At 43.9% G+C, this 144,179-nt stretch overlaps 1 protein-coding gene across 2 annotated transcripts; it reads left to right on the top strand.

Annotated features, from left to right (window-relative positions):
• Positions 1-38,713: 38,713 nt before the first annotated feature.
• On the top strand, positions 38,714-126,730 carry LOC137377753 (2-Hydroxyacid oxidase 2-like). 2 transcript variants are annotated; one of them, XM_068047764.1, is made up of 8 exons: positions 38,714-38,947; positions 50,156-50,298; positions 88,127-88,278; positions 95,278-95,555; positions 104,940-105,161; positions 106,800-106,958; positions 123,200-123,269; positions 123,378-126,730. In XM_068047764.1, the coding sequence occupies exons 2-8, from the start codon at positions 50,168-50,170 to the stop codon at positions 123,431-123,433; spliced, it is 1,068 nt and encodes a 355-aa protein (XP_067903865.1). In that variant the 5' UTR covers positions 38,714-38,947; positions 50,156-50,167; the 3' UTR covers positions 123,434-126,730. The 2 variants fall into 2 exon arrangements, with proteins under 2 accessions (XP_067903865.1, XP_067903864.1); XM_068047763.1 differs by lacking the exon at positions 38,714-38,947 and having other exon boundaries at positions 50,126-50,298.
• The last annotated feature ends 17,449 nt before the right edge of the window (positions 126,731-144,179 follow it).

Here is a 144,179-nt window from a genome sequence, read left to right as displayed (position 1 = left end):
GACTTTTAGTTAAGTGGCAATTAATGTGCAACATGTAAAATTTACTTTCCCGCATTGCATTCATTTGTCCCATTTTCTTTGGGCCTCCTTATCTCGAGAGACAATGGATACGTGCCTGGAGGTGGTCAGTGGTTTGTGAAGCAGCGCCTGGAGTGGCTATAAAGGCCAATTCTGGAGTGACAGGCTCTTCCACAGGTGCTGCAGAGAAATTTGTTTGTCGGGGCTGTTGCACAGTTGGCTCTTCCCTTGCGCCTCTGTCTTTTTTCCTGCCAACTACTAAGTCTCTTCGACTCGCCACAATTTATCAGGTCATGAAACGTTGTCCCATTTAAAGCTGGTGATTAAATGGGGAGCTGGAAGTGTTCCACTGATGAGTAGAACAGGAGATATTAGCTAAAGGAGGAAGATTCTGCTAACCTCACATGAAATCTGTTAAAGTTAGATAACCAGGAGAGAAGCAGTAATAACAAGAGACCGCTACCCCCAAGGTTCAAAGCCACACAAGGCTGTTCTCACAAGTCTCCATACAACGTAATACAATGTACGTACAACAACAACTTGCATTTATATAGAGTCTTTAACACAGTAAAATATCCCAAGTTCAAGCCACATAATATATTGGAACAGGTGACCAGAAGCTTGGTCAAATTGGTAGCTCTTAAGGTGCTTCTTAAAAGAGGAGAGAGAGGTAGACAGATGGAGAGGTACAAGGAGGGAATTGCAGAGCAGCTTTGGCAGCTGAAGGCATGTCCACCAATGGTGGTGTGGTGAAAATTGAACTATACAAGAGGATAGAATTGAAGGAGTTCAGAGATCTTAGAAGGTTGTAGCATTGGAGGAAGTTACAGAGGTAGGGAAGGGTGACGCCATGAAGTGACTTGGAAACTAGGACGTGGTTTTCATTCAGTTTGGGAGAGAGTTAAAATGAGGGTTGAATGAGGAGGTTAAACCTAGAAAAAAATACTAACTGTATATTATAATAAAACAGACAGACAAGTATCGGTCAGTAGGAAATAACTTTGTGTTTTTGAGTTCTTTGGTAATAAACAGATTATATTATTAAAGCAGATTATGATGATGGTAAATGGACTCCTGCTGTGCAATAATCTGTTCCAGTTGTGATGGTGGTTAGGATGAAGCTGGGAGGCAATAATAGTCTTCCAGCTGCACTGGTGTCTGATCATACCAGATGTACGGGAAAAGCATAGGAATGTAACAGTGTTCAAAAAAGAAGAATTGCTTTAGAATCAAAAGGTTTTTAAACACATGGGCATGCCTATGGATGATATTTCTGTATGATTCCTGTGTGTCTTTTCTACAACAGTACAATGCCCCTTCAAAATTACTGTTTGTACTTTTATCAGGTCATGAAACGTTGGGCTGGATTTTACCATAGGTGGACGGGACTTCGCCACCCACATAAGAGTCGGTGGCGAACCCGCTTTTGCCTAGCCCGGGAATCCGACCCACATTTTATGGGTCCCTGGGCTTTAATTGTCCCGAGGCGGGACTTCCACCCGCTTGAGGGAGGAGGTCCCGCCTCAGTGAGCTGCCGGCCAATCAGCGGGCCGGCAGCTCTTAGTCCGAGCAGCACCACCAGGAGCAGTGGCCACTGCTGGGACTGCAGCCCAGCCGATGCCATGGAGCTAGGACCTCAGGTAAGTTGGGCTTGCCTCGCCGGGGTGGGGGGTGGTGGTGGTGGTTGGTCATGGTGGCGAGGCAAGGATAGTCGTTTGGGGGGAGGGGGGGGATCTTGGGTCCCAGGGGTGGCTTGGGAGGCGGGGGTGGCCCTCAATTGAGCACCCTGTGCCCGACAACCATGGCACCCCCACAGCATGCAGAAATGCTGGCAGCTATCGCTGGGTGGCCTTTCACGTCCCCAGCACGCCCACTTGCCATGGGTAAAATACCCGTGGAGGCGGGTGAATGCCCTTATGTGGCCATTAAGTGTCCACTTAAGGGCCTCAATTGGCCTGGGGTGGGTGGGCCTTCCCCACCCCCCCACACTGCACCCAACCACCGTAAAGTTGGCTGGAGGTGAGAGCGGGGTGGGAGCCTCCTGTTCAATTTTACGCCGCCCCTATCCGCCCCCCCACGCCATCATCCAACCTGCTGGGGTGGTGTAAAATTCAGCCTGTTAACTCTGTTTCTCTCTCTCCACAGATGCTGCCAGAACTGCTGAGTATTTCCAGAATTTTCTGTTTTTATTTCTGGGGCACCAAAGAGATTTGGGGAGTTCAGGTACATAGATCATTAAAATGTCACGAATAGGTACAGAAAATACTCAAAAATACTAATGGAATGCTGGCCTTTATATTTAGATGACTAGAATACAAGGGGGTAGAAGTCATGCATCAGCTCTACAGAACCCTGGTTAGACCACACCTGGAAGACTGTGGGCAGTTCTGGGCATCACACCTCAGGAAGGAGTGCAGCGTAGATTTATCAGAATGACACCGGGACTCCAAGGGTTAAATTATGAGGAGAGATTATACACACTCGGGTTGTATTCCCTGGAATTTAGAAGATTCAAGGGTGATTTGATCGAGGTTTTCAAGATATTCAGGAGTAGTTGGAGAGAAACTATTTCCGTTAGCTGGGAATTTTAGGACTGGAGGGGGTGCAGTCAAAAAATTAGAGCCAGACCTTCCAGGAGTGAAATTAGGAAACACTTCTTCATGCAAGAGTTGTTAGAAGTCCAGAACTCTCTTCAGAAAATGGCGATGAATGCTAGAATGATGGTTCATTTTAAAACTGACATTGATAGATTTTTGTTAGCCAGAGGTATTAAGGGATATGGGGCAAAGGAGGGTAAATGGGGTTAGGTCACAGATTAGTCATGATCTGTTCCCATGTGCCTACAACAGAAAGCTTTAGCAGAGAGCACGAAGAGAAAGGAGCAATAGAACATGAGAAAATGCCAAGGAAGAACTACGAAAGATGTCCAAATGGGGAACGACTGAACACCTCTACAATGTCCTTACTCTGTCTGTCCCAGAAATGGGATGGGACTTCATGATGTATCATCCCAGTTCTTCAAAACAGCTTTATAACAGCAATCACAGTTTCAAAACATATATCTGTTATGTTTCATTGTAACAGTGTACAGAGGTGAAGACTCTTGTTTTGGTATTGGATGAGTGGGACACACCAGTGCACTGCAGTAAACGTAGGCTGAAATAATTTCCAGCTAGAGGCATTTGAGGCAACTTCAACCATAACTCATTTGGCATTATTTTCAAAGGGGAAACACTTCAGTTGTTTCAATTCAATTCCAAACCAATTGTTTTACAAACAAATACCAACAACAGCAGAATCATTAGCAGCACCTGCTGTCCAAAAAAATGGGAGCATTGAAATCAGTGCTGAGTCCAAACGATTGTAAAATACCGAATGGAAAAATGAGGTTCTGTTCCTCAAGTATCAATTGAGCTTCATTGGCGCAGTGTGGCAGGCTGAGGCCAGAGGTCAGAGTGGGATAAAAACAAGAAATGCTGGAAATACTCAGCAGTCAGGGGCACAGATAGGCGCTTCTGTGGACGTGAAAGAGACTCCAGGATGGGATGTTGCCTCCCTGGTGCCAGGGTCAAGGATGTCTCTGAACGGACAGAGGGCATTCTGAAGGGGGAGGGTGAACAGCCAGAGGTTGTGGTACACATCGGTTCCAATGACATAGGGAGGAACAGTGATGAGGTCCTGCAGGGGGAGTTTAGGGAGTTAGGTAGTAAGTTAAAAAACAGGACCTCTAGGGTTGTAATCTCGGGATTACTCCCTGTGCCACATGCCAGTGAGGCTAGAAATAGGAAGATAGTGCAGCTAAACACGTGGCTGAGCAGCTGGTGTAGAAGGGAGGGTTTCAGATATCTGGACCATTGGGATCTCTTCAGGGACAGATGGGACCTGTACAAGAAGGACGGGTTGCATCTAAACTGGAAGGGCACTAATATCCTGGCTGCAAGGTTTGCTAGCGTCACTCGGGAGGGTTTAAACTAGTGTGGCGGGGGGTGGGAACCAGAGCAGTAGGACAGCTAGTGAAATAAATGAGGAGGACAGAGTAAATAAGGCCAGTAGGACTAAGAGGAAGAGCAGGCAGGGAGATGTTGCTGAGCACAGCAGGACTGGTGGTCTGAAGTGCATTTGTTTCAATGCGAGAAGTATAACAGATAAGGCAGATGAACTTAGAGCTTGGATTAGTACTTGGAAATATGACGTTGTTGCTATTACAGAGACTTGGTTGAGGGAAGGGCAGGATTGGCAGCTAAATGTTCCAGGCTTTAGAAGCTTCAGGCGGGATAGAGGGGGGTGTAAAAGGGGTGGGGGAGTTGCATTACTGGTTAAGGAGAATATCACAGCTGTACTGCGGGAGGACACCTCAGAGGGGTCATGCAGCGAGGCAATATGGGTGGAGCTCAGGAATAGGAAGGCTGCAGTCACGATGTTGGGGGTTTACTACAGGCCTCCCAACAGCCAGCAGGAGGTAGAGGAGCAGATATGTAGACAGATTTTGGAAAGATGTAAAGGTAACAGGGTTGTAGTGGTGGGTGATTTTAACTTCCCCAATATTGACTGGGACTCACTTAGTGCTAGGGGCTTGGATGGGGCAGTATTTGTGAGGAGTATCCAGGAGGGCTTCTTGAAACAATATGTAGATAGTCCAACTGGAGATGGGGCCATTCTGGACCTGGTATTGGGGAATGAGCCCAGCCAGGTGGTCGAAGTTTCAGTGGGGGAGCATTTCGGGAGCAGTGACCATAATTCCATAAGTTTTAAGGTACTTGTGGATAAGGATAAGAGTAGTCCTCGGGTGAAGGTGCTAAATTGGGGGAAGGCTAATTATAACAATATTAGGCAGGAACTGAAGAATTTAGATTGGGGGCGGCTGTTTGAGGGTAAATCAACATCTGACATGTGGGAGTCTTTCAAACGTCAGCTGATTAGAATCCAGGACCAGCATGTTCCTGTGAGGAAGAAAGACAAGTTTGGCAAGTTTCGGGAAGCTTGGATAACACGGGATATTGTGAGCCTAGTGAAAAAGAAAAAGGAAGCATTTGTAAGGGCTGGAAGGCTAGGAACAGAGGAAGCACTTGAGGAATATAAAGACAGTAGGAAGGAACTTAAGCAAGGAGTTAGGAGGGCTAAAAGGGGTCATGAAAAGTCATTGGCAAACAGGATTAAGGAAAATCCCAAGGCTTTTTATACATATATAAAGTGCAAGAGGGTAACCAGGGAAAGGGTTGGCCCACTCAAGGACAGAGATGGGAATCTATGCGTGGAGCCAGAGGAAATGGGCGAGGTGCTAAATGAGTACTTTGCATCAGTATTCACCAAGGAGAAGGATTTGGTGGATGATGAGCCTAGGGAAGGGAGTGCAGATAGTCTCAGTCATCTCATTATCAAAAAGGAGGAAATGTTGGGTGTCTTGCAAAGCATTAAGGTAGATAGGTCCCCAGGGCCTGATGGGATCTCCTCTAGAATACTGAGGGAGGCAAGGGAAGAAATTGCTGGGGCCTTGACAGAAATCTTTGCATCCTCATTGGCTACAGGTGAGGTCCCAGAGGACTGGAAAATAGCCAATGTTGTTCCTTTGTTTAATAAGGGTGGTAAGGATAATCCAGGAAATTATAGGCCGGTGAGCCTTACGTCAGTGGTAGGGAAACTATTAGAGAGGATTCTTCGGGACAGGATTTACTCCCATTTGGAAACAAATGAACTTATTAGCGAGAGGCAGCATGGTTTTGTGAAGGGGAGGTCATGTCTTACTAATTTGATTGAGTTTTTTGAGGACGTGACAAAGATGATTGATGAGGGAAGGGCAGTGGATGTTATCTATATGGACTTTAGTAAAGCCTTTGACAAGGTCCCGCATGGCAGACTGGTACAAAAGGTGAAGTCACATGGGATCAGAGGTGAGCTGGCAAGATGGATACAGAACTGGCTCGGTCATAGAAGACAGAGGGTAACAGTGGATGGGTGTTTTTCTGAATGGAGGGATGTGACTAGTGGTGTTCCGCAGGGATCAGTGCTGGGATCTTTGCTCTTTGTAGTATATATAAATGATTTGGAGGAAAATGTAGCTGGTCTGATTAGTAAGTTTGCGGACGACACAAAGGTTGGTGGAGTTGCGGATAGTGATGAGGATTGTCAGAGGATACAGCAGGATATAGATCGGTTGGAGACTTGGGCGGAGAAATGGCAGATGGAGTTTAATCCGGACAAATGTGAGGTAATGCATTTTGGAAGGTCTAATGCAGGTGGGAGGTATACAGTAAATGGCAGAACCCTTCGGAGTATTGACAGGCAGAGAGATCTGGGCGTACAGGTCTACAGGTCACTGAAAGTGGCAACGCAGGTGGATAAGGTAGTCAAGAAGGCATTCGGCATGCTTGCCTTCATCGGTCGGGGCATAGAGTATAAAAATTGGCAAGTCATGTTGTAGCTGTACAGAACCTTATTTAGGCCACACTGAGAATACTGCGTGCAATTCTGGTCGCCACACTACCAGAAGGACGTGGAGGCTGTGGAGAGGGTACAGAGGAGGTTTACCAGGATGTTGGCTGGTCTGGAGGGCATTAGCTATGAGGAGAGGTTGGAAAAACTCGGATTGTTTTCACTGGAACGACGGAGGTGGAGGGGCGACATGATAGAGGTTTACAAAGTTATGAGCGGCATGGACAGAGTGGATAGTCAGAAGCTTTTTCCCAGGGTGGAAGAGTCAGTTACTAGGGGACATAGGTTTAAGGTGCGAGGGGCAAAGTTTAGAGGGGATGTGCGAGGCAAGCTTTTTACACAGAGGGTGGTGAGTGCCTGGAACTTGCTGCCAGGGGAGGTGGTGGAAGCAGGTACGATAGCGACGTTTGACAAATATATGAATAGGAAGGGAATAGAGGGATATGGGCCCCGGAAGTGCAGAAGGTGTTAGTTTAGGCAGGCATCAAGATCGGTGCAGGCTTGGAGGGCCGGATGGCCTGTTCCTGTGCTGTACTGTTCTTTGTTTGTTTGTTCTGGCAGTATCTGTGGAGAGAGAAGCAGAGTTGACGTTTCAGTGACCCTTCATCAGAACTGGCAGATATTAGAAATGTAAAAGGTTTTTAGCAAGTAAAGCTGGAGTGGGGCAAGCAATAACAAAAGAGAAGGTGTTTATAAGACAAGGTCACAGAGAATAACTGACCAGAAGGTCATGGAGCAAAGACAAACGGTATGTTATTGGTGTGGTGAAAGACAAAGTGTTAGTACGGAGAGGGTGTTAATTAACAGACAAATGAACAGCCCTGGGCCCCAAGCACAAACATGATAAAAACAGTGGATAGGCACAGTAGAAACGAACTAAACAACCTAAAATAAAATAAACAAATAAAAATTAAAAAATAACTAAAAATAAAAATAAAAGTGGAGGGGCCCGTCATGCTCTGAAATGATTGAACTCAATGTTCAGTCCGGCAGGCTGTCGTGTGCCTAATCAGTAAATGAGATGCTGTTCCTCGAGCTTGCATTGATGTTCGCTGGAACACTGTAGCAATCCCAGGACAGAGATGTGGGCATGAGAGCAGGGGGGAGTGTTGAAATGGCCAGCAACCGGAAGCTCGGGATCATGCTTTTGGACTGAGTGGAGGTGTTCCGCAAAACGGTCACCCAATCTGTGTTTGATCTCCCCAGTGTGGAGGAGATCACATTGTGAGCAGTGAATACAGTATACGAAATTGAAAGAAGTACAAGTAAATCGCTGCTTCACCTGAAAGGAGTGTTTGGGGCCTTGGAGAGTGAGGAGAGATTTCTGTTAATTAACACCCTCTCTGTACTAATGCTTTGTCTTTCAGCACACCATTAACATACCATTTGTCTTTGCTTCATGACCTTCTGGTCAGTTATTCTCTGTGACCTTGTCCTATCAACACCTCTTTTGTTATCTCTTGCCCCACCTCTGCTTTACTTGCTTAAAACCTTTTACATTTCTAATATTTGCCAGTTCTGATGAAAGGTCACTGACCTGAAACGTTAACTCTGCTTCTCTCTCCACATATGCTGCCAGACCTGCTGAGTATTTCCAGCATTTCCTGTTTTTATTTCAGATTTCCAACATCTGCAGTAATTTGCTTTTAAGTCAGAGTGGGAGTTGGACAGAGAATTAAAATGGTAAGCAACTGGAAACTCCTGGTCACTCTTGCACCAGAATGGAGGTGTTCAGTGAAATAATTGCCCAATCTGTTTTGTTCTTCCCAGTATAGAGACCAAAGCAGCGAATATAGAATACTAATTTGAATGAAGAACAAGTACAAGCTGTTTCACCTAGAAGAAGTGTTTGAAGCCTTGGACGATGGGAAGGGGGGAAACTAAAGGGCAGGTGCTGCATCTTTTGTGCATGTGAATGTGCCATGGAAAGGGGAGCAGATTTTAGGGGTCTTTATGCTATTGCAATCCATGGGACGTAAAAGCAGAAAACGTTGGAAACACTCAGCAGGTCAGGCAGTATCTGCAGAAAAAGAAACAGAGTTTCAGGTTGATGACTCATCAGAACTAGAAGATATTAGATGCCTATTAAGCAAGTACAGTACCAGGGGAAAATCGGGGGCAGGGGATAGAGATGGCAGGGGTCAGGAAGAGAACAAAAAGGAAGGTCTGTGATGGGATAGAGGACAGGTGTGATTGATGATGGTGTAAGGAAAAATGATGTGATAATGAGACAAGCATAGAAACAATAGATGGATCCAGTGTAAGTGTAAATGGTGTTAAGACCACGTGGTGTGACATGGGTGGTTCCCACTGTTCAACTGCCTTCCCTGACAGCAGAAAGTGTATTTGTGTTAGAGTTTAGCCTGTTGGTGTTTTATTTTTCAAATAAAAAGATTTTCTTGTAGGTTTTTAAAAACAGAAAATCAATTGTTTATTGATCAATATGCCTTATCCCGAAATTGTCCCAACTGCATCCACTCACTCACCCATTCACTCGCTCGCAAACACATATACACACACACAAGAGGAATTAGATGAAGAAGGAAAAAAGGAAGGTCACTTTCAGTGGGGGGAGAGGTTATGATAAACCTGTTGAATTCTCTTGAGAATCAAGTTCGAGTTGGATGCAGGCTTGAGATGATTGTAGATTCCTCTCTTGATTGAAGGTCCTGTTGAAGATGATGGGTTACTTGGAGCTCTCACTGTTGTATAATATGGATGTTGCATTTTTCAGCTGGGCATGTGCTTTCTGGCTTGGCTGGAACATAAGCTGTTAGATGTTGCTTCTCCCCTGGGTGAGTCTCGCTCTCTGTGGCTTTCTTTTTTTTAGGGAAAAGCTGTTTCCTCTCACCTCCTGTTCGGAGACACTCTGGTTTCTTCCCCATAGTGATTGCACAATAGCCCAGGATGTGACTACTTCACACCTCCTTTGTTTCAGAAGAAGACATTCAATTCTGGAATGCTTTAGCATAGGTGTAGGATGGTTTCCAGTTATACCTTTTAACTTTGAAGATTTGTCCTTTGTCTTTGTCAGACAGTTTGAATACACAAATGGTGGCCATTTTGGATCATTGTTCACTTTTTAAAATAAAGATTAATTTTTAAAGACAAAGTCCTTCTCTCATAACTCTTCAGAATTAGTCCATGATTGCTGTATCATCACACTTCTGTTGTGCATGACAATGGTTACAGCAGAATAGCAGAGAAGGAGGGGAGCATGAAAAATCTGCCATAGAGAAGGCATTCGGGAGCTTGGCAGAGGAAAGTCAGGTCAATGTGAAGTGTTGTCTGCAGTTGATGATCGTGGTGTCAGTGGACCTCAATTTCTTGAAATGTTGAATAACTCCCTAAAGACGTTTAACATCTTGTGATAGATGGAAAGAATGCACCTACTCCTAAAAGTTCTGCCTCTGGAAGGTACAACCAAATTTACAGATGAGGAATTATATGCTTCATTGTGTGTTCATAGAAAATAGGAGCAGGAGTAGGCCATTCGGCCCTTCGAGCCTGCTGTGCCATTCATTATGATCATGGCTGATTATCCAACTAAGTAACCTGTTCCCGCTTTCGCCCCATACCCTTTGATCCCTTTAGACCCAAGAGTTATATCTAACTCCTTGAAAACCTACAATGTTTTGGCCTCAACTGCTTTCTGTGGTAACGAATTCCACAGGCTCACCACTCTCTGGGTGAAGAAATTTCTCCTCATCTCAGTCCTGAAAGGTTTATCCTTAGACTATGACCCCTGGTTCTGGAATCCCCCACCATCGGGAACATCCTTCCTGCATCTTCCCTGTCACGTCCTGTTAGAATTTTAGAGGTTTCTATGAGAACCCCCTCACTCTTCTGAACTCCAGCGAATATAATCCTAACCGACTCAATCTCTCCTCATACATCAGTCCCGCCATCCCAGAAATCAGTGTGGTAAACCTTCGCTGCACTCCCTCTATAGCAAGAACATCCTTCCTCAGATAAGGAGATCAAAACTGCACACAATATTCCAGGTGTAGCCTCACCAAGACCCTGTATAATTGCAGCAAGACATCCCTGCTCCTGTACTCGAATCCTCTCGCTATGAAGGCCAACATATCACTTGCCTTTTTTACTGCCTGTTGGACCTGCATGCTTACCTTCAGCGACTGGTGTACGAGAACACCCAGGTCTCGCTGCATATTCCCCTCTCTCAGTTTATAGCCATTCAGATAATAATCTGCCTTCCTGTTTTTGCTACCAAAGTGGATAACCTCACATTTATCCACATTATACTGCATCTGCCATGCATTTGCCCACTCACTCATCTTGTCCAAATCATCCTGAAGCCTCTCTGCATCCTCCTCACAACTCACCCTCCCACCAAGTTTTGTGTCATCTGCAAATTTGGAGATATTACATTTAGTTCCCTCATCTAAATCATTGGGCCACTGTATCTTACTGGGTCTTAATGGAGAGAGATGGGAGAAAGAAAGAGAACATCCACAGAATTAGAAAACAAGTTCAACAATTGTCAAGAAGTGCAAGCGATCACTCTGCAACTTCTATGCTATTGATCCTTTATGTGTCACAAATGGTGAACAGATGCTCGTTAATAGTGAATCAGTGGGTTGTCAATCTCAGTCACGTCGTCAGAAGGAGTTGCTTGGCTAACTGTTTCCCCACAGGGAGTAAGGGAAAAATCAGAGAGTGCATTTATGTTTGATCACTTCTTAGAGAGCTGCTGAAGAGCAGCTTAGGCAAAAACCCTTCCCAGCAGGGGGACAGATCCAAGAGCCACAGTAAAGAGGAGGGAAAGTATATTCATCATTTCTGAACTTGTATTTTGGAGTGCCAACTGACACTGAAGCTCTTCCCATAGCATTGCTCATAGGTATGGAACATAATTTTAAAGATTTAGCTACTAAAATGGAGCTGTGATACCTGGACTGTCCCTTTCTGGTCACTGTTTGAGCACTCCTTGTAGGAAGTGGCATAAATAGGAAAATTCAGACAATTGTGTCTACTTATAAACCCTTGAAGTCACTTCGAGTACAGCTGTCATGACTTGCAAATTTCTGGATCCGAGTCAGAAGCACACTGAGTGAAATGACTGTCATTCTTGCTTTTTTTATTTAAGGTTATTTTTGCATCAGTAATAAAGTGCCTGGAATGTGGGAGCTGCATGAAAAATGCAAGACTTTTACTTATGTAAGTGGACAGGTGTGGTAGTCAGGCTGTAGCGTGCATTAGTCATTACAAGTTTCTTGTGAGACAGGATCAATAATAAACATTTTTAAAAATATTGCCGAATATATTTTCGTTTTACTCATAGGAAAGTTTGAGATCTATGAACCTACCAATAAATTTAATACTCAAGTGCTGGCTAACATCCTTAGATTATATCTTGATGCATTTATTGTTTCAATCTCTCTTTACAGGGGATTTGAATCTGGAACCAACTTCCAACCGTGCCCAATGGTGTCTAACGGGGCTGTAGGTAAATCACAATATCCTGTGGAAGAGTAATAAATGAGGAGTATAGATGGACTGAGTATGGGGCCAAGAGAAAGAGGAAAAATGAAGGCCATGTGACTAAGGAGCAGCATTAAATCAAAACATTCTTACTGTGAGACAGAGGAAATAAAAGTCTAGGAAAGAAAATGAGGAAACTCATAGATAGAATGAAAGAAAATTAAAACAAGACAAGTAACGTATATCAGAAATGTTAAAACTATTTTATCCTTTCAACGCACTGTTTTTTTTACCCTGCTGAGTTTCCTATTTACAGATGCTGGGGTTGGGTTTCCACCTTGGGCACAGTTGGCCATTCCAGTGCAAATTGCACTCAAAATTGTGCCCGTTTTGAAAAATGTGTTTTTCTTGAGTTTCTGCTGAGAGTCATTTGCATGTTGCCTGACACAAAATCTGCATTGAACCAGGGCAATTGGGCAGGCTTTTAAAACAAATTATATTTTTCAAAACAATTTTGTTTTAAAAAAAATTCCTTGATATATTTAAGAGTGTTAACTTGGTGCCATTTGATTAATGCAGCTGAAAATGGGTTTATGACAAAAAATAAGCATTTAAAATTAGTGTCAGTTCACCACTAAAAAACTGAAAAACTCTTTTCTAGTTAGATTGTGTTACAGTAGCCAGTCCCTTATTAAATTAAAAACAAACTCATTTAAAATCTTCCAAATTGTACCTATTAGTGTCCGTGCACCCAAAAGATTCAGCTTAATTTTTGGAACCTCCTCAAAAGCACACAAATGAGCACAATGAGCAGAGACCCCCAATGGTGATGAATTCTTCTTGTGGGCATGGCTAGTTTTGCGGAATTGGGGCCTGCTTCTTGTGTGATTTGTTTTTAACACCATTGCAACACAGCACAGAATCTCCATTTGTGATGAATTGCACATAAAATTCTGCACTCTTTTGCATTATATTAGCCGATGTTGGGTGAATTACAAGTGATAAAAAAGCTCAATCGGGTGGAAACTCCAAGTCCTTGGATCAAGATATTTTAACAAATTAATTATTTCTGCAGTTTCGGTGATGGGTTTTTCCTTATGCTTTCTGTTTAGCTCATAATAAGACTCAACACACTCAAAAAATTGTGCGCAAAGCGCTTCAGGGTATTTCTGATAGTGATAAAGCACCAGATAAATGCAAATCCATTCTTTTGCTTTTCCTTTTTTTCTTCCATGTAAACAGGAAAATAATCAAAGACATTCAGGAAAAATGCAGGAGAAGAATGTGATCATAATCTGGGAATGGTGAAGTTCAGAGCTAATGAAATTATCTCACATGTTATAGAATACTTGGAGATTTTATAGCAAAGCAGCACAATGCAAACCTGTTCAAACAGAAAGTAGAACTCACTGACAGAAGCTACTGTTTGTTGAGTAACTGACCTTAAAACTACAGATAATATTACAGCAATTGTGTTTTTTCATCTGGAGATGATTGAGCACTTCCTTATGATATTCCAACAAGTTAATTTTTGATGTAGTATTGCTATGACATTAGAAAATAATTTTAAAATACCTGGACGATAAGCTCCTCCAGTCAAAGTTTAGTGAAGCCCAGAAGGCCTGTGTTTTCATGGTGAAAATGCTTTAATCAAGATTAATTTTTTCCCCTTTCTGAGGAACTGGAGCTCTTCCTGAGTTTCTCTTAGTTCTTTCATAGGATGAATCATCAAATTACATGGCCATTTAGGAGGGAAAAGAGTCAAATCATTGTGGATCATTACAATGAAATAAGTTATCTTTGATCCTTTCACTACAATGCACAGATGTTAGGAATTTCCATTGGTTTCTTGGCAATTTCAGAGACATTATAACCACTTCCAGTGGTGTAACTTGCTGACTGAGGAAAAGAAAAGCAAATCTTGTTCTAACATTGGAAATGAAAACCAGTCTAAATAGCACTTTAATACTAGTCATAGTTACAACCATAATTGCCCTGTCCCTAATCCACTGAATCACCGTTAAAACACCAGCCTGAATTTCCTCGCACTTCCTGCCCCTGCCTAACTTTGCCAAAAATGCAATGGAGATCCCATTTCACATGGCAATGGGGTTTTTATCAATATTACAGCGATGCTGGGGCAGAAGATCCAAGGAAATTCACGGTCATTTTTGCCTATTAACTGTGATCAAGGTCATGGGAGGTTCACCAATAGACATCAAACTTCACTATAGTCTGAGCAGATCTGTGTTACTAAAATTAAACTGAATTGTTTGCCTGCTTTAACAAACATGTTGCATTCAAAGTGAAGATCACATGGGTGATTTTCCAAGTACATGCTGATGGCTGGTGTACCTGGAAAATACCTTCTTCTCTCACATCTTACAATTTAAATGTCATAGAGTCATTGCGGTACAGAAGGAGGCCATTCGGCCCATCAAGTCAATGCTGGCTCTCTGTAGAGCAATCCAGTCAGTCCCGTTCCCCCGCTCTATCCGCATAGCCCTGTCAGTTTATTTCCCTCAAGTGCACATCCAATTTCCTTTTGAAATTATTGATCATCTCCACTTCCACTAACCTTGTAGGCAGTGAGTTCCAGGTCATTGCAACTCGCTGTGTAAAAAAAAGTTCTTCCTCACATCCCCCCTGCATCTCTTACTCAAAACCTTCAATCTATGCCCCCTTGTCCTTGTACCATCAGCTAATGGGGACAGACTTTCTTTGTCTGTCTTATCTGAACCTGTCATAATCTTGTCCACCTCTATCAAATCTCTCCTCAATCCCCTTTGCTCCAAGGAGAACAACCCCACCTTTTTCCAACCTTGGATTATAACTAAGATCCCCCATCTCTGGAACCATTCTGGCAAATCTCCTCTGCACCACTGCCAATCATCCTCCATTCTAAAAAGCAACTATTTACCACGACTCACTGTTATCTATCCTGAACCCAATTTTTTATCCAAGCTGACAATGACCCTCAATTTTGTTCACCAGCCTTTTATATGGTACTTTGTCAAATGCTAATAGATGAGATGTAGTCATGTTAAGTTAGACCATACCTAGAGTTATGTATTCAGATATGGTCACCATACTGCAGAAAGGATATTTATGTAGTGAGAAAGTCCAGAGAACACGTGCATCATCCAGAGAAAGAAGGCCGAGAAGGTTCAGAAAAGAGCTCCACAGTCTAGAGAGAAGGCAGAGTATATGAGTGAAAGCAGTAGTTTTGAAGGGGATAGTGATTAGGACAGACTGATAATGGATAAGGAGGTGAGCTGAAATAGGAGGAGGCTGAAGGAGCTGGTGGTGGCGTTCATGGATAAGACGAGTGAGCTGAGCGGGAGATAATTAGAAAGGCTGGACGAATGGTCAAGTAGAGAAATCTTCACCCATTGTAGCTCATCACCTTCTCCGTACGCTTGCTACTATCATCAATTTGTCTCTCATCTGCCACTGCACCCATCTCTTTCAAAAATATTGTTGTCACTCTCCTTCTTAATAAACTATACCTAAACCTATTCATTCTTTCCAATTACCAGCCAAAATCAAATTTTACCTTCTTGTCCAATGTGTTATAAAAACAGAAAATGCTGGAAATTATCACCAGGTCTGGCAGCATCTGTGAAGAGAGAAACAGAGTTAACATTTCAGGTCTGTGAGCTTTCATCAGAACTAGCAAAGGTTAGAAATGTGAACAAGTGAAAGCTGTGGGAGGTGGGGTGGGGTGGGAAGAAGAACAAAAGGGATAGTCTGTGATCGGACAGAGGGTAAGAGAGATTAAATGACAAAGATGTCATGGAGCAAAAGGCAAAGGGAGTGGTAATAGCTGTAGTAAAAGACAAGACATTTGTCCAGAGAGAGTGTTAATGGCAGAATAAATAACAGCTCTGTCCAAAAACAAAAACATGAAAAACAAGTTTAAGACTGGCGCATGGTAAAAACAATCAAAATGGCAGTCAAGGTCTGAAATTGTTGAACTCAATGTTGAGTCCAGACGGCTGTAGAGTGCCTAATCAGAAGATGAGGTGTTGCTCCTTGAGCTTGCATTGAGCTTCACTGAAACACTACTGCAGGCCGAAGACAGAAATGTGGGTGTGAGAGCAGAGTGATGAATTAAAATGGCAAGCAACGGAAGCTCGGGGTCAAGCTTGCAGACTGGGCAGAGGAGTTCTGCAAAGTGGATACCCAATCAACTGGAATGTGCTGTTGCCTTGCAGTTACAGGTGCACTTCTATTTTTATCCATTCTTATTCAAGATCCTCTAATCTGGCCTCCACCCTGCCCGCTGTGTTGAGACCATACTCGCCAAAGTTACAAAAGACACTGAATAACTTTGGTTAGTGTAGGCTCACTACTTCCCATCATCTGTCCCTCATTTAGGGCGGCACAGTGGCGCAGTGGTTAGCACTGCAGCCTCACAGCTGCAAGTACCCGGGTTCGATTCCGGGTACTGCCTGTGTGGAGTTTGCAAGTTCTCCCTGTGTCTGCGTGGGTTTTCCTCCGGGTGCTCCGGTTTCCTCCCACAAGCCAAAAGACTTGCAGGTTGATAGGTAAATTGGCCATTATAAATTGTCACCACTATAGCTAGGGAAATATAGGGACAGGTGGGGATGTTTGTTGGGAATATGGGATTAGTGTAGGATTAGTATAAATGGGTGGTTGATGTTCGGCACAGACTCGGTGGGCCGAAGGGCCTGTTTCAGTGCTGTATCTCTAATCTAAAAAAAAAAAATTTCTCTACTGCTTTCAACTTAGTTAACTGTTCCTTATCCTTCAATATCCCTGTTCTACAGTGGTTCTACCCTTACCTGACACAACACAGACACTGCAATGCTGCTAATGGCATGTCCTCTTCAATTTACATACACTTTGGTGTATCTTACTGACTCATCCTTGACCCCTTGTCTTCACTATCAATGTGCTAGTCCTTGGTGACATTATCCAGAAGTAATGGATCCACTTTTCACCTTACTTACTGACAGTATTGAGTTTTACCTTGCTGCCTGCTCCACTGACACAAATGGTGTTGTGACACTCTCAAATTGCCTGTCTGATATCAAGATCTGGATGAGCCAAGACTTCGTCCAGCTGAATATGATTGTCTTCAGCTCTGATCAACATCTCCGAGTCCTTGGCCTGTAGTCCACCTCCATATGGGTGGCACAGTGGCGCAGTGGTTAGCGCTGCAGCCTCACAGCTCCAGCGACTTGGGTTCAGTTCTGGGTACTGCCTATGCGGAGTTTGCAAGCTCTCCCTGTGACTGTGTGGGTTTCCACCGGGTGCTCTGGTTTTCTCCCACAGCCAAAGACTTGCAGGTTGATAGGTAAATTGGCCATTGTAAATTGCCCCTAGTGTAGTTAGGTGGTAGGAGAATGGTGGGGATGTGGTAGGGAATATGGGATTAATGTAGGATTAGTATAAATGGGTGGTTGTTGGTCGGCACAGACTCGGTGGGCTGAAGGGCCTGTTTCAGTGCTGTATCTCTAAATAAAAAATAAATTAGCTGTTTCAGACAGAACAGCTTTGTCTCTCACATTTGCTCCATTATCAAAACCATCTACTTTTACCTCATCAACATTACTCACCTCCATCCCCATTTACCACCAAAATCTGGTCCCACTTTCAGGATCTCCAGTGCCCATCTAGCTGCTCCTTGTGTGTCAACCCATGACAAACTTCAGCTCATACCCTGTTGTTGTGTTACTTGTTTCTTCACACAAATGTACCAATCACACGCTGATGTAATTTTAGGTTCTTTTATTATTGAGGATTCACAACACGAAATAAAGATAGAGGATAGCTCTGTATACACATTTTCCTAGAGATCAATATAAATCCAACTCCTGTATCACATGCTGTATGACATCCCTTCCTGCAGTGATGATGCACATTCACTATTTACATATTCCCTTAAAGTGATATCATAACATCCCCCTTTTTACTTAAGTAGAAAATTACACAATAAAAATAAATCACATAAGATAACAGGACTGCTGGGAACACTATTTACATAAAAGATGGACCTCCACCTATTATTTAAGTGTCCCTAAAATGAATAAGCAGTTTACTAATGTGCCTGGACCTCATAATAATACTCTTTGGACATCTAGAATCATCATTACGGTGTTCGTGACTTGTCAACATAGATGTCTGGATTTCCTGCACATTAGAGTTGTGCTAGTTTTCTTCACAGTGGTCTTCCACAATTTCACTCTCAGACCTCACTCACGAACGTGTTCTTGAGGCTGTTGGAATATTGGATAAGAAGCAGTTGAACAATTCTCTTAGTTGACATCTGTTCCTCCTCAACGTCACTCCATTAGGTGTTGTGACTTTATATGATCGTGGCTCGCTGCAAATCTTAGATATTTTCAGTTACGAGGGGTCACAAGTTTAAGGTGAGGGGCGGAAGGTTTAAGGGGGATTTGAGGAAGAATTGTTTTACCCAGAGGGTGGTGACGGTCTGGAATGCCCTGCCTGGGAGGGTGGTAGAGGCAGGTTGCCTCACATCCTTTAAAAAGTACCTGGATGAGCACTTGGCACGTCATAACATTCAAGGCTATGGGCCAAGTGCTGGCAAATGGGATTGGGTAGACAGGTCAGGTGTCTTTAATGCATCAGTGCAAACTCGATGGGCCGAAGGGCCTCTTCTGCACTGTATTATTCTGTGTTTCTGTGATATCTCTGAGGGGAACCATGTTCCTTCTGTCGGGTGAATAAACTAGGCAATTCCACACCTGTAAGTCGATCGTGTGTAGACTTCATCTTCTCCTGCTTCTCTAGTCATCTTTCCTGCACTGATGCAAACCTGGACAAATGATGACTCGGAAGTGTCATTCTGATCTGCCACCTGAGCATGATTTCGGCTGGTGACAGTAATCCCCTGTCTTATAGCAACTTGTATATCTTGCTTTGTTTCTCTGCATTGCACAATAAGTAATTTAACCATTCAATCCATTCACTCAGCAGGACCATTGGATCTTGGATAATGTGGAGAGCTGTTACATAGTTTATGTGCCACTTGGCGCACATATCCTGAAATGGTTTGCCTGTACATTGCGGACCATTATCTGATATAATCTCTTCCGGTGTATCAAAAGGACTAAACATAGCAGTTATCGTATTCGCTACAAATGTGCTCGATGTATCCCTCGACTGTCTGATGATTGGAAATTTTGTAAAGTATTCTGTGGTTAAGAAGAAATCATCACTACGAATAGTGAACAGATCTGTTGCAATCCTCAACCAAGGATGTGATGGGACCTCCTGAGGGTGTAGTGGTTCCCTGTGCTGGTTTGGCTGATGCGCTTGGATGTTTCGTTCATCCTCGAGGCTCTCTCGAGATCCTCGAGGCTTAAAAGAAGTGGTTAGTGAGATAGTTGATGCATTAGTTTTAATTTTCCAAAATTCCCTCGATTCTGAGAAGGTCCAATAGATTGGAAAATAGCCAATGTAACTCTTTTATTCAAAAACGGAGGGAGACAGAAAGCAGGAAACTACAGGCCAGTTAGCTTAACATCTGTCATTGGGAAAATCTTAGAAGCAATTATTAAAAACGTTATACAGCGCACTTAGAAAAAATCAAGGTAATCAGACAGAGTCAACATGGATTTGTGAAAGGGAAATCAAGTTTGACCAATATACTGGAATTCTTTGAAGAAGTAACATGTGTTATGGATAAAGGGGAACCAGTGGATGTATTGTACTTAGATTTCCAGAAGGCATTTGATAAGGTGCCACATCAAAGGTTATTGCAGAAAATAAAAGCTCAAGGTGTAGAGGGTAACATGTTGGCATGGATAGAAGATTGGCGAGCTAACAGAGAGTAGGAATAAAGGAAATTTTCTGGTTGGCAAGATGTAACGAATGGTGTGCTGCAGGGATCAGTGCTGGGGCCTCAACTTCTTACAATTTATATAAATGACTTGGATGAAGGGACCGAAGGTATGGTTGTTAAATTTGCTGATGACACAAAGATAGGTAGGAAAGTAAATTGTGAAGAGGACATAAGGAGGCTACAAAGGGATATAGATAGATTAAATGAGTGGGCAAAGATCTGGCAAATGAAGTATAATGTGGGAAAATGTGAAATTGTCCATTTTGTCAGGAAGAGTAAAAAAGAAGCACATTATGTAAATGGTGAGAGATTGCAGAGCTCTGAGATGCAGAGGGATCTGGGTGTCCTAGTGCATGAATCGCAAAAGGTTAGTATGCAGGTACAGTAAGTAATTAGGAAAGCTAATAGAATGTTATTGTTTATTGCGAGGGGAATTGAATACAAAAGTAGGGAGGTTATGCTTCAGTTATACAGGGCATTGGTGAGATCACATCTGGATAACTGTGTACAGTACTGGTCTCCTTATTTAAGGAAGGATGTAAATGCTTTGGAAGCAATTCGGAGAAGGTTTACTGGACTAATACCTGGAATGGGCAGTTTGTCTTATGAGGAAAGGTTGGACAGGCTGGGCTTATATCCGCTGGAGTTTAGAAGAATAAGAGATGACTTGATTGAAGCATATAAGATCCTAAGGGGTCCTGACAGGATGGATGTGGAAAGGATATTTCATCTTGTGGGAGAATCTAAAACTAGGGGTCGCTATTTAAAAATAAGGTGTCGCCCATTTAAGAAAGAGATGAGGAGAAATTTTTTGTCTCAAAGGGTGGTGAGTCTTTGGAACTCTCTTCCTCAAAAGACGGTGGAAGCAGAGTCTGAATATTTTTAAGGCAGAGGTAGATAGATTCTTGATAAGCAAGGGGGTGAAAGTTTACACAGTTTACCACGCCAGCCATCTCATTCACTCAATGCCTATGGGGCCCTTGGGCAATTGCGACAATATATTCTGACAAAGAGATTGAGGAATCAGCACTTGTCTTCCTTTAAGTATTAGTCCTCTTGAGATACCTAGCTCATCCCTATGCAGTCTAAAGGATCTCAGGTTTTCTTGAACCTCCTGTATTGTGTCAGGCCAACCATCAACAATAAATCGCCACAATGCCTGCAGCATTGGATCTTTGGCTGTTTCTCTTGTAAGTTTGTTGCACTTGTGTTGTCCAAAGCTCATCAAGTCCACATTAAGTACGTCTTTGACCTCTATATTCATACTGTCAACTTCTAGGTCTAATGAAATATCCGCTGCCTTCTTCGGATTTGACTATCGGCTCAATGTGTTCAATGTGATCATCCTGTTCCCTGGTTTATAACAAACTTCACAGTCACACCCTTGGATTTTGATTAGTAACGTTTGTAATCTAGGTGGCACACAAAGAACAAAGAACAGTACAGCACAGGAACAGGCCATTCAGCCCTCCAAGCCTGCACCGATCTTGATGCCTGCCTAAACTAAAACCTTCTGCACTTCCGGGGACCATATCCCTCTATTCCCATCCTATTCATGTATTTGTCAAGATGCCTCTTAAACGTCATTATTGTACCTGCTTCCACCACCTTCCCCGGCAGCAAGTTCCAGGCACTCACCACCCTCTGTGTAAAGAACTTGCCTCACACATCCCCTCTAAACTTTGCCCTTCTCACCTTAAACCTATGTCCCCTAGTAACTGACTCTTCCACCCTGGGAAAAAGCTTCTGACTATCCATTCTGTCCATGCTGCTCATAACTTTGTAAATCTCTATCATGTCACCCCTCCACCTCCGTCGTTCCAGTGAAAACAATCCGCGTTTATCCAACCTCTCCTCATAGCTAATGCCCTCCAGACCAGGCAACATCCTGGTAAACCTCTTCTGTACCCTCTCCAAAGCATCCACGTCCTTCTGGTAGTGTGGCGACCAGAATTGCACGCAATATTCCAATTGTGGCCTAACTAAAGTTCTGTACAGCTGCAGCATGACTTGCCAATTTTTACCTGTCAGAGGTTTACGCCACATTGTCTCGAATGGCTTGTGGTCTGTTTCCACAATGAACCCCTTTAAAAAACGGTGTGTGTGAAACCTTATAGTGCCAAACACGAGAGCAAGTGTCTCACGCTCTATGTTCAAGAAATTGGCTTGAATTGGTGAGAGATTCTTTGGGGTGCGTTTTATGCTGGCGTCAGGGGTGTCGACATCACGGGAAACTGATGCCAAGATCTCTGCTATGCCTCTTGTCCAGCAGGCCCACTGAATTTAGTGTCAATTAGGCACTTAACTGGACAGCGGCGGGCATTCAATAGGATTTAGGACCTGTCACTGAAAATTCCGGCCTTGCAGAGCTGCCAGCCAATCAGAGGCCAGCAGCTGCAGCATCACTGTGGAGGCAGTGGTTGCTGCTGTAGCTGTAGTGACCAGACACCAAAGAGTGGCCCTTGAACCAGGCTCAAGGTAGGTCAGGGCGGGAGGGGTCACGGGGTGGGAGTTGCAGGGGAAGGGTAGATGGGTCAGCAGCAAGGGCAGGAATGGCTGGCCCTCAGCAGGTCCCCCCTCCTTCCTGATGCCAGGTCCCTCATTCAGGCACTAAGTGCCTTGGAACAAGGGCCCCCCCCACCCCCACCAGTGCCGGGAAGCAGCCCACACGATATTTCGTGCCATGCTTCCCATGCGGCAACAGGGGCGCCCACCAAATGGATCATTACCCTGCAGTGTTAAGAGGCCCTTAATTGTGGGTTAAATACCCAGTTAAGGGCCTCAATTGGCAGCGGGGCAGGAAGGCCATTCACAGGCCTTCCCGCCCCGGACTAAATTTCAGCCTGCACTGGATGGTGGTGGGGATTCCGCGTACACCCCCCCACCTCCCACCACCATCCCACTCGATTTTCTGCTCTTCCTGCCTCCAAACCCACTATGGGGGAGAGCATAAAATTCCACCCTTTGAATCAAACACTATCGTTTTCCCTTCCTTATTTTTATTCATTCATGGGATGTGGGCATCACTGGCAAGACCAGCATTTATTTCCCATCCCTAATTGCCCTTGAACTGAATGGCTTGCTAGGCTATTTCAGAGGGCAGTTAAGAGTCAACCACATTGCTGTGGGTCTGGAATCATATGTAGGCCAGACCTGGTAAGGACAGCAGATGTCCCTCCCTCAGGGACATTAGTGAACCAGATAGAAATATAGAAGCATAGAAAAATAGGAGCAGGAGGAGGCCATTCAGCCCTTCGAGCCTGCTCCGCCATTCAGGACGATCATGGCTGATCATCCAAACTTAGTAACCTGTTCCCGCTTTCTCCCTGTATCTCTTGATTCCATTAGCCCTAAGAACTATATCTAACTCTTTCTTGAATATATTTAATGTTTTGGCCTCAACTACTTTCCATCGTAGAGAATTTCACAGGTTCACCACTCTCTGGGTGAAGAAATCTCTCCTTATCTCAGTCTTAAATGGCTTACCCCTTATCCTTAAACTGTGACCCCTGGTCCTGGGCTCCCCCACCATCAGGAGCATCCTTCCTGCATCTAGTCTGTCCAGTCCTGTTAGAATTTTGTAGGTTTCTATGAGATCCCCTCTCATTTTTCAAATCTCTAGTGAATATAAGCCTAATCGACCCAATCTCTCTTCATATGTCAGTCCTGCCATCCCAGGAATCAGTCTGGTGAACCTTCGCTGCACTCCCTCCATAACAAAAACATCCTTCCTCAGATAAGGAGAACAAAACTGCACACAATACCCCCGATGTGGTCTCACCAAGGCCTTGTATAATTGCAGCAAGACATCCTTGCTCTTGTACTCAAATCCTCTCGCTATGAAGGCCAACATACCATTTGCATACTTAGTTGCCTGCTGAAACCTGCATGCTTACTTTCAATGGCTGGTGCACAAGGACACCCAGGTGTCGCTGCACCTCCCCCTTTCCCAATCTATCGTCATTCAGAGAATAATCTGCCTTTCTCTTTTTGCCACCAAAGTGGATAACCTCACATTTATTCAAATTATACTGCATCTGCCATGTATTTGCCCACTCACTCAACCTGTCCAAATCACACTGGAGCTTCTCTGCATCCTCCTCACAGCTCCCACTCCCACCTAGCTTTGTGTCATCTGCAAACTTGGATATATTACACTTAATTCTCTCATCTATATCATTAATATATATTGTGAATAGCTGGAGTCCTGGCACTGATCACTGCGGTACCCCACTAGTCACTACCTGCCACTCGAAAAAAGACCCGTTTATTCCTACTCTTTGTTTCCTGTCTGCCAACCAGTTCACTATCCATGTCAGTACCTTACCCCCAATTCCACGTGCTTTAATTTTGCAGGCTAATTTCTTATGTGGGACCTTATCAAAAGCCATCTGGAAGTCTTGTCATTGTTTTCCAAGTGCTCTGATATTACATCTTTTATAATGGACTCTAGAATTTTTCCCACTTCGATGTCAGGCGAACCAGTCTATAATTCCCTGTTTTCTATCTATCTCCTTTTTTAAATAGTGGGGTTACATTAGCTGCCCTGCAATCCGTTGGAACTGTTCCAGATTCTATAGAATTTTGAAAAATGACCAGCAATGCATCTACTATTTCTAGGGCCACTTCCTTAAGTACTCTGGGATGTATATTATCAGGCCATGGGGATTTATTGACCTTCACTCCCATCAATTTCCCTAACACCATTTCCCTACTAATACTGATTTCTGCTGTTCATCCTTCTCACTAGACCCTATGTTCCCCAACATTTCTGGGAGGTAATTTGTGTCCTCCTTTGTGAAGACAGAACCAAAGTATGTATTTAATTGGTCTGCCATTTCTTTGTTCCCCATTATAAATTCCTCCGTTTCTGACTGTAAGGGACCCACATTTGTCTTCACTAATCTTTTTGTCTTCACATATCTATAGAAGCTTTTGCAGTCAGTTTCTATGTTCTCTGAAAGCTTACTCTCATACTCTATTTTCCCCTTCTTAACCAATCCCTTTGTCCTCCTTTGCTGAATTCTAAACTGCTCCCAATCCTCAGGTTTGCTGCTTGTTCTGGCCATTTCATATTTCTCCTCCTTGGATCTAATACTATCCCTAATTTCTTTTGTAAACCACTGTTGAGCCACCCTCCCTGTTTTATTTTTGCACCAGACAGGAATGAACAATTGTTGTAATTTATCCATACGCTCTTTAAATGCTAGCCATTGCCTATCCACTGTCAGCCCTTTAAGTAACGTTCCCCAATCTATCATAGCCAACTCGCGCCTCATACTTTCATAGTTTCCTTTATTTAGATTCAGGACCCTAGTCTCAGAATCAACTCTCTCACTCTCCATCTTAATGAAGAATTCTATCATGTTATGGTCGCTCTTCTCCAAGGGACCCCGCACAAAAAGATTGTTAACTAATCCTTTCTGATTACACAATACCCAGTCTAGGATAGCCTGTTCTCTAGTTGGTTCCTCAACGTATTGGTCGAAAAAACCATCACATACGCACTCCAGGAATTCCTCCTCTACAGTATTATTGCTAATTTGGTTTGCCCAATCTATATGTAGATTAACGTCACCCATAATTACAGTTGCACCCTTATTGCATGCATCTCTAATTTCCTGTTTAATACCATCCTCTACATCACCCCTGAAGTTTAGGGGTCAATATACAACCCCCACCAACTTTTTCTGCCCCTTGGTGTTTCTTAGCTCCACCCATACAGATTCCACATTAGGATTCTCTGAGCTAATGTCCTTCCTCACCATTGTATTGATTTCCTCTTTTACTAACAATGCTACTCCACCTCCTTTCCCTTTTTGCCTGTACTTCCTAAATATTGAATACCCTTGGATGTTCAGTTCCCATCCTCGCTCACCCTGCGGCCATGTCTCCGTAATTGCAACTACATCATATCCATTTACATCTATTTGCACAGTTAATCACCTACCTTATTGCGAATACTCCGTGCATTCAGACACAATGCCTTTAGGCTTGTCTTTTTAACATTTTTAGTCATCTTAGCATTATTTCACACCATGGCTCTATTTGTTTCTTGATTTCTTCCACTCTTGCCTTTTTGTTTCCTGTCTTCCATTTCTATCCTTGTTTTCTCCTCCTCAGTCACCCTGCTCAGGTTCCCATCCCCCTGCCATTCTAGTTTAAATCCTCCCATATGTCATCAGTCATTGGCATGATGCTGGAAACTATTCTTAAAGAAGTCTTAACTTTGCACTTGGAAAAGCACAGCATGATTAGAACAAGTCAGCATGGTTTTATTGAAGGGATATCCTGTTTGACAAATTTATTAAAGTTTTTTGAGGATATAACTAGTGGGGTAGATAAAGGGGAGCCAGTAGATGCAATAAACCTGGTGTTTCCAAAGGCATTCGATAAGGTTAATAAAAGGTTAAAAATAAAAATAAAAGAATGAGAGGCGATCTAACAAAAGATTAATAGGAAAGATAAGGGCGCATGGTGTTGGGGGTAATATATTAGCATGGATAGAGGATTGGTTAACAGACAGGAAGCAGAGAGTGAGCATAAATGCGGCATTTTCAAGTTGGCAGGCAGTGAATAGTGGGGTGCCACAAGGATCAGTGCTGGGGGCTCAGCAATTTAAACTCTATATTAATGACGTGGTTGAAGCGACAGAGAACAATATATCTACGTTTGCCGATGATACAAAGCTTGGTGGAAAGGTAAGCTGTGGGGAGGATGTAGAGAGGCTGCAAAGAGATATAGACTGGCTAAGTGAGTGGGCAACAAGATGACAAATGGAGTATAGTGTAGGGAAGTGTGAAGTTGTTCACATTGGTCATAAAAATAGAAAAGCAAAATATTTTTAAAAGGTGTGAAATTGGTAAGTGTTGATGTTCAGAGAGACTTGGGGGTACTCGTACATGGAACACATAAAGTTAACATGCAGGTGCAGCAGGCTAGTAAGAAGGCAAATGGCATGTTGGCCTTTATTGCAAGGGGATTGGATTACAGGAATAAAGAAGTCTTACTAAAACTGTAGGGTTTTAGTAAGACCACACCTGGAATACTGTGTGCAGTTTTGGTCTCCACATTTAAGAAAGGATTTACTTGCACTGGAGGCGGTGCAGCGAAGATTTACTAAATTGGTCCCTGGGATGAGGGGGTTGTCCCATGATGACAGGCTGAGTAAATTGGGGAGTAAATTCTCCGGAGTTTAGAAGAATGAGAGGCAATCTAATTGAGACATACAAGATACTGAAAGGACTTGATAGGGTAGAAGCTGAGAGATTGTTCCCACTGGTCAGGGAATCTAGAACACGGGGACACAGTCTCAGGATAAGGGGTCAATCATTCAGGACTGAGATAAGGAGAAATTTCTACACTCAAAGGGTTGTGAATCTTCGGAATTCTCTACCCCAGAGGGTTGTGGATGCTCCATCATTGAATACTTTTAGGGGTGGGATAGATAGATTCTTGGTCTCGCAGGGAATGAAGGGATATGGGGAGTGGGTGGGAAAGTAGAATTGAAGCCCAAGATCAGCCAGGATTGTATTGAATGGTGGAACAGGCTCGATGGGTAATATGGTCTACTTCTGCTCCTATTTCTTGTGTTCTTGTATTATTTTGGGTGACATTTTGAATTAAAACGGAAAACCAAAGGCACAGTCAAAGTGGCGGGTTTTGAATTATATAAATATCCCCTGTGAGGACGTCTGTTCAAGTCCTGCCTGGGTGTAACCCGTCCCACTTGTACAGGTCCCACCTTCCTCAGAACCGTTCCTGATGTCCCAGGAATCTAAATCCCTCCCTTCTACACCATTTTTTCAGCCATGCATTCATCTAGTCTACTCTCCTGTTCTTATACTCATTAACACGTGGCACAGGAAGTAATCATGAGATTACTACCTTTGAGGTCCTGCTTTTTAATTTATCTCCTAACTCCTTAAATTCATCTTGCAGGACCTCATCCCTTTTTCTGCCTATGTCGTTGGTACCAACATGTACCACAGCCACTGGCTGTTCACCCTCCTCCTTCAGAATGTCCTGCAGCTGCTCTGAGACATTCTTGACCCTAGCACCAGGGAGGCAACATACCATCCTGGAGTCTCATTTGTGGCCACAGAAACACCTGTCTGTTCCCCTTACAATTGAATCTCCTATCACTATGGCTCTCCCAGTCTCCCCCCCCACCCCCACCGTGTGTGCAGCAGAGCCATCTGTGGTGCCACTGTTAGCGGGAATGAATCGAGAAGAATTACTCGACACTCAGGTCTGCTCCAATGTCAAACAGTTTATTACGCCAGTGGGGAGCAGGTCACTGGGCTGTCCAGATGCCTCTCCACTGAACAAAGGAAAATCATCCATACTTATACATTTTTCAAACAGTTACTCAGCCCATTCTGGCTGGACATGATCCAATCATAACGGTTATTGATTACATACATTACACATATTACCAATTAGATTACTCATTAGGCATCATGTGGCTACGTGATCAGCTCATAGCAAGCCCCCTGATCATCTTGTGATGTTTCCCAGACCCCCTTATCAACTATCCTTGAGTCTTCACAATGAATCCTTCTACCTTTATCAAGCTTGCATTCCCGATTGCTTCGTGCAGTCTGCAGTTACACAAAGCAGCTGTCTTATACACTGATATGAGGGCCCTCCTTGGTCAGGCTAATTGCCTGTGCTAAGCAGTACCATGCTCAAGGCTGCAAGCTAACTAACTTGCCCCACAATGCCTTGGGTAAATACTCCATTTTGTAACAATATGTGGCTATACTTTCATCTTATATATATATGTGTATTTATTTAGCTGCATCGGCCACAATTTTTTTGCTGCTTTCCCCTGGGAGGCCATCTCCCCAACAGTATTCAAAGGGATAGCCAGAGGGGACTCCTGCACTACCTGCCTGCGCCTACTATTCTGCCTGGTGGTCACCCATCCCTTGTGGCCTGTGCAGCCATTACCTGTGGTGTGACCACCTCACTAAACGTGCTATCCACGACGTCCTCAGCATCACGGATGCTCCACAATGAATCCACCCGCAGTTCCAGCTCCGTAATGTGGGTCGCCAGTAGCTGCAGATGGATACACGTCCTGCACACATGGTCATCGGGACACTGGTCCCTGATTTTCCACATCTCACAGGAAGAGCATATCATAGGTGCGAGCTCTCCTGCCATGACTTATCTTTAGATTACTTAGTTACTCCCTTTAATTAAAAGATACCAATTATGCTCAGGGCCTTGTTCTACTCCAAACACTACCCACTGCAATCTAAAGTCCTTAATAAATTACACTAATTTAGAAAACACACTTTAGTAGTACTAACCTTATCATTTATATGGTGGGTTTAAAAAAAGAACGTTCCCCTGATTTTTTAAAAGCTATTTCCAGGCACTAACAGCTGTTATTCACCAACCAATCACCTTGCAGCTTTCCTGTGATGTCACTGTTGACTTTTTTTTCAAACTCCGGCGCGCCTGGACTGCTCTCACACAGGTCCGCTCCTCTCCACTCTGCTCCCGTAAGGTAAGAGACTGACCCTCTATCCTCGGCCTCAATTTATCCTCTTCTCTCGCTCAGCATTCTCCCCACAGGTCCGCTCCTCTCCACACCGCTCCCGGAAGGTAAGTGACTGGGCCTCGATCCTCAGGCTCAATTATCCTCTTCTCTCACTTGGCGCTCTCCCCACAGGTCGGCTACTCTCCTGGAAGGTAAGTGACTGGGCCTCGATCCACTTCTCTCGCTCGGCATTCTCCCCACAGATCTGGTCCTCTCCCGGAAGGTAAGTGACTGGGTTTTTATGACAATCGATGATAGTTTCATGGCACCATTACGGAGACTAGCTTTCAGTTCCAGATTTTTATTAATTAATTGAACTTATTAATTAATTGAATTTAAATTCCACCAGCTGCCCTGGTGGGATTTGAACCCATGTCCCCAGGGGATTAGCCTAGGTCTTTAGATTACTAGCTCAGTGACATTACCACTACGCCACCATCTCCCCCAATGCCTTTTCAAGGCGCATGCCTCGCATTGGTCTTGAAATGCTGGACAATTCCATGGCAAATGTAGGAGACCCCACTGCCCACAGGATTTATTCTGTTTTGGCGCCTTGGCTACATCGTCAATAGTCGTTGACATACCCAAAGCCTGCAAGTGTTGTCTTGTTGCCACGATGACTTCATATTTCCCACCATCTTTCATCAAGGTGTCGATATCATGCCCTTTTTTCTTTTCCAACAGGTCTCTCTGGAAGGCTTCAATCGGCGTTGAAGCAATGATGATCTCCAAGATCCTCTCTGACAATCAGCTTCAGAGAAATCACAGTTTCTGCGCTTATCACAGCATCAGCTTACAAACTGGTTAACTGGTCAATTGACTCTTGTCTGAATGCCATTAACTCTAAACGATGGATCCTGAAATTCACCTTCACACGGAGTTGATCATTTAATGTGTTCCAAAGCTTTTCCAGATCTTTTTGATCCTCATCTGATAGACTTGATGTATTACTTCAATGGAGTCCCTCATTTCCAATGCTTATTTTAATCTTCACTGCCTGTCTGCCAGGTTCAGTGATGGGTAGATCTGAGAAACATAGCTCCATTCTCTGGCGACAAAGTTCAAATTTGGATAGGACATCTGTGGCCTTCCAATTCATGACAGGAAATTTAGTAGTCATTGTTCTGATATTCTTTGCCTGTGAAGGATCCCTCAGGTTTACTATGGGTTGGACTTTCTCCGATAGAAATGCTAACAGTACTGCAGAAAAGCTGTATCTGCAGCTTGTGTCTTCAATTACATCCAGCTGAGTGCTCTGTATCACTGTAGCTCTGTTGTGCTGCCACCGGTATCCTGCACTTTCTCTTTCAGCTCCGCCCACAAAACTGTTTTAAGCGGGAATCGCAACACGTGCCCCAATGGCTTCACAACCTTTAAGCTTGATTTCAGACCGGCTTTCGCAGCCCGATCCTGAACTGACTGAATAGCTTTACTGACCACTGATCCGGTTACCCCCTAGTCAGTTACTCGGTGTTTTTTTGAGCACTGTTCCTTGAGGTTACTTCTAACTCCTGGTATCTTACTGTATTCCTTCTGCTTTTGTAGCAGACTGCTTATGCTGCCCCAATCTATTCTCTCTGGCTTGTCCTGACCTTCCACTCTGTGATCTTTGCACTGAAGCGATTCCGATCCTTAGTGCTGTACCTTGACTTCATTTTTGCAATGTGGTCTTCAACAACACACAGCTGCTAATATATTGTGTTCTTCAAAAATGGAGCGCTACCATCAGATTTTGTCTTAGTTGTTTCTTCACACACATGTACCAATTACACATTGATGAATGGTAGTAAACATTTTGGGATCTTTTATTATTGAAGATTCACAACACTATATACAAATACAGGAGTGCTCTATATGCACATCTTACTATGGATCTATATAGCTCCAACTCCTGTATCCTATGCAGTATGACATCACTTCCTGCAATGATGATGCACATTCACTATTTACATATTTCCTTAAAGTGATATCACAACACCTATAACCCTGCCTTCTGTGAGCTTCACTGACTACCCAGTCCCAGGATGCTCATTTAAAATTTGTGTCCTTGATTTGAAATCTATTCATGGCCTTGCCCCCTATAATTTAGTGATCTACCCAGCCTTACAATCCTGCATTGACGTTCTGCTTCTCTAAAACTGGACTTCAGCCAACCCCTCACTTTCTCCACCCTAACATCAGCAACCGCTTATTCAGCTTCTTCATTCCTGCCCTATTGAATTCGCTATTTAATTTTTTCTGCCTTGTCACCTCCTTCCCTGCTTTCAAAACCCTGCATTTTGCCCATGGTTTTAGTTCTCTATCCTAGACTCCCTATTTATGGTTACATATGTCATCAGTCATTGGCATGATGCTGGAAACTATTCTTAAAGAAGTCTTAACATTGCACTTGGAAAAGCACAGTATGATTAGAACAAGTCAGCATGGTTTTATTAAAGGGATATCCTGTTTGTCAAATTTATTAAGATTTTTTGAGGATATAACTAGTAGGGTAGATAAAGGGGAACCAGTAGATGTAGTAAACCTGGTGTTTCAAAAGGCATTCAATAAGGTTAATAAAAGATTAAAAATAAAAATAAAAATAAAAGAATGAGAGGTGATCTAACAAAAGATTAATAGGAAAGATAAGGGCGCATGGTGTTGGGGGTAATATATTAGCATGGATAGAGGATTGGTTAACAGACAGGAAGCAGAGAGTGAGCATAAATGGGGCATTTTCAAGTTGGCAGGCAGTGAATAGTGGGGTGCCACAAGGATCAGTGCTGGGGGCTCAGCAATTTAAACTCTATATTAATGACGTGGATGAAGCGACAGAGAACAATATATCGAAGTTTGCCGATGATACAAAGCTTGGTGGAAAGGTAAGCTGCGGGGAGGGTGTAGAGAGGCTGCAAAGAGATATAGACTGGCTAAGTGAGTGGGCAACAAGATGACAAATGAAGTATAGTGTAGGGAAGTGTGAAGTTGTTCACATTGGTCATAAAAATAGAAAAGCAAAATATTTTTTAAAAGGTGTGAAACTGGTAAGTGTTGATGTTCAGAGAGACTTGGGGGTACTCGTACATGGAACACATAAAGTTAACATGCAGGTGCAGCAGGCTAGTAAGAAGGCAAATGGCATGTTGGCCTTTATTGCAAGGGGATTGGATTGCAGGAATAAAGAAGTCTTACTAAAACTGTATAGGGTTTTAGTAAGACCACACCTGGAATACTGTGTGCAGTTTTGGTCTCCACATTTAAGAAAAGATATACTTGCACTGGAGGCAGTGCAGCGAAGGTTTACTAAATTGGTCCCTGGGATGAGGGGGTTGTCCTATGATGACAGGCTGAGTAAATTGGGCCTATATTCTCTGGAGTTTTGAAGAATGAGAGGCAATCTAATTGAGACATACAAGATACTGAAAGGGCTCGATAGGGTAGAAGCTGAGAGATTGTTCCCACTGGTCAGGGAATCTAGAACACGGGGACGCAGTCTCAGGATAAGGAGTCAATCATTCAGGACTGAGATGAGGAGAAATTTCTACACTCAAAGGGTTTTGAATCTTCGGAATTCTCTACCCCAGAGGGTTGTGGATGTTTCATCATTGAATACTTTTAGGGGTGGGATAGATAGATTCTTGGTCTCGCAGGGAATGAAGGGATATGGGGAGCGGGCGGGAAAGTGGAATTGAAGCCCAAGATCAGCCAGGATTGTATTGAATGGTGGAGCAGGCTCGATGGGCAATATGGTCTACTTCTGCTCCTATTTCTTGTGTCCTTGTATTATTTTGGGTGACATTTTGAATTAAAACAGAAAACCAAAGGCACAGTCAAAGTGGAGGGTTTTGAATTATATAAATGAAAGTAGATTCCTCTCCTTTACTTACGGTTCATGTCACCGAATCCCTTTCCTCCTTATTGTGAAATACCCCAGACATCTTCCTGCATAGAAAGTGGGTAGTTTTGATTTTGAGTGATAGTGAAAAATAGACAATATCAGATCAGTTGCCTGTTAAACACCTCTCCTAATTTTAATTTCAATGGAAACTACAAGATGTACAAGAGGAGGCAGTTCCAATATTGCATGTTTTATACTATTGCTCAAAGTCAAATATACTCGCAAACATGCAAGTTGTTGGTTAGAATTTATGAACTGCCAATTAAATTGTAAGAATATATTATATTGAAGCACTTATTTCCGGAGAATGCGATTTTACTGGTGGTACCGATAAAAGAGTCGTCACAACTGACTTGTAATAATGATCCTTTAAAGTTTTTCAAGCAACAAAATGAGCAGCTCAACCAGTTTAGATGTCAGGAAGTTGATTGATCCGACTGTGGACGGCACAATTATTTTAATGGGAAATAGCTCGAGGAAAATTGAGCAGATTCAGCTGTTTGTAGAATGGTGAGATCATTGAAAACAGCACTAAACATGAACAAATAGCCTATTAGCACCATCCAGCAGCATGACAACACTTTTTATTCACAATTATGTTTTCATTAAGTTTAGTGGTTATGGGAAAATCAGTCCATATGAGATTAACTTTAAGTTAATGCAGAGGAATGGATACCTGGGGGTGATTACAAGGAATAATCTAATGGGGGGGGGGGGTCAGATGACATCATAAATCATGAAAGATAAGAGGCCTGGAATCTGTTATTACTTATAATGCGTACGGTTACAATTTTGTTGGGGGCGGATACAGCAGTGGTGCAGGCAGGGTGTTCTTGGCCAGTTCCTTTCCTAGCTGCAGCTTTCCCAAAATGATTAACATTATTACTGGGATGATATTACTGCAGGGTTCATCATGCTATCACTGGCACTGATTACCAGAAAATCCCAACCAAATGGCTACTGCATTGTCTACAGGACAACATTCAGTGTTCTTCAAAATTAATTCATTCTATATGAAGCATTTCAAGACATTTCTGAGAGATATTATAAGGCACTACATACATGTAAGTCATTCTTATTATGTAAACAATAACAGATGCTTGGGAGTGTGCTATGAGGCTTCCACAGACTTCAGAAATTCAGATGCAGACCAAACAAAACTTATTTTCTTCCAAAGAGGCCCGTTCAGTTTCAATCAAATATATAATCCATTTCAATTCACTCTTGAAGTATATAGAAGTTTTGATCATTCAAACATCACATTCTAAAATATCAAAAGTATAGAAGCAGAGAATTCAGGCAATCCCACTCATGCTGGTTCCTCTGACCTGAAGCAGGGAATGTACAAATGCCAATCTGCAAACTTCTCTCAACAAGAAGAATTAAACCTCTCACCTCAGGATGCCCTGGTCACTGTAATTAGGAACATAGGAAAGGAGTAGGCCATTTGTTCCCTCAACCTGTTCCATTCAATTAGATGATGGATGATCTGTACCTCAAATCCATATGCCTTGCATTTGTGTACATGGACACCTAAATCTCTTTGCTCTTCCACAGTTCTTAATCTCTCACCAATAAGAAAATCTCACGATTTGTCTGTCCCGAACCTGCAGTGGATGATCTCATGCTTCCCCTCCTTGAATTCCCTCTGCTACTGTTTTTCCCATTCATTGGACTGTTTAGATATTGTGGCCTTAAAGGGACAGACTAGGTTAAACACAACTACACGTAATACATTACAGGACATAACACCCCCATTGTTTTAAAATGATTTGCCGGGTGCAACGCTCAGAGAAGTATAACATTGTTAGCAAATGAGTCAGTGTAAGTTTAAAGCAGGGAAACCCATTTGTAATGTTAGGAAACAGAAGAAAACATGCCCGATGAGCCAATGTGCCACTCAGTCCTAACATTTCCTGATGTTGATAGCTCTATTCAAATGAAGTCTGTAGACTAACTGGTTTTTGATGATTATCCAGAACTCAACAGTATTCTACAGCCTTGCTTCCATTATCAGGGAGATGTATTAATCATCAAAGTGAATTGTTTTTCAGCTGCTCAGTATACCTGTTGAGTTTTGCATCTTTGTTTACCATTACCAACTGCCTTGGTTATGGTCAGCAAGTTTTGCATCACATGACCGGTGGATCGAAAAGGAGTTTTTGCCTATGTTATAACAGCATCATCTGACAGGAAAAGTTATTTTTTAATTCAAAATGAAGATGTTTTCTTGTCAATGTCACACTACCCAGAAAGATACATTCACAATCAAAACGCCACATTCGGAAATATAATACCTGTTCATAGCCTGAACAATGAATTCACTCAATTTTCCATCTATCAGACAATGCTTATCTTTGACAAATATGTTAATTCTCCAATCATAGTCTGTATTATTATAATTGGTGATTCACAGGGCGATGCACAGTAAGAAAGGGAAAGTTTAGTCACAATACCTTCCAGAAAAACAACAGATGCTCATTGAAAATCAACAAAGGATATCCAACATTGCTTCGTGCAACAGCAAGGATACTTAATTAAATAGTAGAAATTTAAATATACAGCAGGTAACTGAGAAATTAAATCAAGCATCAAAAACCACAGCAAATTCCTGAAGAGAAGATTTTTAGCTTAACAACTTCTGACTGATTACTCCAGCCTGAAAGCACATTTATAACACATATTTTTTGATTGTCTGCAGCTATTTCTTCTGTAACATTGGGCAATTGTGCTTCCTTTTCGTCTCATTCAGTGTTGCATGTAATTCCCGTTTCCAATAGGGTTGTATGTTGTGTGCAGTAATGCTACCATCTTACAGCACATAGTAGGACAGAACAGAGCACCAGAGTGAGCAAGGGGCCACAGTTACATTCAGCACTGTCAGCATCTGGTAAAGTTTGATGCTTGCAAACATGACATGAAGGCCCTAAATGTTGACGATCACACTTGCGAGTCACTAGCTAGAAAAGAGGGAAATGGCGACACATCCTTTGGACTGGTATGCACTACCACGATGACCAGTTGCTACAGCAGCTTGGCAACAGGCGCCAAAAACAACAACTCACAGCGTCACTTGGCAGCTTCACATGCAGCACTTGTGACAGAACCTGCCTCTCAAGGATTGGCCTTCACAGCCATCAGCAAAGAGAAGACACCCCACCTAAATGGATTGTTTGCTGCGTGTCCATTATCTTTCATAGATGGAAGGATGACAAACTAGCATCTGGCAAATCCCAGGTCTGAGTTTATCATTTATAAGCCAACACTACACCTGAGACATTGGGAGTAATTTTAACATAATTTGCCAGTCAGGAATGCTATGGGATCAAGTGAAAAGCCAATTTTACAACCTGCCATAAAATTACTCTCAATTGACTGCAAGGCCTATGAACAGTGCTCTTTATATATAGACTCATGCAGGGACTTCTGCATTCCCCTACTCCATAACTTTCAAAAGGGAATTGGATCTATACTTTAAAGGAAATAATTGCAGGGCTATTAGAAAAGGACAATGGAGTGGGGCTAATAGGATAGTTCTTTCAGGGCGGAATCTTCTGCTCATCCGGGTCATGACCCCGCATTGGTCTGCAGTGTGCCCTCCAGCACAATCTTCCGGAGGCGGCCTCCGAATTGGCCGTCTCCACATCTGCTGTCCAATTAAGGATGGCGGGTGGCTTCCTGAGGCTGCAGGTCCGATCAGAGGGTCTGCAGCTGTGGATGGCCAGCAGCTGAGATAATTAGGGGATCGCGAGGGAGCCTCAAAATGGAGGTTATTTCGGAAGCGTGAATGAAATGCCAAAAATAAAGAGGCCCGAGCCAACAGGGTCCTCAGAGCGGAGGGGAAACCCTTACGAAGGATTGGTGGTAGCCACTGGTACAGCCTTTCATTCCCACAGCCCCCTCATTTGGACATGGAGCCTCTGGCTCTGATGGACCCCCACCACCCCCGAGCCTGCAGCTGGGAGGCGGCCTCTGCAGAGCTGCAGAGCTCCATGTTCTGTGGAAGTCCACTCCGACGCCAGAAAGATCCCAACAGAGTCCCCACTGTTCCTCCCATTGGGCACATAACTGGACTAAAATACTGCCCACCACTGCCGGGAGGGTAGCCAGTGCTGCATTGACCTCGCCTCTTGTTGGCAAAAATGTGTCAGGGTGCAACCTGACGCCTTCAACTCCGATTTTGCTCCTGCTCCTGCCTTCAAACCCCCTTCAAACAGCCAACACAGGCACGATTGGCTGAATGGCCTGCTGCTATGCTGTAAGGTTCTATGATTCCATGATAACAATGTAAGCAAGCACTGTCACTTGCATCATTATGAAATAGTCAATGCACATCCTCACGACAGTATAAAGATGGTAGATTCTTATTCTTTTCCTTGCTCACCTTTTCATTATTTTCTCTCTTCTCCGCTTTCTCCTGAATTGCCCTATATGCTTCTGATTTTTTTTAATCTCATGCCCAGTTCCTGCTGGATGGAGTCTCACATGTATGAGCATAACAAATTCTTTGCAACATGCAGAGAGGAGCATATAGCAGGGAACATTCATGTCTTATGGAAAAACGGCCCTTCATTAACAGATCAATTATTTTCACTGAATGCAAGAAAGTTTATGAGCCTCGCTTCAACACTTCTCTTGTACCTCTGCAGAGAAGGGGATTGTGGCTCTGCTCCATTCGTATATGTTCAGACACACTTGTTGCTGCTAAGACTTTTACCACTTGAGGTAAGTTGATGTAAAGTAACTTATTTCTATCAGTGATGAAGGAACTTTGTCCTCTTCATTTCTAACTGAAACACATGTTACACAAAAATCAATGAATGATTGATTTTAATGAGAATCAAATGTTAGCAAAAAGCCTGGTGCTAACATTGAGTACATGCACATATAACCAAGTTGATATAAAAATGCTAGCTCTTGTGTGGTCATTAAGATTGTAAGCTTGAAAATGACTGTGAGTAGTGTTATTGCATGAACACTTCAAGTGTTTGTGTCAACTTCCCTTTAATGGCATCATTATCCTCTTGAAATGAATTGGTTAATACCTCTTTTAAAACAGCACAGCGAGCTGTTGAGTATAAGCACATTAATTGTAGTAATGCATACTTGCAGTCACTTCTGGTTTTATATTATGTAATTGTATATACATCCAATAGAAGTAGCCTAGTCTCAGAGTTCTGTTGATGTTATTCATCTGGTGAACTGAAGAATAGTTATGGCAAAGTTAATCATAAACCAAACTGGTGTTTGGTACCATTCTGTCATGATGTGCATGGACTAATAAAATAACAAAGATTTAACTCTAGATTGCAAGTGGCCCCTTTTGAATAAATGTGTGACCTTTTGTTGATTTACACTACGCTTTGTGAGTGCAGTTACTCAAAGCATGGCTGTAGTTTATTTGTTGTAGAGGAATGAAGGATACTTTGAATTTCTTGTTCACTCTGTGTCTGCCCTTTGATCTCTCAACCATTGTGTACATCATTTGCTTATTGCTCCTGGAGGTTAAAAATTAACGAGCTGGAAACCCAGTCATTTCAGTGGATTGTACTTGTTCATTGGTTTAAGGATGAGAAATGCAGTTCTTTGTTGCAAATATTTACCTTGAACAGTGTTCATGTAACAGAGCTAGTGGCTATGTATAATTCTGCTCGCATTTAATGATTAAATTTCTTGTTAAAGTATCAAACCGGTGCTATTCTCCTTTACAGCGAGACTGCAACTTGTGAAAGCGCAAAACGGATTTTTCAAGTAATTTTTATCACTTTTTAACGGTGGATCTTCTGCGGTGAGTCAGAGTATACATTACCTTATCCTATATAATGTAAAATATAAAATAAGGGGCACCAATTTATGATGATTCAATAAGGCATATCTAATCTCGATGATAGTGAAAAAGTGTCATTTTCAGGCCTCCAGTTCCATGATTCTATGTATATTTCCCAGGAAAAAATGTAAACCAGTGATCTTCCTTACTATTAAATATCTTTTAAATTTTAAAACTGTTCTTAAAGTCTCAGGATTGAGAGGAAGGTGGTAAGGAAGGTATTTTTGATTACAGGTAGGAGGTAAAGAAAGGAAACATTTGCACTTGTATAGCACTTTTTCTTCCTTGCTATGAGCCAAAGTGCTTCAAAGTTAATGAAACATTTTTGAAGTGTAATCACTGTTGTAATGCAGGCAAGCACAGCAGTCATTTTACACACCACAAGATCCCACAAACAGCAGTGAGAAAAATGATAAGATAATCTGGTTTTGGTGGTGTTGGTTGAGGAATAAATATTGGCCAGGACACCAGGAGAACTCCCTTACTCTTCTTTGAATAAATAGCCCATAGGATATTTTACTGAGAGAGCAGATGAGGATGAGGTTTAATGTCTCATCTGAAAGATGGCAGTGGAGAAATAAGTTCACATAGCTCCACTTTTAGTGGCTCTACACAGGCTTACATCAATTCCCCAGGGACAGGCAGTGCTGCGGACCACTACCTGTGTGGCGTATACAGCATTCTCCATTGATATGCCCCTGGGGGATAGATGGAAATCTGCTTAGCACCACTAGAAGCAGTGCTACGCATCTCCAGTGGTGCTGCACTCCCTCAGCACTGCACTGGAGTATCCACCTAGATAGTGGCTTGAATCCACAATCTCAGAGGGAAGACTGCTAGCACTGAGCCAAAGCTAACAATTGGTAGGAATGGTTTGTATTGGAAAAAGGGAGTTTTGATCAAGCCTAGATATTTTCACATGTTCAGAGTCACTGGTCTCTCCTATAAGCAGATCTTGCACCGCTTACTGTCTTTGCCTGTACTAGTTAATACCTTTTATATCATGGTGTCACTGGGGGAATGGGGTGGGGGCAGTGGGATCATAAAAATGGAACCACCTTATTATAGGAACTGGTTACTGTAAAATCACTCCAATACGTTCCAATCTTCTAAGGGACAGATGGGTTAAACCTATTGAGACAAGGCTATATTTGAATAATTAAGATGTTTCATTGCAGTCAGGAAGTTCACTTGCAGACTAACATGCAGCAAATCTCACTTGTTTTAGCTTAATTTCAGCCCTTTCTTGTGATAAAGAACAATAAACCATGCCACACTATACCTGTTAGTGACTGAAGTAGCACATTCTTCTGGCTAGTCCTATCACTGGACCAATATATGCTCTGGGCCTGGTTGCTTCTCTCAGCAGAACTTGAGTGTTGCCTTGTTCTGTTGCTTCACCTCTGGGAAAGAAATTAAGGACTTCACCTCTAACCCTTACCCTATCCACAGGTTGGCCTGTAGGGCTGATAACCAAACAAGCTACAGCACTCCCCTGCCCCTCTGGGTGGAAGCTCCAGGTAAATAATTACTGCTGTTTCCAAATTGAATGAAAATGTCCTAATACAATGAGCCTGCTTAGTTCACTTAATGGGTCAAACTTAACAATTCCCTTGTTTGATCAGACAACCCACTGCATTCTACAGGCTGGAATTTATTGGCTGAATTTTATGGGCCCCTTAGGGATGCGAATGGAGGCAGGGGGACCCATTAGATTGCGTGGGGAGGCGGGGGGTGGCATTCCCGTCGCCTTTCTGCCTTCCAAGTTAGTCCTAGGCGGGGAAGATGTAGGACGGCCTTCCCACCCCAGACTAACTGAGGTCCTTAAGTGGCCAATAAATGGCCACTGAAGGACCTCAGCCCGCCTCCACCTCAATTTAAAGGAAGGTGGAGAGTACTGCTGCCAAGGGGAGACGGCGCCAGATAAAACCTGGAAGCCTCCTAGTGGGGTCGGGGAGGGTCCCTCCTTTGGGGGTAATCCAGAGCACCCCCAGGAAAACCCCCAACCCTCACTAACATCCGCCACCCCATCCTGTTGCCAGGGCCTGCCTGAATAGACTTGATGACCCTGACTCCAGCTTTCTCCCCTGCAGGGCCTCCTGCAGTACTAGCAGTGTCCACCGCTCATGGTGGTGCTGCCAGCATTGCAGAGCTGCTGGCCTTCCGAGTGACTGGCAGCTTTGGAGGTGGGAGCTCACCCTTCAAAGAGACAGCATCCCCGACAGTGGGCAGTTAATTGCCTGCCCACTGTGAATTTGCACTAGGGGTCCAACGGAGGGCCTTCCACCAGAACCCCCATTATCAGAATAAAATCTGGCCCCATGACTTTAAGCATATCACCTACTGCCTCCCCCCTGACCCCAGCTCCCAAAACCTCAGCTACATTTTTATTCATTCACAGGATGTGGCCATCACTGGCAAGGCCAGCATTTGTTGCCCTTTATTGCCCTTAAAAAGTTGGTGGCGAGCCGCCTTCTTGATTTCAACTGCCTGGCGTACTACGCCATTTGAGAGGGCAGTTAAAAGTTAACCATATTGCTGTGGCTCTGAAGTCACACATAGGCCAGACTAGGTATGGATGACAAATTTCCTTCCCCAAAGGACATTAGTGAACCAGATGGGTTTTTTTATGACAATCTGATAGTTTCATGCTCATCATTACTGAGACTAAGGTTTTATTCCAGCTCTATTTAATTAACTGAATTTAAATTCCCCAGCTGTCCTTGTGGGATTTAGATTTAGATTTAGATTTAGAGACACAGCACTGAAACAGGCCCTTCGGCCCACCGAGTCTGTGCCGACCATTAACCAGCCATTTATACTAATCCTACACTAATCCCATATTCCTACCACATCCTCACCTGTCCCTATACTCCCCTACGACCTACACTAATGGCAATTTATAATGGCCAATTCACCTATCAACCTGCAAGTCTTTTGGCTGTGGGAGAAAACCGGAGCACCCGGAGGAAACCCACGCAGACACAGGGAGAACTTGCAAACTCCACACAGGCAGTACCCAGAACTCGGGTTGCCAGATCATTAGTCCAGGCTCTGGATGACTAGTCCAATAACACAAACACTACATTGTTGTACCCCATTATCCAGCTGTATGTGGCAGAGGAGATTTTTGAATCCTGCTGAGCTCAATTTAAGAATAATCTTTCAATATAAATCTACTAAGGAAAATGGTTGAACATTCCTAAAATATGAGAAGGGTGCTGTGTGGTTTGTTACTATTGGGCAGTTATTCCTGGAATTGGGGAGTTGCGTTACAAGGACAGAGGTGACATTCACTGGGGAGAAGGGAGAAGAAATCTCTTCAAAAGGTTGCCTCCCCACGGTCATAGTGGGAAATTTGTTGGGAATCACTTTTCAGAAGTCCCCACCCTCCAACTGGCTTCAAGGTCAGGTAAGGTCCCAGCCAGGGGAAGAAAAAGGAGGGAGGGCAATACCCACAGATGGCAGCTAAGAGTTGGTTGTGATTCCAAAAAAGGCTTCCCCAGCAGTAGGGAAATCTGTATTATTTAAAATAAATGTTACTGCCTCACATCCTGAGGTCCTCCCACTTTTGGATCCTTTGACAGCACCTTTCAAACCCATGACATCTACCCCACCAAGAAGAACAAGGGCAGCAGATGCATGAGAACATCACGACCTCCAAGTCCCCCACCAAGACACACACTATTCTGAATTGGAACTATATTGCTATTCCTTCACTGTCGCTGGGTCAAAATCCTGAACTCCCTTCTGAACAGTACTGTGAGTGTACCAACATCACAAGGGCTGTAGCTGTTCAAGAAGGCAGCTCACCACTGTCTTCTCAATGGCAATTAGGGATGGGCAATAAATTCTGGCCTTGCCAGAAATGCTCACATCGCATGAATGAATATTTAAAAAGTGACAAAAGTTGGATACAAGTTCTTTAGCACTTGGTGGACCTCTATGGGTGTCTGTGTGTCTGTCTGTCTGAGTCTTGTAAGATTCATAACTACTTTTAACTCAGTCTTACAATACTTAGAGGTCAGACATGTGGTGGAACAGACAACTCGGGACAGAGATTTCAGGATACTGTTCTTTAACATAAAATCAATAATAGTTACAAGCAAGCATGAGCATACATACATACGTACTAAAACTAGCAAATGATCAGTTCGGTGGTGACGATTAGATTGATCTTTCTGTGTGACTAATTAAGTCACCAGACTCACTGTGGCAGCCCAAATGTCTTCAGACTGCTATCTTTATACCCAAAACGTGGCAGGCCCTCCCAATGCTTACGTGTCTCAGACCACTGTTACAAAAGATTTTTTTTGTACTTGGGGTTGGGAGCAGTTTGGAATTCAGCAAAGGAGGACCAAGGGATTGATTAAGAAGGGGAATATAGAGTACGAGAGTAAGCTTGCAGGGAACATAAAAACTGACTGTAAAAGTTTCTATAGGTATGTGAAGAAAAAAAGATTGGTGAAGACAAATGTAGGTCCCTACAGTCAGAAACAGGGGAATTTATTATGGGGAACAAAGAAATGGCTGACCAACTAAATGCTTACTTTGGTTCTGTCTTCACAAAGGAGGACACAAATATCATACCAGAAATAAAAGCAAAATACTGCGGATGCTGGAAATCTGAAATAAAAACAAGAAATGCTGGAACCACTCAGCAGGTCTGGCAGCATCTGTGAAAAGAGAAGCAGAGTTAACGTTTCGGGTCAGTGACCCTTCATCGGAACTGACAAATATTAGAAAAGTCACAGGTTATAAGCAAGTGAGGTGGGGGTGGGGCAAGAGATAACAAAGGAGGTCTAGATTGGACCAGGCCACATAGCTGACCAAAAGGTCATGGAGCAAAGGCAAACAATATGTTAATGGTGTGTTGAAAGACAAAGCATTAGTACAGATTAGGTGTTAATACACTGAATATTGAACAGCAGCAAGTGCAAACCTGAAAAAAATGTTGGGGAACACAGGGCTTAGTGAGTGAGAGGAACTGAAAGAAATCGGTATTAGCAGAGAAATGGTGTTGGGGAAATTGATGGGATTGAAGGCTGATAAATCCCCAGGGCCTGATGGTATGCATCCCAGAGTACTTAAGGAAGTGGCCCTAGAAATAGTGGATGCATTAGTGGTCATCTTCCAAGATTCTATAGACTCTGGAACAGTTCCTACAGATTGGAGGGTAGCTAATGTAACCCCACTATTTTAAAAGGAGGTAGAGAGAAAGCAGGGAATTATAGACCAGTCAGCCTGACGTCAGTAGTAGGGAAAATTCGAGAGTCAATTATCAAAGATTTTATAGCAGAGCACTTAGAGAACAGTGGCAGAATTGGGCAGAGTCAGCATGGATTTACGAAAGGGAAATCATGCTTGACAAATCTATTAGAATTCTTCGAGGATGTAACTAGTATAGTTGATGAGGGGGAGTCAGTGGATGTGGTTTATTTGGATTTTCAAAAGGCTTTCAACAAAGTCCCACATAAGAGATTAGCATGTAAAATTAAAGCGCATGGGATTGGGGGTAGTGTATTGCGATGGATAGAAAATTGATTGGTGACAGGAAACAAAGAGTTGTGATAAATGGGTCTTTTTCCAAATGGCAGGCAGTGACTATAGGGTACCACAGGGATTGGTGCTAGGACCCCAGCTATTCACAATATACATTAATGATTTAGATGAGAAAACTAAATATAATATCTCCAAATTTGCGGATGACACAAAACTGGGTGGGAAGGTGAGTTGTGAGGAGGATGCAGAGAAGCTTCAGGGTGATTTGGATAAGTTGAGTGAGTGGGCTAATGCATGGCAGATGCAGTATAATGTGGATAAATGGGAGGTTATCAACTTTGGTAGCAAAAATAGGAAGGCAGATTATTATCAGAACGGCTCTAAACTGAGAGAGGGGAATATGCAGGGAGAGCTGGGTGTTCTTGTACACCAGTCGCTGAAGGTAAGCATGCAGGTGCAACAAGCAGTAAGAAAGGCAAATGATATGGTATGTTGGCCTTCATAGCGAGAGGATTCGAGTATAGAAGCAGGGATGTCTTGCTGCAATTATACAGGACCTTGGTGAGGCCACACCTGGAATATTGTGTGCAGTTTTGGTCTCCTTATCTGAGGAAGGATGTTCTTGCTATAGAGGGAGCGCAGCGAAGGTTTACCAGACTGATTCCTGGGATGGCGGGACTGACGTATGAGGAGAGATTGAGTCGGTTAGGATTATATTCGCTGGAGTTCAGAAGAGTGAGGGGGGATCTCAGAGAAACCTATAAAATTCTAACAGCACTTGACAGGGTAGATGCAGGAAGGATGTTCCCGATGGTGGGGTAGTCCAGAACCAAGGGTCATAGTCTCAGGATACGGGTTAAACCTTTCAGGACTGAGATGAGGAGAAATATCTTCACCCAGAGAGTGGTGAGCCTGTGGAATTCGCTACCACAGAAAGCAGTTGAGGCCAAAACATTGTATGTTTTCAAAATGGAGTTAGATATAGCTCTTGGGTCTAAAGGGATCAAAGGGTATTGGGCGAAAGCGGGAACAGGCTACTGAGTTGGATGATCATCCATGATCATAATGAATGGCAGAGCAGGCTCGAAGGGCCAAATGGCCTACTCCTGCTCCTATTTTCTATGTTTCTATGTTTACTCAGAATTTAGAATTCTGTGTGTTTTAAAAAACTAAGAGAAGAATTTTTGCTCAGTGGAAGATACCTGCAAATAGTTGGAATTCCTGCAATATTTTGAAAGGAAGTTCATAATAAAAGTTGAACTTTCTGCGTGCTTTGAAAGGAAGTTGAACTTGTACAAGAACAGGAAAGCCAGAAATTTCAAGGAAACCACAGGGGTTTGATCTTTCTTCAGAGCAGCTTTTGAGTGACAGGGGGAGACATTGTGTTAGGACATATGACCATGTTCAGGAAGATCCTTTTTTCACCTTGGAGTCTATAAAAAGCCTCTGAATTGGACAAAGGGCAGGCATTTGAAATCTTGCTTTGACCTGCCTAGGGCAAGGGAGGAAGATCCAGAAAAGTGCTATCTCTCTCTGTAAAGGAAACTTGCATCTCTTGAAAAGGAATCCTGCATTTGAAAGGTGGCAGATTCCTATTGCCTCCAGTCTTTGAAGAATTCCTGCATCCAGAGTGGTTCCTGTTTTCTCCTGTGTTTTGGGAGATCCTGAAATCTCAAGAAAGCTTCTACTGCCAGACTGCTATTTTTAAAAACCCAAGCAGACTGGTTGTTGCACCCCTGCTGAAAGACCTGTGTGATGCTTGCTGCAGCCAAATTGCCTTGAAAGCCTACCCATCACAGACTGTTCATCAACCTCCAGCCTGGAGAGACTTCTAGTGGCATCCGACTATTTGACTCTGGGACACCTCAGCATACTGAAAACATCCTACCAGAACGTGACAAACTCAATTTTTTTTTATTATACCATCTATTCCTAAGAAACAGCTGTAAACCAAAAAATTCATTTTCCCCAGTCAACCATTGCTTTTTTTGAATGTATGTGTATGTGCACGAGGGTTAAAGAAATAAGTTGTTTTTCAGATATAGATTTATCGCATAAGTACTTAAGGCCTATTATGTCTTTTCTAATAAATAGTTAACGTTGTTGTTTAAAGAAACCCGGTTTGGTGTGCTTTATTCTGGGGGAAAAATAAAGTGTTCAATTTGGCTATTCTTCAGGAGGTGGGAAACTTTATTTGATATGCAATGACCTGTAGAGTAGTGAATTAACAGTGCATTACTCCCGCCTTGGTCATAACACCACATTGACTATTGTCAATTGTTGGTACCTCTTCTTCATATTCTGTGACCAGTGGGCCTCGAGGCCGCATATGCTATCTCTGCAGAGGTTGCAGATGTTGAAGGTTTGTTTACAGAACTCTCAAAGTCCATTTCCTTATCAGAGATGCAGATGTCCCAACCATGGCCTTGTGGTTTTCCTAGTCTGACACAGTTGTCGAGTTTTTATCAACTTGACTTCACAGCTTGCCATAAACAATGATGGGTTGCTTACTCAAGCATTTAGATTAGTAAGAAAAGCTTGAAACCACAGCAATTCCATTTTACAGAAGTTCCCCAGCAACCCGGCCTTCAACCTTTCAAGGCATGCTGGTACATTAAATTCAGACAAGTTACATCAGAGATTTGGTCAAATCCGAATGAGCCGTACTTTTTTACAGTCTCTTATCTGAACGTCTGTCTGTTTGTCTTGGACTGGAGAGCTTGTGCTCTAGACATCAGTGTGAATTGCCATGGCTAATGTATCAAGAAACTATTATGAATAGATAATTATTAGCCTCAAGAAATCAAGGAACTCTATATCACAATAGAGTTGCATTGTGCCATTATCACTACTGCGTGTAAGTTGGAAGAAAAAGAAGCATTTTAGTTATAAATTTGTTTTGAAGTAAACTGTAATGATATTCCAGTTTGAGAATCAGAATTTATAGCCATTCACTTAATACTAGTCAGTATAGTATCAGTGGTTCAGTTTGGCAACTGGTTAGATCCAGGCCAGATGCAGTCAGTCTGCAAAATCCTTATGGTAGCAACAAGCTGCTGTATGTAAAGATGATTTAAACCATAATAAATCTCAATGATTTCCTGTGCCATCCAATCCTGAGTTATTGGACCCTCTAACAAGATCACAACATAGAAACAAGAATAGCACTAGGGGCACCAACAGTTGTGATGTACAGGTTTGATTGCTCAGGTCATAGAGTTATAGAGAGATACAGCACTGAAACAGGCCCTTCGGCCCACCAAGTCTGTGCCGACCAACAACCATCCATGTATACTAATCCTACATTAATCCCATATTCCCTACCACATCCCCACCATTCTCCTACCACCTACCGACACTAGGGGCAATTTACAATGGACAATTTACCTATCAACCTGCAAGTCTTTGGCTGTGGGAGGAAACCGGAGCACCCGGCGGAAACCCACGCGGTCACAGGGAGGTCTTTAAAGGTTTTGACTGCAGCCATGTCACAGTGAGGGAACACCAAATGGATAGTATGTACTTCCCTACAGGAAGACAAGTTAACAGTAAAGTCAACAATGGATTGTTCTTGTCTGCCTTGTAGAAGGTGCTTCAGAGGCTGGGGGAAGCCATCCATCTGGCCTCAGCTGCAGCAATTGTCTGGTGCAGGGACACCTGAGGGAAGACCAAACATGATCAAAAATGCAGAAATTATTTTATGTGCTGTCTGTAAAGGAATCTTAATAATGAACATTATGGTCATACAGTCGGTTGTAATTGAGGACAACTTTCTGATTCAAAGATCTGACTAGCAGTCTAGTGCTTTAATCAAACTGTCTGTCTTCAATTACATTCCATTGTATTCTCATATGTCCACTGCTGCCAGCTTAATTTGAAAATGGACAACATAAATTACACCAACAGTTTTAAATTCCATTGAAATTCAAAAGGGTAATGAAATGCAATACCATGGATGTGTTCCTTTCTGAATGATGGGGTTTACATGTGTAATTGTACACGGAAAGCATTGTCAATAATTGATCAAAAGTTCCATGCTGGTCATTAGCGACAGTCTGGTTCTACCCAGACACATCTGTAATGATCAGGTTTTCTTCGGATGAGACATTAAACTAAGGCCCCAGCTTACCTCTCAGGTGGATGTAAAAATTCACATAGCACTATTCAAATAAGAGAAGGAGAGTTCGACAATGTCATGGCGAATATTTATCCCTCCATCAACTTCACTGAAAAAAAGGATTACTTGTCATTTATCTCATTACTCTTTGTGGGACTTAGCTATGTGCAAACCGCCTGCCACGTTTGCCTATGTTACAACAGTAACAGTGTTTGGAAAAGGAGTATTTAATTGGCCTTGAGGCATTTTGGGATGTCCTGAGGATGTGAAAGGCAAGATATATAAATGCAAGTTATTTATTCTTTCTTAGCAGCCAAATTAGGCTACCTAGTCATCAAACTTGGTTGCTTTTCACTTAAGAGATGGGATCTTTAAAACCTTGGCTGAAATTTTACGCCCCCCACCAAAGAGCGGGAAGGTGGAGTGGGGTGGGGTGGGGAATAAAATGGAGCGGGAGGCTCAAGGGGCCCTTCCCGACCCGCTGCCACTTTACGCAGGGAACTGCAATGGTTCTGGAGAAAAATGCAGGGACCATCTGGGGGCTTAGTTTCTGAGGATAGTGTATAGAATTATGTTTACAGCTCACACACCTCTGGTGCTCCAGAGTTCAGTTTCAGATTGTATACACGAGAAAGTAAGCGTAATCATGACTGATATCAATCACTCTTAGCATGGTTCTTAGGGTTGTTGCTAAACATATCTAAAGTCACATTCCACCTTGCAAATTCTTAATCGAAGGAAAATTCAGGCTGTTCCACTCTGACTACGCTGCAGAGCTCCAAAGTATCTGGAGTGCTGTCACCAGACCTCGATGGGTTTTGTTGTAGAGAATTAAATTTATCAGTCATCGGCAGTAGCCCAGAAAAATCCTTTTAACCATGACTAATGATAGTCTGGAGGCCCACAGAGTAATCACAAAAGACCTGACTGAATTTCTCATTCATTAGTGAAGAAGAACAGGGCATGGATTTGTGAGATTGTACAGTGCTGTAAGGCTCTATGGAAACCCACTCCTCTCATGAATGTTTCCATGGACTTTCAGCTTTGTGTTCCTCATGAAGCAGCTAAAAGTGAATGGGAGTACATGGTCAAATATTGAATTCTATTCCAGATGTGAACTGCAACTCCTGGATTTGTGTAAGTGTCAACAAATAACTCACTGGCCTCAGTTTTAGTACGGGACAGAATCGATCTGTACATGGAGCCTGGGCAAATAACAAACTTGTGTGGCACGACCCAGACAGATTTTAACTCCTGGACCTCACTTCCATGTTCAGGCCCTGACTCCTGCCTGAACCCCGCAGGAATCACTGCCTGGCCAGTGGGCAGGAGCAGGCATTCAGGTCACCAGTTAAAATACCAGATTAGTCCCCGATTGGAGACCAAACTGCATATTTAAAGAAGACTGTTCTAACTTGGGGTGGGTGTCCTTACAGAATTAAACAATGCAATTCAGAATTTGGAATGAAACTGTGTAACGACTGTAAATATCTGAAGAACGCTTATTGCTGATTGAACAAATGACAGATTTTATATTCTCATTCTCCAAGATTCCCTTGGCAATGGCTATGATTTGCTTGGATGACTTTGAAGCCTACGCAGAACGTTCCTTACCTTTAGCAGTATGGGATTTCTATGCTGGAGGTGCAGATGACTGTGAATCAAGAGACAGGAACCTGCTGGCTTTTAAAAGGTTTGTGTGTTATATGTAGCTTTGCATACATGCTATATTTTACTATAACTATAGACTATAAACAAAACTAAAATGGCAGTGAACCATCCTGTAATGAGAAGGTTTTTATGCTGTCTGATGCAACGTAAATGAGATGTGTGGAGTTCAGTTGATTGATGATCTCAAACAGGTTTATTAAACAGCGAACGAGTATACACAGTGCAGAGCTATCTATTTACAGAACTTGCCTCATGGTGTTACAGTAGAAGAGTGAGACTGGCATGTAGTCACATGACTGCATCCTGGTACTCAGCTCATTCGCATACTAAGATCTTAAAGGGACATCACTCTTAAAGGCAATCACACATCATTCCCCTTCTTTCCAAACATAAGTCTCGTATGTTAAAAGTAAGAAACCGACAAAATTAGATAACATCAAAATTATTTACACATGGATAGAGATTGTGAAATTTACAAGTATAAGTCTCAAAAATTCATAGGTCGTCTCGGTGGTTTAACAACTCTTGTTTGGAGAGTTTACAACTCATCTGTTCTTTCTGAAGTTTCTCCCTGTCTGCATTCAGTTACTGTTGGTCAGCCTTCGGCCTGCTAACATAAGCTGTTGCATTTCCCAAGATGACAACTTTTGAGGCCTCGTCATTCTTGGAAAGTTCTGGCACCTCATCTCGAAGAGCCAACAGACAATGCTTCAACTCATTCCTCCTCTGCCTCTTCAGGACATTGCACGTCCTTCGCCTCTCCTCATCCTCCGTGTCTCAAGGCTTGGGGCTCAAGGTTGAGGACTTGTTGGGGGAAGAGTAATTGGTCTCTTGGAGATACCTGTCCATTCTGGCTCGTCCTGGTGCTGGTGATTCACTAGAGAGCAGAGGTGAAGGTGCAGCATTGTTGTGCTGTTGCTGGGTTTCCAGACTGCACCGTTTGATGCTGGCCAGAATCTGAGAGTAGTTCTGGTCCTTGGAGATTTCCCCTTGGCAGTGCTGTCTTGGATTGTTATGATGTTGAGGTCCTTACACACTGGTAGTCCTGCCACTGCTGGTCCACTCAAGTCTACTAGGTAGAACGTTTGTGGTTTCCATGCCAACTTGCCATATTTGCATTGCATTGCTAATGTCCCACTGCAAGGGATGGGTGACCTGTTGTATGCAGATAATTTGTCAGTTGTATCATAGACTTCCAACAACTCTGGTACATATCTTTGAGGATTCGGACTGATAGACTATTTGCACTAGCGCTGCTGTCAATCTTGACCTTGAGTGTATGTTTGCCTGTTTTCTTTGGGCACATTATGTTAATAGTGGTGAAAGCTTCCAATTGTTGGATTTCATCAATGGGATATGTCAGGTTCAAAATGTGGAATGCCTGTTCATCTTCTGTCTAAGAACTACTTCTCTCTGAGTCTTGTCTCAGGCCTGCTTCACTGTGGACCTCGTGTATCGGCTTGCGTTTATGCAGGTTTCTAATGCTTTCCTTGCTGCAGTAGCCCCTGTTGTCTGTTTGTTTGTGTCTGACCATTATTTCTGGCTGCGTCTTTAGAGCCAGAATTCCTGCATAGGCAGGCCCAGTGTTCTTTTACATTGCACACTTTGCACAGGTCTCAAAATGCAGAGCAATTTTGCCGTGGGTGGGACAGACCACACTTACCACACTGCTCGCTTGCTCTTTTCGACCTGGTTATGGTGCTGATACTGTTGGCTGCACCTATTGCTTGTAGGTGTTTTGTCCAGCTACAATGGTTTCATATTTCCTGCCATCTTTCAGCAGTGCGTCAATGCTGTGACATTTCTTTTCCCCAAGAGGTCTTCCTGAAACACTTCAATGAGTGTTGATATAATGACCAGCTCCATTATTGGGCCTGACAGCTCAGCTTATTAGACGTGTTTCGACCACGTGAGCAATGTGTCAGGGTTTTGGGCTGTCTTTACCTGGTCTTATTGTAACAGGGTTTAATTTTAAACACTAAGATAAAAGCAAAATACTGCGGATGCTGGAAATCTGAAATAAAAACAAGAAATGCTGGAACCACTCAGCAGGTCTGTCAGCATCTGTGAAAAGGGAAGCAGAGTTAACGTGGAAGTTAACGTTCCGAAGAAGGGTCACTGACCCGAAACGTTAACTCTGCTTCTCTTTTCACAGATGCTGCCAGACCTGCTGAGTGGTTCCAGCATTTCTTGTTTTAATTTTAAACACACTGTGTTTTGAGCTCCCCTTTTTGTGAATCCTTGTACACAGTTTCCAATTATAAGGCGAAGAACTGAGCACACACGGGCTTGCTTTGGTTTAAAGCAGAAAGAGGAAATTTATTAAAACCTTAAACTTAAACTCTCATATGGTTCACATTTAGGAAATATATGGCTCACTCACTCTAGCATGCACACGCGATATGAACATGCAGATAGGAATAGAAAAGAGCTGAAGAAAAGATAAGTAGAAATGTTTGAGGCAATATCTTGTTACTGTTTCTCGAGCTTGCTGTAGTCCTTGATTGAAGGTCTAGCAGTTCATTGGGGCCCAGTATTAGTCTTAAACCTTGTACACATAGGAAATCTTTCTTTTTTTCAGTTTCACGTGTTTCCACAAGATTCAGTTCCGTGGGAAGAGATGAAGCAGGCAGATAGTAGACAGGCAGACAGACAGGAGAGGAAATGTTCTCAGCTCCAGGAGAGGTCTTTACTTCATGAGCACACAGCTTCCTCTGCCTTTGTTGGGAGTTTCAAATTCAGGATGCTCAGCAGGTTAGTCATGTGACTAGCTCCTTATATGAAACAGTCTCTTCGACATCCTTTGTTGGAAGTTCAAATCTAAAAGCTCCAGCCAGCTAGACATGTGACTAGAACTGCTTTGACCAATTCTGTGAATTGGAGAAACTGCTCAGTCCCCATTGTTTCAACGTTGTCTGGTACTGTGTAAATGTCCTTCCAGTCCAGGTTTGCAATTTTTAAGTATTACTGTTCATGTGGCGAAATAACGTGTAATTCAGTCTTGGAAGGTGAGGTTTGACTGACAGAAGTCGCATTCATTGCCCTTACTATGGCATCTGCTGATGAACTGGTCTATTGATTCCTGTGGCTGTTGCCTATAGGACATCAATTCTAGGCAGTGAATTCTAAAATTCACTCTTAATCTGAGTTGATCTTCCAGCATTTTCCATATCTTTGTGGGATCTTTCTAGTCCTGTTCAGATAATCCAGATGTATTGGTTCTGTGCAATCCCCCATTTCCAATCACTATCATTATTTTTATAGCCTGTTTTTCTGGTTCTACAATTACTTGGTCTGTAAAGCATAATTGTATTCTCTGTTGGAACAGTTTGAAGTCAGATATGATATCTAAGGCTTTCTAGTTCATACTGGGAAAATTGGTATCCATCTTTCTGTTGTTGTTTTGCTTTAAACATTTGTTGTCAGACCTGGTTCTGTGACTCTGTACTGTTTACCTTTTTAAAAATTCTCTTCTTTAGACTGGCTGGTTTGATTGACAGAAGCAGCTATTTAGTAGTGCTCATCTGTCTTTCTGGCTTCCAGCAATCTAGCCTGTTTGTTTACATAGCTGAGCAATAGGTATTTCAAATGCTATTTTGAACTAGAGTTTGTTTATACAGCTGTTCAAGAGGCAATTCTTCAAGGTTGTTTTAATATTTTTTTTAAAACTCTGGATGAGTGACTGAAAGCTGTTCAGTGTTTGAGTGATTTAATGGTTTCTACTTATAGCTCTAGCTGTGAGCTGTGTGAATGGAGGATTCCCACGCTTTTTGCAGTCGGGTGCCTCTTGTAAAGGCATGGACCTGATCAGCCTGGGAGAGCCTTTGAAAACAATCGATCAGCCTGAGATAGGGATTAGGTTTTCCTTATTTTTTTCTTTTGCATTTAAAAACAATCAACTTTGCAAGCACCTCAAAGCTTTTCTTTTAACTGGAGTCCCTGTACTGATGGCACACTGACTCACCCGCTCACAGTGATTGATTTGCAGCCTGTCATTCAGCTCTCTGTCTTCTACAGCTGGAGGTGAGTTTTTTTTTTTCTTTACACTGTTTGGGCCAGTGTTTCTTTTAACTTCCTCCCTTTTATCTGTAGGTAGTTTTTAAACCTGTTTTCCTGTGGTCCTCAATCTTGGAGTCTGTCTTCTCACCACAGCTGCCCACCATGTAATGAGAAGCTTTTTATGTTGTCTGATGCAACGTAAATGAAATGTGTAGAATTCAGGTGATTGAAGATTTCAAACAGGTTTATTAAACAGCGAACAAGTATATTCAGTACAGAGCTATCTATTACAGAACTTACCTCTTGGTGTTACAGTAGCAGAGTAAGACTGGCATGTAGTCACATAACTGCATCCTTGTATTCAGCTCATTAGCATACTAAGATCTTAAAGGGACATCACCCTTAAAGGCAATCACACAAAACATCCCAGTTCCTTGAACAAGACTAGGCTTTTGAACCATGTTTCTTGCATATTTCCCTGAGTTGTATTCAAAGAAATCACTTTCAAAACAAAATAATTCCCAATCAGTATCACTTACTAAATCAAACTCATTTTTCTATGTTTTTAAAAAGATTTTAAGTACTGATGGATGGATTTTCAGTGGAATTGTGCATGGATACAATCATTAACCTGGGCTGTTTCAGAGATGTTTTCCACTTCTAGATGCCAATATCTTAAAATCAGTAAATAATTTTGAGATTAACAGCAAAGATTAGTAATGCTGGTTATCTCAGTTTTCTGCTGGATGAGCTTGTTCTATAAAATTGTGTTAGCTTTACTAGTGGAGATCTAGGCACTGATATTGAGAGGTGCAGGTTACAGAGGCAGGAGGAAGGTGAAATTTCAGATGAGAAACCCAGAAGTCCAGATCTCCCTACATTCTGTGGAGATTTAACTCACAGCATGAGACTTTTCTCTTTACCAGGAACTGGCTTCCAATGGGGGCTGGGGGGAGGGGGGGGGAAGCACTCCGGAGCAGGTTGCTGAACCAGCTAGGGAGCCTACAGCAGCAACTGGTAGTGGGGAGGGTGGTCCGAGCCCGAACCCTGACAGGTGACGAGCCCAAGCTCTGAGGGGAGCCTGATCCCAGACCCTAGGGGTGTTTGTATGAGGGGTAGTCTGACACTGGGCCAGGGGAAGCACTCCTGAACCTCCTGACACACAACCAGTGCTGTAAAGGCACTTACCTTCTCCCCGAAGCTGTCCTCACCTTCCTTCAGCTGCCGGTTTCCCTGGGGCCTGGGAAATTCCACCATTCAGGATTAAAACTGTAAAACAGCCTTATTAACATTTTTAAATTTCCTAACCGCCTCCTGGGAGCAATTGGTTACCTGTCCCCTGTCCCACCTCCGTTCAACCCAGAAGTGGGTGAGTTGGAGGCGGTTGGGTCGGCTTTGAGATTTAAAAAATTTTAACATCTCGCCAGACCCCAACCCACTGGTTTTTTTTAGGGTTAAAATTTCCCCCTATGAATCAGGACTCCGCTGCTATAACACTCAGTTTGCACTTGTCAACAACAACTTGCATTTATACAGCACCTTTAATGTAGTAAAACATCCCAAGCTGTTCCATAGGAACATTATCAAATAACATTTTTGACTGATCCACAAAAGAAGTTATTAGGACAGGTGACCAAAAGCTTGGTTAAGGAGTGTCTTAAAGGAGTGCCGAGAGGTAGAAAGGTGGTGGGGGGTGCTGTGGAGGGGTTAATACCAGAGCTAGTATCTAGGTAACTGAAAGCATAGCTATCAATGGGAGAGCAAATGTTGTTAACAGCCAGTTAACCAGTTAGATAATGGCCTGGGATGTTCATCCAGCTCTGGAAGCAGAAATTAAGCAGAACAGCAAATTTGTAAGGCCAGTTCACTGACACAGCCCTTTTTCGATTTTGAAAGATTGATTTATAGACCCATAGAGAGGGAGTTTTAACCTCATCCCACTCCACAGAAACCGGACAGGATCCATTAAAATAAGGCAGTGACTTACCCCTCCAGATCCTGCTGGCTTCCTGCTGGATTGGGTTATAACCAGCTCTTTTTAGCTGGCACCCATCAGAAGACAGTGGGGTTCTGCTTTAAATATGCAGATTCTGTCCAAATTTTGTCATTGTTCCCTGGTGATGTCATCATTTCCTCCGTAAGTGAAGGAGTCTGTTATATATGCCACATTAGGAGTAATAATTTTCCAACAAAATTTTGCAACAAAGCCAAACATTGTGAGCAGGACTTTACCATGGACTTTGGGACCCGACTGGGGGTTGGGGGGCATCATGGTGGGGGTGGTGCGGGGTGGTGGCGGTGGGGGCGATATATATGCTGCTGGCCCAATCTCTTGGCATCAACCAAGAGAGGTGGGCGCTGCAAAGGCAGGTTGGAGATCGAGACAGCGACTCAACATGGGTGCATCCTCAGAAGAACGAGCTTTAAATTAAAGAACAGAGGGGCTAGGCAAACAAGCCCTTCTAGATGCTCCATTGGGGCCTTCCCTGCCCGCAGCCCCCTCTTTGGGCCATGGAGCCTAAAGCTCTGAGGGTCCCCGGGCTGCTGCAGGGAGGCTGCTTCCATGAAGCTGATGGTCTCCCCCTGTGATGGAGGGCTGCTCCACTGCCAGCAAAATGCCAGTGGCCCCCCTGAATTGACCCTAAGTGGGTCATTAATTATTTAAATTGGCTGCCCGCCTCTGTTCACTAGCCAGACGCTTCGCATATAGTCCTGCCACTGGGAAACTTCCCCAGCGGCGGGACTGTGTTAGGGGACCGTATTGATGTGGCTCGCCGCTGTTTTCCCAGCACCCCCACTTGCCAGCCCGCCACCCCGGGGCTGGGAAAATCCTGCGCTATGTAACTGCATTTACCTGATTCATAAACCACAGTCACTTAACATATTTTAGCATCAAAAATTATCAACATTGTTATTTGTGACATGATTCTGTCTTGCTCTGATCACAACTGTCATGCTTGATCACGTATCCTTTGCCCAGCCCCAGGAACCTGTGCTGTATGTTCATTGGCATCCTTTGTGAAAAAACTATGAGGAATGTAGCTTTGTGTAGTGCTGGTGTAATCTTGCCCCATTTGCATTAATATATTCTTTGCTAAAATAATGCCAACTTAATCTATTTCCCCCAAGCTGGAAACCTGACACAGCCAAGACTGTTATGAGGAATTGAGGGCTCAGTAGATCATCTTTGTTGTGACCCAACTCCAATATGCCGAGCTTTGTTGTCAATGAGTTCAATTTCAAATTCTGCTATAGATTGTAATTGAACGGATTTAGGAAATAAGTTTTTGTAATTTTAATCAATTAATAGATTATTTTAAGGTTATTTAGCAGAAAACTCCAGTGATTGCCCAGATAGCGAATGAAAGTATAAACTCCTGCATGTTGTATTCCTGTTGTGGATTCAAGTTTAATTCACCCTTTCCAAATGGGCTAGGTATATTCTGCCAAATTTCACCACTTAAGAAGTTATAAACCACAATGTTGAAGCTACGTAGAGCATGTTTACGAAGGAATAAAAGTCTCTGAACACAAAACATTGCAGCATTTTTTAAATTAATGCTTCGACAAAAACTGTGATTGTGAACTTTCCTGGTGAGAAGTAAGCTGCATGCTGTGAATATTTTTTTCAGTTTTTGTATTTATTTTACACAAGCCAAACCAAATTCAAATGTTTTGTGGTAAAACTACAAATTTTATTGCTGTTTCAGTTGAAAAAACATAATTAATTCTCAGATTTTTAAGGAAATCACTGGCATACCACAAAAAAGTAAAAAAATAAGAAAGAACGGTTTTCTTGATATTGTTCAGAGAGGTTTCTTTACATAGCTGAACAGATTACAACTGTTGCTAATAAAGACAGAAAGTGTTGGAAATACTCATCAGGTCAAGCAGCATCTGTGGAGAGAGAAGCAGAGTTAATGGGCTGGCTTTTAAAATCTTGCCGCTGAGATCGGCAGCGAGATGAGAAAACGGCAGACTGCATGCCATAGAGCTGCTGCAATCTTCAGTGTGGTGGCTAATTTGCATCCCTGGAGTGGGCTGCACCACCCCCTCACCATTCCTGATCACGTGGAGAGGGCAGGCTGTCCGTTGCCAATAAGGGCGCCAGCTGCCTGTGCGCAGGAGCTGATGCCATTTTTAAAGGGCTGTCAGCCTACCGGTTAATTTAAATATTCAAAGGTAAATTGAATTAAAATAAAAAATACATCTATTTAGGCCCTCTCCCAACCCCCCATAACAATTAAATTATTTGCCTAACCCCCCTAAAACACTTACATTTACCATCTGACCTTCCCCCCCGACCCAAAATTGCACAAACTTTCAACTACAGCCCTTCCCACTATCCCCTACACCCATGATGCTACTTTGACCCCACTTCCCCTCCCCCCACCCCGCACTGATAAACTTACCTCCTCTCTCCTCCCTACCAGTGTTGTGCCTTCTTTCCCCGGACAGGGATCTGAAGGCACAGGAGTGCCGGCCACCGGGCCCAAGATCACAGCGAGACTTCAGGAGGTGATGTGAGCTTAATTAAATCAATCAAATTTATTTAAATATTGAGATTGGGGTTCCGTTGCCAAGCCTCACCACCACCGGTAATATTGAGCCCAGCCCTCCCAGCATCAGTGTGCCTGGCGGCCCTCTCCCGGAGGCATTTTCCAGCTACCCCCACCCCCACTCCACAAAACCCACGTTGTGGGGCAGGGGTTGGGTGGGTGGGGGTCGGTAAAATCCACCACAATGTTTCAGGTCAGTGACCTTTCATCTGAACTGGCAAAGGAATTAGGTTTTAAGCAAGTGAAGGGGTGGGGGGGTGGGGGGGGGGAATAGTGTGGGTTTGATGGGGAAGAGAACAAAAGGAAAGGTTTGTGATAGGGCAGAGTGCAGGAGAGATGAAATAACAAAGCTGTCATGGGACAAATGCAAAGAGTGTGTTAATGCTTATGGTGACAGACAAAGCATTAGTCCAGACTGAGTGTTAATGGCAGAGTAATGAGCAGCTCTGTCCACACGAAAAACAGGCACATGGTTAAAAATAAAATAATAAAAAAAAGAAAAATATATAGAAGGGCAGTCATGCTCGGAAGTTGTTGAACTCAAGGTTAAGTCCGCAAGGCTGTAAAGTGCCTAATCAAAAGATCAGGTGCTACTCCTCGAGCTTGGGTTCATGTTTCTTAGAACACTGCAGCAGGCTAAGGACAGAAATGTGGGCATGAGAGCAGGAGGTGTGTTGAAATGGCAAGCAACCAGAAGCTCGGGATCATGCTTTCGGAAGCAACTGGAAGCTCAGGGTCATGCTTTCAACTGTTGCTGTTTTTATAATTTTTATTTTGCTGATTTCATTGTTTTGACTGGAGCAGTAACCTTCAGGCCATAAAGCACACCATCATGGCATAATTGACATTGCAAATTACTATCAAATACAAAATACATCGGACAGTGCCCATTTACTGCACAATGTCAGCTGTGACTCAGTGGTAGCACTCTTTCCTCTGAGTCAGAAGATTGTGGATTCAAGTTCCAGTGCTGAGACCTGAGTACACAATCTGGGTTGACACTTCAGCGCATGCCTGAGGGAATTCTGCACCTTCAGACTGTCTTTTGGAAGAGATGCTAAATTGAAGGCTAGGCTGACCTCTCGGGTGGACGTAAAAGATGTCATGGTATTTAACGTACATCAATTTCACTAAAAGTTCTAACCCCCTTCAACGAACAGACTCTGGTCCTTCAGTACCAAGATGCGACATTTCACGTTGAGCGAGACACCATCGTGGTCTGATCATTGAGCTGATGCGGTTAAGAGAGCAATGGAAGAAAATTATTAATGAATGTGAGCTTATTGCAACAATGCTTGGCATTCATCCTCTAAAGTAATAGTGACGTCACTCCATTCACACTCACCATTTAGAAAATAAGGGGATGTAGCCACAGATCATCAAAGACAAATCTGCGAAAGACTAACTTTGGGACCATGTTTGCTTTCCTATTATGGGGCTGAATTTTAAGGTCCAGCGGGGGGCAGGAATACAGGCGGGGAGGGGATGAAAACACAAGCGTCGGCCAGCGTGCCAGTTTCCTGATGCTGTTCCCAGTGGCAGTGAGTTTCACCAGGGTGAGGAGGAGGGTGGCCCTGATAACCCACCCAATCAATTGACCATGGGAATTAAGCTTATTAAAGAGCTCATCGAGAGCATGTTGAGAGCCATGTTCAGATTGTGAACGGGGGCCCAAGGCCTGCACGCTGTGTATGGGGCAGACCATGTGCATGGAGGTGGATGCACAGCGGGGAAGCAGTCCTGGTCAGCCCAAGGAATTAGGTGGGCCCTATGAAATGGAGAACAGCACAGAGGGGTCTCGGCCATTGGCACACAGGGTCAGTGCAGGTTTCGAGTAGAGTGGTCAGTAAGGGCTTGGGCAGTGCAGGAGGTCGTCACCCTCCTGGCATTATGTGGCCATAATAGGAGGGGACAAGGTTTCCAAGCACAAATGGGAGGCCACTTGAACAGAAGGAAGGCAGCAGCTAGCAATGGGGGCACAACTGGCGATAAGGAGCAATACCCTCCGTGCTAAAGGCAGAGACCCAGGCTTCAGGAGGGCAGAGGAGACAGATGAGATATCGGAAGAACACATAGGCCATGCCCTCAGCATAGGATCTACAAAAAAGTATCTACCTTGAGATGACCGAGAACCAGTCACCGAAGGTCTTACGTCTCATCGGGCTGCTTTTCCTGCCCTGCCAGTAGCCAGCAAAGTCACACTGGCCTTGAACTTCTTCACTGCTGGGTCCTTCCAAGGATCAGCTGTGAATCTTGATGGCATTTCGCAGGTCACGGTTGACCTATTTGCAAGAACCGGACAGTACAGTTAATTCCAGAAAGATACAGACTTGTAGGCATAGAGGGCATTAGGTTTTGCCTCCATTGCTGAATTCCCCCAAGTGCAGTGCTAAATTCCAGAAAGCTTGTTGTTGAAGGATGATGCTGGAGCCAATCTTTACTCAGTGTTACATGAATTGTACACAGTAAAAAGGATTAGAAACACATAGCTCCTCACTCAAAACCTCCACCAGTCTCAGTAAGTGTCTCCTTATAAGTGCTCAAATAAAACCCTAATTAATACCCTCCACCTGCATATAATTAAACAACTGATGTACAATTAACATACAGGGCATCGTCGATTGCACCCATGTGACCATCAAGGCACCCAAGGACCAGCCAGGAGGTTCATCAACAGGAAGGGCTTCCACTCCCACAACATTTATCTGCTCTGCGACCACAACAAGAGCTTCGTCCTTGTATGGACTCACTTTCCTGGCAGCTGCCATGACTCCTTCATCCTCCGCCAGTCCAAGCTGCTGCAGCACTTCACTCCAACCCCCCAAACTCCATGGATGGATTCTAGGGGACAACGGATATCCCTTGAAGAGATTGCTACTCACTCCTCTACAAGAGCCTGATACAGAGGCACAGAGGCGCTATAACTAAAGCCATCTGCTCACCAACACAACCATTGAATAGGCCATCAGGCTTCTGAAGATGTGGTTCCGGTGTCTGGAGGAGTCGGGTGGCACCCTACAATACACTCTGCAAGGGTCTCAGCCATTGTGGTGGTCTGCTGCGCTCTCCATAACCTGGCCCTCCGGAGAAATGTGATCCTTGAAGAGGGTAAGGCCCTGGAAGGACACAGCTCATCAGAGGAAGAGAAGGAGTAGGACGTAGAAGAGGAGGAGGAAGAGGAGGTGCAGGGGGAAGATGCAGAACACCAAGGTGCTGTGGCTACACAGGGACATGGCCTGGCCTAGTGCATGGCTTGAGGGTCTGATCAGGTTGTCACTAACATCAGGGATCATCTGATTCAGGCTCATTTTGACTGAGCCCCTCTGACCCAGGAGAAACAGCATGGCCTGGAACTCTGAAGTGACTGCTAACATTTCCATTGGCGATGCAGCTTGGAGCATTTAAACTCATACTACCAATGAAGGATCCACATCTGCTCAGAGGTTTCAGCATTCCTGTTCACCACTTCATACCTCTTTTCTTGTCCCACCATTAGTAAAAGGATGCTTACACATGTGTCAATATTTACATTGTGCTCATAAAGACAAACAGTTCACAGTTACAGGTAGAAGACACCCCAGTGACCCACTCAGTGCTCTGCCCTCTGGGCCACTTGTATGCAGTGCTCCCTTTGTGGTCTTGGAGGAGGTGGAGGCAACCTGCTCACTTGGCTCTGCTGTGGCTGCGATGCATAATGGTCAAGAAGTTGTTGGGGGCATCTCTAGTGGCTGCAGCAGCTGCATCATTACTTGGGCAGCCTCCATCACTGGGCCTTGCTGCACAGATGGTTCCTCGATCAGAGGGGCCAAGGAGGCTGATGATGATGATGGCACCCCATGAGGGTTGGCACCCTCATCCTTCTCAGAGACTGCCCCAACCCTTGGCTTGCGCTCTGTATGACTGGAGGGGAGCACCCATTGGGGCACATATGGCATCCCCTCCAGACATCTCTGCGCCATTAGTGCAACTGCCCAGTCAAGGCTGCAAATGTGTTCCATGCATTCCATGCACATCAGTGCGCAGTTCCTGCATGCAATCCATGTGATGCTGCATTTGGCTCTCCATGAGGTTGGCCACTCTTTCAATGGAGAAGCTCATGCGCTCAAAGCCTTGAGCCATTGTGGTGCACATAAGCTGGATGGACTCCTCCAGTCTCAGCCCGTGACCCCGCACTGCCTCAGGGAACTCTGACATGCTGGAAAATTTGAATTTTTAAAGAAGTATCCCCCCAATATTTACAGAATAAAATTGTAACGCCTCTTTCCCGCCTCCAATAACAATTATATTAAGTATTTTCCCTTCCCCCCCCAAAACACTTACCTTTGAAATCTGACCTTCCCCCACCCCCAGAGTGTACAAAGTTTAAAGTTCACCCCTTTCCACCATACCCTACACTCATTATCTTTATTTGATCCTGTTTGCTCTCCCCTCATGAAAAATCTTAACTCCCCCCCACCCCACCCCACCGGCCTCACACCGGCTTTCCTCAGTCGGGGAAGTGAAGGCATGGGAGTGCCAGCTGCCGCACTGCAGATTGCAGCGGGCCCGGAAAGATGGAGGTGAGTGTATTTAAATTTATTAATTTTATTGATTTACATATTGAAATTCAGCTCCTGTCACCCAGCAGTGGGATTGTGGGGGGCGCCATGGAGCCTTGCCGCCACCAGGAGGATCTGGCCGGGCCCTCACGATGTCGAGCTCCATGGTGGGCCTCTGCCGACACCATCTTCTGTCCTCCCCACCACCACAGAACCCAATGTGTGGGGCCTGGAAAAATCCAGCCGGTAGTCTTTTCTCACTCACACCTTTTGTAGAATGTACATTGTCCCACGAAGAATGATTAGCCACATAACATTCAATGGGTATCCTATCTTCAGTATGTCCCTTGTTCAGAATTCCACCCATAAGATTTGACAAATAGAACCCTATATCCACTGCCTTCACAAGCCCCAAGGTTTCCGCAGCTAAAGTGCTTTTAATGATATGTTTTATTTTCTAAGCCTCCCAAGCGAAAGGACAACATTTCCCATTTTCACCCATCAGGAATATTATGAAACCAGCTGCACTTGAATACCCATCAGCAAGATTGGCATGTGAAGCATCACTAAAAATTATTAGCTTCATTTTCTTTGGGTCACATAAGGATGGGAACATCAGTATAGATTTCTGCAAATATAGTTTTTTTTAATGTTTTATTTGCCCTTAAAATATTCTCAACTTTTGAATGTTTCATCATCGTGCTTAGCTCCAGCACATCAAAACTGACAACAGGCCTAGTCTGAGTCCACAAGCAGTTTAATTAAGCAATCAAGCTTTGCAATTGCTCTGTTTCTGCTTTAGATAGATCATCATCTTTCTGTGATGACCTAACACGATTAACCAGGATGGGAGTAACACTCTGTAAATAGGATTGTTAATTTAAAGTTATTCCAGACTTAGTCTGCTTAATATCTAAACCAATATATTTAAAGGCCCCACAAGCCTGGCTCCCAAACTTAAATTCTGCCCTAATCTTATTAATAACATATTTCTCAAAATCCGCTGTACCACCCCATAAGAAATCATCAACATGCATCTTGAAGATGCCTGAAAGTTTCCCTTTATGATACCAATAAATTATTGCAGGATCTGCTTTTAGTTGAACACAACTAATTCTCAACAAAATAGATCTCACCAAGAAATACCACACCCTGGATGCATCATTAAGGTGTGACGGAAACCACACCTGCCAAATGGAAACATATTAATTTTGTCATATGGAACATTATTTGAACATTTACTGAACATTGAGATAACTTGTTCAAAAAGACAACAGAGCAATGGCTGCAAACATGGCTGCACATTTGCATTCTGAGAGACTGTTGCCCAGAGAGACAATGGAAGTAATCCCTGATCCAATTAGCCAGATGGGTTTTGTCAATAGTGGCGATCAGCATCCTTTGACTGTAATAGCCAGAACTCCATCCCCCACCGAGTGCGTCTGGAAAGCTTTGAAATGCATCAACCCTCAAGAAACTGCTGTTACAAACAAAGAGATGGTCACATTACTGACCTTTGGGTAAGGCTGGGGCTTTTTGAATTGTGCCTGACACAGAAAGGGACAGACTGCAATTTGAAGACCAAAAAGAAGCAAGGCCCCTCTCTCTCTCTCTCTCTGTCTGTCTGAGGCAAAGTTCCAGGGACCCACAGAATTAACTTAAGCCTCAAGACAGAAGACCTCTGCAACCTTCTGGTACCAGCAAGCCAAGTTTGAAAGTGTGCATTGGGCCTCAACAAGAACTGCAAGACTTAACTTCAATCAAAGACTTTACATCCAACCCAAAACCAGTAACTGAATTCCATCTACCACTTCAAATCTTCCCCCGTTAATTCTTTCTCCTCCTCTGTATCTATTTATTTATTTCAATTTTTATTTAGAAATACAGCACTGAAACAGACCCTTCGGCCCACCGAGTCAGTGCCGACCAACAACCACCCATTTATACTAACCCTGCAGTAATCCCATTTTCCCTACCACCTACCTACAATTTACAATGGCCAATTTACCTATCAACCTGCAAGTCTTTGGTTGTGGGAGGAAACCGGAGCACCCGGCGAAAACCCACACAGTCATAGGGAGAACTTGCAAACTCCACACAGGCAGTACCCAGAATTGAACCCGGGTCCCTGGAGCTGTGTGGCTGCAGCGCTAACCACTGCGCCACTGTGCCACCCAACACTGTGTGTGTTTAGCGTGTATGCATGCTAGTGTGATTGCGTCGCGTATTCTTAGTAGTTTCAACTGAATTAGAGTTTTAAGGTTAATAAACTTATACCTTTCTTGTTTAAACCTAAGAAAACCTGTCTGGTTGATTCCTTTACAATTACAATTAGAGAGCAGTGAGCAAGGACTCAATGAGAGGAAGCTAAAAACACTGTGTTTTAAAAGTTAAATTGTGTTACGGCCAAACCAGGAAAAGACCAAGAGAGGAGCCCTAGACCCCTTCCTCATCTAGTCGTAACAAAGGCCATAGATTCAGTTGTTCAGATTCCATCATTGTCCTTCTTCTTCTGCTGCATCTTTCAATAGTTTCAGAAACACATCTCTCTGTAAAGTATCACCCAGCAGAAATGTGGCTTTTATGTCAATGGATCTACACTCCCATGAATATGAGACCAAAAGAGTTGTAAAGATTTCCAAGATTACTTTTCCAGCTGTGGGCGAGTCCACTCTAATATCAGTATCACCCATTCGCTCTTCAAAACCCTTTGCAACTAGCCTCACTTTAGCCTTACAAGTTCAATTGGAAGGACGTTTTCAGTACAAATCCATCTATGTGACAAGGCTGGCTGTCCCCTATCTGGTACGTCAGAATAAACTCCAAACCCTCTCCAACTCTCTAATCCCTGAAATTTTGCTTCACCTATTAATTTATGATCAAGTTTATTCGCAGCCTCTAAAACTTTATGGTCATGAGGACTTCTGCTTCTAGTTTTATTTCGAGACTGCCCTCTAGCCTTCGTTTCATTGTGGAATCTGTTCAAACTACAGCCTCTATTAGCACTTTAATGTCTTTCAGGACTACTGCTAGAAGATCTCCTTTGCACATTGTCGGAGGTTCTTTCTCCAGTACGTAATCGCTTCCTTATGCAAGAGTCACTCCCAGACCCACTATCAAAACTTGCACTGCACTATCTTACCCTCCACTCTTTCACCCTATTCTGCCAGTCCATGGACCTTGCTTCTTGGCCATCATCTTGAACATTTAACCAATATTTAAACTTCCCTGTAGATTTTCATTCACATCCCATAATTGTTTCATCCGTCCATTTATTAGACCGCTCTGGAATATATGTCAACCGAGTACCTACTTGGAGCAATTGGCCTTTGAATGCAATAGCTCTTTCCTGAGCTTCATGTTCATTCACATTACTATCCAACCCTTGATCTACCTTATTCTGTTCCTCAGGACTTTCATCATCAAAACACATGATCATTTAAGGTACAAGGTGCATCGTTTCCATCTATCAACTGCTCAGATACTGAGATTTTGTAATCAACCCCTATCAATCGCGAGGAATGAACCTTAACAGTTTGATTTCCATGCGTGATAACTACTGTCTTACCATCATGACCGATTACCTTACCAGAGCCCTTCCATTCCTATGACCCTCTCTTTTATAATACACCAAATCTCCTGAACTGAATTCCACGTCAGATGGCCTTATATGTGCCTCAGAGCTCTCCAAATTTTCTCAGAGACTTCAGCCTTGATGAAAGCCTGCCTCCTTGTATGTAAAGCATTCAAATCTTCAGAAAAAATGAACTAATTGTAGTACCTTTTCGAGCAGAAGGACTGTTGCACAGTACAGAAGGCAATTTGGGCTTCCACTCATAGACCAATTGATGGGGACTGTATCCTCCAACCATCTGAAGCAAATTCTTTGCATGAACCGTCCATGCCAAGGCAGTTGTCAACTTGCAATTTGGCTGGTCAGCTAAGATGTTATGCTGCATTTCATCAACCACTGTGTGATTCCTTTCACAAAGCCCATTGCTGGAAAGACTTTCAGCTGCAGTATTCATAACCATAATGTTCATGTTTTCACATGTCTCTGAACTCGTTATTGGCATATTCCCTTCCATTATCAATCAGAAATTAGCTGGTGTCCCAAGTCCAGTGCCTATCCATTTCTCCATAATTTTGTCGATAATTACCTTTTTGTCCCTGCTATTTATTATTGTAGAAGGACTAAATCTAGTTGCTAGGTCTATAAAATGTAGAATGAAAATATTCTTGACTTTGTCCCATACTTTTAAATCCATGACAGCTACCTCATTAAAGTCACATTCCAATCGAAGGCTTACAGTAGTTCGTGATGATGTCCTCCAATACTTTTTACAGATTTCACACTTTTCACTAATCTCTTCTATTATCCTTGTATACTCTTCATAAATCACACCTGCATCCTTTAGCAGGGTTTTTAATCTCTGATTAGAAGGGTGAACAAATTGTCTGTGTAACTTTAGGACAATTTGCTTTTTATTTCTCTGATTCTTAACACCTGCTAGAATCAATTCTAAAGGATGTGATAAATGGACACTTGGATAATAATGATCTGACTGGGCATAGTCAACATGGATTTATGAATGGGAAATCAAAACCTGTTGGAGTTTTTTGAGGATGTTACAAACAGAATTAATAAAAGGGAGTCAGTGGGTGCAGGATACATGGCTTTTCAGAAGGCTTTTGATAAAGTCCCCCACAGGAGGTTAGTTAGCAAAATTAAAGCAAATGGGATAGGAGATAATATACTGGCATGGAGTAAGGATTTGTTAACAGGAAGAAACAGAGGATAGGAATAAATGGACCATTCTCACGTTGGCAGACTGTGACTAGTGGGGTACCGTAAGGATCAGTACTTGGGCCCCAGCTGATGTTGACGTGCAGGTAGGGAACCTCAGCACTTCCCTCCTCTGCCACTTCCAGCCAGGCTGTCCCGGTCAAGGTGGTGGTAAGAAGAGGCCCTCCCGCCCCTCCTCCTGTCTGGGCTCCCTCGCAGGCATTATGTGCCCGTTTCTCCTGCAAGGACAACAAAGAGAGAGATAAGGCACTGCTGGCCTTTCTGATCAATGCCACTGGCTCATATACATAAGAAGCTGCATGTCTCAATGCTGGCAGTTCTTCAGCAGCACTATGGCTGTGGGCCGTGAGCCTTGCTGAGAGGTCAGTAAGTACCCTGGGCACACATTCCTTCCATGTTCAGAAGCAGCATGTGCCCTCAGGCTCCTCAGCTGATGTATCTGCTACAGTTTAAACATCCAGAGGGCTGTCCTGAGGGTTGTGTGTTGCATTTAGCTTGCCAGAGTGAATGGCACTGGAGCCAGTTCCTCTAGACCACATTCCATCTGCTGACTGTATCAGCTACCTCGTTCCAGGCCTGCTTGGTCTGGGAGGATGGCCTCCTCCTGCCACACTCCGGGAAGAGGACCTCCCTCTTCTCCCTCACTGCCTTGAGGAGGGCCTTCAGGTCTGTGTCTGCAAACCGAGGGGCAACTCTGCCCTGGGCTCTAGGCCTCTGTCTCTCCTTCTGCATCAATATTTCAGCAAGCAATTCAATGGGTAAAACAGCAGCCGCTGTGGGTTTAAATTGGGCCCACAGTCTTTCAGTCACACCTCTGTTCCCATACCCGTGGCTGCTAGTTGGCCGTCAAACCCATGCCCGGGTCAATTAAAGGGCATCCCATGAAAATCACGGCCAGTGACTTTCCCTCCAGTGGCATGTTCTGGACCCACAAATGGGCCTGATGTCCTTTTCCCACCCCCAGAACAAAAATTCTACCCATGGGTTCTGTTAGAAGTGGTTTTAAAAAAGCTCTTTGGGGAACTTGCATGTATCTTCAAAGCATTTGAATTCTTATCGATCTTTCTTGAAAATGAAAACGTTGACCTCAATGTCTTTCTCGATGTTCTTAATCCTCTCAAAACTCCGGTGATAAAATAGAATGAGTTCCTTTCACACAATTTCAAAGGAAACATTGACCAAAATATCTTCACTTGCTAAACAAGGTGCATGAAATCTCTCTTCAGAACTTCTTTCCCAACCTGAAAGTGATGTTTCATCAGAACTAGCAAAAGTTAGAAATGGAACAGGTTTTGAGCACATGAAGTCTGTTTCTCTCTCCTCAGATGCTGCCTGACCTGCTGAGTGATTCCAACATTTTCTGTTTTTTGTTTCAGATTTCCAGCATCCACAGCATTTTGCTTTTGTATTGTGTGAGCTGAAAGTGACGTAACAAGATCCATAGATTTCAATAATATTATGGATTAAATTGCAGAAAAAAGATGAGAAAAGCACCGTTGTAAATTGAATGTCTTAAATTAGAAAGCGATTTGAATATTTTATTTTCATTTTTCTATTTTCTTTCCTGTGTCTTTTATTATCATTGATCTGTTTAGTTTATAATTTCCACCCGCCCCACCCCCCAAGCTCAGCGTGCCAGTACAGTTTCACCCACATCCGCCTCATCAGAGCTAGGCACAGCATGGAGGATGGCACAAGAACACAGATAGCAAATAGTGTTCTTTCTTCTGTGTCAAAGAAGAGCAACTTGGAATTTCATCTGAGTTTCCTCCCCAACATTTTAGTGGTAGTGTTAATCCATTCATTTAAAATGGGTTGTGATTCCTTTAAAATAGAGGAGAGGAATTTTGATGAATGCTTCAAGCAGTTGTACAATCATAACCCTTGGCATTATTTCAAGTCCTGCTGTTTTAGATATATGGAATGTCTCTAATGTATTAAAGGTCTATGGAGTAAACATTAGCATCAGTAAACTATCTAGCCACAAGCGATCAATACACAAATGCAGAACAAAGAAAGAAAAAAAATTACATACTTGACCAGCTTCACAAATTCCTATTTTACCTAACCTAACAAATAAAATGTGGACATTAAATAGGTTGTGATTGTAAACAAAGAAGAAAACTGAAAATGAAGGGCATTAAACAAAGAATAGATATATTGAAGAGACCATATGAAGTGTTGCATTGAGAAAAATTTTCAAAAATATTCTGTAACAATGAAGGACACAAGGGAAGATCGGCATTGGAAGAAAGAGGTATGACTAGTATTCAGTCAGAGATTGGAGTTAGCATTTTAACTGCTAGGCCAGAAGATTTATAATGTGACTAAGTAATAACGCCATTCAGCTTAAATATCAAATTTCATCCAATGAGGCAACCTGGAAAAATTCTGGCATAAAGTGGCTGGATTTATGTACATTATTTATAATAACATACATCTGGGATGTAGGTCTGACTATAATTCAGGATATCTGATGTCAGACTCCACATGAATGGAGCTTGGGCAGTTTAAAAATGTCATGAGATCCTTGAATTGTAGTCTTCACCATCTTTCTTGAGACTCTTCGTTCAATGGATGACCAGCTCCATTTAATAGCTAAGAAAGGAATTTGATGCAAGTGTGTTAACTATTTATACAATAACACTGCACAGGAATATTCGCATTTATATTTGTACTGGTGTCTTGCTTTAGAACAAAAGTCTGTTTTCCTTATTATTGCTGCTACCTGCTTTATGCTGGCAATGAGGATTTCTCTGAATGTGCAGTGAGGATTTTGTTTCATTTGTGTGATGTGGGTTATGCAGTCAAGACCACATTTATTGTTCATCCCTAGTTGCCCGGAGATGGTGGCAGTGAGCCTTCTCCTTGAACCACCACAGTCCTTGTTCTCATGGTAGACCCACAATGGAGCAAATTTCAGGATGTTGACCCAGCAAAGATGCAGGAATGGTGATACATGTCCAAGTCAGGATGGTATTGACTAGGGGTAATTTGAAGTACTGATGTTCCTGTAGGTTGTAACTCTTGTCACTCTTGATGGTAAAGGTTACGGAGATGGGAGTTGCTGTTGAAGTAAGTATAGAGAACTTCTGCAGTATATCCTGTAGATAGTTACACTGGAATAAGGGTTGGGAATTGAGCTCAGTGGCAAAGGTCGCTGATCGAGTGAACAGCTTTGTCCTAGATAGTGCTGAGCTTCTTGAGTGTTGTGGCTGCACCCATTCAGACAAGCTGTGAGTATTCCATCACACAGCTGGCTTGAATCTTATCGATAGTGGAGAGGTTTTGAAGAGTCAGGAGTTGAGCCATTTGTCGCAGTGTACCTGGCCTGTGCTCTGCTCTGGTAGCTATAGTGTTGATACGGCTGGTCTAGTTTTGCTCCCAGCCAGTGATTACCCACAGGATGTTGATGGTAATGACTCAATGATGGTAGTGCCATTGAAAGTCATGGGTAAGTGGTTGGGCCTTTTCTTATTGGAGATAGTTATTTCCTGGCACTTCTGTGGTGTGAATGTTAACTGCCACCTGTCAACCCAAGCCTGGATGTTGTCCAAATTCTGCTGTATGTTGGAATGGACTTCTCCTTTATTGGAGGTGTGTGAGTGGAGCCAAACAGTCCCAGTCCCTGATTAAAGAAGGAGGGTTATTAATGTAGCAGCTAAAATTGATTGGGCTGAGGATGCTATCCAGAGGAACTCATGCAGCGATGTCCTGGGGCAGTGATGATTGGCCTCTGACAATCATGACTGTCTTCCTGTTTGTTCTGTGTGATTCCAGCCATTAGAGGGTTTTCCCACTGGATCACCACTGCCAGCATTAACCTCCATTTTGCTGGGGCTCCTTGACGCCACACTCAGTTGGGCTATTTCAGGTTGAGATAGTAAAATAGTTCACTCCATTAATCGATAAAAAGCACAAAGCAGGATGCTCTGTTTGTCCGAATACTGCGTTTGGAGAAGCAGTAAACAGCTGGAGTTGCCGTGTTGAATTCACATGCCAGAAACACCAGGTGGCGTTATATTGCATTGCATTTCTGCAAACTGGTTTCTGACACTGGCCCTAGTCTCAGGTCAGTAATGACAATATAAATGCACAAAGGGCAGTGGAAATCTGGAACTCGCTCCCCCTTAATGCTGTTGAGGTTGGGTCAATTGAAAAGGTCAAAACTCAGATTGATAGGTTTTTGTTAGGCAAGGGTATGAAGGTTTATGGAACCAAGGCAGGTGGATGGAGTTACGATACAGAATATCCATGATCTAATCAAATGGTGGAATAGGCTCAAGGAGCTGAATGACCGACTACTGTTTCTGGGCACTGTTTTCCATGCTTACACAAACTAATAACATCTGGCTGCTGGTTAATTAGTTACATCCACACTTGTTCCAAATTCCAGGACTGAATTTTTGGGTTGGGGGCAGGGAGCATGAGCTGGGATAATTTCTGGGTCACAAATTCTCCCCAGGGGGAAATGGAAATGATGCACGATATTCACGGGGGCAACCCATTAATTGATGTGGAGATGGGTTCATCATCCATCTAGTTGCCACATTTCCACCCTCCAGCAGACACACCAGCTGAGGAGTCTCAGGGTGCATGCTGCTCCTGAACATGGGAGGGGTGTGTGCCCAGGGCACTTAAAGATCCCTCAGAATGGCTCAGAGACATAGTGCTGCTGATGACCTGCCAGCAATGAGACATACAACTCCTAAATAGATAGGGGCAGCTGCCATTGGCCATATAGCACAGCAGTGTCTTATCTCAACTCCTTGCAGGAAAAACAGGCACACAATACGAGGGAGAGGGCCGAAAAGGAAGAGATGTTCCCTACTTTCATGTCATTACCCCCATGGAGGACTGAGCAATGGAGATTGCCAGGATCGCTGACTAGGAGGAAGTTGTCCCTGGCAAAATGGGCAGTCATGGGGCAGATGGTGATTTCAAAGGGCATTGTGCATATTAAAGGGGTGCTTGGACTCCACCATGTCTGAGGGCATACCAAACACTGATTTCCATTGAGAAGCCTCAACACTGCAGAGGCTTCTGTTCTCTGAGGCTAGTTCTCATTATCTTTTCTTGGATCTCCCACAATTACAGCCATACATCCACAGAGACCCTCTCCCTCCCAAGCAGTGGCCCAGGAGGAGGTGCTTGATACAGAAGAGGCATCATTGCACCTTACAAGCACACCATCCACCAGCGCCAATACTCTTATCTTGGTGGGTCCTCGCATGCGGTTAGAGAATGTGTCACTGGCTGAGGAGCATGGTACTAGTGGACAGGAGGAGGTGCCAGAGGCAGTGGGAGCTGTGGTCAGTTCCCCTCGGAGGAGGGAGGACAGATACAGCCACGCTCAGCGGGGCTCAGATGTAGGGCCTCGGGAGTCACAGGAAAGGAGAATCTACCTAGACCAGCAGCAACAGATGTGCTCCCACATGTCGGAGTTCCCTGACACATTTCAGGGTCATGGGCAGAGGATGGAGAAGATGATCCAGCTCATGAATGCCACCATAGGGGTTCAGGGCTTTGAGTGCATGAGCTCCTCCACTGAGACAGCAGCCAACCTCAAGAAGAACCATATGTGGCAGCACTCTGAGTGGATGCAAAAGCAGCGCACTGACAAGCATAGGATGGATGCCACACTGTGTAGAATGGAGTGGTCAGTAGCGCTGGTGGCGCAGAGATGTTTGGAGGGTATGCCAGTTACGCCCCAGTTGGTGTCCCCCTCCAGCCATCCGGTGCACCCTGTAAGGGCTGCAGATGCCATGGAAGAGGATGAGGATGCCACCCCTCTTGGGGCTCCGGCATCAACCTCGGCCTCCTCAGCTCCTCTGACAGTGGGAGCCTCCATGCTGCAGGGCCAAGTGACAGAGGCTGCCCCTGTAATGATGCAAGTGCAGCAACTCTGGAGATGCCCCCATGGGCTTCACCACATGCATCTCTGCCGCCAGGAGAGACAAGTGAGCAGGTTGTCTCCACCTCCTCCGAGGCCACAAGGGGAGCATCCATCATTGGCGGTAAGTGATTTGATGTTTCAGGCTGCGTCTTACATGGATGTGTTAGCACAGGTACCTCAGACTAACATCCACAGCATGCCCTTCATCCTGGGTCAGAGAGACTCAGCTGAAACGTTCCTGGATCAAATGGTCCCTGACGTTCATGGCATCCTGCCAAGACCTTTGCAATAAGTGACATGCTCAGCCACCTCCCTGTGCAGCCAGAGCACCTTGGTGTTCTTCCCCTTCAGCCTCTACTTTCTCTCCTCTCTCACCTCCTGCTCCTCCTCTTCCTCTGATGAGCTATTTGGTTTCAAAGCCTCACCATCCTCAAGGTCCACACTTCTCTGGAGTACCATGATATGCAGAGCACAGCAGACCATCATAATGACCAAGACCCTTGCAGGAGGGTATTGGAGGGTGCCTCCCAGCCATTCCAGGCACTGGATTCTCATCCTGAGAAGTTCAATGGCCTGCTCAATGGTGGTCCTAGTGAGTAGATGGCATTGGTTGAATTCATCTGGGCCCTTGTAGAGGGGTGAGTAGCCATGTCTTCAAGGGATACCCCTTGTCCCCTCGGATCCATCCACAGACTTTGTGGGGGTGGAGTGAAGAGCAGTGGCTGCCAGGATTGGCAGCGGATGAAGGAATAATGGCAGCTGCCATGAAAGCGAGCACACACGTGGAGGAAGCTCTTGTGGTCGCAGACCAGTTGGACGTTGAAGGAGTGGAAGCCCTTCCTCTTGATGGATCTCACTGGCCAGACACTGGGTGCCTTGATGGCCACATGAGTGCGAGCGATGATGCCCTGCACCAAGGAGAATCCAGCAATGGTGATGAATCCCAATGCCCTCTGTTCCTGCCAGGCCTCATTTGTCATGAAATGAATGTTTGTCCAGCCCTGGCAAAGAAGCCATCAGTGACCCACACCTGCAGAGTGTGCAAGATACCACTAAGGTCCACACCTGATCCTTGGATGGAGCCAGAAGTGAAGAAGTTCAAATCAACAGTGACTTTGATGACTACTGGCAGGGCATGGTGACCAGTGCTGTGAGGTGCCAGATCTTCGACGAGGAGGGCGCAGGTGTCTGTGACTATCTGCCTGGAGAGTCAGTCTCCTGTGGCACTGGGTGCTGGTCATCTCCAGGTAGCTACTTCTTCACTGATAGTTCCTATGCAGAGAGTATGGCCTCCATGTCCTTCCAGCCCCTCATTCCTCTCTCCTGCCCTCCTGTTGCCCAGGGTTCTGCCCTACGTGCAGAGGGTGTTGCCCCTCATCACCACAGGGCCCAAAATCCAAGAGTTGTGCCTCCATTGCCAGCTGCTGCCTTTGTTGTGCTCAGCTGGTTGCCCAATTGTCCTTGGCAGCCTTTCCCCATGCTCCTCTGCCCCTTTGATGCCAGGAGGGTGACGATCTCCTACACTGCCCGAACACTTACTGCCCACTCTGCCAGACACCCGCACAGCACCAAGTCACTTGTCTGCCAATGTCCGACTCCCACTGTACGCCATTTCAACTTTTATAGTTCCGGAGTAATTCCCTGGGGACGGCCATGACTGGCTCCTCAGTCTGTACCCATCTCCTTTTATCCTGTCTGCCTCAGTTAGCACGTTTAACCCATGCATCCCCGTGAAAATCTCAACACCCCCACTGTTAAGAAGCTCTTAATTAGCTCAGCAAGCATTTTAATTTGCCTTAATGGGGGGATGTGATGGGATCACGATCTGTCCCTCCCCCCACTCTGGTTAACATAGCCGGCACCGGGAACGGCGTCAGCAAACCAGCATACCGACCATTGCAGGCATTTTCAGGCCCCATCCACCTCTGTTTCTTACACCGGTAGGGCCTGAAAATTCAACCCCTAACGTCAGAAAACTGTAAACGCTCCTGCTGCAGAAAAACTGTGACAGGGCCAAGTCCCCATAGAGATCACTACAGCCTTGATTTAGTTTTTGGTTTTTGTAACAAAGCAATAAACTTGTCTAGAAAGTCTCTAATCTGCCAATTTTTCCCCTTACATTTTTTGAAGTAAACTGAATACGGAATGCGCAAGCTCTTCTTTTATTAAATGGCCCTTGATCTGAAATTATTTGTATTAGAACTGAAACAATGATCTTGTCACTTTACATGTATTTACATGCAGGGTGGAATATTATATAAGGAATGATGGATATGTCAGAGGTTTTTGATTGTGTTGCAGATTGCTGCGGGGAACACTTAACCTCAGACTGGTTCACAGTTTTTAATCTCCAACTTCTTAATTTTCAGATCCACATTATATGAAATAAAATATATTGCTTACTGCTATGTAGTAAGCGCATTAAGGGTTTTGATACATTACTGAGAACGTTAGAGCTAAATTAGCATAGAACCCGAGGGATATATGGCATGTATTATGGGATCATTTGGCACTTTTCTGCAGAGGTTATTTATATGCATCTACAAATAAGGCAGTTAACATTTGGAAAGTTATTGAGAGGTGGATTACGCCACAAGGTGATATAATAAGCAGTTTCCTGCTTTGTATTTGTTGTATAGTTAAATGAGTCTTCTCGTCCTCGGCAGGCTAACTTCTTTATAATTGTCAGGTGCAGCCACAAGTGGTTCAGGCCAGCTAGAGTGAGCCCATCTTGCTTGCCACTTCCTAGGTGGTCTGCTATGAGCAGACTGGGAACAAAGTGCTGTTGCAGTCGCATTTAAAGCTGCCTTACTAGGATTAACTATTGCCCAGTCCCCAATTCAGGCAAGGTAAATGTGGTCTTGGGGAAAAGGGGGAGGGGTCATGGCTTCAATTCTGAGGTTTGCTTTGCAGATGATAAATACTAATCGCAAACCTTAATAACTAATGGTTCCTCATCATGAAACACAGTAGTAAATGGAAAAAATATGACTTTCTAAAGGATTGGCTTTTTTTGTGTCTGGTTTACATTTTAGAAATTTGCAGATGGCCCACTCTACAACAAAAAAAACCCAGACTGTGCAACCAAATCCAGACAGGTAACAAACCTAATCCTCCTGGCTGCAGATGTGCTCTCTGGGGAATGGCGTGTGGCTATGCATGGGTGGGGCCGCACTGCTGCTGCTTTCTCACCCCACCCTCAGTCAAAGCCTGACCTCAGGCTTTCTATTTCATTTATAATTAAAAAAGTAAAATTGGTACCTTCCTGCGCGTGGCATTAGTTATTAGATTATAGTGGCACTTATTCAAAACCCGTCCACTTACACAGAGTTAAAATTGGGTCCTAAAATATAACTGATAGTTTAATTTCAAAGATTGCTTTGGGATTTTAGGCAGTTTTTAGAAGATTGCTGGCCCCACCAATTATACCAATCACTGAGCAGTTGCCTTTATCAGACAATTAGTGCTATCTATTTGCCCTTACTGTAGGAGTCAATAACAAAGGTACCGGTTATAACATGTTACTCATGGCTATTTCAGGCAGACTTTTTCATAAGAATCCTTCATTGAATCCTGAGCCACTTGAGTTTTCCGACAGATTCTTGTGTTTGTTTTGCTTCTTCTTCTTGCTGTGGTGCTCCAGTACTCTCCCATTCGGTTGGAGCTCCGTGGTACTGTCCAGTGGAGGAATGTGGCCGCCTACTGCTTCCCTGCTGCTTGTTTTACCATCTGCCACATATTGCAGGCAAATAGAGTGAACACCATTGTGCTGCATTAAGCAGTAGGGATTGTATTTAACAAGTCTGACCATTATTTCAGTAGCAATAGTGACTAAAGGAGCTGCAATCACCAAAGTAATGAGAGCATAGGCTTCGTGTCAGCCATAGCTCAGCTGGTAGCACTCTTGTTTCTGAGTCAGAAAGTTGTGTGTTTGTGTCCCACTCCAGGACTTGAGTATGACAATCTAGGCTGGCATTCCAGTGCTGCACAGTCAGAGGTGCTGTCTTTCAGATAAGATATTAAACCAAGGCCCTGTCTGCCCTCTCAGGTGTATGTAAAAGGTCCCTTGGCCCTATTGTGAAAAAGAGAAGGTGGGTTATCGCCAGTGTCCAGGTTAATATTTATCCCTCAATCAACATCACAAAAACAGATTATCTGGTCATTGTTGCATTGCTGTTTGTGGGAGCTTGCTATGTGAAAATTGGCTGCCATGTTTCCTGCATTACAACAGTGACTACACGTCAAAAGTACTTCTTTGGCTTTAAAAGTGCTTTGAGACGTCCGATTGTGAAAGGTGCTATATAAATGGAAGTCTTTCTTTCCCCAGGATCCTGAGTAGCAGTGGTGTGGTATGGGTGAGTGGGTATGGTGGTCTTATCGAGGGGTTGCCAGTATGGTCTAGCCTAATGGGGAGTTCCGCAGTGCCAAAAGTAAGGTTTGGCAAAGCTTGCCAACAGCTGGTAATTGAATTCTCTCCGCACCAGAAATCAAACTCACTAAGAAAAAAAGGACTTGCATTTATGTAGTGCATTTTATGACCTCAGGAAATGCCAAAGTGCTTTACAGCTAATGAAATACTTTTGTGGTGCAGTCACTGTTGTAATGTAGGAAATGCAGCAGCCAATTTGCACACAGCAATGTCCCTCAAACAGCAATGAGATTATGACCAGATGAGTTGCTTTCTAATGCTGTTGTTGAGGGTTAAATAGTGGCCCCAGGATACCAGGGAGAAATCCCAATGCTTCATTTGATGTGTTTTTGCAGCAGAATGTATTGCCTGCCGTCTCTGGTGGCTGTCGGAGTGAGTCCATTGCAAAATTGCACCAACTGCCTCACTGCTAGAGAGGGAATTTGTCTGCAAGGAATTAAACTGAACTCAATGCTGTCGGAGCCTGTAAAACCTACTCTTGAATTCACCATCAGCAACCAAATGACCCACAAGGCTGCTGGGCACAGGTGCTAGAAGGAGTGAGCCCTTCTCCCCTTTTGTTTCTCTCGGTTTCGAGGTCGGTGATCCCAAGAAGTGGGCATGCCAGTCTAGAAAAAAGGTTCGGCTGCCTCTTCACCACCTTAAATGTCTGCCCCCTTTACCACAGGCACATTATTGCTATTGTGTCTACAAGATGGACAGCAGCAACTCACCTAGACTTCTTTGATGGCACCTCCCAAATCTGTGAGCTCCACAACTTCGTAGGACAAGGGCGGCAGATGCATGGGAACAGCATCACCTCCAAATTTCACTCAAGACACACACCAGTCAATTTGGACATATCTTGCTGTTCCTTCATTGTCGCTGTGTTAAAATCCTGGAATTCCCTACCTAACAGTACTTCACATGGGCTGCAGCGGTTGAAAAAGGCCCACCACCTTTTCAAGGGCAACTAAAGATGGCTAGCGTATTCTCAGAGTGATTTTTTTTTTGTAAATGGCCCTAATGTGTGAAAACAAATAGCTGCGTGGGCTTTGTACCTTAATTGAGAGGTTTACCCAACACTCCCTCACATGTATTAGAGACAAATGTATGCAAGTACATGAAATGCTGACCAGGCAAATCAAAGTATTGAAAGTACAGAAGTGGTGGTGCATTTCTAAGGAGCTCCCCTGGAAAGTTTGAATTATTACATAATAAATGATAACATTTGGTGAATTGTTAAGCATTTCTTACTTCACATCCATTAAAATAACAGAAAACAAAATGGAATTTGGATTTTCAGCACACCAGCCCACACTTTGGCCAACAGTCACATTCCCACATTCCACTTTCTCCCACTTGACAATTCACAGAAAAACCATTCAGTTTTCTCGCACCCCTCCCCCCACCCTCCTCAATTCCTTCTGGAACTTTTCTTCCACTTCCCCAACCATTCTTCTCCCTCTTCTCACTCAATTTAACCTGGGAGTTTTCTCACCTCAGTTCAATCTGACACTTTTCTTCCACTCCCCATTCAAGCTGGTGTTACTCTTCTTTTCTAATTGACATTCCCCTTTCCCCTTATCACTTCACAATGGCATTTCAGTGACCCCCTCCACCCCCCGTCCCGCCCTGCCCCATACCCAACCCCGAGTTAATGCTGGCACTTTTCTCCCTCTCCCACTACACTCCAAGGTGCTGGTCTCAGCTGCACCCCTCTTCCCTCCCCCACACCTTTCAAGCACAGCTCCCTGATTTTGTCACAGTTCCTTTTCCTCTTTGATATCTATTTACTTTCCTAACCCTCTATTTCAATACTGTCCATTTTGGTCCCTTTTCCTGTTTCCTTCATTGTCATCCACAACTCCTTTCTTCCGTCCCTCTTTCTGCACCCTCAGAGTGTACCCTCACTGCCACTGGTGGGCAGCATTGGACAACTCCTTTCACCTGGGTAGCAGCAGCACTAGGAGTGCTCTTGAGGCTCTTGCCTCAGTGATGTTTCCTGGTATTGTCACATGTTAAGGGATCTTCCCCTCTGCCTGTTGTTGAAAGAGCAGGAGTTACCAGTTTGCTGAAGTAGGGTCTGTTCCAGTAGCAGCAGTAGTGGGAAAGGGGACTGAAGGGAGAAGGGTCCATGTCAGTAAACAGCAGAAGAATATTCTTCTATTTTCAGCTGCTAAAAAGTGAGCAAACACTTCTCTGCTGAAATTAAACATGGGGATATGTTGTGCACCTCACTACACTGTCTACTGCATGCTTGCTGAGCATCTTGAAAAAAAGGATATGTCACTGATAATTATAAAGTACTTACAGCAGAGAAACAGGTCATTCGGCTCAACAGGTCCATGCCATTTTTTATGCTCCACACAAGCCTTCTCCCAATCTTTTTCATATAACTCCAGCAACATATCCTTTATTACTTTCTCCCTCAGGTCTTTATCTAGCTTCCCTTTAAATGTATCTATACTAGTCACCTTAGCTACTCCTTGTGGTAGGAAATTCCACGTTCTCACTGCTCTCTGGGTAAAGAAGTTTTTCCTGAATTTGCTATGGATTTATTTGTGACTATCTTATATTAGTGGACCCTAGTTCTGGTTTCCTTCGCAAGTGGAAACAACTTTTCTACATCTACCCTATCAAACTCTTTCATAATCTGAAAGACTCTATCAGGTCATTTCTCAACCTTCACTTTTCTAGAGAAAAGAGCCCCAGATGTTCAATCATTCCTGATAGATAACAGAGGCAGAGAGTCATGGAGTCACTTACAGCACAGACAGAGGTCATTCAGCCCATTGAGAAGCCCATGCTGGCTTTCCACAGAGCTATACAGTCAGTCCCACTCCCCAGCTCAATCCCCTTAGCTCGGCAAGTCTTTTGTTCTCAGGTGGCCATCCAACTTCCTCTTGAAGTCATTGATCATCTCTCAGTTCTGGTATCATTCCAGTAAATCTTTTTTTGTATCTTTCCCCACGCCTCCATATCTTAGTCATAGAGAGATACAGCACTGAAATAGGCCCTTCGGCCCACCAAGTCTGTGCCAACCATCAACCACCCATTTATACTAACCCTACATTAATCCCATATTCCCTACCACATTCCCACCTTCCCACACTAGGGGCAATTTACAATGGCCAATTTACCTATCAACCTGCAAGTCTTTGGCTGTGGGAGGAAATTGAGCACCCGGCAGAAACCCACACAGTCACAGGAAGAACTTGCAAACTCCGTACAGGCAGTACCCAGAACCAAACCCGGGTTACTGGAGTTGTGAGGCTGCGGTGCTAACCACTGCACCACTGTGCCGTGTTTCTGTTTTGAAGACCAGAGCTGTTTTCAGTACTCAAAGTGTGGTCTAACCAAGGTTCTATACTTTTTTGACATAACTGTTCTGCTTTTCACTTCTATCCTGCTAGAAATGAACCCAGTCCTTGATTTGCTATTTTGTGGCCTGATTAACCGACATCACTACTTTTAGTCATTTGTCTATTTGTATCCCCAGGTCCCTCTGCTCCTCTACCCATTTAGAAATGTATTTTCCCAAGTAGTATTATAAAAAAGAAAGAAAAAGACTTGCATTTATATAACGCCTTTTACGGCCACTAGACGTCTCAAAGTGCTTCACAGCTAATGAAAGTACTTTTTTTGAAGTGCTGTTGTAATGCAGGAAATGGAGTAGCTAGCAAGAGCTGACCACCTTAAGGAGTTGTAAGTAAAGGTCACTGGAGGAAGTGATGTCGTATCACACATGAGCAGGGAGCTGTGGGTGTAGTCTGACAGAGTGACATGTGTTTAGATGTGCTCATGCAGTAACTGTTTGTACATATATGTTCTAGCTTAAAGTATAATTTTAAAAAACATGTTTTCTTTGGATATTACTTGGAGTCCTGTGAGTCTTACAATAGCTCACATATCAAAGGAGCAAGTAATATTACAGTATGCACACAGCAAGCTCCCACAAACAGCTATGTGATAATGACCAAATAACCTGTTGTTGCGATGTTGATTGAGGGATAAATGTTGGCCAGCCCACTAGGGATAACTCCCCTGTTCTTCTTTGAAATAGTGCCATGGGATCTTTTACATCCACCCAAGCAAGCAAATGGGGCCTCGGTTTTGCATATCATCCAAAAGACAGCACCTCCAACAGTGTAGCACTCCCTCAGTACTGTAGCCCTGCAGCTTATGGCACTTGAGGTGCATATCCAGACTCCTCTTGAATGAGTTGAGGGTCTCTGCTTCAATGACTCTTTTAGTCAATGAGTTTCAGACCATCACCACCCTCTGGGTGAAAAAGCTTTTCCTCATCTCCGCTCTAATTTTTCTACCAATCATTTTAAATCTATGCCCCCTCATCACTGACCTCTCTGCTAAGGTGAATAGACCCTTCACCTCCACTCTAACCAAGTTCCTCAAAATTTTGTACATGTCAATCAAAACTCCCCTCAGCCTTCTCTGTTCCAAGGAGAACAACCCCAGCCTATCCAATCTTTCCTCATTTTTCCAGTCTTGGCAACATCTTCGTAAATCTCCTCTATACCTTCTCTATTGCAATTACATCTTTTCTGTAATGAGGTGACCAGAACTGCACACAGTACTCAAGTTGTGGCCTAACCAATGAGTTATACAGTTCCAGCATAACCTCCCTGCTCTTATATTCTATACCTCTTCTAATAAAGGAAAGGATTCCATATGCCTTCATAACCTTATCGACCTATCCTGCTATCTTCAGGGATCTGTGGACATTCACTCTAAAGTCCCTCACTTCCTCTACACTTCTCAGTAATTTACAATTTATTGTGTATTCCTTTGCCTTGTTTGACCTCCCCAAATGCATCACCTCACACTTCTCCAGGTTGAATTCAATTTGCCACTTTTCTGCCCATCTGACCAGACCATCAATATCTTCCTACAGCCTTCAGATATCCTGTCGCTATCTACCACACGGCCAATCTTTGAGTCATCTGCAAATTTCTTGATCATGCCCCCTACATTTATGTCCAAATCGTTAATATATACCACAAAAAACGGGGGACCCAGTACTGAGCTCTGCAGAACACCAGTGGAAACAGCCCTCCAGTCGCTAAAACACCTGTCAATAATTACCCTTTGTTTCCTGCCACTGAGGCAATTTTGTATTCACCTTGCTACATTTCCCTGGATCCCAGGGGATTTTATTTTTTTAACCAGTCTGCCATGTGGAACCATGTCAAAAGCCTTGCTAAAATCCATGTACTCCACATCAACAGCACTACCCTCATTTATCTTCCTTGTCACTTTTTCAAAAAATTCAATCAAGTTAGTCAAATAAGATCTTCCCTTAACAAATCCATGCTGACTATCCTTGATTAACCAGTGCCTTTCTAAGTGACAGTTTATCCTGTCTCTCAGAATAGATTCCAGTAATTTGCCCACTATTGAGGTTAGACTGACTGGCCTGTAATTATCCTTCACTCCCTTTTTAAACAGAGGTATAATGTTAGCAATTCTCCAATCCTCCGGCACCACACCTGTATCCAGTGAGGACTGGAAAATGATGGTCAGACCTTCTGCTATTTCCTCTGTTGCTTCTTTTCGCAGCCTAAGGTATATTTCATCTGGCCCTGGTTGTTTATCAACTTTCAAGGATGCTAATCTCATGAATACTTCCTCTCTCCCTATGTTTATCACATTCAATACTTCACACTCTTCCTCCTTAACTACAATGTCTGCATTGTCCCCCTCTTTTGTGAAGACAGGTACAAAGTATTCATTCAGAACCATACCAACATTTTCCGCCCCGACACATAGGGCAAATTTTTGGTCTTTTATGGGCCCTACTCTCTCAGTTATCCTCTTACTCTTAATGTATTGATAAAACATCTTTGGGTTCACCTTGATTTTGCTTGCCAATGTTCTTTCATATCCTCTCTTTGCTTTCCTAATTTCCTTTTTGATTTCATCCCTCTACTTTCTGTACTCCTTGTGGCTTTCTGCAGTATTGAGTTCTCAGTGTCGGACATAAACTTTCCTTTTCTGCCTTATCTTACCCTGTAGGCTCCTTGACATCCATGGGGCTCCAGATTTGGCTGTCTCAACCTTTCTCTTTGTGGGAACAAGTTTACTCTGATCCCCTTGAATCTCCCCTTTGAATGCCTCCCACTGTTCTAACACTGATTTACCTTGAAATAGTTGTTTCCAGTACACTTTTGCTAAATCACTCCTCAGTTTAGTAAAATTGGCCTTGCCCCAATTGAGAACTCTAACTCCTATTCTATCTGTCTTTTTCCATAATTATATTAAAACTGACTGAATTATGATCACTACCACCAAAATGCTCTCCCACTGCCACTCCTTCCACCTGCCCAGCTTCATTTCCTAAAACTAAGTCTGAAACTGCACCCTCTCTTGTTGGACTTGCTACATTCTAGGCAAACAATTTCTCCTGAATTCACCTCAAGAATTCTGTTCCCTCAATTCCTTTCACACTAAAACTATCCCAGTTAATACTGGGGTAGTTAAAATCCCCTACTATTACTGCCCTATTGTTCTTGCACTTCTCAGAGATTTGCCTACATATCTGCTCTTCTATCTCCCTCTGACTGTTTGGGGGACGATAGTATACTACCAGCAGTGTGATTGCCCCTTTTTTGTTGCTTAGCTCAATCCATATGGTCACATTTGATGAACCTTCCAACATATCATCCCTCCCCACAGCTGTAATAGTTTCCTTGACCAGAATTGCCACTCCCCCTCCTTTCTTATCCCCTTCTCTATTGTGTCTGAAAACCCTGTAACCAGGAACGTTGAGCTGCCATTCCTGTCCCTCCTTAAGCCATGTTTCTGTAATAGCTATGACATCATACTGTCACGTGTCTATCTGTGCCCTCAGCTCATCTGCTTTATATGCTTTACTCCTTGCATTGAAATAGATACCCTTGAGCACTGCCAAACTCTTTTTTTTTTATTTTCTAACCTTTGTTTCCTCTGTCTTCCATGCTCATCCATTAATTTTCTGCCTTCCATTTTCATTTCTGATTTTGTCCCAACTGAGTCTACCCTCAGATCCACATCCCCCTGCCAAACTAGTTTAAACCCTCCCAACAGCATTAGCAAAACATTCCTCAAGGAAGTCAGTCCCGGCTCTGTTCAGGTGCAACCCGTCTGGCCTGTACAGGTCCCATCTCCCGCAGAGCCGGTCCCAATGTCCCAGGAATCTAAAGCCCTCCCTCCTGCACCATCTTTCCAGCCATGCATTCATCTGTCTTATCCTTCTATTTCTATACTCACTTGCGCATGGCACTGGGAGTAATCCAGAGATTACTGCTTTTGAGGTCCTGCTTGCTAATTTCTTACCTAGCTCCCTAAATTCTGACTGCAGGACCACATCCCTCTTTCTACCTATGTCATTGTTTCCAATGTTGACCCTCCCCCTTCAGGATGCTCAGTGACATCCTTGACCCTGGCACCAGGGAGACAACACACCATCCTGGATTCACGTCTGCGGCCACAGAAACGCCTGTCTGTTCCCCTGACTATTGAATCACCTATCACTATGGCTCTTCCAGTCTTCCGTGTATCTCCCTGTACAGCTGAGCCACCTGTGGTGCCATGGACTTGGCTCTGGCTGCACTCCCCAGGTGAAGCATCACTTTCCTCAGCATTCAGAACTGAATACCTGTTGGAGAGTGAGATGCATTCAGGGGTCTCCTGCACGGCGGCACAGTGGCGCAGTAGTTAGCACCGCAGCCTCACAGCTCCAGGGACCCGGGTTCGATTCTGGGTACTGCCTGTGCGGAGTTTGCAAGTTCTCCCTGTGTCTGTGTGGGTTTCCTCCGGGTGCTCCGGTTTCCTCCCACATGCCAAAGACTTGCAGGTTGATAGGTTAATTGGCCATTATAAATTGCCCCTAGTATAGGTAGGTGGTAGGGAAATATATAGGGACAGGTGGGGATGTGATAAGGATATGGGATTCGTGTAGGATTAGTATAAATGGGTGGTTGATGGTCGGCACAGACTCGGTGGGCCGAAGGGCCTCTTTCAGTGCTGTATCTCTAAACTAAACTAAAACTAAACACTACCTGCCTGATCCTTTTTGACAGCCTGGCAGTCACCCATTCCATCTCTCTCTGCATACTCTTAAGCTGTGGAATGACCACATTTATAAATGTGCTATCCAAGTAGCTCTCATCCTCATGAATGCACCGCAGTGTCGCCAGCTGCTGCTCGAGTTCCAAAACCCGGAGCTCAAGCTGCCGCAATTGACAACACTTACTGCACTAATGGTTCTCCAGGATACGGGAAGTATCCTGGAGCACCCACATAGCAAGGGAGGTGTACGCTGGAGGTTGAAGCACCCTTGCTGTTCCTTTATTTATTTGTTGACCCTTTGTTACTGCTAAAAAAACCTTACCAATATTGCAACACCTTAGAATTATTAATAAAACCTTACTAGTACTGATAAATCCTACTAAAAATCAATACAGTTCACTAGTTAAAATAAACCTTACTCAAAAAAATACTCACCAACTACTAACTTGTTCAAAATGCTCACCAGTTACTTACTTGTTCTAAAGTTATACTTTTCTTGATTACACAGATATGTAGACCTTCCTACTGGTAATAAACCTTACCAATGCTAATAAAGCTTGCCAATTCTAATAAACCTTACAAATACTGAAAAACCCTAATAATACTTAATACAGCTTATGTACTAAGTTGTCCAAATTTGAGCGAATTCACTCCCTGCTGATCTCTCTCTTTCACTCTATTATAAATTATAAAATCCACTTTAGTTTTTAGTTTATATAATACTGAATCGATCAAGTCTTATTTTATATTTGATTGATTGCGATTAAGATAATTTTAAAACTTACCTGTATACTCACCCCAGCTGCTTTCTGTTCCCCTGCTCTCTCTGTCGGCTGTGGCGTCACTCTGATATCACTTTTCAGTTTCTCCCCTGCTCTGCTCCCGCTGTGCCCTCTCACTCTCTGGTCTCCAACTGTCCTGTTGGTGCGCTTTTTAAAACTCCACTCTTGTCATGCCCTCTCACTTTCTGGTCTCAAACTGTCCTTTTGGTGCGCTTTTTAAAACTCCACTCCCACTGTGCTCTCTCTCTCTCTGGTCTCCAACTGTCATTTTGGCGCGCTTTTAAAGCTCCACTCCCACCGTGCTCTCTCTCTCTCTCTCTCTGGTATTGTAGCACACCCATTCTGCAAGTTTATTAATGTCTTTCTGTATTTTGTTGCAGTCCTCCTCTGAATTAACTATAACCCCACAATTTGGTGTCGACTCCAAATTTGGAAATTGTATTTCCGATTCTCAAGTCCAAGTCATTTATGCAAATAGTGAACAACAATAGTTTGCAAAATCAATCCTTGAAGAACATCACTTCCTACCTTTTGTCAGTCTGAATAACTACCTGGATTCCTTACTCTCTGTTTTCAGCTCCTGTAGGCAGCTTATTATCCATTCTGCTACTTGATCTTCTGACGTTAGTCATGAGTCTACTGTGAAGTACCTTATTGAAGGTCTGATAATGGTTTTTGTTTAGTTTATTAAATTATCAACTAGAAGGAGATTCTTCCCTCTGTTTTATTTTCTTTACTTCTACATTTCTGCTGTCTTGAATGACATTTGTAATTTATTTTTGTTTTTGCAGAATCCAACTACGACCTCGAGTCTTAAGAGACGTTTCAGCAGTAGATATGCGAACCACTATTCAGGGCACTGAGATCAGCTTTCCTGTAGGAATTGCTCCAACTGGCATTCCCAGTATGGCTTGGCCTGATGGGGAGATCAGCAGTGCCAAAGGTAAGTGTTCGCAAACCAGTTATGTTCCCTTTCTGGTATTTGAATTCTCTTCCCATGAGAAGTCAAACATGATAAGAAGGAAAGACTTGCATTTATATAGCAGCTTCCTTGACCTTGGGACTTGCAAATCATTTAGAACCAATGAAGTACTTTCAAAGTGTGGTCACTGTTGTAATGTAACATTGCAAACAATGTAACAATGACAAGATAATCTGCTTTTGATGTTGTTTGAGGGATAAATATTAATCAGGAAACTGAAAAGAACTCAGCTGCTCTTCTTCCAAATAACTTTAGGGAATATTTTAACATCCACCAGAGCGTGTGGGTTTAATGTCTCCTTTAAGGGTGAGCGCCTATAACATTAACCTAGAATCTATGTCCCTTAAATGAGACTTGAACCCACAACCTTCCAACTCAGAACAAGGAGTGCAATCACAGAGTCAAAGCTAACACAGTCAGTTGGCTGCTCTTTGAGAGAAGTATCCTCAAACAATCCCAAGGCTTGCTCCAGAAGTGATGTTATAGTCACAGACTTCACTGCAGTCAACAAGCAGATAATGATAACTAACAAATTTGCATCTTTGGCTCTATCACAGAATATTTATCTGTATAAATTTGCAAAGGAGAAATCTGACCCATTACCTCAATGTTAGAGGAAGTAGAACAGTTAATACCATCAGAGGTAAGGGGCATCCCTGTCTCAACAAAATGGGAGATCATTCTTCCATGGTCTTAATTCTGGTGGATTTGTATCAACGTTGACCAATCCCCAAACTCCTATTTCTTAATTACACGTCCAGTTTCCTCTCATCAAAGCAAACCTGAGCTCACTACTCTATAACTGTCAGATCAAAGAGTCTCCACATATTACTGAAACCACATTGATATTTAATATGTCTAAACTGATTCATATGTTTATAACGCCTCTCCTTTGAAGTATTGATGCATTCTTGCTTCATAATACATGCACAAACCCAAGATGCCGTATTTTTCAATGAAGCAATTTTTCACATCGCGTGAGAACACATTTTACATTTTAAACAAACCTACTCTGGCATCAAATCTGGCTCATAAACACATTTCCTGTCACATGATGCAAAGCCCGCCAGCTGTAGCAGCGGAAAACCATGGAGAATGGTTTTCGATTTTCCTTGAAGAACGGACAAAAGTCATGGAAAGTGATCCTGAAAACATAAGCTAAAAGTCCTGGAATCCTATATGAGAAAACAGACATTAGCTTCTTCAGTCATCAGAAACTATTTAAGAAATAGCAGCCCTTTTTCTACATGGGGTGGAATTTCATTGGGCCTGCAAAAGCGGATTTGGTGGCGTATAGGGTGATTTAGTTAGATGGGAAGTGTTTTTTTCAGATTCCCGACGGCGAGATCTTTTTTCCAAAATTAAGTCAATGGCGCGTTTGTGGTGTTCCGGGGTTCCCCCCGCACGGTGGCGGATTGCAGCTTTCCATTCGTTTGCATGCCATGATTACTTATTACCTTACACTTAGAACCAATTAAATCCTACCTGCCAGATTAAGTGAACGGTGACCATTATTCCCGTGCCACCCAGTTCACATTTGATTCAATGTAATGTGCAACAGTTAACTTTGTGCAGTTGAGTCTGAGGTCCATGTTTTTTTCTTTCTTGAACTCATCAACAAAATGAACGCGAACATTGGAATGGACGTTTGGCTGCAGGCTCGGCACCAGAAAGGGTGATTCCTCTTCGGGGATGGCAATGAAGGCATGGGGGTATGTACATGGAAGAGCAGGGAAGGGAGGAGCGGAGCATCCAGGATGTATCGTGGTTGTTATTGCTGCTGAAGCTGGATGTGAGTGGCTGCAGGGGTGGTGGGTTGATTTGAGTTTCACAGTCAACAGATGGTCATGAAGAGCCTAAAGGGAGGGATGAATGGTATCAACATTGGGGACCTGTGAGGCAAATTCAGGGTACTGGCTGGCAGAAGGAACGGTCAATGGGGACAAATGGATTCTGTAGGGAGGCAGGTCAAGACTTAGTGTTGGATATTCTACAACATCATAGGGAAGGGAACAGGACTTGGCAACAATATTAAGGTCAATTTGAGGAGGATCAAGGGTCAGAGTCAGCATGTTGATGGTAATGGGAGTAGGAACGAGGGGCAGGGATGGCATGAATAAATTGATGGTGACACTATCCAAGGTAATGGGGAGAAGTTCAATGGTAACAGAGGGAAGGGTTAAGGTTACATTGGGTGGGTCAAGGATGATGAATTCAGGCTGGAAGGTTGCAGGAGGAGGGTGGAAGGTGGGGAAACATGCGCTAAGTTGTACACACCATTTTCTCCAACAATAATGCAAACCACATGGTCACTCAAGGATTGCAAGGAGAGTGGAAGGAGACAAATAATGGTGGGTGGGTACTCAACCTGGTTGCAATTCTAAGGCACATAACAGTGAACTACTCATTGCCTCGATGGTTCAGCTCACTGGCAACAGAGAGCTGAATTGCAACGCTGTGCTCATTTCATTATTTGCAAAGCTGCAGCGACATGGGTGTGTTATACACTCAATGTGTCTACTACCACGGGAAGAAGAGCAGAGGGAGCAACTGAGGATGGCTCTTTTCCCTCAAGTCATGCTGCCTGAATGCCAGCAACAGGCAGAACAAGAAGATCAGGATGGTCAGAATGATAACATCCAGGAACAGCCTTATCGAAAATGGGCACTGGCACGTCATCGCATTCTCAGGACAAGGACAAATTACCTTCAAATGTCAGAGAGGCAATGCCAGAGATGCCCAAGGATGTCACATGAAATGGTCACAGAAATTTGTAGGATCCTGTGGCATGACCTGTAACTGCTTGGGTTTGGTGGGAATCCCATGCCATTTGCCCTCAAGGTTACTGTTGCATTCACTTTTTTAGCTATTGGGTCCTTCCAGGGATCCACCAGTGACATATGTGGAATCTCGCAGACTGCGATCCATCGGTGCATCAAAGAGGTGACCAATGCCATTTTTCAATGTGCCATTGATTTCATCTACTTACCTGTAGTCATGGAGAGCCAGGCAACAAGGTCAGCGGCCTTCGGCAACATCGCTGGGTTCCTTAGAGTGCAAGGGGTGATCACCTGTACTCATGTGGCCATTAGAGAGCCTGCTGTATTTGTGAATCGCAAGGGCTTCCACTCTTTGAACGTAAAACTAGTTTGCAACCACAGGAGAAGAATCATGCATGTTTGTGCACGTTTCCCAGGCAGCTGTCACAACTCATACATTTTGAGGAACTCTCAGCTAACAGGAGTTTTTGAAGAACCAGTCGAATTCGACGACTGGATCTTGAGTGACAAGGGTTACCCACTTTGTACATGGTTGATGACACTAGTGCGACATCCCCAAAATGCAGCAAAGAGAGATACAATGCTGCTCATGCATCTACCAGAGCCATCATCGAACATCATTGACATGCTGAAAATGCACTTCTGCTACCTTGACTGGTCTGGAGGGGCTCTTCAGTACACGCCACAGAGGGTATCACAAATAATCGTTGTCTGCTGTGCCTTGCACAACCTTGCAATTAGATACAGCATCATTCTGTAGACAGAGGAACAGGAGGAATACCAGTCCTCCTCAGATGAAGATGACTATGAAGTGGGTGAGGAGGAGGACAACAATGCTGACGATGCCATTATAGATATGAGGGCCATGGAAAGAGATGCAAGAGCCATCAGGGAGAACCTCATATTTGCACATTTCAGCCAACAATAAACCACTTCATATAGGAATGTAGGCGGTCATGTGTCACCTTTGGCATGTTTCCGGCAGTTCCTGCAGCCATACTGGTGCCAAACGTCGTGTCCTGCACTCCTTTGGACCCCACCAGAAAGGCCGAGAGGGGGGTTTTGACGACTGGGCAACTCTCAACCTCCATAAATTTGCCCAGGCATGCGCCGGCGCGTATCCATTGTCTCTCGAGATAAGGAGGCCCAAAGAAGAAAGATATAGGAATGTTGGTAGAAGAAAAAAAACAGTCTATAAATATGTTCACATATGTCTGAGGTCTTATTCATTGCTGTAATCAAAAAGAAGGGCTCTTCTGACAACAGCACATGAACCTGCAGTGGAGATGTGCCTGATGGCCTGTATATTATCAAATTCATTAAAAGAGACCTGCGTCTCTATTGGAAAAATTTTCCTGCATCAAGGCATTAACGTGCATACATAGGAAGCTACAACTTTGCTACGCTTTGATGTGACCAGCAGATCAAATTTTCTCAGGGTTATGTTGGAACTGAAAACACGCCAATGCAAGGAAAGTAAAGGTGTGACTGCAGAACCACAAATGTAAGGCATGTTGGTAGTGAAAAAAGTGAAAAATCTTCAAATGACAAACATCCATCACTGAAGACGGAAGGCTCAAATATCAATGATAAATGGACACTGGCCACTTTCTGAAATGCTTTGTAGGCATCAATGCATTCCTGCCATAGGCCTCCAATGAACATTTTCCTAGTTAACTCAAGTCATCTCAGCTCTCTTTCTTCACCTTCCTTCTGGAAGGCTCTTTCTTTCTCTCTCTCCTGTCTCTCTCTTTCTTTTTCTCTTTCCTCAAATTCAAGTTTCCTCTATTCCAATTGTATCTTTGCTGGTAATACCCTGTCGGCGTCTACTTGTAACCCTGTTTCTGCTTCTTCAGATTCAATGGAAAAATGGTTGGCCACTAGTCTTAAGAGTTCAGACTTCCTAGCCTTGTCACGTACAGTGATCCCACACTGCTCAACCAATTTCCTCAACTTCTCCATGGACAGTGCTTTTAATTTATCCCAAGTTACTTCACCCTGGCTTGGAGAGCTACTAGCTTCAGACATGTTAGTATTCTAGCACACTCAATAACAAGAAAACCTGTATTGAAATTTTTTCTCTTTTTTGATTAGCAACAATTTGGCTTCCCAGTTCCAACTTCTCTTGTTTGTCTGTGCGTCAAATCCCGGACGGGCCCCCAAATTTCTGTTATGACCAGGTGGGAGAGGTATCTGGGGGTCCCTTTCAGCCGTCACCTGCTCTTACTGTAACAGGATTTAATTTTGAACACATCGTGTTTTGAGTTCCCCCTTAGTGAATCCTTGCTCACCACTTTCCAATTATAAGGCAAAGAAATGAGCACAAACAGGCTTTCTTAGGTTTAAAGAAGAAAAGTGAAATTTATTAAAATTTAAACTCTAATTTGGTTAACACCTACGGATACACGCCGTGCCCCATGCTATCACGCTTACGCGATACACACATGCAAATGGAGACAGAAAAGAACAGAAGAAAAGATAAAGTGGAGAAGCTTGAGGCAATATCTGAAGAATTTTTTGTTACTGTGCTTCGAGCTCACTGTAGAGTCCTTTTGTAGGTAGTTCTTACTTGTAAGTAATTCTTACTTTTCGTTGGGGCCTAGTATTCTTCTTAAACCTTGCTCACTGGAGGAGTCTTTTCTCTCTTGGAGTTCCTGTGTCTTCAATGGATTCTAAAGCAGGTGAGAATGTGATGAGTAGATGGGAGAGGCTGCGGCGAACCAGCCAAGAGAGGTCTTTTCAGTCCAGGAGCAAACAGCTTTCTGATTCTCTGTGGCCAATTTAAAAAACTCTCAGTTCAAAACTCTGCAACAGCCAGTTAGTCATGTGACTAAACTGGTCTGACCATGCCTTCTATGTATTGGTAGCAGGGACTGGTTCCTTTGTTCCAACACTGTCTGCTAGTGTGTAAAAATGTCTTTCCAGCAAGGGGCCTGACAATTCCTTGTGATAGGCACTTTTTTATCCCAGCAACAATTTGAAGTTTAATGTCCATGTGGCAAAATTAATGTAACTCATGCTTGGTAAGTGAGAGCCTGCATGACAGTAGTTTAAACAACAGTTAACTTTGAGCCAGAAATAAATAGAATCTTGATGGTGTGTGTGGTTGCACAATTGATTGGATGGGGTGGGGTTGGTGAACCTGTTGCTCTCTCTCATCCTTTACATATGTTTTTGTCTCACCTACAAATGACTTAAAGTGGTCTCCATTGTAGAGAAGTGTAAGGACCCCAGAACTGAGTGCACACAGTGGCTGAAATGTAATACGTCAAAATTATATCTAATGGAGCTACATTTTATATAATGTAATTACTTCTCATCAAACATTTCCATTTAATGCCAGTGTTTTCTCATTTTCTGTAAAACAACAGTGATTACACTTCAAAAGTAATTAATTGGTTGGAAGTCACTTTGGGATCTCCTTAGGATTTAAAAGACATTGTATAAATAATGAATAAATAACAAATGAATGTTGTTTCCTCCTTTGCCCTGCTGTAAACAATGATGAGCTGCACATCGGGTTTTTTTTTGCTGTTCTGACCAAAGCTGTAACAAAATATGGCACTTACTGGCTGTGAAAACTACCTGCAGCAAAACTACATTTAGTTGCTGATAAAACATTTGGTTCCAGTCTCTTGAAATCCAGCCATGCAATTTCCATAAGAAATACGTTGCTTGCTTCAATTTGTGGCAACATAAAAATGAAATAAGAGCAGAAGTAGGCCATACCATTCCTCAGGCCAGTTCCGCTATTCAATAAGAACATGGCTGATCATCTACCTCAACTCCACTTTACTGACCTTAGAATCAATTTACCTCCCCTAAGCAGGGGTGCACAGTGGGGTGAGGGTGCTGGTGGGGTGGGGGGGGGGGGCGTGGTGCACAGCAGGGGGCAGTTAAAATGAAGCAGGAGACTTGCCAATTCCTTTCCCGCCCCAATCTGGCTAACTCTAATTTTAAATTGCAGGAGGCAACGGCCCTTGTCGCAAGCCAGCAGGGCCCTGTTTAAATATGATGATCAGGCTGCGATAACTTCATCAAGGCCCGATCTGCCATTTTAACCTGAGGCCCATGTGGGGGGTCAACGACAGCTTACTTTGGTGTACACCTGCCCAGGAGTTAAAATTGAGCCCTAGATGTTTCTGCTTATATTGATGTAAATTGGAGTTGTTCCTTGCAGCTGCTGATGCCATGAAGACGTGCTATATTGCCAGTACATATGCAACATGCTCCGCAGAGGAGATTGCAGCAGCCTCCTCTGGCTGCTGCTGGTTTCAGCTCTACATTTTCAAAAGGCGTGAGGTGACTGAGCAGCTGATACAACGGGTCAAGAACCTAAAGTACAAAGCTCTCGTAGTGACTGTCGATGTGCCTTACACTGGCAAGAGAAGAAAAGACATGTTGAACAATTTCAAGCTACCTGCCCATTTAGAGCTGAAGAACTTTGAAATATTTAAGGCAAGTGATATATCACTGATGATGTGCCATATGTGAAGTGTTGGATAGTTGTTGGAAATGTATTAAGTGAATGTAGTTGATTCAGTTTTTTTTTCAATTGGTTTCAGTAAAAGTGGCCACGAAACTATCAGATTGTCATAAAAACCCAACTGGTTCACTAATGTCCTTGAGGAAAGGAAAGTTGCCATCCTTACCCAGCCTGGTCTATGTGAGACTCCAGACTCACACTAATGTAGTTAACTCCGAGCTGCCCTCTGATGCAGGCTAGCAAGCCATTCAGTTTATCAAACTGCTACCAGCGGTTCAAGGAGGCCTTCTCAGGGCAACTAAGGATGGGCAATACATGCCAACCATTCTCGCAATGCGCTCATCCCAAGAGTGAATTAAAAAGTAATCACTTGAGGCATAGCTCACAGTGAGTCAAAGGTTTTAAATGAAGTGGGGGGGTGTAATTTGAGAACATGGACATATCCACGCTGGGGGAAACCTGGGGATCTGGGAGCACTGAGCTTGGGGTCTGGTAGTTTTTAGTTGGGAGGAGGGGTGCTCCCAGGGTCTGGATGCACAGGAAGGAGGTGGACCCAGGGTTCTGCAAACACTGAAGAGATACATCAGAAAATGACTGTCCTTGACAGCAAGGCAGCATTTGACCGAGTGTGGTATCAAGGAGCTCTAGCAAAATTGAAGTCAATGGGAATTAAGGGGAAAACTCTCGAATAATTGGAGTCAAATTTAGCACAAAGGAAGATGGGTATGGTTGTTTGAGGCCAATCATCTCAGTCCCTGGACATTACTGCAAGAGTTCCTCAGGATAGTGTCCGAGGCCCATCCATCTTCAGCTGTTTCATCACTGATCTTCCCTCCATCCTAAAGTCAGAAATAGGGATGTTTGCTGATGATTGCAAAGTTCAGTACCATTCACAACACCTCAGATACTGAAGCAGTCCATGTCCATATGCAGCAAGACCTGGACAACATTGAGACTTAGCCTGATAAGTGGCAAGTGGTATTCATGGCACACAAGTTCCAGGAAATGACCATCTCCAGCAAGCCAGATTCTAACCATCTCCCCTTGATGTGCAACACAATTTTCATCACTGAATTCCCATCCATCAACATCCTTGGGATTACCATTGACCAGAAACTTAATTGAATCAGCCATGTAAATACTGTGGTTACAAGAGCAGGTCAGCGGCTGGGAATTCTGTGGCGACTAATTCATCTCCTGACTCCGCAAAGCCTGCACAAGTCAGGAGTATGATGTAATAATCTCCACCCACCTAGATGAGTGCAGCTCCAACAATACTCAAGACGCTCGACACCATCCAAGACAAAACAGCCCACTTGATCAGCACACCATCCACCATCTTAAACATTCACTTCCTCCCTCATTGGCACAGTGTGTGTCATATACAAGATGCACTGCAGCAACTCACTAAGGCTCCTTTGACAGCACGTTCCAAACCGGCAACCTTGACCACCTAGTAAGACAGGGCAACAGAAACACCACCACCTGCAACTTCCCCTCAAAGTCACATAGCATCCTGACTTGGAACCACGTCACTGCTCCTTCACTGTCGTTGGGTCAGAAACCTGGAACTCTTTTCCTAACAGCACTGTAGGTGTATCTACACCACATGTACTGCAGCAGTTCAAGAATGCGACTCACCACTACCTTCTTAAGGGTAATTAGGGATGGGCAACAAATTCTGGCCTTGCCAGCGATGTTCACATCCCATGAACAAGTTAAGAAAAATTCCCAGGCCATTGGAGGTGGGTTCAGTGGCAAGCAGGGTGGAAAAGTCATGGAAAATAATGTCACATGGGAATCCCAAAGTGATCCCGCCCTTTTCCAGCTTTCTCCAGGGCGTGTTGTGAGTGCAGTGGGAACCCTCTGTGGGTCTGCTGGGAAGCCAATTGAGGTGCTTAAAAAGGCAATTAGGAGCCTTTTTAAGCATGGATTCCTTCTTTCCCAACAGCACGAGTCACATGCTGTGTCTGCAACATGCCAGGTTGGAAAAGGCGACGGACGGAGGGAGCTCATTGAGGCCTGACACTGACCTGATAGCAACAGTATGAAGGGTGAAACTGACAAGTCTCTGGTCAATTGCAGCGCTGGCTTGAGCTGACAGGAGCAGTTCCTTCAGCCTAAAATCTCTGATTTTCTTAGGGATAGCAACTTTGTGCAACATATTCAAGTGTCTTGGATGCTTCTGAGGTCAACTCACCTTATTAGTTTTAGTTTTAGTTTTAGTGATACAGCACTGAAACAGGCCCTTCGGCCCACCGAGTCTGTGCCGACCATCAACCACCCATTTATACTAATCCTACACTAATTTCATATTCCTACCACGTCCCCACCTGTCCCTATATTTCCCTACCTATACTAGGGGCAATTTATAATGGCCAATTTACCTATCAACCTGCAAGTCTTTGGCATGTGGGAGGAAACCGGAGCACCCGGAGGAAACCCACGCAGACACAGGGAGAACTTGCAAACTCCACACAGGCAGTACCCAGAATTGAACCCAGGTCGCTGGAGCTGTGAGGCTGCGGTGCTAACCACTGCGCCACTGTGCCGCCCTATTGCCTATGAGACTTCCCTATAACATGGGGCGTACATGGTCTGAAGTTGGTTTGACCTCTGAGGAGAAGATGCAGTGTGGTCCAGCTCAGCAGCAAGAGCGACAGGGACAGCAACTCCAGCAGCAGCTGCCTTCTCCACTACCATGTGCAGCTTGATGGAACAGAGGGCAAGAATACAGGACTGCACCCCAAAGGAGATACCCTCAGCACAGGGTCCATGTGAAGGAGCAGACACGGTCATGGGGGAAGGATGCAGCGTGTGTGACACTGCTAGAGGGGGAAAGAGAAAGGGCCCTGAAGTGAGAGCACCTTGAGAAGAGCCCACACTGTCATCAGCCCTTTCTCGCTCTTCTCTCTCAGGGCCCACTTGCACTTCACTGCTCACCAGGAGCGGGAGAGCACTTGGCTACATTTGAGTATCGAGTTCAGCCATTAAGGCGTTTCTTTGATCAGTGCTTTGCAAAGTGGCAGCCATAGTGTGCAGGCCATTGGTGTGGGACAGCATGGACTCAGTGGCCTATCACGCATGACTTTCCATGAAGTTGGCCACTCTTTCAAAGCACAAATGCCTGAGACACCACAGCACTCATGCTCGAGATGGACTTCTCCATTATCTGTACAAGGATGCGCACTGTCTCAGGAAATTCTGGCAGATGTACACCCATTTCCTTTTGCTGCTCCACAAATACTCGTTTTGTACATGACCTCTCATGGCTCAGCACCTGTGCCCACCTGAGCAGAGCTTAAAGTGTCCTGGGCCCTCCAAAGGGGGACTCTCCAGTGATGTGCCTGTTTCCAGCACTTGCTTCCACTGACATGTGACAAGCTCCTCACCATGTGCCACCCCATCTAACTGAGAATCTGGACCCACCAAGGTGTGTGTATCTGTGCTTATGGAGGGGTCACCGGAGTCATGTGATGGTATATTTTCAGAGTGCTGCTCCTCCTCTGAGGACTCCACAGCCTCCTCCCTCATCTCCTCTGCCAGTTCAGGCAATGTACCTGCAGGAGATGAAAGGCATGAGTTAGTGCTGAACGTAGGTGAAATTGGGTTCCAAGTTAGCATAGTGCAAATCATGACAGTTAATGTATTGATGACATCGATTCAACATGAGTGACAGTTAAGTGCAAAGTGGCAGTGTGATATCGAATGTCTCTGGGTCACTCTCATCTCCCCAATGGCAACAGCCTGTACTGCTGCCACCCTGCTGATTTCCAGGGCTTCCTCCTCCATAGATGTCAGGGTCGCCATGGCTGCAGCTTCATCCCCAGTTCTGTCTCTCCCCGGAGTAGTGGGCTCTCCTCCTGCAATGAAAAAAGGCAGAGAGTTCAGAATGTGAGAGGTTAACTGATTGCTGAGGTTGGGGAGTAGATACTTGAGGAGGGTGACTGTGAGGAACGGGTGTGAAAGGGAAATAAGATAAGGGTGAGTGTGAGTGGTGTCTGTTGAGATGGAGATTTGAGGACGAGGCTGGGGAGAAAACAGCGTGTGTGACAGCAAGGTGTGTCAGTCAATGGAGTGCTGTGCACAAGACTGCAAGAGTGATAGCTGCCAGCTAAGAGTTGCAGGGAACTCACCTTGCCAGACCTCAGGAGGTCAGTGAACCTTTTACAACACTGGATCCAGGTCCTTGGCACCATGCTCCTGCTCCTCACCTCCTCAGCAACTTCAAGCCAAGCCTGCATGGTGAGACTGGCACGCCCCCTCCTGCTGGCCTGATTGTTTGCAGCTTTACCTCCAGGGACGAGTCCATGAACTGGAGGGCAGCCTTTTCACGTCATGCATCCATCTTCCTGATCTTTCCTCCCTCACACTGGATGTTTGACTCCACACAGTGCTGCCATTGTGAATGTTGCCGGAGCCCCTTAAAATAGAGGTCCCTCATCGCTGCATTAGATACATCATCCTGCCCACCCTCCCTAAACGGTCAGGGAACATAGAGCTGGACTGCTAATTAGTTTGTTCTGGGAAAGAGCCACTGGAAGAACCACTAATCAGTGAGTCAGGTTCGCAACCTGGAAATGGTCCTGTCACTGCTCCAGGGACTAAGTAAGTAAGATTCTGCCCATAAATTCTACAAACACTTATACAGGCACTAAGATTGGGATCATTAACCATCTGATCTTAATTTCTGGATGCTTGGAAGAGGGGGGTCCCATGGTCTGGGAATGTTAGGGGTAATTCTGGGTTCATGGAGCACTAGAGTCATAGAGTTATACAGCACAGAAGCAGACCCTTCGGCCCGTCATGTATGTGCTGGCCATCAAACACCTATCTGTTCTAATCTCATTTTCCAGCATGTGGCCCATAGCCTTGTATGCTATGGCATTTCAAGTGCTCATCTAAATACTTCTTAAATGTTGTGAGGGTTCCTGCCTCCACCACCCCTTCAGGCAGTGCATTCCAGATTCCAACCACCCTCTGGGTGAAAATAAATTTCCTCAAATCCCCTCGAAACCGGCTGCCCCTTCCCTTAAATCTATGCCCCCTGGTTATTGACCGCTAAGGGAAAAAGTATCTTCCTAACTATCCTATCTATGCCCCTCATAATTTTGTATACATCAGTCAGGTTCCCCCTCAGCCTTCTCTGCTCTAAGGAAAACAACCCTAGCCTATCCAGTCACTCTTCATAGCTAAAATGTTCCAGCCAGGCAACATCCTGGTGAATCTCCTCTGCACCCTCTCCAGTGCAATCACATCCTTCCTATAGTGTGGTGCCCTGAACTGTACACAGTACTCCCGCTGTGGCCTAACTAGCATTTTATACAGCTCCATCATAACCTCCCTGCTATTATATTCTATGCCTTGGCTAATTAAGGCAAGTATCCCATATGCCTTCCAACCACCTTATTTACCTGTGCTGCTGCCTTCAGTGATCTATTGACAAGTACACCAAGGTCCCTCTGACCCTCTGTACTTCCTAGGGTCCTACCATCCATTGTATATTCCCTTGCCTTGTTAGTCCTCCCAAAATGCATCACCTCACACTTCTCAGCATTAAATTCCATTTGCCACTGCTCCTCCCATTTTACCAGCCCATCTATATCATCCTGTAATCTAAGGCATTCCTCTTCACTATTTACGACACCACCAATTTTCGTGTCATCTGCAAACTTACTGATCATACCTCCTATATTCATGTCTAAATCATTAATGCACACTACAAACAGCACCAATCCCTGTGGTACACCACTGGTCACAGGCTTCCACTGGCAAAAACAACCCTCGACCATCACCCTCTGCCTCCACTAAGCCAATTTTGGATCCAATTTGCCAAATTGCCCTGGATCACATGGGCTCTTACCTTCTTAACCAACCTCCCACGTGGGACCTTATGAAAAGCCTTACTGAAGTCCATGTAGACTACATCAACTGCTTTACCCTCATCTACACATCTAGTCGCCTCATCGAAAAATTCAGTCAAGTTTGTTAGACACAATCTCACCGACAAAGCCATGCTGACTATTCCCGATTAATCCCTGTCTCTCCAAGTGGAGATTAAACCTGTCCCTCAGAAATTTTTCCAATAGTTTCTCTACCACTGATGTTAGACTCACTGGGCTGTAATTACCTGGTTTATCCCTGCTACCCTTCTTGAAGAATGGTAACAGATTCGCTGTCCTCCAGTCCTCTGGACCTCTCCTGTGGCCAGAGAGGATTTGAAAATTTGTGTCAGAGCCCCTGCTATCTCCTCCCTTGCCTCACATAACAGCCTGGGATACATCTCATCTGGGCCTGGGGATTTATCCACTTTTAAGCCCATTAAAACAGCTAATCCTTCCTCCCTTTCAATGCTAATTTGTTCAGGTAATTACAGCCCAGTGAGTCTAACATCAGTGGTAGAGAAACTATTGGAAAAATTTCTGAGGGACAGGTTTAATCTCCACTTGGAGAGACAGGGATTAATCGGGAATAGTCAGCATGGCTTTGTCGGGGAGATTGTGTCTAACAAACTTGACTGAATTTTTCGATGAGGCAACTAGATGTGTAGATGAGGGTAAAGCAGTTGATGTAGTCTACATGGACTTCAGTAAGGCTTTACAATCCCCCTCCCTGATCTCTACACCTACATTGTACTTCTCCATCGTGAACACAGATGAAAAGTAATAATTTAAAACCTCACCTATGTCCTCCGGCTCCACTCACAGCTTGCCACTTTGGTCTCAAATGGGCCCTACTCTTTCCCTGGTTATCCTCTTACCCTTAATATACTTATAAAACACCTTGGGAATTTCCTTTATCTTGCCTGCCAATGCTTTTTTCATGTCCCCTCTTTGCTCTCCTAATTACTTTTTGAAGTACCCCCCCTACACTTTCTATACTCCTCTAGGGCCTCCAATGTTTTCAGCGCTCTGTATCTGCCATAAGCCTCCTTTGTTTTCCTTATCCAATTCTCTATATTCCTTGACATCCAGGGTTCCCTGGATTTGTTGGTCCTACCCTTTGCCTTGTTGGGAACACGTTAGCCCACTATTTCCTTTTTGAATGACTCCCACTGGTCTGATGTAGACGTTCCTACAAGGAGCTGCTTCTACTGAGACTTCCACTCCCACTGACACTTCTAACACTTGTCTGGCTTCATTCCCTAGGATTAGGTACAGTACTGCCCCTTTTCTTGTCTGACTTTCTACATGCTGGCTCAAAAAGCTCTCCTGTATGCATTTTAAGAATTCCGTCCCCTTTAAGCCTTTTGCACTAAGACTATCCCAGTTGATATTGGGGAAATTGAAATCCCCTACTATTATTACCCTATTGTTTTTACACCTCTCTGAGATTTGCCTGCATATCTGCTCCTCTATCTCTCCCTGACTGTTTGGAGGCCTGTAGTCCACTCCCGGCCAAGTGATTGCCCCTGTTCTGTTTTTAAGTTGTACCCATATGGCCTCATTTGAGGAACCTTCTAAGATATCATCCCTCCTTACTGCAGTAATTGACTCCTTGATCAACAGTGCAATGCCACCTCGTCTTTTACACCCTCCCCTATCACACCTAAAGATTCTATACCCTGGAATATTGAGCTGACGGTCCTGCCCTTCCTCAACCATGTTTTTGCTCTAAGGATTTGTGAGCACTGATGAAGGTCCTGGAATCTCGGAATGGAAGCAGGAAGCACAGCATTAGTTTTCACATGTATGCTGATGACATCCGGCTCTACCTCACTCCCACCTCTCTTGACTCCTCCACTGTCTCTAAATTATCAGACTGCTTGTCCGGCATCCGGAGCTAATTGGATAGCACTTTCAAAGAGCCAGCATAGGTACAATGGACTGAATGGGCTTCTTCTGTCCAAGCATTGGTCATCTGAGGGTAGAAATTTCACTTGCCATGTGGGAGACCTGCATTTGATTCCTGACCAATACAGAGTTAGGACCTTAATTTGGTGCTGGATAGCTCAGATGGTTAGAGTGTGGTGATATCAATGCTAACATCATGAGTCTAATCCCCATACAGACCACCTACCCTATGTGCTCCTCTTTTGGAGAGGGTACAGAAAAAATTTATAAGCATGGCTCATGGATACAGGATTACAGTTATGTGGATAGATGGGAGAAGCTGGGATTGTTCTTCTTAAAGCAGAGAAGGCTGAGAGGAGACTTAATGGAGGTGTTTAAAATCATGAAGGGTTTTGATAGAGTAAATAAAAAGAAACTGCTTCCAATGGCTTAAGAGTAAAAAGCCAAAGAGCACAGATTTAAGGTGATAGGCAAAGAATGCAGAGATGGCATTAGGAAAAACTTTTAAGCATTAAGAGATTAGGATTTGGAATGCACTGCCTCATACTGAGGTGGATTCAGATTCAATAGCAGCCCCCAAATGGAATTGGATAAATAATTAAAGGAGAAAAAAATTGCAGGGATAAGGGGAAAGAGCAGGGAATTGGGATTAACTGGATTCCTGTTTGAAAGAGCCAGATCAGACTAGATGTGCTGAATGGCCTCCTTTTGTGCTGCAGTAATCTATGATTCTATGATTCTCTACTGTATAATACTGTGGGGTAAAGTTCATTTCTGAATGCTTACTATGTTCATAATATATTCCTCCACACATTTTAGCAGTTATTAACCAACTGAAAATAAACAAATTAACACCTGACTAAAAGTAATGCACTGAAGAATTAGTATGAGTGCATTAAGAATGTGAGCTTTGACAATTAAGAAATATCTCCTCCTAAATGAGTATGTGTGAGAGAGAGCACTTCAGTGGTAGGTTACACAACTGTGCAACAATTTTTTTTTGGCTCCGTCAGAAACAAAAATGTTTGATTTAGTTCTATTCATTTTAGCCAATAATATCCAAATGAAAAATAACTGTCTTGTTAAAATGATACGCACCTATTTCAGTTTTTCAAGTGACACCAAAAAGTCCCTGCAGATTAGGTCTGGAGCCAGTGTCATGCCTCAGGACATTAAGGAATCTGGTTTCAATTTCTTCATGTATGATGTAGCATTTGAGAATAATAAAAATGTCTGGACAGTAGAGTCATGGATAACTGTTCGCTTGGAAACCGGGGAGATTGTAGTACGAGCAACAACTCAATAAGAAATGAGGGATAATGGATTGGATGGATACATTTTTTTGTTATTGCTATCAACAGTAAGTATAAATATGGGCAGACAATTACTATGATTTATATTTTCAAAATAACTACCTCCATCCTCCCACATTCACTTTAGATTTATGATCATTATATTTTTAATGTAGTGGCCTTTGCAACATCATTTTCACAGAATATGAGAGACATGCAGATAAATTCTCATGCGTAGGTAGCACATTCCTCACATAACTTTGTGCTGCAGAAAGACAAAGCTTGTCGTGGAAACTTTCATCTCTACAATGATGTCCTTGACCCATCGGTAAACTGGAAGGATATCCAATGGCTACGATCCCTGACTGATCTTCCAATCATTCTGAAGGGCATCCTGACAAAGGAGGATGCTGAACTTGCAGCAAGGCATGGTGTCCAAGGAATCATTGTGTCCAATCATGGAGGCAGACAGCTGGATGGAGTGCAGGCAACTGTAAGTTTATATACATGTTGCTGTAAGAACCCACTTACTTCCTCCTAAAATAGCACCTTCTGGAAAATGCAAAGGAGGCAATGATGGTCTCATGCATGGGTAGGAGTGGCTCTATTACTGAAATGTTAGAACATTGAAATTGTTAAAGTGGTTTAAGGCTTCAGCTGAAGTAGCAAAGAGGGGAGCATCAAAAAAAATGTATGAATTGCTCATTCCCCCTCCAAGTCACTTTTGTTTTGGCTCCATCAGAAACAAAAATATTTGATTTAGTTCTATTCATTTTAGCCAATAATATCCAAATGAAAAATAACTGTCTTGTTAAAGTGATACACACTTATTTCAGTTTTTCAAGTGACACACGGAAGTCGCTGCAGATTAGCTCTGGAGCCAGTGTCATACCTCAGGACATTAAGTCACATACCCATTCTGACTTGGAACTATATCGCTGTTCCTTCATCGTCGCTGGGTCAAAATCCTGGAACTCCCTCCCTAATAGGACTGTGGGTGTACTTACACTACATGGACTACAGTGGTTCAAGAAGGCAGCTCACCACCACCTTCTCAAGGGCAATTAGGAATAAGCAATAAATGTTGGCCTTGCCAACGATGCCCATATCCCATAAATGAATAAAAAACAAATTTGCTCATATTCTTTCTCAGGATACACCACCACAAATATTTGACTGTTATGCATTGTTATATTATCTGTAAAGAGCTAGGAACTAATTAGCTAGGAACTAATTGTTATGTGTAAGTGTTCCAGAGAGCCACATTCACGGCTGCATTGGAGAGTCATGTGACACATAACGCCACGCCAGTCTACAGCAGTCCCAACCAGCTAGCATGGAAGCTGAATGGAATAAACAAAGCACTCCAGCCTTTCCAAGTTTAAAGTATGATTATTTCGAACTTATGGGAACAGGAGACATAACACTGACCTTAAACTGAGTTAAAAGAATTGTTTAAAACAAAGGGCAAGCCAATTCTCTTTATTCCTTCAAGCGAAAGCTGGACATGTTTCTGGCTGGGGCAGATATAACCTAGTATTTAAAAGGTGCAATGTATCATCAATGAGGGCCATAGCATTTTCCTGGACTAGGTTCAATTACCCAAAGGAGTCAGAGAGGAATTTTCCAGATTTTTTTGACTCTAATTGGCCTGGGTTTGATTTTATTTTCACCTCTCCCAGAAGATCACATGGCAGTCAGGTGGGGTGGGTAGTGTATATCGTGGTGCACTAGGCATAGCAGTTCTGTGGGACAGACTGAACAGATCACTGGGTCTTTTCTTGTCTGTCATAGTCGTGTGTTTCCATGTATTGGCATTTTTGTTCTGGAATTAGCTGGACACTGTTGCTGCTGCCAGAAATTTCAGAGGTCAAACCGTGGGCAGGAAATTTTGTATTTCAAGCACTCATTGTGCTAAAAAAAAAGTTAACTTTGACTAATGATCTCTAGCCTCAACATTTTTTACTTGGCAATGAAAATTAATGCCAACTTAGTGAGATTGTCAATATGACACTTAAATGAAAAAAATCGAACGATACATGACATTCTTTGCTCCCTGTAATCAACAGGGGGCAGTGTGCTTGTAAAAGTGTTTAGTTGATACTTAAGTAGATATACTGTCCCATTCCAGATAGAAGTGCTGTCAGAGATTGTTGAAGCTGTGAGGGGCCGAGTTGAAGTCTATGTAGATGGAGGAATTCGAAGAGGAACTGATGTGCTGAAAGCATTAGCACTTGGAGCAAAGTGTGTTTTCATTGGTCGTCCAGTGATTTGGGGATTAGCCTATAAGGTAAATTCTCTTAATTCTTTTTCACTTCTATTGTTTTTCTCTTTTAATTTTCTTTATTGAGGGATGATGCCTTTACAAACTCTTTGTTGGGTGACTTATTTTTATTTGCTCACCTCTCCCTCCATTCTTTCCATGCTCAAGGTTGTTCCCTCTTTAGGGTTATACTTACTCTATTTTCCCCACCCCCAAATCCCATTCCTTCATTCCAAGTGAAGCACAGGCCCTTCCAAGTCTGGTGGCCAGTTGAGACCAGGAACTTACTTTGTAAAGAATTGTATGTATGTACCCATGTCCTGCAACCCAGTTGAGTATTTCTGCACTAAAACAATAAGGTAGTCTGACCCTGAAATAATGTCAATATGCTTCTATAATTTTATGCTGATAAAATTGCAAAATTAATCAAGTCATTTCATTAAAAAATCTATAAATGTAACAAAATGTTTGGTATCATTACCAATTTTTCACCTAGTGAATTAAGAAAGTTGAGATTTTTCCAAACTTAATTTCCTGTCAAACGAAATGTATGATGGATCCCTTTTTTTCAGGCTTTTATATGAAAGTCACTGAACCCATCCCACTGTATTTCCTTAAATTACTTGCAAATGGAGTCTAAAGATTAGTCTTGATCAGCAGCCAGACAGAGGTGGAGGCAGTGTGAAGCGAATTATCACAATCTAATCTGATCGTGGTTAGATATTCAGAATATTAAAGTACAATTTAGAAATTAATTAAAGATATTGCAAGGATTCCTGGTCAACATAACCTCAAACATTACTTGCTTGATCAACCAATGGAGGCTCCAATGGGAGGCTATTGGGCGTCCTTCCACTTGTGGTGTGGTGCAGTGTCCTCCCTTTGTGGCATCAGATTATTGTGCTGGCAAGTCATTGTATACAGGTTCACCAGGATGTTGCCAAGGCTCCAAGGGTTAAATTATGAGGCGATATTATAGAAACTAGGCTTGTATTTCCAGAAATATAGAAGGGTGACTTCATTGAGATATTTAGGAAAGGAATTGATAAGGTAGATAAAGAGAAACTTTTTTTTTCCCCAGTTGTGGGGGATCTGAAGACAGAGCCAGGCCATCCAGGAGAGAAGTTAGTTAACACTTCTTCATGCCAAAGACAGAGGTTGCTAGCTCAATTAATAATTTTAAATCTAAAATTGATAGATTTTACTAGCCAAGGGTATTAAGGGATTTGGACCCAAGGCGGGTAAATGGAGTTAGATTAAAGATAAGCCATAATCTCATGAATGGTGCAACAGGCTCAAGGGGACGAATGGTCTATGCCTGTTAGGACTTTGGAATTTCTCAGTCTGGAGTTGTTTGTCTTCTGTTCAAGTTCTTTTGTGAGTCGTAGGCAATGAACTGAGCACAATGAAGACCTCTACATTTCCTCAGTGATGAGGCCCATTAGCAAAGTGAAAATTCTTTGCAAGATTCATGAGTTTTGTCATCTCTGCAGCTCTGTTACTGGGTGCACAACAGTGATTTGAAGCTCGTACTTTTAAAAAAATTCTGTTTTTTTGTCATGGTTGGTTTTGTGAAGAGAATGATCAGCAATTTAAATCTGCATTTACTCGATGACTCAGAAATAAACTAGAATCAGTCAATTTATAGTCTGGATTGATATACTATAATACCATTCTGCATCACTATAAAGATCCCAAATTTCAGCTGAACATTAGGAAGCAGAATTAACTTATACATATTTAAATTTACAAATTATACATATTTAAATTTACTAATATGTACTCAATAACCAATCAACTGACAATTTAATACACTTCGGTGTCAACCTTCCACATCAGTAGGATATAACAATTGTAATAATGTATTTATACAAGAGACATGGGGTTGAACTTTACCAGCCTTCCAACGTCAGGAAAATTCTTCTGGGAGAGGCCCGCCACAGCTCCTAATGCTCGGACGGCCCTGTAACATTTTACCGCCGTGGTTCCCCCGGCACTCAGCGGCAGGGCCTTCATTTTAATATGCAAATCATATTACAATTAATGAATAATTATCTACCTGGTAGCAACAGCCGTCCCACGCCGATATTCCAGCCGGTGGCCGGCACTCCCGCTCAGAGTTCCGAGGTGTGACACTGGTGGGGAGAGGGGGAGTGAAAATTTCAGTGCGGGGGCGGGGGCTGGGGTGAGCGGGGAAATCTGCTCTGATTCGATGTGGGGATGGTGGGAAGGTGTTGAGGGTCAAAGGTGCTGAAGTTGGGAGTGAAAGTTTGTAATTTAAAAAATTGATTTTCCGGGGGGATGGGTTATTTTATTATTTATTGATCACTCAGTGGGGAGGGGGGTGGGGGGGCGTTGGAAAGGGGACTGAAAGTATCCCCGAAATTTTATTTGTCATTTCAGGGTGGCAGCAACTTTAAAAGTTTGATTCCACCTGAAGGGTTTGAAGCCCTTTAAAAATGTGCCTGCGCAATGGCGCTGGACACCGTTGCCGGGGATGGGGCATCTACATCATCATGAGCAGCTGCTCCGCCCCCTCCATTTAAATGAGCTCCCATGCAAAATATCGCGGGGCTCAGCGAAGGTGGATCCACCTGGGAAGACCACCGAGATCAGAGCATGTCGCCGTGATTTGCAGTGCACTCATAAAATTCAGCCCTTTAACCCATTGTAAAAAGCCTACAATGACAATGACACACTATGATGCTATACTGATTGATTCATTTTAGACATTTTAGAGTCTAATACTTAGCCTTGGTCCTGGATTATTGCTGCGGGGCAGGAAACAGAACTTGGGACCGTTTATGGATCCTGAACCCACCCCCGGGAAAAACAGTAATTGGCCTTGAATTTCACGGAGGCACACCCTTAATTGACATGAAGATGGGTTTGGCAGCCAGTTCGCAACTGCGGGGGTGGGACCGAAGTGCGGGCCCAATTTCAGCGCATCATGGCAGCCATTACTGTGGCTGCCGTTTGAAAGCTGTTACTGCAGACTGCAAGAGCACAGAAGATCTCAATTCCACAGTGTCTCTAGAGAGCTAGAGACCTGGAACCCAGGGCAAGACAGTCCCTTGATTCTCAGATGTAAACCTGCTGGAGGCCCTGAGGTAGAGGAGGGAGGTCCTTTTCCCAGTGAGTGGCAGGAGGAGGCCACAATCTGTTACAGACAAGAGAGAGATGATAGGGATGGCTTCCCCTTTTCATCTCTCAACTGATGGAAGACAACGTGTTTAAAAAAAAATTTTTAGCTCCTGAGTGATTTAATTGTCAGGAACAGACAAATGACAGTTTTTCTTGTAAGTTTTGAAAGAAAGATAAATGTTTATGGTTCAACACCTGAATATACTCAACTACACCCACTCTCACACTCATACAAATTCACACACACTCAAGAACAGATTACGATTATAAAAGTAGCATGCGCTTAGTTCTTATGATTTCAAGTGTTCTCTGTTACACTTGCTTTTCCCCGTGGCTGAAGATTGCAATGAGGCAGGCCTGTAATCCTTCTTATGTCCACTGAAGGAAAGCACTGAAGGGTTAGGAGGATGGATTTGCTGTTGATTTATGTTTGCAGTAGCAGATTTCTCTTGTTACACTCCAGTCAAAGTTCAATGGCTAAGCCCTGGTACTATTTCTCAGGTGGAGAGTTCAAGGCCAACTCGAGTCTCTGCCTACATGTGGCTTAAAGCTGGTGGTTTTAAGCCTTGTCTTTTCTCTTCACTGGTATAGATTTTTTGTCCCCCCTGCCTCAAATATACCTTAATAAAACCCCTTATCAGAAACCTAGTTACCGTCATGTGACCAGAGCATCTCGTTCCATTGTCCTGATAAATAGGTCCTGATGGGTAGCCATTGCCAGACAATGGAGTCTGGATATCACTCATCCACATACCATCTTGATAAAATAGAACTTTTCACACCCATTTTCTGGATTTCAAGTTTGGAGTCGAAGGCTGGAATTTTACAGCCCCCAAATGAGCGGGCTGGTGGCCGGGGATCATAAAATTCAATGGAAGGCAGGGCGGCTGTTTTCGACCTCCTCCCACCCTTGCTGCAATTTTATGTGGGTAGGTGGTGGCAAGAAACGGCCCGCCCACCCCAGGCCAATCAAGGCCCTTAAATAGTCAATTAACTGGCACTTAAGGGCCTCTTCCCGGCGCCACAGGTATTTTACCCTCAGCAGCCGGACAGCAAAAGCCTCAAGAACCTCACCTGGTAAAACCAGGCAGCCTTCTTGCGGGCTGGGGGGGTTCTGTCCTGATCGGGCATCCTGTGCCCCAAGCAGGGCCACCCTTGGAGCCCTAACTGCTCCCAGTGCACACCACCCCCCCACCCCCCCACCCCGCCCCAACCACTGATTGTCCCCGGTGGGGCCCTAAAAACCTACCTGTCTTCCAGGGCTTCCTTCATCTCGTTGTGATGGCTGGGTGTAGTCCCAGCTGTGGCCACCGCTCCTGGTGATGCTGCTGGGACTAAGAGGTGCCAGCCTGCTGATTGGCTTGTAGCTCCATTAGGCAGGACTTCCTGCCTCAAGGTGGTGGAAGTCCAGCCCAAGACCAATTAAGGGCCCTGGGAGTGAAGAATCCCAACCTAGTTCCCCAGGCCCGCCATAGGATGGCTTGCGACTTATTTTTCAGCTGGTGTGCGGCACCTCCCACCCAATGAAAAATTCTAGCCAAAGAGTCTGCAACAGTATTGTGCACCCAGTTTTTTTTCATTTAGTTGGAGAAATGCAGCCATTGCAACAGGAAGGGTCATTTGTGTTTTAATGACTTCTCAAGCATATGTCCATAAAGTCGTTTGCGTTTTAATGACTTTGTTAAGACTGTTCAGACATGAAAATTAGATTGGGGGTTCTTCCAGGTCCATGTGTATTGGCAGGAAAGAAAAGGTCATCTGACCTATCAACTCCATTCTGTTTTACAGGAAAGTGTCTGTTTTGGGTTTATACTTCATAAGTTTGTATTGTGTGAGCGTGACACCTCCCAGATAAAGCAGGCATGGATGGATATAGATGACACAGTCAGCAGAAGGACTGTGGTCCAGAGGAACTGGCTCCAGTGCAATGGCTTCAGTTCAATGACCTGATAAACTCTGGAAAAGTGAATGCAACCATCAAGCCTCAGGACTGGCCTCTGGGTATTCACCCTCCAACAGACACACCAGCTGAGGAGCCTCAGGGCACATGCTGCTCCTGAACATGGGAAGAGTGTGTGCCCAGGGCACTTACAGACCCCTCAGTATGGCTGAGAGCCACAGTGCTGCTGAGGACCTGCCAGCACTGAAATATGCAACTTATAATGAATTGGAGCAGCTAGCATTGTCAGTGGAGGACAGCAGTTCCTTATCAGGGACTCTTTTGTCCTTGCAGGAGAAACTGGCTCATAATGCCTGGTAATGGGCCCAGACGGTTGGAGGAGTTCCCTTCCTCCAAGTCAGCACACCCAAGGAGTAGGGAGCAAATGAAATATGCAGGATCGCAGACCATGAGGAAGTCAGCTATGGAGAGATGGTCACTCATGATGGAGATGGTGATTAGTGAGGGCAGTACACTCTTTAAGAGGGTGCATTGCATTCCACTGTGTCCTACAGCGTACTGAACACTGAGCTGCTTTGGGAAGCCTCAGCACTGCTTCTGCTCTCTGAGGCTATCTCTCATGAGCTCCTCTTGTGTCTCCCACAGGCGCTGCCATCAAGCCAAAGGGACCTTCTCCCTCACCATCAGCAGGCCAAAAGAAGCAATAGGGAGATGGTGGTAGAGTGGTAATGTCATTTAATGAGTAATTCAGAGGCCCAGGCTAATGTCATGGGGGCACAGATTTAAATCCCACCACGGCAGCTGGTGGAATTTAAATTCAATTAATTAATAAAAGTCTGGAATTGAAAGCTAGTCTCAGTAACGGTGCCATGAAAGCCATCTGGTTTACTAATGCCCTTTAGGGAAGGAAATCTGCTGTCCTTATCTGGTCTGGCCTACATGTGACTGCGAACTCACAGCAATATTGGTGACTCTTAACTGCCCTCTGAAATGGCCTAGCAAGCCCACTCAGGTGTCAAGGATAATTAGGGATGGGCAACAAATGCCTGCCTTGCCAGTGAAGCCCTGATCCCATCAAAGAATATCCCATGAAAGAATTTAAAAAAAGCAGAGCTCAGAAGAAGCACCATCACACTTTAGGAGCTAGATTTTTTGCAGGAGGCGGTACTCCCAGCACCGGGTTGAAAAGTCACAGGAAACTCGGCAAATTTCAGATCTCTGCAGCGATCCTCTGGTCTTTTAGGGTCAATGTTTAAGGAGGCTGGATCACCATCCCTTTAAACACTTAGGGACGGGGAATCCTATCCCAGGAGCTGCTGGCCTATCACAGGAACAGCAGCTCAGTAGTATCAGCAGCGCCACCGGAAGCAGTGGCCACTGTCAAGACTGCTGAGGCCTCAGACTCAGGACCAGCAGTGGAACTCCAGACCCGAGGTAGATGAGGGGGGGTTGCCAGGGCCAGTCCAGAAAGCCCCAGTGACAGTGGAGGTGTGGGGGGTGGGTGGGGGGGTGGTGGACATTCAGTCCAGGGAGAGGGGTGTCCTGGGGGGGGGGTACAGATGTTCCTCTGGGGGTCCTTCATGGACCAGAAATTACCTCATTTGCCAAGGCATCCACCCTGCGCAGTGGAGGCCCTCCCTCCCCAACCTGCTGCTGGTAAGATCCCAGCAGTGGCAGAAAGAAGCCCTTATTTGACCTCTGGGCGGGAAGGCTGTCGTCGACCTATCCCGCTCCTAAGGAAAATGGAATCGGGATTCCCGGCATCAGGTTCCGTGGTGTGCGATTCTGCCCCGATTTTCCGGCACCCCCCATCCCCCAGCCATGAAACCCGCCTTCAGGATGAACACAAAATCCAGCCCGAAAAGTGCACCATCCACCAGCGCTGATACAGTCATCTCAGTGGGTCCTCAAGTGGCTTAGGTGCGGTGGCACTGGGTAAGGAGCATGCACTAGTGTACAGGAGGTGAGGCAAAGACATCTGTGGGCCATTCTCCTCGGAGGAGGGAGGACAGACGCAGCCCTGCTCAGCTGGCCACAGATACGGGGCCTCAGGAGTCACTGGAAAGGAGGCTCTACCTAGACCAGCAGTGTGAGATGTGCTCCCTTATGTCAGAGTTCCCTGAGGCAGTGTTGGGTCATGGAAAGATGTGCCACCATAACTCAGGGCTTTGAGCGCATGAGTTCTCTATTGAATAGTGAGGAGGACCTTCAAATGATGCATCTCCTGGTCAGCAGGAGGTCAGAGAAGCACAGTCAGAGGCTGCAAGGGGAAGAAGGCACTACCCAAAACATTAGGTGTACTTTGAGAGTCCCAGGCATTGCAAATCTTCAGGCCAACAACCTCCATAGATGCCTGCTGGGGATGAGTTAACTGCTTAAGAGGTGGCTCCTGATGTCCATCCGATACCCAGCCATGAATGCAGAGGGGCGCTACAACCAAGCCATCTCCTAACACATACCTGCATTGAACAGACCATTGGAATCCTGAAGATGTGCTTCTGTTGCTTTGACCGCTCGGGTGGTGCCGGCCAGTATGAGCCAGCCAGGGTTTCTCATTAATTGGTTGCCTTCTGCATGCTGCACAACTATGCAAAGATGTTTGGAGCTGGATGAAAAGGAGGACCTGGTATGGATCTCTTCCTTGGAGGAGGATGGGGAGGAGGATAAGAGGAGGAAGAGAAGGACAAAGGGGTGCTCCAGAGAAGACCGGAGGAAGTCCACCGAGGCCATCCCTGGGCTCATGGCGATCGGCAGGCTGGCATGGCCGCAAAGGCCATGCTAATTCAGCGGTGTTTCACTTGAGTGGCTCCCAGCCCTTATGACAAATGAGTCTGTAATTCACCTTCAATCACAGAGAGCCGTTATCCAGTAAGGACACACATCTGAATCATCCCATTGCCGCCCACATTGATTGAAAATGGGGTCTCCACTGCCAACCATCTCCCCCAACACAGACCATTGCACCGCATGAAACCCAGCCCCCCCCCACCCCCACCCCACACGGCCCCACACCCCCATCCCAACGGCCCTTCACTCTACGGCCCTTTTGATATCAAGCAATGATAACATATAGGTTTGCTCATTTGCATAATCAGTAATACAATAAATGAAAAATCAGTGACCATACAAACACAAAAAAAACACCCAAGTGACCTATAATTTCATATAACATCATGGCACCTTATGTTCACGTCCACTCCTACAGGTTGCTGTCCCTGTGACTAAGGATGAGGTGGAGGTAGCCTACAGCCTTGTCTCTTTTTACGGCTGAGATGTCTGTGGTTTCTGTCCTTGTCCTGGAGGTGCCTGTGGGGGATCCTCTCTGGGCTGCTGCACCTGCGTCATTACACGGGCAGCTTCTCTCACAGAGCGTTAGTGCATGGATGGTTCCTCAGACAGAGGGGCCGAGGTGGCAAGGGATGATGCCGGTGCCTCCTGAGGGGTGGAACCCTCAGCAGCCTCTTCGACTGCCTCAGCGCTTTCATGGTGCCCTTGCATGCTGGATGAGGCCAGCAGCTGGGACACAGCTGGCATCAATTTCATGCATCTCTGTGCCATCAGCGACACTGAGCAGTCAATGTTACAGATAGTGTCACTCTTTCTGTGCGTGCTGTTGCTGCATCTACTCAGCATGGTGCTACATATGGTTCTCCAAGAGGTCGGCCACTCTCTCAATAGAGGAGCTCATGTGCTCAAAACCCTGAAACACAATGGAGTACATGTGCTTTTATATCCTTACTTTTATATCCATCAATAAAGGCCAACGTTCCATTTGCCTTCCTAAATACTTGCTGTACCAGCCTGCTAACTTTTTGTAATTCATGTACGAGGACACACAGATCCCTCTATACCGTAGCATTCTGCAGTCTCACTCCATGTAAGTAAGATTCTGTTTTTCCCACATTATACTCCATCTGCCAAATTTTTGCACACTCACTTAACCTATCTATATGCCTTTGTAAACTGTGTCCTCCTCACAACTTGCTTTCCTACCTATCTTTGTATCATCAGTAAATTTGGCTACAATACACTTTGTCCCTTCATCCAAGTCATTGATATGGATCATAAATAGTTGAGGCCTGAGCACTGATCCCTGTGACACCACACTAGTTACAGTTTGCCAACCTGAAAATGCCCAATTTATTGACTCTCTGTTTCCTGTTAGTTTCCTCTAATATATAATCCCCAACATTATGAGATCAATTCTTGTACAGTAACCTTTTACGTGGTACCTTATCAAATTCCTTTTGGAAATCCAAATATACTACATCCACTGGTTCCCCTTTATCCACCCTGCTTGTTACATCCTCAAAGAACTCTAATAAGTTTGTCAAACATGATTTCCCTTTCACAAAACGATGTTGAATCTGCTTGATTGTATTATAACCTTCTAAAGGTCCGACTACGAGTTCCATCACCCTTCCGCCAGCATTCCCACCTCCCCCCCCCCCACCCACTTCATAAATAGAGGAGTTACATTTGTTTTTTAAAAGGGACAGTCACAACATGGATATGAAATTGGCTGAGTGATAGGTAACAGAGAGTAGTAGTTTATGAATGTTTGTCAGACTGGAAGAAGATTGGTAGTGGAGTTCCCCAGGGGTCAGTGTTGGGACCCTTGCTCTTCCTGATATATATTAATGACCTGGACCTTGGTAGACAGGGCACAATTTAAAAATTTGCGGATGATACAAATCTTGGAAGCATTGTGAACTGTGAGGAAGATAGTGTGGAACTTCAAAAGGACAGATAAGTCGGTGGAATGGGCAGACAAGTGGCAGATGAAGTTCAATGCAGAGAAGTGTGAAATGACTCATTTTGGTAGGAAGAACATGGAGAGACAATATAAAATAAAAGGTACAACTCTAAAGAGGATGCAGGAGCAGCGGGACCTGGGTGTGTATGTGCATAAGTCATTGAAGGTAGCAGGGCAGGTTGAGAGTGTGGTTAATGAAGCATATAGGCTTTGTTAATAGGGGCATAGAATTCAAGAGCAAGGAGGTTATGTTAAATTTGTATAAAACTCTGGTTTGGCCTCAACTGGAGTATTGCATCCAGTTTTGGGCATCGCATTTAAGGAAAGATGTGAAGGTATTGGAGAAAGCGCAGAAAAGAATAAAGAGAATGGTCCCAGGGATGGGGACTTTCATTTATGAAGATAGATTGGAGAAGTTGGGACTGTTTTCCTTGGAGAAGAGAAAGCTGAGAGGAGATTTGATAGAGGAATTCAAACTCATGAGCAGTCTGGACAGAGTAGATCGGGAAAAACTGTACCTACTCATGAAAGGATCAAGAACGAGAGGGCACAGATTTAAGGTAATTGGCAAAAGAAGCAATGCAACATGAGGAAATACTTTTTCATGCAACACGTGGTTAGGATCTGAAATGCACTGGCAGAGAATGTGGTGGAGGCAGGTTCAATCAAGGCATTCAAAAGGGAAGTAGATAGTAATCTGAAAAGGAAGAATGTTCAGGGTTATGGCAGGGGAATGGCACTAAGTGAATTGCGCACTCGGAGGCTGGTACAGACACGGTGGGCCAAATGGCCTTCTTCAGTGCTGTAACAATTCTGTGATTCTGTTTTTCAATCCACTAGGACCTTTCCAGAATCTAGAGAATTTTGTAAGATTACAGCCACTATCTCTGCAGCCATTTTTTTTAAGACCCTAGGATGCAGGCCATCAGGCCTAGGGGAATTGTCAGCCTTCGGTCCCATTAGCTGGCCAAGTACTTTTTCTCTAGTGATAGTGATTGTTTTAAGTTCCTCCCTCCCTTTTACCCCTTGATTTTCTACTATTTTGGGATTTGTCTTGTGTCTTCCTCTGTGAAGCCAGATACAAAATACTTGTTCAAAGTCATTTCCTTGTTTTCCATTATTAACTCCGCAGTCTCATCCTCTAAGGGACCAACATTTACTTTAGCTATTCTCTTCCTTTTTATATACTTGTAGAAGTTCTTACTGTCTGTTTTTTATATTTCTTGCTAGTGTCATGGTCCTGTAGTTTTTTTTCGGAATATGCGGTTTGCATTTAAGGCTTGCAAGGGATCAGTATTGCTTTAAGAGCCAGCAAGCCTTCGGGGTTATAGGAAGTTGCCTTAGAGACAGCCATATGAGACTGTGAATCAAAGGGTGCATTCTCGATACCATGGAAACAGCCACTGGGAGTGAGCAAATGCGATACATTTGTTACAATTCAGTTTGAACTGGCAGTTAGTAAGACAGTTTGAACACACAGAGAGAAGACACAGAAACAGCTGTGGTGTCAGCACTGAAAAGAGCTCTCAACCATTTAAACTGAAGGAAATAGGATTGTTGTCTGTTTAATTATTAGCTCTCGAAATTCTAAAAAGTCAAGCCAAGACAGAGATCTCTGGTAATTTAAATTGAAGAAAGGGCAGTTAGACTGTGACAATCTTTTATCCCTCAAAAAAACTCTAAAGTCAGATTGATTCTGTTGAAAGTGTTTGCAAGTTGTTAATTGTTGAAATTCGCTGGACTTCGAATGACATTCTGCGAGGACTTCAAACAACATTCTGCGGGGGACTTCGAACAACATTCTGCGAGGACTTCGAACAACATTGGACTGCAAATTTGCAAGGACTCTAATTTATCTATTTTTAAATGTTCATAGTGTTTAAGAATTTAGTTCTTTTAATTAAAGAGTTAATTTGTTGATTTAAAGACACCTGGTTTGGTTAGCCTTATTCGGGGGTAAATAGACAGTACAATTTGGTGGGTCTTTCTTTAATTTGAAAACTTTTTAAATGATGTGTTAGCCGATCTGTGGAACGACAGGATTAATTAACATTGCATTGGTCCCACCACAATCAGAATCGTATATTTTGATTGGGGGCTTTAACAGGAGTGGTTGGTCATAACACTAGTTTATTCTCATACTCTAATTTCTCCTTCTTTTGTTTTATTCATCCTTTGCTGGTTCATTAATGTCCTTTAGGGAAGGAAATCTGCTGTCCTTACCTGGTCTGGCCTACATGTGACTCCAGATCCACAGCAATATGGTTGACTCTTATATAATATAATAAAAACAAGAAATGCTGGAACCACTCAGCAGGTCTGGCAGCATGTGTGGAAGGAGAAGCAGAGTTAACTTCTTCGGTTCCGAAGAAGGGTCACTGACCCGAAATGTTAACTCTGCTTCTCTTTCCACAGATGCTGCCAGGCCTGCTGAGTGGTTCCAGCATTTCTTGTTTTTATTTCAGATTTCCAGCATCCGCAGTATTTTGCTTTTATGGTTGACTCTTACATGCCCTCGAAATGGCCTAGCAAGCCATTCAGTTCAAGGGCAATTAGGGATGGGCAATAAATGCTGGCCTGGCCTGCGACACCCACATCCCATGAAAGAATTTTAAAAAAATCTGTCTCCAGCCTGATTCATTGGTTTTTTCAAATGCAAATTGTGCGTGGCCATCTTGGTTGTTATTTGTAAAAGTTTTAAAAGTTATTTGTAACAATATCCAATAAAAGTTTCAGGCAAAGTTCCATACAATGAAATTATTATTTCCATTTGGCATGTGGGGTTTCTGTCACACCTTGTACATGAAACACAAAAGGTTAGTATGCAAGTACAGCAAGTGACTAAGAAGGCAAATGCAATGTTGTCATTTATTGCAAAAGGAATGGAATATAAAAGTAAAGATGTTTTGCTACAGTTGTATCAGGCATTGGTGAGACCACATTCAGAGTATTGTGTATAGTTTTGGTCTCCTTACTTAAGAAAGGATATAATTGCATTGGAAACAGTTCAGAGAAGGTTCACTCAACTGATTCCTGGGACGAGAGGGTTATCTTATGAGGAAAGTTTAGACAGGTTGGGTCTGTAATCATTGGAGTTTAGAAGAATAAGAGACAATCATATTGAAACATATAAGATCCTGAGGGGACTTAACAGGATGGATGTTGAAAGGATGTTTCCCTTGTGGGAGAGACTAAAACTAGGGGGCACAGTTTAAAAATAAGGGGTCTCCCATTTAAAATAGAGATGAGGGGAATTTTTTTCTCTGAGGGTCGCGTATCTGTGGAACTCTATTCCCCGGAGAGCGGTGGATGCAGGGTCATTGAATGTTCTTAAGGCAAAGGTAAAGGTTCTTGACAAACAAGTCAAAGGGTATCAGGGGTAGGCAGGAAAGTGGATTTAGTCCACAGAAAGATCAGCCATGATCTTATAGAATGGCAGAGCAAGCTTGAGGGGCCAAATAGCCTACTCCGGCTCCTAGTTCATATGCTCGTATGTTCATATGTCCCTTCCTGTCACACTCTGGTTATCATTACCCGTATCGCTATCCTGCACGATTGCCTTGTCCTTTCCATTAATTTTCTAAATCTCCCCTTACTTCCACCCCCCCCCAACACTATTAAGTTTAAAGCCCTCTCTACAGCCTTAGTTATACAATTCGCCAGGACATTGGTGCCAGAGCGATTCAAGTGAAGCCTGTCACAACGGTACAGCTCACTCTTTGCCCAGTGCTCTATGAATCGAAACCCATTTCTCCCACACCAATCTTTTATCCACGCATTCAACTCTCTGATCTTATTTACCTTATGCCAATTTGCTCGAGGCTCAGGTAGTAATCCAGAGATTATTACCTCTGTGATTCTGGTTTTTAATTTAGCCCCTAGGCACTCATATTCCATGAGCAGAACCTCTTTCTCATTCCTACCTATTTGTTTGGTTTCTACGTGGATCTCGACAACTGGATCCTTCCCCTCCCACTCCAAGTTCCTCTCCAGCCCTGAGGAGATGTCCTTAACCCAGGCACCAGGCAGGCAACACAGCCTTCGGGACTCATGCTCTTGGCTTTAGAGAACAGTATCTATCCCCCTAACTATACTGTCCCCTACTACTACAATATTCCTTTTTACTCCCCCCATTCAAATGGCCCCTTGTACCACAGTGCTATGGTCAGTTTGTTCATCCTCCCTGCAGCCCCTGCTCTTGTTCACACAGGCTACAATAACCTCAAACCTGTTGGACAAGTGCAAGGGCCGAGGCTCCTTCAGTGCTACGTTCTGGATCCCCATACCTGCCTCACTCATAGTCACACCTCCTGTCCCTGGCCATGGACCAAATCAGAAGTACCTAGCCTAAGGAGTGTGACTGCCTCCTGGAACAAAGTGTCCGGGTAACATTCTCCCTCCCTTATGTATCACAGTGTCTGAAACACGGACTCCAGCCCATCAACTCTGAGCTGAGGTTCCTCAAACTGCAGACATTTACCGCAGCTGTGGTTGCAGTAGATCACACTATTGTCCACCAGCTCCCACATGCTACAGCTGCAACACATCACCTGCTCTGCCATCTTAATTGTATTTTGTTTAACTAATTAGGATTTCAAATTTAGAAATATGACTCAATGATAATTGCAGTTATGTTAAGTAGTTTAACTAGTTAAGCTATAAATTTAATAAAGTACTTATATGTCATTGGTACTAGTTCAAACTACTGCCCCAGTTCAGAAAAAAAGAGAACCTGGATTGAAAATCCAGTCCCATGAAGCAATGTCAGCTTGTCTCAGTTTCTTGCAGCTTTCAAGTAAACTTCACACCACTTAAATCAGCTGAATTGGCATATCTTTCCCCCGGTTGTGTATTAGAACCCTCTGAAACAGACTTCTGTCTCCGATTTGTAAACTAACTTTCAGGACTTCCTTACTCACATTCACCTGTTATCATTTATTTATGTCATAATGGTAACTCAGTCCAGCCCTGCTCATTTCTTATCATACTTATTGAAACATAAAGTTTCACTAAGGTTAACACAACTTTGAAGCGTGGTCATGTGTTGTGTTTAACTCTGGTTTTACGACCCTGAGCCTCTGGTTAAACATTCCATAGTTTCAAAAGTGTGATCTTTATCTGTGGAAAAGCATTCTGCAGCTTTTAGCAGGTTTTGTTTTACTTCAAAAATCACTTTTTGCCTTGCAAAGCATGCCGGTATAAAATTTGGTCAAGTTTTTAAATTTGTTCAAGTTATATCAAACTTGTATTCTTACACATCCCATGTACATTCGTAAGGCAAATTCAATAAATACAAGTTAGAAACAAGCTGTTCAACATTCCATGAGGCTATTTTCAGACTGTCAGATAACAACTACAGTGTGTATGTAGTACAAACATCAATGTGCATTACAGCACTTGGGCTGGATCATTTGTTAATGTGTCACCATTATTGTAAATTTCGACAGTAGTCAGGTTTAAATGTTAACTTGCAAGACAAACAAGGTATAATGAACCTGCTCTCTCTTCTGTTTTGGAGGAAGTATATTTATCCTGTTTTTATTCCAACTTTTCCAAAGATTTCTCCAAAAGTGCTTTTTCAAACAGCAGAGGTCATAGGGCCAATATCGTTCCCTTCCCCTGCAGAGGTCTTATTCAGGCACAGTGCAGTGTGCCTGACCTCAGCCTGTCTGTATTTCTCTGTGTTCATGTTATTTAACTAGGCCTGGCATTTCTCCACCACAATCACAGCCCTTATGCCCAGAAGCAACAATGGGCATTAGCTCAAGGACTAGCGCCCCTATCTTGGTTCCGCTTTGCCAGGAAAAGATGTAATTTGGCTCACTCCATATGGCCCAGGCCCTTCTCAGATCTTCTGATCTGAGCACACTGGACACAAGCGGTAATGTCCAGTATCATTGAGTATTTGATGATAGATTTTTGAATATGTGTGTCTATGATTAAAAAAGATTGTCGTGAGAGACAAAAATCCGAATAATTATCAAACAATTTCTGCTGTGGGCTGTGGTTGGCAGGATGGACAGGAATATTTTTGGTGAAGTCACAGGCACTGCTGAGAACACTGGAGGAGCTGCTGAGCCTGTCAGTGGCAGCAACTGGATGAATACCCTTGAGATAGAGACAATGAACCAGGATTTAACTGACTTTGTCCTTTCAATCGTGGATATTCATTCAACTTGATCACTTAATTAGCACGCCCTTCAAGCTGTTCCCAAAAATCAGCATTGTTTAAAACAAATTATTTTCGAAAAGCTGGAAAAATAAATTCATACATAATTTTGAAAAGTGTATGAACTCAACTTCGAGCCAATTTGAGAAAAACAATGAGGGAGGAGATGTCCCCCTGAGGCACAAGAGTCTTTTCCAAGTTCTTTGCTTGTCTTCATCTCAGTTCAGGCTGAAGACAGGACTGTTCAACAAATGAAAGCGTATTTTGAAAGCTAACCATTCCTTACATTTTCATAACAGGGTGAAGAAGGAGTTAAAAGCGTACTTCAGATTTTAAAAGCTGAGCTTCATACAGCAATGGCTCTATCTGGTATGAAATCTAATGCACTCATTTTGCAAGATGATCATAATCACTATTAGGAAATATACTGAGGTACAGACTGTTCTTAAGTCACTTACAAATTGTTTTCCATTGCAGGATACAAAACTGTCTCTGAAATTGACAGGACACTGGTGCAGTTTGCAAAGCTTTAGAAGTGGATTAGCATCAACGATTACAAGAAAAAATTGAAAAATGTGTGTTGCATGGTTTGAACAAAAGTGGTTGGCTGTGTTGATTGGGATATTTTATTGATGAACACGTTTTTGTACTTTAGAATCCCTCATTTATTCTTTGTTCTGTTAATTTCTCAGCTGATGTCAGCAAACATTACTATCTGTTCAAAGCAAATGGCATGATTTGATTTGGTTCGTATACAGCACCATCTTAATACTATCCTTAGAACAGGATCCTTTTGGCCTCTAATTGCAGAGGGGTGGGGGAGAAGGATGCACACGATGGGGTGGGCGGAAGGGGGAATTTAGAGTGGAATCTGGAACCACCAGGTTTTTGCCTGACTTATGATCTTTTGCCTGACCTCCCCACTATGCAGTCTGCTTTGGGTGAATGTTCAAGGGTCATTTCGGGCTGATTCCGAAATTCTTCCATTTGCATCCTCCTTTGGTTCAGGAAAAGCCACACCATTTATAGGTTTCATACTGAACCTTCCCAAAACCTGAGACAACTCAAGGAGCAAAACTTACTGCTTCCAGAGGGGAGGAATTGTCTTAGAATGCAGACCACATATTAAAAACTAATAGATTACCTCTTCAGCCCTTTAAAGACTTCTGCCTCTCCATTCTGAGCACAGGTGACACTCCAATCTTCCTGCTGCCACTTCTGTTGCCCCTCTTCAGGATCAGGCCGCATGATTATTAAAATGAGGCCCATCCTGTGGACTTGGGAAGATGGTTGTTCTTCTGGCAGCGGAGCAGGGCCCTCAAATTTCAGGCCCTTTATCTCTAGCAAAATATGGTCTATATACAGATGCACAAACACCATACTTACACCATGTCAAATCAACACATTCACAACTGAGTTTGTTCTGATTATCAGTTTTCTTCTGAATATTCCCACAGTTGTCAAACATACATATGTTCAATAATAAAAACAGAAAATGCTGGAAATACTCAGCAGGTCTGGCATCTGTGGAGTGAGAAAGAGTTAAGGTTTCAGGTTTGTGACCTATTGAAATGTCAGCAAACTGAAACGTTGGCCGGAATTTTACACCACCCCAATGAGCCGGATGGTGGCGGGGAGTGGGGGTGGGGGGGCGGGGGGGAGTGGCATTAAATGGAGCAGAAGGCTCCAGGAAGCCTTCCCAGCCCACTCCCACCTCCGCCCCACTTCCAAGACCCAAGATGACCCCCCTTCCCCCCAAACGACCACCCTTGCCTTGCCGGGCCTCGACCGATCTGCTCGGTGAGGCAAACTAAACTTACCTCGGTCCTGGCTCTGTGTCCTTGGCCGGGGTGCAGTCCCAGCAGTGGCCACCGCTCCCAGTGACGCTGCTGGGACTGAGAGCTGCTGGCCCCATGATTAGCCGTCAGCTCAATGAGGTGGGATTTCCTCCCTCAAGCAGGTGGAAGTCTCGCCTCTGAACAATTAAAGCCCGGGGACCTGTAAAATATGGGTTGGATCCCCGGGCTGGGCGGATGTGGGTTTGCCACCGACTTTTACGTCGTTGGCCAGCTCCTGTCTGCCAGTCGTAAAATCCAGCCTGTTAACTCTGTTTCTTTGTCTACAGGTGCTGCCAGACCTGCTGAGTATTTCCAGCGCTTTCTGTTTATATTTCAGACTTCCAGTGTCTGCAGTATTTTGTTTTTGTATACATGTGTCCAATACTGCTTCAGCCAGGAGTCAATTAAAGCTCACAATTTAATGACCTAACATTGAGTTTCAGAAGAAAGCAGTTTATCCTGAACCTCATTCCAACAAAATCTGGTGAAGATATTTCCCCAATTTTCCTAACCATCTCCACACCCAAGCTGCCAGCTGCCTGACCTTTAACAGGCTCAAGGTATCTATAGGCCCGACATTTTCCTAGCACACTCATCTTTTCTTAAAGGCCTACAATCTGAAAAGCGGAAAGAAGGCACAAAGAAACCAACAAACGACCACATATAATGCTTTTAATGTAGAAAAACATCCCAAGATACTTCAGAGAGGCATGAGGGGAAAATAGACACACAGGTAACAAAGATTTTGGGAGGGGTGACCAAACACTTGGTCAAAGAAATGGGTGTTTAAAGAGGGTCTTAAAGATGAAGAGGGAGGAGAAGCAGAAGGATTTATGGAGGAAATTCCAAAGCATGAGGCCTAGTTTGAAGTTTCAGCCTCTAATGATCTGCAAAAGGAGAGGGAGCTGCATAAGAGACCAAAGCCAGTGGAATAGAATGTTCAGGGTAGTTATAGCACTGGAGGAAGTTACAGAAATTGAGAGGGATGAGGCCTTGGAGAAGTTTAAACAAAGTGAAACCAAAAGATTCTGTAAGACAGACAAAATACCCAAGTAGAAAGTACTTTTTCCCCGATTGAAGGTCCATATCAGAGATGTCATCATTATTCCACAAGATGGTGCTGTATAACTTTCTATTACAGTTAAGCAATGCTCACTTTCTCCAGTTGCCATTTTAAGAAGCAGAGGTGCGGGGAAAGTCCAACCTCCTGTTTGCTCACAAAACATTCTACCAGTCGTCCATGTTCTACCTTTGCCGAAAACCTCTTTGATCCTTACAGCAGTTTAAGTTTTTACACTTAATTCATAGCCTTGCATAAACTGCACCATGTCATATAATCGAAGAAAGCGTGCATTCAATTTAATAAAATCTTAATCATGAACGGGAGAAAAATAGTCGAATCTCCTTTCACTTCATTTTTAAACTTCCATTATAACTTCTTTCTTTTTACGGCCCTCTCTGCAATGCAGTTTGCTTATGATGTCACAGTTATTGTGATGTGTCTTGTACTTCTGCTTGTTCCCTGGATTTTGCCAACAGAATAGAGTCCCTTCAACACTTGCCTCATTCCCTGTTGCACGATTTAAACTGTTTTATTGTTGCTGTGTTCAATAAGAACTGGGCATGATCGCTTGACATCCTGAAACAACGAGAAACAATGCATCATTTTAAAGTTCTTCAAAACAAAACCAAATTCTGCATTGGTTTTTCAGTAGCATGCTATTTTAATAAATATACAGACAATACAATCTGGTAACAGGAACACACTGTTCTCTTTTATAGATATTTCCATATTTAAACATTCTACTTGTTAAATATTAATGAAATTGTTAACTAAGAGGAAGTGTACATTCGGATGAAATGTCAAACTGAGACTCAATCTGGGTGGATGTAAAAGATCCCGTGGCACTATTCCAAGAATATTAGAGGAGTTCTCTTGGTGGCCAACATTTATGCCTCTTTCAACACTAATAAAAATGAATTGTCTGGTCATTTATCTCATTGTTTTTTGTCCGACCTTGTTGTGAGCAATAGCTGCTATATTTCCCTATATAACAAAAGTGACTACATGTTATTGGTACTATAGCACTTTGTGATGTCCTGACAGCATGAAAGATGCTATATAAATGTAAGGTTTTTTTTCAATATCCCCGCGTGCTCACAGAAGATATAAAAACATTTATTTTATTGCTGCTTATGAGAGCTTGCTGTGTGTAAATTGTCTGATGTGATTCCCACATTACAACAGTACTACATTTCAAAAGTACTTTGCTGATTGTAAAGTACTTTAGGACGCCCTGAGGTAGTGAAAAGCACTATATAGATGCAATTTTTGTCTTTCTTGCTTTGTACAAATGTGTAGGGTGAGGGTGGTATTTCTGCCAATGTGTTGTGTCTCAATGGCCCCACTGTTCGGAAAGTAATTTTGGTCCTTTTAAACTTGGGTTTCAGTCTTTTTCTTATTTCTATTTGCTTTGCCTTATTTGATTTGGTTGAACTGGGGGGGAGGGGGAAGAGTGAGTAAACATCCTGTCTCTCAAACACTATGGCCTGAAATTCCAGACCAGGTCAAAGGTCGGAAGAGGGTGGATCAGCTGCCTGCAGTCTGGCTGTGCACGAGTTTTGCCCCATATCTTTGCTGCCAGCTATTTCTGTTGATACGGGCTGTCAGCAGATCTTCAATCTGCCAAACATCACATCAAGGTGGTGTGTTTGGGGAGCGGGGAGTTCCTAAAATACCCTAGGAATTCTGTTCTTTATACTGTCCTTATAAGGACTGGCCTGAGTCCCTCATAAGGCCTTTAGAGAGGCCCCAAACTTTTCCAAAACTAGTGGCATCATTCCCAGAGAGGCTCATAGGAACAGGAGTAGGGCATTCAGCCCTTTGAGCCTGCTCCTCTATTCCATTCGATTATGGCATATCGAAGGTCTTGTTCGGAGGCTGAATGGCTTCTTTCAGAGCTGAAGACTTTAAAAAGTAATTATTTTCCTTCATCTCCATTGCTTTCTGATCTATGATTAAAATGAAGCACTATCAGAACTGAGTGACACCAATTATAAGGAAAGGTTTCATGTACATCATAGGACCCCAATTTGCATTTTAAATGGGCTACCGCTTGACTCAGGCGTACATTCCAGCAATGCAACAATAGACCCTGGGCAGATTGCAGTGGCTACTGCAATGGCAGGAATGAGGACATAAGTCAGTGCCCAACATCTTTGGGACGTTTGAGCCCTGTTTCCGTCAGACAGAGGACCTCAAAATCTACCCCTTAGTCAGGCATTTGGAGCCACACACTGTTTCGTACCCTTCACTGGAATTGTGAGGGGAAGCTGGTGAATAATGAAACTTGTGATTCTGGCAGCATTGTCCTCAGCTATCATCACTAGTAGGTTGTAGGCATCATACAGGGCTGCAAACCTCTGAAATCTATTGGTGAATTAGGAGATTTGTGATCATGAAGGCTTCCCAAATAATACTTCTATGCTTGTGAGGATACCTTGTTCCAGTAGTAACATCCATCTCTACATTGTGACGTCAGATGAAGCGGATCAAGTCTCATAGTTTGCCCTTTCTGATCAGATTGTTGAACTTTTTACTGCATTGAATCCATTGCTTTCAAATGGTGTCATATTGATAGCCTCAGTCATCTCCTGCCCTGTACTTGACCCTCCTGGAAGTAAGATCTCCGTCCTCCTTTCAAACCCTTGCAGTACAACTCCAGACAATTGTTGAAACAGGTGCCTGAATGTGGGAGTATGGGCTGGTGTTCATTCCAAGCAGCAGTCAAGAAAAAACTGCCATTGTCCAAAAATTCACCACAGCCATCCAAAAGGAAAAATACCCTTCAGAGCCCTGTCAAGCAAGCACCTCCCCCGCAACCCCCCCCCCCCACCCCCCCGCACCTGCCAAGAATGAGGAAAATTAATTTTGCCACATGAACATTGATTTTAAATAGTTGTTGGTGAAGAAAGAACTAGCTTTAAAAGAACAACTGGAAACTTCAGCTGGAGAGAGACATTAGCCTATCCACAGACAGTACTTCAAAGAACAAAGGGGCTATTCCCTGCTCCAATTTAAACCACAATGGACTTTTGATTACCAGACGTTGAAGATGGAAAGTCTAGCATTCCAGGTTAACTGCTAAGATGACCAAATACACAAACAGATGTGGTTGGACAGGTTTGGTGATATGATTGGCTGACTGTTGGAGTTTTTTTCATTTTGAACTTCCAACAAGGAATTTGAAGTCAGAAGGCTGTTAGCTCCTGGACTGAGAACACCTCGCTCCTGTCTACTCTCATCTCGCTTTCACCAGCTTCAAAAACCATTGAAGGTGCATGTACCCCAAGAGAGAAAAGTCTCCTACAGTGAACAAGGTTTAAGAAGAATACTGGGCCCCAACAAAAAGTAAGAGCTGTCCACAATCAAAGACTCTACGGCGAGCTGGAAACACAAAAACAGTAACAAGAAACCCCCTTTTGATATTGCCTCAAATCTCTCCATTTTATTTTTCTTCTGCTCTTTTCTGTCCCTATTTGCATGTGTGTATCACGTGTGCATGCTAGTGTGGGCGCTCCGTATATCAGTAGGCATTAATTGTAATAGAGTTTAAGTTTAATGCTTAATAAATTTCACTTTTCTTCTTTAAACTTGAAGAAAACCTGGTGTGCTCATTTCTTTGCCTTATAATTGGAAAGTGGTGAACAAGGATTCACCAAGGGGGAGCTCAAAACACAGTGTGTTTAAAAATGAAATCCTGTTAAAATAAGACCAGGTGAAGACAGTAAAAGACCCCTAGACACCTTTCTCACCTGGTCGTAACAGCCCCAAAAATGTTTTCAAGCAAAGCAGGAGGCAGCAACCAATCAGAAGGCTCATTTTGTAACATACAGTAGCCACTGTAGGGGATGGAGGCAGGACTGCTAGCACTCAGTTCCAGGCAAACTGCTATCGCTCCTCAGTAAGATTTACCCTCTTGTCTTATTTCTTTACCAACACAACACAATGTTGTGAATCATGTTGAAATGCAGTATTGCCTAGTTTTCATGTGGTGCCCCACAACTCTTGCTCTACAAACAACAACAAAAAAGTTCATCAAACACACAAGTTTTCAAAATTTCCAATCAGATTTGTTCGGAATTATGCTGCTCTCCATGGGTAGACCAGGTATTGGAACGTGGTTGCTGGTGCTTATAGATGCACCCACACCAGTTAAATAAGATGGTGGTTCACCTATTACCTCAATAGAGCAAATTTATTAATGCTACATATTGCACAACTAAAATGAGATAAAACTATTATATACATTATGACTCTGAACAATGCAGGCCTCAAATATATGATACCTGAAATGTTATTTACTGATAATTTATGGGTACTGTAGTGCTTTCTAACATCCTGGGAATAGGAAAGAAATTATGTAAATGCAAATTCTTTCCTCTTTCTATCTGCAATTTACCTATCACTTCATAAAATTTGCTTAAGCTGCATGGAATTTTGTTCTTCCTTCCTCAAAACCATTAATTCCCAGTTATTTATATTATGAAACAGTTGTTTTTTTAAATGTATTTGCACTATTTAGTTAAATGTCAAGTGTTTTTATTTGTTTATTCTATTCTCTCTTAAACAACTTTTTTTCTGATTATAAATGGTGTTTTTTTCCTTTCTGTTTGATTTCCTGTAATGGATTTTCAGCTCTTGCTGAAGTTGCCCATGATGCAGTTTTGTACAGCTGTGATTTGTCTTCTCACTCTGGAGTTTTCAATCAGTAACAGGCAGTCATTTGCTATGCTCCAGTCCTGACTGACTCTGCCTCCAATGTCTAACCTCTGCATCAAAATGCGCTACCATCAAATCCCACTGGATCAGGCGAAACTGAAAGGAACATCATCCCACACAGCACCTTTAGCACAGAAAATTTTATTGAGCAATTTAATCTACATAAATTGCTGAGCGCACACATAATCTGTCAACAGGAGCTGTTACTAGTTTTTGCTTCACAGCATTTTTTTGCCTGCTGAGTGAATGAAACTGTTTTTTGATTGGTTCATATTTTGTCACTAGGGCATTGGAGACAATCAATATGTCTATCTTAACAAATTGTGGTCATTTGAGCCAATCGCAATTTCCTGCCCTTCAATGTTGTACATAACAGTTTCGCGAGGTGTTGCTTTTAAGGTATATCAGTTCAGAAAGGTATGGCACTATGGATGTGGGTCAGACACAAGAATTTCAAATAAAATATATAGGTGCTTCCAAATGTTTTCTATGACTTGTAAAATAATTGTTTTATGTAATACAATAGTCACCAGTTCCTTTAATGTTTAATAATGTAACACTGGAATGTGTGGACCAAAATAATGCAGAACTTCATCATGACATTTTTCCTGAACTTGAACAGCATCGTAGGTTATCTTCTTCAACACATTACAAGAAGTTTGAGCAGTCATTTGTGATTAAAAAGAAATGACAGCAATGATTATCGTGGATCAACTGCTGAAGCCTGAGCACTGCCCTGCTAAATTATTTACTGTGTCAAATGTCATTTCCCTAGCTTTTAGAATCATATGTGTGCTTCTCTTAAAGCAAATAGATCTCTGTATAAGCTTACATTTTGAAAATATTGACTCGCTTAGTCAACTCATTGAATAAATTGAACTTGAATGATGATAGCTCAAAAATGGATGGCAGGCACATGTTTTATTAAGATTAACTAACATGGACATCCTTCCTCTTTTTTTTAAGAACATTAGAACATTACAGCACAGTACAGGCCCTTCGGCCGTCGATGTTGCGCCGACCTGTGAAACCATCTGACCTACACTATTCCATTTTCATCCATATGTCTATCCAATGACCACTTAAATGCCCTTAAAGTTGGCAAGTCTGCTACTGTTGCAGGCAGGGCGTTCCACGCCCCTACTACTCTCCGAGTAAAGAAACTACCTCTAACATCTGTCCTATATCTATCACCCCTCAACTTAAAGCTATGTCCCCTCATGTTTGCCATCACCATCCGAGGAAAAAGACTCTCACTATCCACCCTATCTAACCCTCTGATTATCTGTAATGCATAACCAGAATTTTCACTGGGCGATCACATTTTAGCCTATGGTTAGTACTCAAATTCTTTAATGTTTCATTTTTGACACTGGTCTCTTTTGTATTTAGCTTTTGAGTAACTGAGAGGCAGCTAGCTAACCTGCCTCAAGCTTCTGTCACTGGTTATCTTAAACTGGTTTTTAATAGATGTGTGAGAGTGAAGCTGAAAAAATCATTAATCCAGTCAAACGTGAAGAAGATAAATAAACTCTAACAAAAAAAATCAAAGGGCAAAACCCTTGAACTGCCAATCGAACAACTGTGTAAACATGCAAGCCAAGGGCTGAAAGAAAAAAAACTGAAAACACTGTCAAGCACCTGTTGCACTCTGTCAAAGCAGCTAGCCTGAGAAAAGAACTTCTGAAAGGGGAAAAAGTGCAGAGTTAATAAAACAAGTTTTAAGACACACATAGAAAAGTCATAAGTACAGTGCTGAAGGCACACATGGTGCTGAACAAAGTTAAATACAGAGCAGAAAGCAAATGAACAGCAGATGGATGGGTATTAAATTTCCCAGCATGAACTGGAAGGCCATTGATATCCTAGTCGAGTTTAAGCATTTTAAACAAAGATTGCAATTATGCTTCATAGACCAAGGTGTTGCAGAACCAGAGAAGCAGGCTGTGAAAACACAGATAGCAGTTGGAAATGAGGGGTTATACAGAATCAATAACTTTGGCTTATCTGAAAAGGACCAGAAAGATCCCGCAAAGATATGGAAAGTGCTCAAAGATCAGCTCCGGGTGAGAGTGCATTTTAGAATTCATCACCTGGAATTGATGTCCTAAAGGCAACAGCCACAGGAATCAATCGATCAATTCATCAGTAGATGCCATAGTAAGAGAATCGAAAACTGTTGGAGCGAATAATGGAGCTGGTGATTGTCTCAACACCTACTGAAGCATTTCAAAAAGACCTCTTGGGAAAAAGGTCACAGCATTGATGCTCTACTAGAAGATGGCAGGAAATACGAAGCCATTGTAGCTGGACAATAGTATCTGCAAGCACTAGGTGCAGCTGACAGTATCGGTCTGGTAACCACGTCACAAAAAGCAAGAAAGCTGTGTGGTGAATGTTATTTGTCTCACTCAATGCAAAGTTGTCCTGCATTTCAAGATCTGTGCAAGGCATGTAGTGCAAAAGGACACTAGACCCGCCTATGCAAGAAATCTGGCTCCGAAGTCGCAGCCAGAAGTCACAATAGGACACAAGCGGAAGACAGGTGCGGCAACAGCAGCACGGAGAGCGCCAGAGACCTGCGTAAATGCAAGCCAATAAACAAAGTCCACAGCAAAACTGAGCTGAGACAAGACTCAGAGTGGAGCGATTCTCAGCCACAAGACATGCCGGCGTTTCACATTGTGATCCTGACACATTGTGTTGATGAAGTAAAACAACTGGAAAATTTTGCTAGTATTGTGGAAACAAAGGCCAGAATTTCTGGGCCCTTGAAGGCAGGAAAAGTAGCAAAAGGCCTATCTGTCTGGAGCCAAATTGAGTCACTTAAGTGGTTAATTGAGGGCCTCTTTCCAACTTCCCTGGCATTTTACAAGATACCGTGGAACCCCTCTGCCACATGGGGAGACTGCCTGGAAAACCCTCGCAGCCTCCCAATGGGCTCCAGGGGATGGAGCCCTTCTTTTTGGGCACACTTTGGCCCACGGAGGGGCCTCCCTGGTGGTAATAGCCACCATCCACACAGTATCAGAGCTACCTGCCCTTAGCGAATGCACCCTCCACCCATACTGGCCAGGGCCTGCTTGACTAGCCTCGGCACCCCCAGACCCCTCTTACCTGATTGCGAGACTGCATGGTTAATGCACCCTCGTCCTCTAGGTGCAGCCCCAGCAGTGACCACTGTTCACGGTGGCGCTGCTAAGGCTGCTGAGCTGCTGTCCCTCAAATTGGATGGCAGGCCTGGTGGCAGCCACTTAAATGGCTGCTGCCCATAAAATTTGGCCCCGCGTCCTGCTGCCTGGTGAAGCAGGGTGCGCCCTCCCCCCCCCACCAAACACACACACACACACCTGCTGCTGGCCCAGGACCCCTGCTACCTTAGAAAAATCCCAGCCATAAAACCTAAGTGATTACCACTTAAGTTGAAAACCAGCTATTTGACAATAAAGGGAGATGGGATTAGCTTTCTAAACAAAGCTGAATTCAGATCACTGATCAGATGGCAGTTGTCAAAGAAGCAGTCATCATCGAATGACCTGCGGACATGGTCTTGGGCCAGTTTGCAGATGGTCTATAGGTACAGTAACATAGTAATTTTGTAATCCAGAAGCCTGGTCTAATAATCCGGAGGTGTGATTTCAAATACCATCCTTGCAGTTTGTGAATTTTAATTCAGTTAAATAAATAAATCTGGAATAAAAAAGTTAATATCAGTAATGGTGACCATGGAACTATCAGAATGTCATAAAAACCCAACTGATTCACTAATGTCCCTTAGGCAAGAAAACTTACCGTTCTTACCTGGTCTGGCCGACATGGAACTCCAGACCCACAGCAATGTGGTTGACTTGGGAACAGCCAGCCCAGTCAACCTTGTAAAGTCCTCCTCACTAACATCTGGGGACTTGTGCCAGAATTGGGAGAACTGTCCCACAGACTAGTCAAGCAACAGCCTGACATAGTCATACTCACGGAATCATACCTGACAGACAATGTCCCAGACTCCTCCATCACCATCCCTGGGTATGTCTTTTCCTACCACAGCTGTTACAAAAATTTCTAAATTCACTTGTAACAGCCCTTCAAAACACTCCCACAGGGGATGCTGAGACCAAGTGGGCCCACATCAGAGATGCCATCTATGAGTCAGCTTTGACCACCTACGGCAAAAGTGCGAAGAGAAACGCAGACTGGTTTTAATCTCATAATGAAGAGCTGGAACCTGTCATAGCCGCTAAGCGCATTGCACTGTTGAACTACAAGAAAGCCCCCAGCGAGTTAACATCTGTAGCACTTAAAGCAGCCAGAAGCACTGCACAAAGAACAGCCAGGCGCTGCGCAAATGACTACTGGCAACACCTATGCAGTCATATTTAGCTGGCCTCAGATACCGGAAACATCAGAGGAATGTATGATGGCATTAAGAGAGCTCTTGGGCCAACCATCAAGAAGATCGTCCCCCTCAAATCTAAATCAGGGGACATAATCACTGACCAACGCAAACAAATGGACCGCTGGGTTGAGCACTACCTAGAACTGTACTCCAGGGAGAATGTTGTCACTGAGACTGCCCTCAATGCAGCCCAGCCTCTACCAGTCATGGATGAGCTGGACATATAGCCAACCAAATCGGAACTCAGTGATGCCATTGATTCTCTAGCCAGCGGAAAAGCCCCTGGGAAGGACAGCATTACCCCTGAAATAATCAAGAGTGCCAAGCCTGCTATACTCTCAGCACTACATGAACTGCTTGGCCTGTGCTGGGACGAGGGAGCAGTACCTCAGGACATGCGCGATGCCAATATCATCACCCTCTATAAAAACAAAGGTGACCGAGGTGTCTGCAACAACTACCGTGGAATCTCCCTGCTCAGCATAGTGGGGAAAGTCTTTGCTCGAGTCACTCTAAACAGGCTCCAGAAGCTGGCCGAGCACGTCTGCCCTGAGGCACAGTGTGGCTTTCGTGCAGAGAGATCGACCATTGACATGCTGTTCTCCCTTCGTCAGATACAGGAGAAATGCCGCGAACAACAGATGCCCCTCTACATTGCTTTCATTGATCTCACCAAAGCCTTTGACCTCGTCAGCAGACGTGGTCTCTTCAGACTACTAGAAAAGATTGGATGCCCACCAAAGCTACTAAGTATCATCACCTCATTCCATGACAATATGAAAGGCACAATTCAACATGGTGGCTCCTCCTCAGACCCCTTTCCTGTCCTGAGTGACGTGAAACAAGGCTGTGTTCTCGCACCCACACTTTTTGGGATTTTCTTCTCCCTGCTGCTTTCACAGGCGTTCAAGTCCTCTGAAGAAGGAATTTTCCTCCACACAAGATCAGGGGGCAGGTTGTTCAACCTTGCCCGTCTAAGAGCAAAGTCCAAAGTACAGAAAGTCCTCATCAGGGAACTCCTCTTTGCTGACGATGCTGCTTTCACATCTCACACTGAAGAGTGCCTGCAGAGTCTCATCGACAGGTTTGCGGCTGCCTGCAATGAATTTGGCCTAACCGTCAGCCTCAAGAAAACGAACATCATGGGGCAGGACGTCAGAAATGCTCCATCCATCAATATTGGCGACCACACTCTGGAAGTGGTTCAAGAGTTCACCTACCTAGGCTCAACTATCACCAGTAACCTGTCTCTAGATGCAGAAATCAACAAGCGCATGGGAAAGGCTTCCACTGCTATGTCCAGACTGGCCAAGAGAGTGTGGGAAAATGGCTCACTGACACGGAACACAAAAGTCCGAGTGTATCAAGCCTGTGTCCTCAGTACCTTGCTCTATGGCAGCGAGGCCTGGACAACGTATGTCAGCCATGAGCGACGTCTCAATTCATTCCATCTTCGCTGCCTCCGGAGAATACTTGGTATCAGGTGGCAGGACCGTATCTCCAACACAGAAGTCCCCGAGGCGGCCCACATCCCCAGCTTATACACACTCCAGAGTCAGCGGCGCTTGAGATGGCTTGGCCATGTGAGCCGCATGGAAGATGGCAGGATCCCCAAAGACACATTGTACAGCGAGCTCGCCACTGGTATCAGACCCACCGGCTGTCCATGTCTCCGCTTTAAAGACGTCTGCAAACGCGACATGAAATCCTGCGACATTGATCACAAGTCGTGGGAGTCAGTTGCCAGCGTTCGCCAAAGCTGGCGGACAGCCATAAAGGCGGGGCTAAAGTGTGGCGAGTCGAAGAGACTTAGCAGTTAGCAGGAAAAAAGACAGAGGCGCAAGGGAAGAGCCAACTGTGTAAGAGCCCCAACAATCAAATTTTTCTGCAGCACCTGTGGAAGAGCCTGTCACTCTAGAATTGGCCTTTATAGCCACTCCAGGCGATGCTCCACACACCACTGACCACCTCCAGGCGCTTACCCATTGTCTTTCGATATAAGGAGGCCAAAGAAAAAAAGAACAGACTCACCAGAGGTGGTAGCACAGTGGTATACAGTCAGAGGGAGTGGTCCTGGGAGTTTCATGGCATCTGGTCAAGCATGTGCAAGGAAATCTCCTGCTAATTATCACCTATCGCCTTCCCTGTTGAATAAGTACTACTCCATGTTGACCACTATTGTGGAAGAATTACTAATGGTAGCAAGGGCACAGAATGTACGCTGGGTGGGAGACTTCAATCTCCATCACCAAGAGTGGCTCAGTCTCATCATTGCTGACTGAGCTGGCTGAGTCCTGAAGGACATATCTGCCAGATTGGGCCTGCAGCAGTTGGTGAGAGAACTAACAAGAATGAAAAGCCTATTTGACTTCGTTCTCACCAATCTGCCTGTTGCAGATGCATCTGTCCATGACAATATTAATAGGAGTGACCACTGCAAAATCCATGTTGAGATGAAGTCCTGCCATCACACTGAGGATACCCTCCATTGTGTAGTGTGGCACTACCACTGTCCAAAGTGGGATTGATTCAGAACAGATAAAACAGCACAAAACTGAGCATCCATGCTGCGCTGTGGGCAATCAGCAGCAACAAATCGTGGAGACCTTATATGTCTTGAATAATCAAGTATTTTCCTTACTGAGTAGAAAAGCATGCTTAGATCTGCATTTGATTAAGAAGATTGACGATGTCAAAAAAACAGGGGTAAAGAATCACTTCCAAGCAGACTACCCGAAACAGTTCACAGGGCTTGGAGAACTCAAGATGGAGTACAGAATCACACTCAAGGAAGGGGCCAGGCCATTGTGTATCTTCCCACTCAGAAAGATACCTCAGCCATTATTAAGCCAAGTTCAAGACCAATTGGAAGAGATGACAAGAATGGGTGTTATCTCTCCTGTAACATAAACAATGGAGCAGTGCTCAGCCATGGTTCCTGTCCCAAAACAGAATGGAACTCTGTGCACTTGCATGGATTTAACATAGATCAACAAAGCAGTAGTGCGTGAAATTCATCCAATGTCCACAGTTGATGACAGCTTAGCAAAACTCTCTCAGAGCACCATGTTTACAAAACCTGATGCCAATAGTGGGTTTTGGCAGGTACCCCTAGATGAGACCTCAAGATTACTAACTACATTTATAAAGCTGTTACAGCCAGGTGAGGAGGGGGTCTCAGGCTCCTCTCTTGCCCTTCCTCTTATTTGACTGCAACAGGGTTTATTCCTTTTTGACAGTGGTTCTGCTTATGACGTCTGTGAATGTTTTACCTTTTCCCTTTACTATGATCTTGAAAGAACCAATCAGGCAGGTTTTCCATAGTTTAAACAAGAAAGAGGCAAGTTTATTATACTTAACAATCTAACCCCGATTTAAAATAATAAAAAAAATGCTACGCAGTCACGCACACGTTCACACAAGAATCGCACGCACAAATAGATTAGAGAGAAAATAGATTTGGCGGTTGGATTAAAACTCAGAAAAAATACACAGTCTGTGAAGTGGATGATCTGGTAGTCCTCCGGCTGAAGCTGTATTCTTGAAGTCCTTGGCTGGTCAGAGTGCACTTTATGGTTGGCTTGCTTTGCTCAGAATTTTCTTGAAGGCAGACTGGTAGGTGGCTCTCTCTTCCTCTGGTCTCTTCCTTAGCTGTAGGCTTGGAGGGTCCACAGTCGCAGATGGTTTTCAAACTTGATGTTTTCTGGCGAGAGAGAGACAGAGAGGGAGAGAAAGGGAAGCATGCAGTCTTCTCTGCTGCTGCACACTCAGTTACTGCTTGTCTTCTGTGAGTGTAACAAAACTCCCAGTCTTTCAGAGTTGGACAGATGGTCACATGGTTCTCTCAATCCCTTTGTTTTTAATGAGGCCCAAAGTCTAAAACACAAAAGCTCTCTCAGATGGTCAGTGTCAGTGTTTACCCCTTGGAGGGATGTCTCCACTTATGAATGCCTCAGGATGACTTTGAATGTCCTGCTAACGAGGATGATCTGCATAATCTACTCAGTTAGCCAAAGCATTGTTCTAGCTGGGTTTCTTGTTAGACTTTTGCCTCCAGTTCAATCGCATGGTGTTTCAGATGCAAATTGGAGTGGCCAGCTTGGCTGCTAACTTTTAAAAGATAACTGTAGGATTTTTTTGCATTAAAAGTCTAGTGTAAGTTTCCAACTGATGAATTAATATTTCTTATTTGGCCTATTGTATTTTCCTGACAAACACCTTTCGGGAGATTTTGTTTTAATAGGTTACTGTTTGAAATAACTTCTGCACCAGAGATCTTTCAAAGATCTATATCTAACACCATAGAAGGGCTCAAAGGAGTTATTTGTCACATGGATGACATCCTCACACATGGTCAGTAAGCAGAGGAACATGACCAAAGAGTTTGAATGGTTCTGCAGAGACTTCAAGAGGCAGGACTTACACTGAATGAGAAGTGCACATTTTCCAAGACCTCAATTCCTTTCTTGGGACACATAATAAGTAGAGACGACATAATGGCAGATCCACAGAACAGAACGGCCATTACAGAATTTCCCATTCCTACTACCTTTCAGCAGCTTCAGAGTTCCTCAGAATGGTAAACCAACTAACAAAGTTTCTACATCACTTAGATCAACTGAGACAACTTCTCAGAAAACAGCAAGTGTGGTCTTGGAATTCCCACCAGGAACAAGCATTCAGGAGAATAAAAGAGATGCTTACACCACCGGACATCTTGGCACACTACCACCCTACACTGCCTATGATGATGGAGCAAATGCCTCCTCAACTGGGTGAGGGGCTATTCTTTTTCAGGAGCAACCTGATGGTTCCTGTAGACCGATATTCTATGCATCAAGAGATTTGTCAGATACAGAGACACGGTATGCAGTAATACAAAAAAGACAACAAACCCGGAATTATAATAGAAGATTTCGAGCAAGAAACTTACCTGAAGTGAAAAATGGTCAAAGAATGACTAGGAAAGAGAAGGTACAGTAATCCATAGACATGTGAACTACCAGCGATTATTTACGCGACTGAAGGAAACGCAAGAAGAAAAAGGATGCAATTGTAGCTCATTGAAGGCAGGGTGTTAGACAATCCATCAGACATGACATAGGCAATGGAGGGGTTTAGAGAGGCCTGGAGAGATAGAGCTGAATGTCATTAGACCACATGTGGATGTTGAACCTGCGTACGATGCTCTGTTTTATGAAGATAGGAGCACTCAACCATGTAACGTATCATGTATTATTTTGCTGCGAAGGTGGAGCTGTGTTCCTTTACAGCTATAGGGTCTAATGGTTGTAAATGGATACATCCTGAGGTCAATTCAGGCTATTTGCTCTTGGCTGCTTCCTGAGGTCAATTAGAGGGTACTGCTTCTCTGCAGATTGGCAGGTGGTTATTAATCCTGGGTCTCTCCCCAAGGCAGAAAAATTAGCAGGAAAGGAATGCTTTTCACACCCTTTTTTTCTATAAAGATTGTTTGCTTCTTGGAACAAAATGTGACCTTTTAAACCAGTGGCGTTGGTCAGAGTGAGTCAGAGGATATGCTGCTTTATCCTATGTGAGGTACTATATAAGAGTCACTGATTTACAGTGACTGAACAAGTGAAATTATATTTTATTACATAGTATTGCAGGCATGTTCGTGATATTTTTGGGCCTGAATTTTGTGATTGTGTCTTGATTATTATTAAAAGCTTCACTTAGAGTCATAGAGTCATTACTGCACAAAAGGAGGCCATTCAGCCCATTGATTCCATGCCACCTCTCTGTAAAGAAATCCAGTCAGTCCCATTGCCCTGCTCTATCCCAGTAGCCCTGCAAGTTTATTTATCTCAAGTGCCTATCCAATTTTACATTTCAATTTTATTTAGCTATATAGTTAAAACCTCTTGCTCGCTCTCAGAGCGCAGAATACAGAGGAAGATAATAAGGAAGATGTTCCAGGTTGAAAGTAGATAGGAGACATATTGCAGACACAGCGTGGAACATTGCAGAGGAGTGTAGGCTGGCTGAGGGCAGCTGTGTGGTTTGGTATTATTAAGAAAGTAGGCCTGAGCTGTGAGAGCGTAGAATGGGGGGTGAGATGGGGTCTGAGAGGAGCAAATAGGTGGCGAGTTTTAGAAGAATTGGGGAGTAGGGTTATTGCCATTGAAGTAATGAGGAATGGGTGCTGTGTGTGGTAATATTGGGGTGGCTGAGGTCTGATAGCATTGGAAACATGGATCATGTAGGAAGCGAGAAGAGGTTGTGGAATGTGGCAGTACTAAGAAGTGGGACACTGATATCTTGGAACACTGGGAAACGGGTATTAGGATGGGCTAGCAGCACATGGGGTGGTCCTGGCTGTTGAACCAGTGGAGGGGTGTGGAGAGGAAGATGTGTTTTTTGGAAGAGGTAGGGGAAGTGACCCAAGATGTGAAAGGCATAGAGAGTTTGTTGGGATCTGAGAGCGCTAGGAAAGAAGTTCCTGCGACCCAGAAGTGCTGCCTAGGGTTGTGAGGTTGCATGGGGGGAAGATTCTATAATGTGAGTGTCTGGGTAGTCCTGCGATGGCTGAGCACTGCCACAGAGTCTTCAAACAATGGGATGAATGTCAAAAGTTGTAGGAAATTTCAGGGAGCGTCCTGAGATTTCAAGGTTTGGGGGATTATGATATGCAGGAATGTTTGAGTGGGGGCAGAGCTCTGGTGAAGGTTAAGATCTTGAAATGTTTGGGGGTAAGAGCAAAGTAACTTGATATTACCTGTCCTTTTGATGTCAGCAGTTACCGGGTCCTATCAGGCTGTCAAGACTTTCCAAATGTTCTTGTTGGTTTCAATGTGTTCTGTTTGAGCTTAAAGTACAACATGTACCATTATAATATTTGTTGACTGTGCACATGACTGACAGCAGCAATAGTATGTAGAAAAACCTAATGGCTCAAAAGTATGCAAGACAGGTAGTTGGAATGGGAAAGAAGTGTCATGCAGGCCCCCACCTGCCAAGACTGAGGCACACATTTCATCACATGAACATTAAAACTTAAAATTGTGGCTGGGAAGAAAAGAAGGCCTATCACAAGGACTCCTTGTTGGGGTTGGGTGGCGGGGGGGGGCGGGCCGGAAGATCGGAGCAGCAGCGGCCTGTCACAGAACCCAATGCCAGGATTGCTGGGCCCTATCTTCCCGGTGGCGGGGAGGCTCTGTGTCGGGCCCTCCGTCGCTCTGCGATGGGATCCAACTTTACGTATTTAAATTAGCTGTTTGCATTAATTAAAATCTAATGTGCAGTGTTCTTACGTTCAGATCCCGGTCTTAAGCGTGACGTGCGTCATTCATACACCTTCACTTTCCTGTCCAGGGAAAGCTGGCGCTACCAAGGTGAGGAAGGGGTGAACTCTGCATTTGTAATATAGTAGGGGTTAGGGGTGAACTCTGCATTGGTAGTGTAATTGGGATGGACAAGGCAATAGCTATTTTTAGTGCAGTAGTGGGGGGGGGGGGGGGAGGGGGAGGGAACGGGGTCAACTCTGCAGTTTATATGCCCGCCTTAGCTCCCGGCGACAGGACTACTAAATCCAGCCCATGGGGTGGGAGTTGGGTGAATCAGTGGGAGGTAGTAATGAAGGAGAGGGAAAAGGATGAAGAAACTATTGCTGAGAAGGCTGATTTCCTCAGCTATGAGGTGTGGCCCATGAGTCCTTAACAACCTGTCTCATTGCATTTGCACTTCCTTTTCTCATTCGCTGGTTTGTTTAGTTTGAATTCAGTGGGCTTGGTTGCTTGGAAAGGACTCTTTTTAACAACGTTGGTTGAGTGGTGTTTATATCCACAACAGCAACTTGCAATTAAATGTTTAATGTTGTAAAACCTGTTTCCAATAGGTAAACTGATGCCAGGCAGTAACATGAGAAGTGCTGGGGGAAGGGGAGATGGAGGCTGAGTTAAAGAGGAAGTGTTGAGGTAAATTTAAGGTGGGAGAAAAAAAAAGTAAGAAAGGCTTGTGTTTATATAACCTTTTCACAACCTCAGGATACCCTAAAGCGCTTTACATCCAATAAAGTACTTTCTAAGTGTAGTCACTGGAAGATGGAGGGATTATGGGAGATATCCAGAGTGTGGGGCCAAAGCCTTTGACCTCGTCACCAGAGGTGGTCTCTTCAGACTACTAGAAAAGATTGGATGCCCACCAAAGCTACTAAGTATCATCACCTCATTCCACGACAATATGAAAGGCACAATTCAGCATAGCGGCGCCTCATCAGACCCCTTTCCAATCCTGAGCGGCGTGAAACAGGGCTGTGTTCTTGCACCTACACTGTTTGGGATCTTCTTCTCCTTGCTGCGCTCACATGCATTTAAGTCCTCAGAAGAAGGAATTTTCCTCCACACAAGATCAGGTGGCAGGTTGTTCAACCTTGCCCGTCTAAAAGCGAAAACCAAAGTACGGAAAGTCCTCATCAGGGAACTCCTCTTTGCTGACGATGCTGCATTAACATCTCACACTGAAGAGTGTCTGCAGAGACTCATTGACAGGTTTGTGGCTGCCTGCAACGAATTTGGCCTAACCATCAGCCTCAAGAAAACGAACATCATGGGACAGGACGTCAGAAATGCCCCATCTATCAATATCGGCAACCACACTCTCAAAGTGGTTCAAGAGTTCACCTACCTAGGCTCAACTATCACCAGTAACCTGTCTCTCGATGCAGAATTAAACAAGCGCATGGGAAAGGCTTCCTCTGCTATGTCCAGACTGGCCAAGAGAGTGTGGGAAAATGGCGCACTGACACAGAACACAAAAGTCCGAGTGTATCAAGCTTGTGTCCTCAGTACCTTGCTCTACGGCAGCGAGGCCTGGACAACGTACGTCAGCCAAGAGCGACGTCTCAATTCATTCCATCTTTGCTGCCTCCGGAGAATCCTTGGCATCAGGTGGCAGGACCGTACTACCAACACAGAAGTCCTCGAGGCGGCCAACATCCCCAGCATATGCACCCTACTAAGCCAGCGGCGGCTGAGATGGCTTGGCCATGTGAGCCGCATGGAAGATGGCAGGATCCCCAAGGACACATTGTACTGCGAGCTCATCACTGGTACCAGACCCACCGGCCGTCCATGTCTCCGCTTTAAAGACGTCTGCAAACGCGACATGAAGTCCTGTGACATTGATCACAAGTCGTGGGAGTCAGTTGCCAGCGATCGCCAGAGCTAAAGCGTGGCGAGTCGAAGAGACGTAGCAGTTGGCAGGAAAAAAGACAGAAGCGCAAGGAGAGAACCAACTGTGTAACT

Source organism: Heterodontus francisci, chromosome 15, assembly GCF_036365525.1.
Source record: "Heterodontus francisci isolate sHetFra1 chromosome 15, sHetFra1.hap1, whole genome shotgun sequence".
Taxonomy (NCBI): domain Eukaryota; kingdom Metazoa; phylum Chordata; class Chondrichthyes; order Heterodontiformes; family Heterodontidae; genus Heterodontus; species Heterodontus francisci.
This window is presented reverse-complemented; position numbering and strand designations above follow the sequence as displayed.

Excerpts from the sequence above, each read along its gene's own strand:
- LOC137377753 (XM_068047763.1), top strand. The coding sequence starts at position 50,126 with ATGACAGATTTTATATTCTCATTCTCCAAGATTCCCTTGGCAATGGCT. Across the intron at positions 88,279-95,277 it reads GGAGATCAGCAGTGCCAAAG|CTGCTGATGCCATGAAGACG; the intron begins GTAAGTGTTCGC and ends TGTTCCTTGCAG. Across the intron at positions 123,270-123,377 it reads TACAGCAATGGCTCTATCTG|GATACAAAACTGTCTCTGAA; the intron begins GTATGAAATCTA and ends TTTCCATTGCAG.